We start from the raw sequence: 113,184 nt of genomic DNA on the forward strand, positions 1-113,184 counted from the left end.
ATCAAACCAAATTTCACACCCAGTTCTCCCTTTGTAGACAGTGACTAGCTCTGACGGGAGGAGATCAGGGTGATTGGAAGCAGACCAGGCCAGAGTTCTTTTAGCTGGCGATCTGTACTCAGTAGTGCCTGTACCTGGGGGTGGGTTGAAATGCAGTTTCTGGTGCATGTTACTGTGTTGGTGGCTCTTTTATAGAAGGCAGGTGCTCGCTCGATTTGGGTTTGGTTTGTGCCCAATTCGCTGCTAGTGCCATGATCAAAGTCACTGCGGTGTGCCCGGGCAGGGACCCTGCTTAGAATGTAAAAAGAACAGGCGTACTTGTGGCACCTTAGAGACTAACACATTTATTAGAGCATAAGCTTTCGTGGGCTACAGCTCACTTCTTTGGATGCATAGAACGTGGAACTTGCACGCTTTCGTGTGCAGTTGCCTATGCAGTATTTATGGGCAAGTGTACAAATCTGGGCCTAGACGGAGCTGCAGGCAGTTCTAGTAACTCAAGAACACTGACTGGCTGCTGCTGGCTTGTCTAAGCGGCTCTGGGGTAACCGTTCCCGGGCTGTGTGAGTGCCCGGAGTAGATGTCAGTGCTGCACGTACAGGTAGTGACTTGTTGCTGTTGTGTACATGCTGTAGCTACCTGGCTCTCGCTGCCTGTCTGCTGCTGCCTGCACTCACATGTCCCACCCCAAAGGCAGCTGCAGGCGGCTCCTTGTCCCCTCCAGGTCTCTCACCCCACCTCCTCTTCCAAGCCCGCTTCCCTCCCCCTCCCTCTGCGTGCCCTTGCACCTACATAGTTCAGCATGGCCACGTGCACCTTGACTGGTGGTAAAAGACCACAGTGGGCGTCATATGAGGCAGAGCTGGCCTGAAATTTTACTAACTACATTTTAAAAGGACAGTCTGCTAGTAGCTTCTGTCCCCGACCATAGACAGACTTCCATCTTGCCCCAGAACCTGGACACTGATCTGATGTGTATCTGGCTCAGTAAGTGATTATGAGCCATTTGAACCCCATATGGGACACCCCTGTTCTACCCCAAAAGTTCTCGGGCTCTTTTCGTAGTGTGGGTTGTGCTGTGAATGCCTCCCTTCCATTTACCACACCCCTCGCCCTCCATTTGCCATCATTTAGCCCCACTTCCCATCCCATAACCGTCCTGTGCCAAGTCCAGCAGATGTTCACATGGAAGAGAAGTAGGGACGTGTTAAGGGACGTTGGTTGTCTCTTAATCTGACTTAACAGCTGAGCTGGAGAGCCAGCCCATGGCAGCAGCCACTGCTTTGCTGATCAGTCTGAGAACTGCTGTTCTGCATTGTCATAGCCTTTAAGGATGAGATTTTGAACTCTGTGGTGCAGAAAGATGCCCACTCAGCCTTTAGATATCATCAAACAGCACCGGGGTTTTCTTTGCCGGCCCCTCTAACACTGTGCCAGCAGGAGGCACTGTTCCCTTAGCTTTTAGGATACTGCTAATGAAAGAGGAGAGGGGAGATTGAGTTGCTCTCTCCCGAGATGTACTTGGCCCTGCCTCGATGCAGAGGGCTGGACTAGATGACCACTGGAGGACCCTCCTAGCCTTGTGCTTCCATGATTCTAAGATGCTGCAAAACTGAACTTGGATTTTCTGGCCAAAGCAACAGGCTTGTGTGAGGCGGAGTAAAGGACTGCGTGGGTGGCTCCCTCTGGGCAGTCAGCTTGTTACAGCTTGGTAGGTGTCAGAAGGGAGGGAAGTTAATTCACAAAATATGATGAATGGAGGTATGCTCAGGCTTGCAAAACCTTGCTCACTGAGCTTGAGTTTCCCTGCTGATCGTGAAGGGAGACCGAGCCCAAGCCCGGTTGCAAATGGGGCAGCATCTTTCGGGTTCCATGACCGTTCCCTTCTCCCCAAAGGAGATGCTACTTAGCCCGACTGTGTGAGTGCTGCCCTCCCCCTCCGCTGTGCTGGCGTTTCCATTCATCTCCTTTTTCAGAGGCTCTTGGTTTGGCTATTTGAATTCCCCTCCTGCTGGAACTCATTGTGGGGCATGTCACCTTTTAACCAAGCACCACTGCAATCCATCTGGCCTTCCAGCACTTGCGATTAGCGTGCAGCCCTGTTGATATCGGTGTCACAAAGGCCAGCCCTTGGATTGAGTTACAGCATCATCTGTCCGGAGGAGGAGGCGAGAGCTCTCTATCAGAACTCATTCAGCAGGCCGTGGTAAATCACAGAATAGCAGCTCGGCAGATTTCGGCAGCTCCAGTGAACTTAGATGACATTTCAATTCATCTGCAACTCCCATTTCAAGGCAAAAGCTCATGTGTGGTGAGAGTATTTGAACTAAATAGTGAATCAGATCAGGGTCTCTACCCACTCACACTCTTCAGCAGGAAACCACAGTTGCAAAGAATTGCTTTGTAGTGTAGGTTGTTCCATCTACAGTGGAAAACAGCCCCCCCTTCCCCCCCAATATTGTAGGCTACCGCCCTTTGGTACTATTTATACATCTGATCAACAGGAAGGATGCCTAAACAAGCCTCCAGTTACACAAGGGCAGTAGTTGCTTTTCCCAGCGTTTTTTGGTCTCTCACAGCAGTCGTGTTAACATTCAAACCCTGCAATGCTCGTAATTCTGGAGTAGGCAGTCCTGATACATTGTAAGTAATAATACCCCCCGTTCTTATAATTTGTTTGTGATCACTTCATCCTGAAGCACTTGACAAACCACCTATTAAACATGATACCTGTATCCCCAAATCCTAGTAACTTACATTGCACTGGTTAGTGTTGTTTGTTGCATATAATATTTAGGAAAGGTCTGATGTGCAAAAGCACCTGACTGTGCAAATAAAACTTGTATCTGCTGCTGTTTGAGCAGTCGACGGGGTTAGAACACGGGGTGGGGTGGGGAGGGGGGAGAATGTCTTGATAGATGACTTTTTTAACTGATTTTTTTCTAGTACTTTGGCCAATTGATTTCTAAAGCAAAAACGCCTGTATCCTGCCTCTCCCTCCACCCTCCAGAAGCCTTAGAACTGCTGTAATTCACAATTCCTTTCATTCTCGTGAATGAGAATGGGGTGTCAATTTAGTGTGGTTATTGCTTCCCGAACCACCTTCCCTGACCCCTGCAATCACAGTGCACTGGGCCTGAGTGCTTAGAGCCCAATGGCTGGAAGGAGTTTATTGTATTTCCCTTCTCTCAGTAGGTGTCCTCAGGAGTCCGGATCACCGGTGATTACATATGTTTGAGTTAAAAATAGTGCTCCTGCTCTGAAGGATCAGCAGCCAAGGCCTAGCCTCAGGCAGGAAGTTAGCAAGCTCCAGGCTGCACTATCAAGTGGGCCTGCAACCACATTTCTGTCTTAATATTGGATCTGCTGCTGAACTAATGCCATCTATGTAAACCTGGTTATGCTTCCATTGCTCAGGGCTACCTTTTTCCTTGAGCAAGAAACTGAAGCAAAGTGAGGTGATCTGGAAGGCCCTCTAGGCTTTGGCTACACTCTGGTTCTACAAGAGGGAAGGACCTAGTGGCCAGGGCCAGCTCCAGGGTTTTGGCCGCCCCAAACAGCCAAAAAAAAAAGCTGTGATTGTGATCTGTGGCGGCAATTCGGCAGGAGCTCCTTCGCTCCGAGCACGAGTGAGGGACCGTCTGCCAAATTGCCGCCGAATAGCTGGATGTGCCACCCCCCTCTGGAGCGGCCGCCCCAAGCACCTGCTTGCCAGGCTGGTCCCTGGAGCCGGCCCTGCAAGTGGCTATACTCATAACCCCTCTTCCCTTATTATTAATACTGTTTAGCCTTGGACTGTCCGCTGCCCTGAATTGTTTCCCATCCATGCTACAGCTTTGACCTCTAGCAGCTGAGTCTTATCTCACTGCCGCTCTGAACCGCCTATCGGGGTAAGAAGGGCTCTCTGGGCTTCCACAGCTGGGCCTCGAACCGCACCTCTGATGTGCTCCAGTCTCCCAGGGAGATGGTATTTTTCTGCCATAGCTGTCCCCTGCCCTGGACTCAATAGTGCCTTGGGCAGGGCTAGAAGGACAGAGGCAGCGACTCCCATGTGGGTGCTGAAGGCAATGCGGCTGGCTGGAGGCCCTGGGGTGGCAGCTTAGGTGTGCCAGGATGAGGGAGGCCCATCTTGTGCAGTTGGGGGGTCTGATCTACGGCATGGGAAGGGCCCCTGGTGCCTGTAGGGTGAGGACAGCCCAAGCTCTGTGCAGGCCCCATGGGATGGGTGGGGTTGGGGCAGCTGCTGCCCTTGGACACACTGTGGATGGGCACCCTGCTGGGAAGGGGGCCTGTAGCTCTCCTTCCCTTTGCCCTGGGGGGGGGGGGGGGGCAGGGATGGGAGGAGCCTGCAGCAGAAGCCCCGCCCCTAGCGACCGTGAGGCTTTATTACTATAGTGCAGGGGAGGAGCTTGAGGCGCAAGCCCCGCCCCTTACCGCCGTTCCGGCGGGGGTGAGCCCTGAGCTGTGGCACCCCGCCCGCTGCTGCCTCTCGCTGGGGGGGGCGGAGCTCAGGCCTGCCGACACGCCCCTTCCCGCTCCCCACCAATCGCGTGCTCCCATCGACGCGCTGCCCCCGCCCCCCGCGGGAAGGAGGCCGGACGGGAGCGCGAGCCTCGCCCCTCTGCCAATGGCAGGGCCGCGCCCGCCCTCTCCTCAGCGGGGCCCGGCGGGAGCGGGAGCGGGAGCGGGCCCGGGCCGGCGGAGCAGCCGCGCGGCGGGATGGCGGTGTGGACGCGCGCCGCCAAGGCGGGGCTGCTGGAGCTGCTGCTGCGGGAGCGCTGGGTGCGGGTGGCGGCGGAGCTGAGCGGCGAGGCGCTGAGCCTCACCTCGGAGCCGCCGCCCGAGCCCGCGGGGCCGCCCAACGGGCTTCCCAACGGCGCCGAGTGGGGCGCGGCGGGGGGCGGCCCGGAGCCCCGCCCGCTCTCGCCGCCCCCGGCCGAGCCGGCGCCGCCGGGCGTGCGGCGGGTGCGGGTGGTGAAGGCCGAGGCGGGCGGGCTGGGCATCAGCATCAAGGGCGGGCGCGAGAACCGCATGCCCGTGCTCATCTCCCGCATCTTCCCGGGGCTGGCGGCCGAGCGCTGCGGCGCGCTGCGGCTCGGGGACGCCATCCTCTCGGTGAACGGCGCCGACCTGCGCGACGCCACCCACGACCAGGCCGTGCAGGCGCTGAAGCGGGCCGGCCGCGAGGTGCTGCTGGAAGGTACCGGGGGCGGCGGGGCGGGCGGGCCGTGTCTGTGTGTGTGAGACACCCTCCCCCCCCTCCGGCTCCCGGAGCCAGGCTGGCCTTGTGGGGGAGGCACCGGGCAAGTCCCCGAAGCCGGTCTGCGGCTTGCATGGCCGATGTGTCTGTACAGCGCCTCGCACGCTTGCCCTCCCCTGTTAGTGTATGTCCGGGCTCTGAAATCCTAGGGCTTAAGGTGGCATGGAGGGTTGTCTGTGTGCGGGCTAGAGGCAAACGCTGGGGCTGAGATTAAGAGCTTGTCTGGGTCATGGTGCAGTGTGATCCCCAAAGGGGTGGGATCTGGCAGGGCGGGGGTATGTGTGTAGGAACAGCAGCCCGCTGTGTACATCTGAGCTAGATACTTGGTTACTTTGGGTTGGTCCAGCAGAATCTTGCTTTCCTGCAACTGCTCATTCATACCCCGTCCCTGGGCAGGGGAGCTCTGTTCGCAGGTGCAGCTCTGTAGGCAGGAGAGATGGCCTGTTAGTGCCTGAAAACAAGCTCCTCCCGCTGACTTCGTGTGTGGTCCTCAACTGAACAGCTCTATCGCATGCAATTTTCCTTCATTTGCATTTCAAAGCTCCTGCTCTGTGGCATTTGTCCCGGTTGGGTTCTCCCTAATACAGAAACAGAGCAGTGGGGATAGCCATTGAGTCCTCTTTGGAGATGCTGTCTATAGGGCTGCTAGAGTGAAAGCTCTTGTTTCACAGTCTGTCATCTCTAAGTAGCCCAGTGTTAGAGGGGACGAGTCCTCGCCCCAGCCCTTGTAGTGGATCCTCTATATTGAAGTGTGTTTGCATTCCCGGGGATGGAAGATGTGGCAGTGGGTGTAAGTCCATGCCTGATTTGTCTGTTGTTTTAGGGGAATTCATGACCAGTAGCCTGGGGGCCACAAACTGCAAGTGAAGATGTAATTTGGCTCCTCCCTTCCTTTCTTAGGGGAATCGTTCACTGCCTGGCTCACATGCTAGCAGCAACATCTGCTCGCTGCTAAGCCCCAGCCCCTGGTGAAAGCTTTAGTGCAATTCTGATACTCAAGTCTGTTGTGGCTTTGCCTCCAGTAGAGATGTTGTTGCTATTCTGCAGTTGCTGAGTGGGGTAGCGTCTGCAATTGAACCCGCAAGGTAGTATTTGTGGTTGGAAGTCCCTTATAGCTGAGGGCCTGTCACTGAGAATGCAGCTGTACAGACCTGTCCGTGGGTGCTTGAGCAGTGAGGTTTGTGAGTGATGTGCGCCAACGCCACTGGAACAGACTAAGTTTAAATGCTGGGCTGCAAAGCAACCGGCCAAAGTTTTCTGTTTGCATGGAGTTGGCGGCACATGCTGTCAGCTATTCAAAGCAGTCCTCCCTTAACTAGAGGCCCATGCTGATGTGTTGGTTTTGTGGGAATGAGTCGTCTCCCTAACGGAAAGTCATTGGTGGCCTAAAACCTTTATGAAGGAAAGCAAACTGCAATATTAGGTGATGGATTTGGATATGTTCTGTAAAGTTACTAGAATCAAACTGCTGATCGCTTGTGTGTGGGTGGCATTCTGCAAAGAACATTGAGCTCTGGGACTCACAGCTTGGGACTGCAGGTTGGATGGGATGATCTGGGACGGGTTCTCAAACTGCAGGTCGTGACCCAGGTTATTACGTGGTCATGAGCTGTTAGCCTCCACCCCATTTCTCCTCCAGCATTTATAGTAGTTAAATATAAAGAATGTTTTTAATTTATAAGGGGGGCTCGCACTCAGAGAGAGGCTTGCTATGTGTGAAAGGGGTCACCAGTGCAAAAGTTTGAGAACTGGTCTGGAAGAAGCTGGGATGGCTTCACAGCATCATTTCCTGTGCCCTGAACATCCTGGCTCGGACAGACTGCTTATTTGTCAAGAGCCTTGTTTTATGAAAGTTCTTGCAAACCTGTTTTCTGAAGCAAAGCCTCTACATGCTGGTGCAAAGAATGTGTTGGGAGAGGTGCTGGTGATTGGAGGCAGATCCAGGGGGTCTTAAAAGAGGAATTTACCTGTGGAAAGCTGAAATATGCAGCAAGCTGACCCACCGTTGGTGGTGAGGGTGACTGCATTATCTGGAAGATTATAGCAGTAAGAAAACCATAAAGCTACATTCAGAAGGGTTGTAAATTATGGCGGTGTATTTTATTTCACTGTCCTAGCCTAGCCTATAGCAGGCAGGCAGAATTCAGCTTACAAATAATTTGTTTAATACTGTGAAAGGATTTGATTCTTGCTGGAGGTAAAATGTGGTCCAGGTTTGATATTCCTTTGGGAAGCTGTTTCCTTGAAGTCTGCATGCTGTGGTATGGAGATGTTGGTATTTTTAGAGTGTTGTCTATTTATTTATTACGCAACTTTGTGATTAAAAGGAGTTGAGAGCATAAATGATCTGCTGGTCTAGGGAGTGACTCTGTCATTAGTAATCTGTGGTAGAAAGTAGGGAAAACTGAGCGGTTTCTCTTCTAAACCAAACAGAAAAATGTATCTTAGTTTGCAAGATGCATCAGGAAAGCAGACAGAGAAGCCTTGATTTCTGGAGAGGTAATTCCATTTTAAGACCTACAGTTCCTGCACTGAGCTGTTTGGGTAGCTGGAGAGCCAGAGGGAGTGAGTCTGCTCTTCTACTGCCTTCCCTGGGCTGCCCTTTCACAACGACATTTCTGATTCTAGTGAGAACTGATGCCTGAAGCTGCCAATAGAGCTTCCTTTTAAAGTCCATCAGCGGTTATTAGCCAAGATGGTCAGAGATTCAAACCTGTGCTCTGGTGTCCCTAAACCTCCAACTGTCTGAAGCTGGGAGTGGACGATGGGATGGGTCACTTGAAATTGCTCTGCTCTGTTCATTCCCTCTGAAGCACCTGGCATTGGCCACTGTTGGAAGACAGGATGCTGGACTAGATGGACTTTTGGTGTGACCCAGTTTGGCCGTTCTTGTGTTCCTGTACTCTGACAGATGGCTGCCAGAACAGGGGTAGGTTTGCAGTGTAGCTGCCGCCTCCGGAATTTACCGTCTTGCAGCAGGCCTAAGGTTGTCGAAGTAAATCCTGCAGTACTCAGAGGCTAGATGTTCTAATTCTAGTACAGCTTTCTAAATCCTCCCTGTGCTCATGTGGCACTGGGTACCTTCTGAGGTACCTTCTTCCAGTGATTGCTGCTAACGATTACATTAACCCTTTAAAATGTAAAGCCTGAAAATTGCTGACATGTGGTAGAGTCCTGAGTCAATGGAATGCTTGGTGGCATTGAACCTCTGGTTTGCAAACTGGGCTAGAAATCTCATGAGATTTTGTTGGGAGATTTCCAGCACTTCCTGGGCCTTTCTGTCACAGCCAGTGACTGGCGGTAAGAATTCAGTCCTGGTGGAAGTAATTGGTGTGAAAGTGATCAACATGACAAGAGATTGCGTAATGTTCTGCCATGCAAAGCAAATATGACTCTAGCACTACCGTTCCTTGACACGCTCAGACAAGAAATATAAAATAATCCAGCCTTCCAAGAGCTCAAACGAGTAATCCTAGGTGGATGGTCAGTGCTTTGGGACTGCCAAGATAAAATTGCTGCGTACAATGGGATTCCATTCAAAAGTCAGTGTCGTAATACATTACAGTATCAGGCTGGAAATGCTGAGCATAATGCACTGATTCCCATCGGGGTACAGAGATGTGTAATGAACTGCCCGTAGGCTGTAGTTGGGTGCATTCTGGGCATTGGCAGGGTAGGTGCCTCCTTCAGTAGCAGAGTGCAGTTCAGCACATTTCCCATCTTGGCATTTTTGTTTTTGCTATGGCTGCCCACAAATGTCAGTTCTTATGTTTTTTGGGCTGTGGAACTGGCTTGAGAACACACATGTTTTCACATACAGGACCAAACAGCAGTTATATGGGGTCTACTGGACTGCATTAGAATTGGTGACCTAGAATAAAAAGGGTATGCAGCCCATTACCCATATCCCTGAACCCCCTTCTGAATTTTGAAGGGACTCGGTAGTGCTGCTGCCGGGTTGCTAGAGTTAGAACATGAGGGGCTCCAGCTGATGCACAATTGTTGTGAACCCCAGCACGAAGACTAGAGCTGCCAAAGGATGCTGATTTACCCCAGCTCAGCTGTAACCTGATAATTTGAGCCTTTGGGGCCTCTGGAGAGAAAGTCAGTGTTGCTCTGCAGTGGCTGGGAAAAGATTTCACGTCACTTCACTAGCTCCAATCACAGTTATTGCTTTTAACAAAAAATGGACTTGTCACTTGCACTCTTCATGGCATTACATTTCAGCTGATAGGATTGCAGGCTGGTCTCTAATTATTGGCTGAGAAGCAGAGAAAGTTTCCATTCAGGTCTTATGTGCCAGACTTAATATTTCTCCTCCTCCATCTGTTTCCCCTTTCACTCCTTGTCTCGTATTGTAAGGTTCCTTTTATCCTCTTGTACAGAAGAACAAATAATTGTACATTTTTAGACGTTTGTATCACCTCAGTCATAAGAGACAGCTCTGAGATGCCGGAGCTCAAAAGGCAGCCTCTCTCACTTTACAATCTGGAATGCATTACAAGATGCTTCTTGCTTTCTAGTGGGGATTGTAAATCTACTAGTTCATCAGCTGTACGTTATCTAATAACCCATTGGTACATGGCTCAAGTGAGAGCCTCTTTGGGGTTTGTATGTTCATGTAACAAGAACCAGGGGTCACCCAATGAAATTAATAGGCAGCAGTTTTAAAACAAACTTAAGGAAGTACTTCACACAACGCACAGTCAAGCTGTGGAACTCCTTGCCAGGGGATGTTGTGAAGGCCAAAAAGGAATTAGATGAGTTCCTGGAGGATAGCCAAGATGGTCAGGGAGGCAACCCCATGCTCCGGGTGTCCCCCAATGTCTAACTGTCAGAAGCTGGGACTGGACGACAGGATGGGTAACTTGAAATTGCCCTGTTCTGTTCATTCCCTCTGAAGCATCTGGAACTGGCCATTGTCAGACAGGATATTGGGTTAGCTGGACCATTGGTCTGACCCAGTCTGGCCGTTCTTATGTTCCAGCATCTCTTATGTGGCGGTCTCATGAGATGTGGGCAAAGGGCAGTTAGTGTGAGGATTGGGTAACTGGTCCAGTCGGTAGGCTCATCGTGCTCCTCTGTGCTGAGCCCTGCCAAAGTGGCCTTCTATAGAAAGGCCCCTGTAACATGATGGTTAGAGACCTGATAGAATCTGTGCAGTAGTATTATTTGGGAACAAGACTCTAATCTTGGATGGACCATGCACCTCGTACTGGCGTATCACAGAAGTGCCATCGTACCAGGAAAGTAAAATGCCGTCCAACTGCTTTGTAAAAGCCCGAGCTAGTAGCTGCGGTAAGATGCATCCAGAGGCAAGAAGGCAGCAATTAGAGGTGCACAGCCAATGTGTTGGTTGCTCAGATGCTTCTCATGCTTGGGAGTGGTAGCCAGTGCAATGCTTGCAGGGCATTGGGCTCGTCTGTAGCACACCGCTTGCCCCTCCTTTGCCGGTTAGCTATGGGAGCTGTTTAGAGAGGCTGTATTTCTGGGGGGTGGACCCATGCTGAGTGTTTCCCTCCCAGGACTCGCTCTAAAGGGAGGCTGTGTGTGAATGTGTTTTAGGGCACTATTTGATCAGAAGGTTTTCTGAGCTGGGGGATGGGAAGCTCTTCCTCATGTTAGTTTTAAAGCAGTCTCCTGAGACTTCAGAGTAGAACCCCCAGGGAATGGGGCAGGTTAAAATTCAGCCTGTGTGGCTCACAAAGAGGAAGGAGAGCCGCAAGACCACCGCAATCTAGATAAAATTCAGCATGTTCCACATCTTTCCCTGCCCAAATCTCGCTGCTTTGCTGGCAGCCCCCGGGGATGAGGGTTTTCTGTGGAGGGGATAGTGGGGAACAAGCTGCAGCTTTGGCAACCCCATGTCTCTAGTCACCTCCGGCCATGAGGGGTGCTGGGGGAGTAAGGGCTTGTCCTCGCTGGGGCGTTAGCTCATGGTGTAATGCAAGTGCCCCTAGCCAGGCTCCTGTGCACATCCCCAAAGCGCTAGTGGAGCTTTAGCCTCCAGCCGGCTGTGCCATCAACAGGGCGCTGCCGATGCCCAGCCAGTAATGCAGGGGCAGGACTCGGCTACTCTGCTGCTCCTCCAAACGCTGTGCAGCTAACCCGGCTGCTCTCACCCTGCGGAGCTGCAGGGTTGTGTGTGGTGTGAGCTGGGCTAACACTGTCCTGAAGAGAAGCCCTAAGAGCCTGGCCTTCACTGCAAAAAGAGGTGTGTTCTTGACCTTGCTTTGGGTTAAATAGCAGTGAAGGCACAGCAGTTCTGCCTCTAACTCAGGTGTATGCAGTGTAGTTGTAGCCATGTTGGACCCAGAATATTAGAGAGATTTTGTCTCTAACTCAGGTTAGCAGCTCGAATTCAACCACAGGGGCTGCCCCGTAGGCTTAAATCCAGCTGCAGTCTTGCCATGTCTTCACTGCTCTTTTAACCCAGGTCAAGAGCACTGCATTTTTCTGCAGTGAATACATAGCCCAAGTCTCTCTTCTCCCCTTCCCGGCAGATTGTGGGTAGGCCTATCTTCCCGGTAATGGAGTTTAACAGCAGAGGGGTGGGGTCTCCTCTGTGACCATCACTCCTGTGGTTAATGTAGCGCTGAGCAATGCTGGCTACTGATGGAGGTGAAATGGATGCAGTGCTCGTTCTGAGGCCTGGTCCCTGATGGTTCTGCAGGCATGGGAAGGGGGTGGAAGATGGGTGCACTTGTAGTGCTCGGGATTGAAAGCAAAATGTGAATCAAGGCCCTGGTTCCTGTTTGTTGTTCCAGCTATTGTCTAGTGTTGACTCTCTGACCTTTTTGACTGCCTTTAGCCGTGAATAGAGGACATGGTTCAGGAGCTTGGGACGCTAGTGTCTTGAGGCTCTGCAGCAGGGAGAGCCATGTAGTGTCACTCTGGTCCCCATGAAGCTTAGGCCTTGTTGGTAGGGTGACCAGATATCCCGATTTTATAGGGACAGTCCCGATTTTTTGGGTCTTTTTCTTATATAGGCTCCTATTACCCCCCCACCCCTGTCCCGATTTTTCACGCTTGCTGTCTGGTCACCCTACTTGTTGGTGTACTGCGAATACACTAGCAAAATCCTCCCATTTTTGTATTGGCTTCTGCAGCTTTGACCACTGAGGGTATGTAATCATCTAAGCATGACAAGTGTTCTAAAGAATCTTAAAGTACCAGGGGTGAAGTTCAGAGGCTGCTCCTTGCAGGCTGTGGCAGTACTGAAAAGTGGCACTGAGAGTTCTCTACACTTGATCTCCTAGATATGTTTCCTGTCTGGCAAAGCCACATGCCGAGGCCCCCTAGCCTTGTTGCCCAGAGAGTAACATGCTGCACAGCCTTCCCTGCAGGGTTCTGCCGTTGATCCTGCTTTAGAGAGCTTGGTCAGCTAACTGCTTAAAAGAAACTGCCCTGATGATGCCGACGCACCCCCCCCCCCACTGCCACCCCCCAGTTCTTCTAGCTGCTGAAGCTCCGTATCTTCATCAGTGTATTCAAAGCTGTGTTCTAATAACCTTACAAAAATCTTTCTTGTTCCCTTTAGTGCTAACTGTTGCTGTCTTTGTGCTTGTGTGCCACCTTGTTAATTAGCTGCTGGAGGGCATGCCCACTCATGTCGTTTGCTAGCAGATGCATGTTTGGCTTGTAGCCAGTGCTGAAACACTGCAGTTATTGCCGCGATTTGGCAAGCGAGTCTGCAAAAGGCCTAATTCTTCTTACTAATGCTGGTTAACAATAAACTTAGTGTCTGAATATTTGTAACATTCTGAGTTCTAGGGACAACCTGCAGCGTCCCCATTAAGCTGCAGTATGGCCTGGTTTTATCATGTCACTGCCTACCAGTATGAAGGAGACTTGCTCCCCGAGCAGCCATTGGGAGATAACGGACTCTTGGGGTGCTGGTAGCATTTCAGCTTGAGGGGTGAGGAGAGCCTGTTGGAAGCATTGAATTCAGGACTCAGTAACTGGAATGAAGTAACTAACCAAGGTAGATTTGGCTCCACAACAGGTTTTACAGCCCCCCCCCCCCCACACACACATCTGGCATGGGCAGAATATCCCTTCTGCTCAGACCAAGGGCCATTTGAATAGCTGGGGATGAACCAACCCCTGGCAGTGACAGGTGGAGTTAGGGGTCCTCATCAAGGGCTGAGAGAGGGGGAGGGAACAAGTGGGGGGAGGGGTTAAGATCCTAGTATACTTGGTAGAGAGAGTCTCAGCCCTAAGGCAGCTTCTATTGCATCAGGGGATAGAGCTAACCTGGGTTTCAAAACACACATGACCACTTCCTCATTTGTTAAACTTTATCTTAATTCCCAGGCAATGAACTTTAAGCTGGAGTTGAGGTTGGTAGAACACCTTGGTAACTTACAAGTGGTGAACCCTCCAGGAGAGCTGTAGCCATACACCAAACAAGCAGCAGAAACCCAAGTTGTTCAGAGTTAAGGTGCAATTTAAAGAAGCCCAAACACATGCCAGGACAGAAATGCACAGTTAGAATGTCCCCAGACCGTATATCTTTCTCTCTACGGCGACCCCAACCTCCAGTGTCCCCTTTGTCCCTTTCACAGCAAGGGGCCAGAGCTTGAGAACCCCTTACTCAAACAGTGAATGGTTTACAGGATCAGGGTACTTGTTGTAAGGTGGCGTCTGTGGATCAGACTCTTCTGAAGGAGTTTAGAAATTCCTGAGAAGTTCAGACTGCACCTGTGGATGCCTTAACTTTGGAGAAGTCAATGTCCTGTTGGAGCGTCCATACCAGGGCACCTTCCCACTTTCCTACCGTCTCTTCCCACAAGCTTTAAAGTCTGTGGAAGTTCTGAGGGCCGTATTTGTGCTGACTCTTCTGTCTAATGTCACTAGCGAGTGTGAGGCTTTGTCACTGCACCAGCTCGTTCCTTTTGAGTAAGTGCTCTACTTTCCTGGCCAGGCCTGGCAGGGTTGTGTGCGTAGAGGCACTAACTCAGGAACAAGGTGCTGAAGGAGAACTAGATGATTGGTATGTGTGTTTCCTAGAGGCTGCAGTCGGGGATTGGGTCCTGTGGCACTAGCCTGCAGCAGCAGGCACCCTAGACTTACTTGGTGATTCAATGTAAGTAAAGTGTTGGGAGTTGCTTCCCTTTCCCAAATGATCCGAAACCATCACAATGGCCAGGCTCGGGGCCAGACTTCAATTATTTTTACTTTCACAGATATGACTGCATTTCTGGCTCAGAGCTGACTAGCCACGCTCACCACAATGCACCTTTAAAATGGCAGCTGCAGCTCGTTAGGGTCAGACTAATTGGCACAAGGCAGCTCTCGCAATAGATTGGAGAAGATAATAGGGCCGGGGAAGAGGATTAAATGAGAGAAGGACATGAAATCCTCTGAAGCAGGGTTTGCCTTGCTTTTACCTCGTTCACTTGAAAGCAAAGAAGGCGTTTCTCTCTTGAAGTACGGGCGTGTTTAGCCTGCGTAGTGTAGGAGGGAGGAGTGATTCATTGGGCTACCAGTCGTTACTGTTTCCAGCTGACAGCAGAGTCACCGCTGAATGCCTGTGTCCTGGAGTTTAGCAGGGAGTGGCTTTGGTGTCTTCAAGCATTGCACTAAAGGAGTGCATGGCCAAGGCTGCTTCAGAACCACTTGCCTGAAAGCACAGACATCTGCCCTGCTGCAATAGTGAGACAGACAAACAGTTGTGAGCAACAGTTGCATAGACCAATCTCTGGCTTTTGCAGCTTTATATTAGTATGTCAGTAAGCTCCTTCTGGACCTGCTCTGAGGGTCTGCTGCTCGCCAGCACTTCCAAGTTGGTGCTGGGCTCAAACCTGCATTGAATGCTTCTGGCAATGCAGAGCACTTGTCTTTCTGTGACCATCACCAGCTCACCCCACCCTTCCTCTCTGATGTTTCCTCTGCTGGTGTCGGACTACTGGGCTGACCCTTGCTGAACCAGATGGTGCTCTAATTTCTTATGAGCAGATGCAGGCATCAGGTCTGATATTCCCCGGGGAGCAGTGGGTTAATGTTTGGCCTCAGATGTAGGAGGAGGGAAGAGGTGCATATGTGGCAAAATGGTCTCTCTCGTAATTAGAGAGAGCATATGGCATCTGTTCATATCACTGAAATGAAGTCCAGAATCTTTTGTCCGGATGTCCAGCCAGCATATCAGGGGAGAGAAGCACATCTTGTCTGCAGAAGACTGGTCTTCCCCCACACAAGTGCATTCCTGCATTCTTGTCTCCTCCATTTGGGTTCTTGTTAACACATTCCTGTTTACAGTCACCTTTGCCATCTACCATGCAGCCAGTGCCCTGTAGTTCCTGTAGACTATACCGCCAGTGTTTGAATAGTCCCATGTATTCCCACTCTGGGAACAGTTCAAAACACCAGGCTGTTTGGGTACTTGTCTCACGGATTTTCACCTTTGAGGAGCTTTGTTCGTACAGAGCAATAGCTGGGGCTAGTGCCTGACTGTCAGGGCTGTACGGCTTGAGGCGTGCAGCAGAGATTTAGATGGGTTGTTAGGTAGATGTTTAACAAGTCTCGCACCACGTCAAGTTATGGTTGGTTCAGAGTAGCTCATATGAGGGGTGGTATTTAGTCACTGGGGGGACCTTGGTCACTGGTCTCCTGCTTTTCTTTTCTCCTTATCCCTTTGGCTAATTCCCTTTCCAAAGCCTATCAATGGAGCACCTGGTATTGCCCACCCAGTTAGAAAAGTGGCATTGTGCAAAGTTCTCCTGAAAATCTGAGGGTTCCCTCCAACACAGTATATCACAGTGCTTGGTTCTGCTTTTAAAAGGGGTTAAAAATCCAACCAGTCTTGGCAAATCGTCCTTCGTTTACGCTGCAAAAATAAGCATGTGGAAAAGCTGCTGAGGCCAAGCACGTTACTCCAGGGTGTATTCTCGGCTACGTAGGCGGCTTCTTCATGTTTGTTTGTAGATTTTTCCTCCCCAGTTAGAAGTTCTGTGTTCACTTGTGGTGGCTCCATGCTTTCTGTATTTCCATCCATGCAGTTCATAGATTCATGGATTTGTAAGGCAAGAAGGAACTACTGATTCGGGGCTGTTTTCATGTCCCAGTGAACTACATATTAACATCAGGAAAACAGGGTGCTAGGTTGTAGCCAATTCCTTGACTTCAATAGCTTGCACACTTGAATGATAACCAAGCTCCCAGTTTTGTCCCCGCTGGGATTGCGGGCTCCAGCTGTTACAGGGCAGCAGTCCCTGTCTTCAAAGGGCTGTGTTGGCTTTTTCCTTTTCTGTGAATTTAAGCTGTGAAATGCTGTAACGCATCCTTCCTCAAACGCCACGTTAATCTGCAGGGTTAGAATCCCTCACTGAGGGTGGCTTACAGATGTGATCCTGACAGCAGCAGCATTGGCAGACATGGGCAGGACACAAACAAGGCATTCCGGCCTGTCCTGAGAGGGATGGACCTTCCAAGCTATGATTCCTTGCTGGGCATCTTGCATCCTCTCCGGCCCCTCTTAAAATACATTACGCAACGCTTGAAAGTGATGGTGACAAGCTCTGACTCTTCTCCTTCCCTCCAAGAACTGGTCATGTTACACTGCCTTTTATTGGTCCTCTTTGGCTCACTTTTAGCTGGGAGGAGAGCTGCAGTAATGGAAGCACCAGGTTTCCACATGCAGCGGGGATGTGCCAGTTGCTGAGGCCAACCCTTCACTGACATGGGTTTTCAGTTACCAAATTCAATTCTAGACCTTTTTAGAATCTCAGCATTTGTCAAAATGTTAAATATGTGTTCTTTGAGTTCTAAGCGGGCTTGGTTGGCCTTTTTTGCAAGTACAGTTCCAGTTGCACCTGGCCAATCCTGAATGAGGCTCCCCCATCTGGAGCTGCATTTAGCAGTCAGACGTGATGAGGTTCTGGCTGTGCACATGCTTTGCTGCCATGTTCATAGCAGCCTTTGGGATTATCTGATCAGGTTAGTTTCACTCACTCAAAAATCATTGAAGGCTCAGCAGCTCACAGATTTTCCTTTCCAAAGAGTCAAGCCTTTAGCCCTTCCTTGAAAGTCAGGGCGGGGTATAAATGACCCACCTGTGTTCTACCATGTGGGTTATACTTTGGTGGTATTTAACTTCCTGACTGTATTGGAAAGCAACTTAGAACAAAGACACCAACATCCACATCTGGTGGCCAGCTGTGTAGCAGGCCCCTTTGCGGAGTTCTGGATTAGTGCTCCACCTCGCAGGGCTCGCCCATCTCCAGCAGGGAGGGGAAGATTAAGGTGCATGGAGCTGTGTAATCCTGGGATAAGTGCTCTGACTGCCTGCAGGAGGCTAATATTAACTCTAGTTAGCTTCCCTCAGCAAGGGCAGGCTTCTCCTCACAGCATGGATCTTGGTCCAGCCGTGCTGCTCAGTTGAACCGATCCGATGGGAGCACAGAGCCGAAGGAAGAGGGCAGGAGTTATTGGCTTGAAGCTCTTATAACCAGATGAAACTTTTCTGCATGGCCTTGGCTCCTTTGCCACATTAACACTCAACACCCACTGCTCTCACAGCTCAACTGCCTCTGGATACGAAGCATGGGTCCCAAGGAGGTGGGCACGGCTAACCATGTCTAGGCACCTGTCACAGGCAGAGACCTACTCCAGAGGTGGAGCTGGCTGCATTAGTGCTGCTTTTTCCCCTGGTACTTCATTGGCATAAGGAGCTGCTACAATGCAGCGTTAACCCTCTGGTGACAGACTTTCTTCTTCCTGGTCAGTTGAAAATGTTGTCTTTTGGAAGGCAGCTTTGGGGGGCTGTGACCGAATGCTAAGTTCTGATCTAGCATCTTGAGAGCCTGGCTTTGTCTCATGCCAACTTGGGGTAATGTGTTCGAGCCCGGGAATCCAGTGAGTGGTAATGCAGAGGGATGTTCCTTCGGCAGAAGTCTGCCCATACCTTGCCATTAGAGCCGAGATTGGAACAGTCTGCAAAGGTTCTGCGGCCTGTTTGTGAAGAACTCCCCTTGTGTCTGGGCAGACTCCAGAGAGAGGCTGGAAAGTCCTTGCTTTAATGTCCCCTTTGCCGTTGAGGAGCCTGGATAGAGCAGTACCTGCTGGTGCTGAATTCAGCAGTGTCCGAGCTCGCTCTAAGCCCATGACCTGGCTTGGTGACTGAACCCCCTCCTGGCCCCACCAGCTGATGGAGCCTCCGGGCAACCTGCTGCACTGTGCATGTGGTAGGTGGAGGTGGGTATGGCCTTGGGAAGCGGGAGGAGCTCAGACTTCTGACAGTGACAGGAGTGGGAGAAGGTGTGATTGGTCATCATAGGCAGGACTAACAGCAACGCTTGGAGTGGAATGGGGCAGGGGAAGGGGGAGAGGCCAGAGCAGAGGAGGGAGCGATGACCAAGGGTTTGAGCTGGAAGGACGGGTGGGGCAGTGAGAGTGATGCTGTGGCAAACTCTTCCCAAGGTTGGAGACCACCTGGGCACTGGGGAAGGTGAGTGAGATAATGCGCTGTGGTGCTAAGCCAGGACACATGAAGGCTAATGGCCTTGTCAGTGGTGCTCAGAAGGGCAGGGGTTCTGAGTTGGAGGATTCTTCGTTCCTCTCAAGAGTTGGCTTTGACTACTGCAAAACTCACTGCACAGAGCATCGCCAGTAAGCGACACACCCCAAGGCCAGAGGTCTCCTTGGCTGCTGGCGTTCCTATTACAAAACCCCATTTTTGAGACGTTTGAAACTTGATCACTTTGAGCGAGACCGAAACTTGGCAAACAGGCTTAGACCAAAGAGGTGAAATATTCTGTTCTATTAATCAGCTTTTCCAGTTTGGGATCGCTTCCTTTTAATGAGCATAAAAAAGAAACTGCTCTTCTTGCCTCCGGGGGGGGGGGGGGGGGAACCAGGCAAAAACAAATTTAAAACCTAATGTGTAACACCTCTAAGCATAAATTACAGGAGAGCCTGGTATTGGATCATTCTGTGTCGATTGTTCCACAGTTCCAGCAAAATGCCTGAAGCCTAAATGAGAGGATCAGACAGTCTGGCTAAGGTGTAGGTAGTTTAGAATCCCACCTAGTAGAATCAGATGGCTGCACAGCCCCTGTGTAATCCCTCTACTATTTATCTCTCAGCCCTTCTGCTGGCTTGTCATCACAACCCATTGTCTTTGCTTTCTGTGTCCTGTCTCACCACGGAGCATTGCACTCGCCTTGCTGCTGTTGGTTACATTCTTATCTGACATGATTGGGTTAATTGCAGATGCCCATTTGGATCAGACCCAGACAAAAGTCAGATGCAAATAGCCACACAATTTTCACTTCTCATGACACACAAGCTCAAGAAGTGTGGGTGCCGGTGCCACTAATGTAAGCTGGCGAGCCTTTGTCAGCAGCTCTTGTGTGCATATTGGGGCTCCACGGGAACATGCGTAGCAGGCCATATATGTGTTGGGTGCATTCGTGGCTTAGGTTACTTTGAGGGTCTAGTGTGAGGGTTTTGACATTCAATTTTGTGCTATGGCAGTTCTCTATTTGGGGAAAATAACGATCAGAAACAAGATGGTTAGCACAATTCTCTGTGTTGAATGGGGCTGAACAAGGAGTGCAGGTTTTGCTGTAATACTGATTTCTATCCTGTTTGTATTCAGGAGAGATGTAAAGGGGAGGCATCCCCAAAAATGTAGTGGGCAAATGCCCCCTTGTGGTTCAGACTGTGGGAAAGCCACTCTCATTACTGAAACCCTCAACTTCTAAACAAAGCAAATCATTCTGCCTCAGAGGCTCTGAATGCCTGCATGTCCTGTTTTATGTTAGCAGTGCACATTGTCTATTGTGTGTGTGTTTTATTGGAGCAGGATGGCATATTGTTTGGGTTTTAATGGTGCTTTCATGAATTGGGTTGCAAATATTTGATGTGGAGAGGACTAAGAGAGACTTTGAGGGCTTTTCAGATATTTTCCCCAAGCTGTAGACCGTTTTAGTTCATAGTGGGCTGTAGCTAGTTTGCTTTTTTCTTCTCTACTCTCTGCTGACTTGTAGTTCATTAGTTATTGCCTTCAGCTTTGTTCCCCTTCTTCAAAGATGTATAATTAGGATTCACTGTCAACTGTCTACAAAAACAACAAGGAGTCTGGTGGCACCTTAAAGACTAACAGATATATTTGGGCATAAGCTTTCGTGGGTAAAAACTTCACTTCTTCAGATGCATAGCTCTTTCACTCTACGCATCTGAAGAAGTGAGGTTTTTACCCACGAAAGCTTATGCCCAAATATATCTGTTCGTCTTTAAGGTGCCACCAGACTCCTTGTTGTTTTTGTAGATACAGATTAACACGGCTACCCCCTGATACTTGTCAACTGTCTGTTTTCAGGATCTGGGTTCCTCTGATTCTCTACTTGAAAACATGCCTTATCACCAGCTGCTCGAGAGCTAGGACGTTTAAAATGTGAATGCTGAGATGTTTTCACTATTTCCTTGCCTTTTATGGGGGGAATGGGAGGATTATGATGCAATTGACATTCACTGTTAAAAATCTAAATACACAAATCAACAAAAAGAGTATTTCCTCAATTACTGAAATGTACAGATAGGCAAAGTAAGAAAAATGCTGCTTGAAAACATATTAAAGTTTGATTTAAGGATATTTACTTTGAGGATTTTGACATGTGAGGTTGATAATGTATTAAGTTATGAGGCTTTATTTTTTGAATCTCAACAAGTACTGTCATTAATTTCCCACTGCTGTGGGGGATAAATATAAAAAATGCTTAAATATGAACATTGATGTTATCAGTCAACAATTGGAAAAAAAAATTGAATTTTGCCAAGCCTACTTGCATCAGGAGTGTTCTTGACCTCAGAAACATCTATCTGTGCCTTTCCAGAACCCCCGAGGTCAATGGTTCATGCAGGGAGAACCTCTCTGAAGGGTTGGGGAGAGCATATGCAGAGCTACACAGGTGAACTTGTCCTGTTAGGACCTGATCCTGCATCTATTGAAGTCTCAATAGGAGTTTTGCCACTGACTTCAGTGAGCACAGGATTAGGTCCTCAATGAATCTTCCACAATGCAGCTGTTAAACAGGAACCACTTCAGGAGTTTGTTGCAACTGACGGGGCTGTAGAAAGAAAAAAATGTGTTTGGCCCAGTACCAGAGAGGGGTCTAGGACAAAACAGCCCTGCCCTGAGTAGCTCTGGCCAGAACTCTTGCATTGCGTGCCTAAAGCCACAGTAGTAGGCACCCTGCTGACAGTGGGTCACTTATCAGTACTCCGCACCGATAGCTCCCATTTCAGTGGGAGTGGGCCATGCATAGAAAATTGGACCATTTTAGTAGGGTGCTTAATTTTGGGCACTTAGATGCAGGAAACATTTTCTAACTTAATTCAGGTCTTGGTGTGTCCATCCTGTGGAGACCAGATCAGTGCCTACTTAGGTGGATGCACGCTATACCTCTGCTATGAGAGGCAGCCTTCACCTATGATGTAATTAACCTATTTAATGTTAAATGGTTGGCACTTAGGGGGTTATCCCTGAAAGGCCTTGCAGCGGTCTAAGTGGCAAAAAACCCACCAAACTGCTTCTCCCAGCTTCAGAAAGATCTCTGACTACTTCCACTCTAAGTTTCGGGTCATCCCTTCCCTGTCTCTGCTGGAGGATTTGGGCAGGATCTTTGGAGGACATCACACAAGACTGCAATAACCCAAGCTACTGCTTTGAGTGGAACAGCATGAGGCTGTAAAGTGAAGAGCTCCACCCGTGTTGACCACAACTTCGTCTTGTGTTGATAAGAATATTTAAATGCAAAACCTGTTTTGTATCATAAAACTAACAGAGGAGGAAGTATTATCTGTCGATAGTGAATTGAACTGATTTGTTTCTGGTCACCGTGTCCTTCAAAATTTTAAACTAGATCTTATCCTCTTGAACCTCATTTGCATTCATAGATTGGAAGAGGAAAAAGAACTGTCCTGCCCTCTCCACCTCCTAGAGAAGTGACTACTGCTATCAGAAAGCTGGCTTAGCGCTTTCAATCCCTGGTCCCAGGTGCTTAGCCAGTAACTTCCCCTTGTTCGGTGGCTTGACTTCCTTTAAAACTTCAATAGCAAATGTACTGCTTGATTTTTTTTTTAATTTAAATTATTTTAAAAGATGATAGTAAGTTGAGGCCTTAACTTAGGTTGTCATCATTTCAAATGTAATATTTAATTTTAAATAGGTTTATTTTACAAAGAAAAATCCAATTTAAATGCACCCATTTAAAAAAAAATCTATTTTAATCCACCCTTGTTCATAGGGCTTTTCCCCTTACGTGTTTGGCAGGGGACCGGCCTTGTCTGTACTAGAGGAAACTTGTGAAATTTTTTTTCCCGTGCACTGCTTCTCCCTTCCCTGGAGTTACCGACATTGGCAGCCCTAATGTAGACAGCCCACCGGCTGCTGGTACATTTTTCAACCCTGTGTCATCCATGCCTGCTGGGAGCAAGTCTAACCAATTTGCTAGCGCTGGTTCTTCCGGACTGACAGCGATACTGAGGAATCTTTCCAAAATGTCCTTAGTGTAGGCAAGGCTAGTGGTGAGTCTGTTAGCCTTCTGCGAAAGCGCTCCTTCTCAGCTGTACTCCTTAGTTGTGTCTTCTGGGGGCAGGTGATCTGGCTAGGGGGAAATAATGGCTCCCCTTTCTCCCTCCGACTGCTGACACCGGAGAAGCCTTTGGAACTGTGCCAACTTGGCTAGAAAATCCCCCAAGATGACAGAATCCCGGCAGCTGTGAACAGCAGATCCTAAGCTGGTGGTGAAGCGTCAAAAGCTTTGGAAACTTGGATAGCGTCGTCCTTCCGCAGTCATGGCTGCAGATGAGATCCAGGATGGGGTGGCAGCTGACCCCTTGGTCACGTTCATTGTGCTAGTTTATATTCTCTTTCCTGCTTCAGTTCCGTTCCTTGTGCTGCCAGGAACTGGGGATGAGCTGTCTGGTCCCTCCACCCTTCTAAGGACACGACTCATAGGTGGAGGTATTGTGCATTTGAACTTCATATGAAGAGCCCTTGTTTTGAATGCAGAGGAGTTTCTCCGGGTCTGAAAATTCTTCACTGCCCTTAGTAGTGGTAATAGTCTGAACCAGGAGGGACTGGTTGCTCCCCTTCCCTCTTTGAACAATTCTGTTATTTCACTCCAGTAGGGCTAAAAGAGCAGAGGTCAATCAACCAGCCATAGCCTCTTGCTCTTTGAGTGCAGTTGTCTGACTGGGAGCGGAGGGAGCAAGGGGGCTTTGCCTGCTATGGAGATTCTGCTGCAGGCTGTTTTGAAGTTTCAAATTGCCCAAGAATGAAGTCCCACTCCACACATCTGAGTCTTTGTGGGGAGCACGTTCTAACCATTCTTCTCGGCACCACTGGAGCCAGCTCGCCCTCCTCCTTGTCTTGTAATCTGTAATGAGATTAATCTAGGGCAGTCGTGAATATTCTTCTAGAGGGAGCACGTGCAAGGGAAAGAACCTTCCACTCCTAGAACATGGTGCAGAATGCATTGTAGAGAAGAGCTGGACTGGCTAGGCGACAGTTAGCAATGTGGAAGAATTCCCTAATCGGTGTGGTAACTGGACGTTCTGTTTTTCCCTGACAATACTGCACACTGTTCCGCTTTTTAATAGCTTTGGCAAGTCCCTCTTTCTGACCAGGGATAAAGGATAATCGACTCATTCCATGCAAAGCGTGTCCCCTGCAGTCATGCGCTGGTTTGGCAGAGCTATCTGAGCCCTTGTGGCACAGGTTCCCACACCTGTGGGGATTTGGTTCAGGTTTCCTGCTTAATGAAGCTGTTGAGATTTTGAAGGTTTTTTGTCGAGTCTTTTATCATCCAGCCAAATTCTACATCTTGGTGTGCTCTGGGCAGGTGCCAGGGGCTTCTCTCGGTCAGCTCCTCTGTTTAATTAGACCACATCCCAGCTTGAAGCGCAAGGCTTAGCTCTTTGTAGCCAGCATGGGGGGGAGTTAGCTGGCCATCCTCAAGGAGCAGGTTTAGACTCCTCCTGCCTGAAACTGGTTTGTTCAGGCTTGAGCCTGAAGTCTGATGCTGAGAAGGGAGGGATGGCCAGAGAACAGGAGCAGGGCAATGTAAATGGGTACAGTCAGCTTGGGAAGGGACTGGAATTGTGCCCCAAGGCCCACTCCCATGCAGACCAGTTTGGGGTGTCTTCTAGAAGCTGCATGTATAGAGTTTGGTTTGGATGCTAGTTGGGAATTGCTGACCTGCTCCTGAAGGATCGAAGAGCATGAAGGCAGGATTGATGGAGTGCTAATTGTGTTCTAGAAGGAAATTAGTGGTTTCTGGGAACCAGCTGACGAAAGCTTTGTGGCTGTAATAAATAACCATCATGTCTAGATGATTAGCGCTCAGCCCAGCCCAGCCAGGATGGTGGCTTAGTGCAGAGAAGGCCAGGGCAGAGAGAGTCTTCCCACTTCATAGAGCCTAGTCACAGGGAAACACAGTGCTGAAGTTGAGGGGAAGGTGGGTCTGTGCTGCTCTTTCCCGTGAGTTAGCTGATCTGGAGGGGAGGCAATAGAGGGGACAGTCTCAGTTGTGCCTGCGGAGTAGCTGATTATATAGTGCACTGTGTTTTATGGAACAGTCTGCCTTGTATGATGGCTAAATCCAGAGCAATCCTTGCATTAGTCTATGTAGCCCAGTACAATCTGCTACCCCTCTTAGACTGTGGGTACGTCTATATGGACACTTAGTTTGCGGAAGCCTGGGGTGTAAAGCAAACTTGTGCTAGCCTGCCAAGCACTAACTGGCCCTCTGGGCCCTGCTGCAATGCACTCAAAGTTCCCTAGTGCACTTTGACCCTGTTTCAAAGCAGGCACATCAAAACGCACTGGGAACTTTTAGTGTGTGGCAGGGTAGCGCGGGTACATTTATACCCTGGCTTGCCACAAACTAAGTGTTGACATAGACATAGGTTTGCTAACTTGGTAATATTTAAAAACTGGACACTCCATCAGAGTACTGAAACCTTCCCTGCCCCACATCTTTCCCTGGGGCTCCATCTCTTCTCCCCCACCCCCCCAAGTCCACTCTTCCTCCTTCAGCTCCCCCTCCCCCATCGCTTGCTGCTTTTCCCCTCCCACTTCCCTGCCTGGGTCAGGAGGGACTCGCCTGCAGAGCTGGGGAGCCCTAGCTTTGTAGGGGCTGATGCAGGTGATGACCCAGCACCTCCCCATCCCGCAGTAACTGGACTTTGGGTGTTCGGTCAATAGATCTGACCGGACACTGTCAGGTCCCCTTTTTGACTGGACTTTCCAGTTGAAAACCAGGCACCTGGCCACCCTACATAGGCAAGCCCTGAGCCATTCATGAGGCTAGTCCCATTCTAAATCTCTATGCCACAGAAATTCACTTCTGGTTAGAATGTGGCCAGAGGGTTTGGTCCTTACCGGAACAGCACCTGGAGCAGTGATGTACAAAAGTCTATTTAGAAGCACAAAAAGTAGTGACTAAAAAGTCCTCACATTCTGGAGAGTGTCTCAGCAGCCGTCCCTGTGTCACCGAAGCTGGAGCCCTCTTCACAAATAAGCAGACAGCTGATGTATGCAGTAACTTCCCGGAATGTTGTGTATCAGGAATTGGTGTGTGCACTAAATGTGGCTTCACGCAGCTTCTCTGGGTCCAGGAAGCTGCTGAGACAGAGAAACAATTAAATGATTAAAAATTCCAATAAACCCCAGAATTCAGTACCCCTTCCAGCCTCTGACACGCTCCTCCCTGAAATAAACAAAGCAATTGAATACCAAAGAGCTGCGTTTCCCAGGTCACTCCGATTTTTCTGAACTATAACTCAGCTGTCTGGACTCTGTTCTCCTCCTCAGCAGAGTGGGTCGGGGACCATATTGGCCTGAACCATGAATTTCCTGTGGTTTTAAATATCTAAACTGCTGTATCCTATTCTGAACCCAATTTCAGAGACTACCCTACGCAGTAGAAGGCGAATGCTAGTGTAGTCGTTGGCAGCCCCACAGCTGCAGAGCCTGCATTTGCTTTGGGAAGCACACCCAGAGGTTCAGATATTTCTCCAAACTTTCTGCAGCTATCTACTTCCCGTGCCCCAGCTCCCCCCTCCCCACGGCTTGGTTATCGGAAGGGAAGGGAACAGCTTGCTCTTAACACTTCCCTATGCAAAGCCCTGGTCACATTTTCCAGGGGGCTGACAGGCCTGCTTCCATTTCTTTGTGCAGCTGGCATGCAGACAGACCATTCTCTCCCAGATTCCCAGAGCAGCCCAGTTCTGGGGTGGGCACCCTGCCTGCTGGGTCACCTGGGAGCTTGCTGCTATTCCTTTAAGCATGTGTCACTGAAGCTGTCTGGGAGCTGCCGTTCCTGGGAGTGATCAAAGTTTCTCAGTCGCCCATGGGTCCCAGGGCAGGTTCACAACGAGACCTAGAAAAGAGGCCATCTAGACTGAGCTTCCTGGTTTGACCCTTCCCTCCTCAGGCTCCCTTTTAATAGTGGCTCATCTTGCATGAGGCCATTTGAAAGGGACATTTTTCTCCCATGCTGCTGTGGTCTCCGGGGCAGTGGTTGGGCTATACTTCAAGCAGATGGCTCAGTTTATTACAGAAATGTGCCTTTTTGGTTCCTTTGCTAGGACAACTCTAAACACCTTGGAATTCCTCAACTGAATCCCCGCCCCCCGGTAGCTGGCCCGTTACATTTGGGGGAGACAGGCAGCTGCAGCCATCCGTGTCTGTCCTGCATCGGGCTGCAGTTTGCTGCACTTCCTTCCTTTCCAGCTGGATAATATTCTGAGCTCCTGTTTCCCCTTTCATTCCTGAGGAGATGGCACAGTCGTGCAGGCAGTGAGTGAAAACTCAGGGCTGAGACTGCTAAAGCCCATGGGCTCTGCTCTTCCCTTAAAAGCAAAAGGGGAACGGAGGGCCATACACTTAAATGCTTGGGTCAGCTGCTCAGGGAGAGAACCAGCTTCCCCAAAGGGAGCACTGTGCATGACTGCTCTACTCCTGATCACCTGGGGAAGAAAGATCCTCTTTGACGCTGCTGCTGTTTCTCCTTCTTCCCAGCCAAATCCTGATGTCTGGAGGATGTTTAATATAAATTAAATGTAAATAAAATTTAAATTAATGGAGATATCTCATCTAGAACTGGAAGGAACCTTGAAAGGTCATAGAGTCCAGCTCCCTGCCTTCACTAGCAGGACCTAGTACTGATTTTGCCCCAGATCCCTAAGTGGCCCCCTCAAGGATTGAATTCACAACCCTGGGTTTAGCAGGCCAATGCTCAAACCACTGAGCTATCCCTCCCCCCAATCAATATGTAGCTTGTACTGTTGCGTGCTGAGATGAGAGGCTGAGAATTAAAGGCCGAGGCAGCTTCCAGTTATAAAGCAGGTTTTTGATCCCTCTGTCAAATTTTTACCCAAAATAAACCTATCCACCTGTGAAACTTCGGATGGGTTCTGCCACCAGCCTAGTTCTCCTAGGAATCCTGTGAGGCAAATTGGAAAAGAGGGTTGGGTGACATGAGGGGTCCAAAACCGAGCTGATTAATTTCTTGAGAAGTTTCCTACTCAGAACTCTGAGGGGAAACTCAAACTTGTTCTGGTTGGCTGGGCTTGTGAGGCCATTCACTCTGGCTCTGTCGGTCTGCGGGGTGGTAACTTTTGAACGCTTCAGCTAACCAATTCCAAAATTGCAGGGAATGTTCCAGCCAGCCGTGGCCAGAACACTATTGATTGCAGGGAAAATCAGAAAGCTGAAAGGGGGGAAATGGGGAGTATATGGAGCCCCTGGCCTTTGTTTAGCTTCAAGCACCTCTGCAATTGTCTATGGATCAAACAGCTGGATGATGGCCTTCAAGCGTAAGGAGAGCCCTTCTTGTCCTCCCAAGAGAAACTAACTTATGGACACCCAGACAGATAACCACAGGGTACAGAATGGGGGGATTCTGGTTTGGGGGTGGGAGAATGGGGAGTGCACAACTCCTGGCAGTGAGAGAATGCATAAGTCCCTACAATAGAGGGAGATGGGAGGGTGGCATCTGGGAAGATTGTGGGGGGGCTGCCAGGAGCACCTCATGTGAGCAGTGCACTCTCCCTATACAAGCTGTAAGTGTATGACACGCTAATCTATTGGTCTGGATGAGGACTGGTGCAGGTGGCGTTAAGTGTTAGAACTTTCATAGATTAGAATAGATGCCTTCAGGGGAAGCTTTGCACCTTAAAGCAGCTAAAGTTTCTTCCTTTAGGCATGTGTGGGGTTCGTGAGTGCACAGCTCCTCTTACAGAGCTTGGGGAACCCTGCGGCAGCCAGATGGGAGCTTCTCCACCCATGCACAAGTGTTTAGGAGCCTCTCCCACTCTGAGAGCCATGAAGAGTTCCTCCTTTGGGTGCCACTCGGGAAGCTCCCATCTGGATTGTATGGAGAGCCAGTGACCCCAACCCTCACTCCTCTAGCAAACTCCCAAGTTCTAGCCTGTCTCAGTCAGGCTGTAATTTTTTGCACTGTAGCACTTAAGGAACTGCTTCCATTTTACATATGGAAGACTGGAGCTCAGAGGGTAAGTGACTTACCTGAGGGGTCACAGCAAGTCAGGGTTAGAACCCACATCTCAGAGCCCGTGTGTGTGTTCCTGGATCACTTGTCTAGGAGCTGGCTGGTGGCTAGCTTCACTCTGAACTAGTATTCCAGCTGGCGAGGTCAGATAATGGCAGTACCACCTCGTTGATCAGTGCTGTAGCTGATGGTGATGTCACTAAGCATCCAGGCTGTAGCATGTGCCTGCTGGAGGATCTATTCTAGAAGTGTCCTGATCTGTCTCTAGGGTACTGACACAGTCCCCATCACCGTAGTATCTGAGTATCTCAGTCTTTCCTGTCTCTCTCCTCATGCACCCTGTGGGGCAGAGCAGTTATCCCCACTGTACTGCTGGGGAGCTTAGGCTAAGTGACGTGCCCAAGGTCTCACAGGGAGTCTGTGGCAGAGCAGGGAACTGAACCAGTAGGCCATCCCTCATCTCTGGCAAACGTGTGCAGGCAGAATGACCAAGGGAAGGAGGAGTTGGAAGTGTCCATAAAACACCTTCTGTGTCTGGTAACCCTCTGGCTTCACTATCCAGAGACCATTGCTGACATAGCCCTGAGACCCACCCCGCTCCCCCTGAGGCCATGAGTGGGGAGAGCAGAGCACTAGGACTGTATTTGCAGAGGCAGCAGCAGTCTGATTCCATCTAAGACAAGCAAGTCCTTTCCTGTCCTCACAGCGTGCCTAGAGACCAGCTTCCTGTCACCCACAGTCCTGAGGAACCCTCCCCCTGTGGAAATAGTGTATAAATGTGTTTACCATTTCCCATCCTGTTGCCAGACAGCTGAGAGCTTGTCGACAAATGGGGGTGTGAAACTACATCCTCCTAGGACAGTTCAGGCAAGTGCCCCCCCTCCGACCTGCAGAGGAGAGGGGCAAAAGCTTGCACACATCCGTATGAGGGGCTAGCTGGGCAGGTTCACTCACCTGTCCTCTCTGGAAGGTGGGAGCAACTAACTCTTCTAAGTCTAAGCTAGATCCCTAGCAGCCGACTTCTGGTCCTTGCAGGAGACCATGCTCTGAGGCCTGTTTAGTGTGTGTCTCCCCCTTCCCCCCCCACTGGCAGGCACTGTCCTCACAGTGAGTGCAGACCACTGCTCCCTGCTGGTGGGGGAGTCGGCACACTGCCCTGGGCTGCACAGATCTGCAGGTGCTGCCTTACCTTTCTGGGCAGGTGCATGCAGTGTTTTGTGTACCCCTCCTGAGGCAGCCCAGGTGCTAACACTCTCCTCTCCCACCTCTGTTCTTAGTGAAGTTCATGCGGGAAGTGACTCCCTACATTAAGAAGCCGTCGCTGGTGTCAGACCTCCCGTGGGATGGGGCAGCTCCCCAGTCACCGAGCCTGAGTGGCAGCGAGGACTCCGGCTCCCCGAAGCACTACAATGGCACCAAAGACAGGAAGGTGATCCCTCTGAAAATGTGCTTCGCCGCCAGGAACTTGAGCATGCCGGACCTGGAGAACAGGTGAGCTGGAGCCTAGGGAGACAGAGGCCTTGGCGTGTGGCAGGCTGCTCTGGGCCTATCTGCCTGGCATTTTGGGTGCAGGGAGGAGTGTTGACACAGGCTGGCGGGACATGCAAGGTGAGAAATGATCCCTTTTTGGCTGCTTTGCAATGTGTAAAGGAGTCTGGAAGACTTTTAAAAAGGTGCTTTCTCTGCTTGGCTTCTATCTGGATGTCAGGAATGTGGAGCCTCATGTGTCTGTTTTCCTGGAGGGCTCTTGGGAGGCCAGAGAACTGCAGGAGTGTCCCAGGCCCTAGTTATGGGGGTAGGAGTGTCTGAGTCTTTGAGACTCTCTTCTCCCAGGTGCCCATAGGAGCTGGAGTTAAATGGGTGCTTACAAAGACAAACAGGGTTTGAATCCCTCCCCCTCCACTTGCAAGCCCTTGTGATGTCAAAGTCCTGCTAGATCTGTTTGTTTTGAATCCTCCAGCAAACAAAGGCAGATATGAGACACCTGCATTCCTGATGCAAAACCAACCAGGAAAAACACACCAGACTTTGGCTGTATGTCAGGAAAGGGCACAGATGTTTCTCTTCCCTTGTAGGCCCCCTTAGGTGCGAGAGATCCAATGGCATGGGTTTATTCCTTCGGGCAGGTGGGGAGAGCTGTTCTGCTTATCACTGTGATGAACAGGTGGGAGTCGGGTCTGCACTGGGTCCCCCAGCAGTGTGAATGCCTTTGCAGCTGACCTTGTGGCAGCAGCAATGGGGCTTTCTACAAGAGAGGCTGATGCTGCCTTGAGTGAGCTGTGGAGCTGGTGGCCTGACGGTTTGTACTTCCCGACATTCGAGGTGGTAACCCTGCCGCTGGTTCGTTCTGGGCCAGGTAACTTCCCCTCAAGGGGTGCTGATCCTGCCTGGGAAGAGGATAGAGCTAGGAGTCCAGAGACCTGCATTCTAACGCTGCCTGCAGCTCAGACTCCTCTGACCTGGCACAGTCACGTCACTTCTCTGGGCCAATTCTTACCCTCCTACGCCTGCAGGGTGATGTGAGGGTTAACCAGCCCGGTTTTGGAGAGCTGAGCTCTTCAGCTGGAAGGTGCTATAAAGGGGTCATTATTTCACATAAGTCCCCCCCCCCGGCAGTTTCAGGAGGATCTGGCAGTGTAGACTTCTTGTTCCAAAGCGTTCAGTGAGGAGCCTGCGTTCCACCCCAGAAGTAGCTGTTTCATAGGTGGGTGTGGTTATTCCTTATCTGCCACAAAGTGGGAGTTGGGAGCCTTAACTAGTGCACGTGACCCAAGTGGATTGAGTCAAAGGTGATATACAAGTGCAAGGCTCCTCCTTTGGCTGTATTAACTTGCACCCTGGGTCCCGAACACAGTTAGGGCTCTGTTGTGCCAGGTGCTGTACACCCACAGGGAGGCCTGTGGAGCTGAGTGACCCAGCGCCTGACACGCATGGGGCGGGAAGGTGAGGGGAGCAGCAAGGTCCATGGCCACAGGGGCCATCTTTGCAGATGAGCAGCAGTGGGATCTGCAGCATCTGTTCGCAGTCACAGCAGAGATGCGTCTGGAGAAGCGGGGTTGTGATCCATCTAGTTCAGCTGTGTCTCTGCTTGCAGCCAGGTTACGTGTAACGCCTGCGCGTTTAGCGTCTGGTTGAAGACAAAGTGTCCTCTCCTGGTGCCTTTTGGGAGGTGCTGGCTGGCTGGGTGTCCACAGGATGTTTGGCTAATCTGGGTGTTGAACTCTTTCCATGGAGAAGATACCTGGCCTTGCGCCACACGCACATTCCAGCGGAAATGGCAGTTCCTCTGCTGGTCCGTGTCCCCGGGATCGGCTCTGGAGACGATGCTCGAGCTTCAGCTAAGCAGCAGAAGATGGACTAAAGGAGACTTAGGGTGGGAACAGCTGCGCCTCAGGCCAATCTCCTGATTCACTCATCAAATCGTAACTGCAGCTTGCAGGAAATTCTTAGTGGTTTGGCTACCAACCAGGTCTCTCCACTCAGCGCCCCTCCTCCCCCCAGCTGGCTGGCTGCCGCGTGGGACAGGCAGTGTTTGCATTTTGCTGTCCTCCTAGGGTAGAAGGCTCCAGCTCAGGGAAGGATCCAAACCCCCACATCTAAATTGCCTTTCTGGCAGTTTAACTTTCTTCTAAAACAGAGTTCAGATGGATTTGGGCTGAATCTCATCCAGGCCTTCCCCTGCTCTGGTAGCGCCCGTCTGCCCTGTCACACACCTGCCAGGTGGGGGCGGTATTGCGTGTAGTCCTGCCAGTGAGTGGTGGTTGGGGGCAGTTAGAGGCTATTAGTGATCCTGTTGGGTGCGTGTGTGTCGGGGGGGGGGGCGAGGGGGAATCTTGGCTGTGCTTATTTTCATTCTCTGCCCTTGCCACCTCTTCTTTGTACCTGCCAAGTGGCTGTATCCTATGTCCAGCCGGGGGCAGAGTTGGAATGTCACACCTAGTCCATGGTCCCAGAGCAGCTGCACTTCCCTGTTGAAAATGAGTTGACAACTGTGTATCTGTCCAGTACTTATCAGGGTTCAGAGTTAACCGGTTGAACTGGCCCTTGGACCTGTAGTTCACCCCTGCAGATTCTGTTGGGTGCATCTGGAAGGATTTCCTCAACCACCTGGGCTTCGTTACAAGGAAAGGTTAAATTCTGTAAAAACAGATGAGGCCTCTGGAGCCAGATTGGCATGGCCTGTGTGAGCAGGCTCTGGCATGGAGGCGGGGCAAATGAGCAGCATTGGTTGGCAGTACTGGGTAAGCAGTGCTATCCCAAACTGCACTCTGCGGCAGGAAACTTGCTTCTCCTCTGTCTGTTGCTGAGCATTTGAACTATTCCCCATTTGCCCAGGAGGTGGCTGGGCCCTGCCATGCAGAGTGGGGTTGCATTGCTGAGCTCTGAGAGTTGGGTTTGTCATTAGAGGGAGGAAATGACACTAATCACTTCCCCTTGTTTTCCCTGTATCTGTCATTACCTATGCAAAGCCCTCCCCTGGGTGTTAGGGACCAGGGAAATGCTGTCAAGCTCTCACTGATGGGGAAGTTGCTATAGCTAGAAAGTACTTAATCTTCAGGGGGTTGTGCTGCCCCAGTTGTGTAGGGCCGATTACCTGATCTCCTGGGCCAAGCAGGTCTGACAGTTATTGCAGGACCAGTTTCCAAGGTGGTGTCCCTTCATCGTCCCATGCTGCCCACACATCCCTGCTGGGAGGCTGCCTCCCACTCAGCTCTTGGGAACAGTCATGGCCAAGCTACAGGGTTTTTGCAGCATGCAGGCTGCCTTTTGCAGGACTCTCCCTCAATGCTCCTATGAGAAGATCTTGGCCAGGAATAGTTTGACTTGATACCTTTGCCCCACCAGCATCTCTGTCCTGGCACAGAGTTGGTCCACGATGGAAATGACTAAGGTTTCCGGCCTGCGTGTCCCTTTCTGAACAGGGCAGAACCCCCTTGCAGACTCCTCTTAACTAGGTGGTGGGGAATATAACGCCATCTCTGCCAAGTCTTCTGCCCCTTTGCTTTAAGCTGCACAACTTGGCACATTGTGCGTTGGTGGGTGGACATGTGAAAGAGCCGTGATGGCTTCAGTACTAACATGACGGGGGGGCAGGAAAACAGCGTCTCTTTAGAATGCCCATGGAATTAAATTGCCAGAAATGTACATGGGCGAGTAAGAGCTAACTGCTCGTATGTCCTGAACTCAGAACAGTATTTGTTCTCAACTGGGAGAGACCGCTTCCACGGCAGTACGCACTCCCGAGGCTAACGTGCTGGTGTAAGGTGAACCACCCTTTCCAGCGCCGCTGGCGTTCGTGCCAGCATAGATGCTTGTGCAGGCTCCGCACAGGCGTTTTCAGCACCATGTCCTAATGCTGGGAGGTTTTCGTGGGGCTGAGCTATCCAAGGCCCCTTGGCACTGGCACCAGTGCCGAGAATGGGCGTGGGCCACTGTAGCTGGGAGAGAATGCAGTGTCAGTGTAAATAACAGTGGCCAAGAGCGTGATGATGGCTTTGTCTGTCCTTGGAGAGCCAGCAAGCAACCCAGTCTGCATAGCTGTGGGAAGCCAAGTGAGCTCTGACATGCACACTGCTGACCTGGAGGGCTCGAAATGCCTCCCCTGTAGCTTGTGTGGGAAGAGGAGTGTAGTCCAAGGGTACGTCTACACTTCCACCAAGAACCCGTGGCACAGAGTCCCAGACCCTGGGGCAATTGACTCTGGCTCGTGGGGCTCAGACTCTGGCACTAAGAACTGCAGTGTAGACACTGAGACCCCATGTGGTGGGAGGGTCTCAGAGCCTGGCCTCCAGCCTGAGCCCAACCATCTAGATTGCAATTTTTAGCCCCAGGCGAGCAGCACCCTGGCAAGTAGAACTTTGCAGCCAGACTCGGGCGCAAAGTCTCCCTGTCTCCCAGGACTTGACGAGGAGGTGAGCTTCTGTGGAGCTGTGTGACCAGAGGTCTGAGCTGTGCTCTGGACCTAGACAAAGGCAGCACCAATTCCCTGTGTAGGGTCCTGCAGCACAGGCAAGTGGGAAGGGCAGAGAGTTGTCCTGGGGTTCCCATCAGGATCAGAGTGAACTGCATTTAGCCTGTGTTTGGAGAATGCAAATCCAATTACCCAACCCCCGCTCATCCAGGTGGAAATAAGCTGCCGCTGCAAAAGGCTTTTGTCACGCTGTATCTGCTGCCTCTCCGGAGTTCTGCAGCAGGATTCTGCACTGACTTTGCACGCTGGTGGCTTCCCGCGAGGAGCGGTGCACACGCTCCTGTCTCAAAGCTAGCCAGCCCCAATGTACTTTTAAGCACATGGACTCGTTTCTACGTGTTCTGTGGTTTCACGCCTGCTTCTCTGTTGTGCTAAGAGGCTGGTAGGCAGCTTGCCTTTGGGTGGCATTTGTGCAACTTCCATTCCACTTAACAGCCCATCTCAGACGTTTCGCGGTTACAGTCTCACCCCTGTAGCTGCTTGTCAACAGGTGATTGCCCCCTAAGTCCGGCTGGGCTCCTGATTTGCCGGCAGTCTAATTAATAGCCACTCTGTACTATACACGCATGCCCAGATCCAAGAAGGTAACTGGGGAGAAAGGACCGTCGGCTTTAACTGATGGTGGGAATTGTTGGCTTTCAGAGCGCTCCCATCACGTCCTGAGTTAGGCATCAAAAGAGCATCATAAGGAGCAGATGTGTCCGCAGCGGTTTGGCAGGGCTAGTCGGTTCTGGGTTCTGTAGCTACTGACTGAAGGGCAGAGGAGGTGAGAAGCGTGTGCTGCATCTGCATTCCAGGGAGGGGAGAGATGCCAGCTCGCCCTTTAGTATCGCTCTCTCTAATAGCCTGGGCCGGAGCAATTGGGTGAGAAGCCAGGCAGGGATCTGGGCTGGGCACCCCCGCTGCTCTGAGGGATGCTGAGCTGCCGCAGGAAGGTTCCTGCAGGACCCTGGGTGCCCTGGCAGGCGCTGGGCCAGTGCTCGCTTACTTCCTGAGCTCTCAGATGTTGCATCAGCTCCTAGCAGGGCTGCCTGACAGCTAAGATTAGAAAGCTCTGTAATCTTTTAATCAGTGGCACAGCTTCTCAGCCAGCTGAGGGAGAGGATGATTCACGAGGCATCCCCCTGCCCTAGCAGAGCAGGGATCGTCACCGCCTCCGGGGCTGCGGGTCTCATAAGCACCTGGACAGATGAGTTTCCAGACAGCGTTCTGCCACGCAGCACTGGAATTCCATCCTGCCACAGAGCCAACTTTGCCCTACCCTCCAGCCCTGTGGTGAGCGCTGTCTGGGCTGCTCGTAGATGACCCCAGCCAGGGGCTCTCCCTAGCAGACACCAAAGGGCTAAGGGTTCATTTGAGCGTTTCATGTGTACTTTTCTTGGGGAACCAAACCCCATTGATGTGTAGGGTGTGTCTGCTGCAGGGCTTCCGCATTCCCCCTCTGCCTTAGCCCGGCTGCACTTCTCAGCCTAGCTCTCTCTCTCCCTATTCAGGTTGATAGAGCTGCACTCTCCGGACAGCAGAAACACCCTGATCCTGCGGTGCAAAGACACAGCGACAGCACACTCCTGGTTCACGGCCATCCACACCAACATCATGGCCCTCCTCCCTCAGGTGCTGGCTGAACTCAATGCCATGCTAGGTGCCAACAATGCCACAGGAAGTAGCAAGGAGGTCAAACACATCGCTTGGCTGGCGGAACAGGTATAAGAACATAAGAGAGGCCGTACCGGGTCAGACCAAAGGTCCATCTAGCCCAGCATCCTGTCTACCGACAGTGGCCAATGCCAGGTGCCCCAGAGGGAGTGAACCTAACAGGCAATGATCAAGTGATCTCTCTCCTGCCATCCATCTCCATCCTCTGACAGACAGAGGCTAGGGACACCATTCCTTACCCCTCCTGGCTAATAGCCATTAATGGACTTAACCACCATGAATTTATCCAGTTCTCTTTTAAACTCTGTTATAGTCCTAGCCAAAGGTATGCAGAGATGGAGGGCCCCTGATGTCTTGACCTTATTTGGGTAGAACTCATTTTTACAGGTGTGGTAGCAGTGCAGTCTAGCACTCTGCTTAAGGTGTAGCTGTGAAGAGATTAGTTTCATTGGCAGGCATGGGAGAAGGTCAGCACTGCGGAGATTACAGCACTTTGGTAGTGGCTCGTGTGTTTTCAGTTCTCCTTTCTCCACTTACTACTGTGAGCCTAGAAGCCAGCTCAATCATGGAATCCAATGGCAGCCGGAGCTCTGGGAGAGACCTGTCCAGGGAGGGATTTGTGCCAATCCAGTTTTGAAAATGTAACTTCTACCTAAAACCATCCTGACCGAATGTAATGTTTCATCTCTGCCCGGCAGGCCACAGCTCCAGTAACCCTCCTCTCTTCTGGAGGTGTGGCCCCTACTGACCCTGCAGGGGCATGTGCTGTAGTAGTGTTTGCCTGTTGTAGACAGGGCTGTAACCTCCTCACAGGCTTCCCATGCCTGTTGTGGACGGGTTGTGTGCAGGGTTTGTTCTGATTCTCAGCAGTGTCAGTGCAAGCCTGATCTCATTCCTAGCAGCACTAGGATGGTGCTTCAGTCAGCAGCTTTGCATGCACACAGGGCTCCAGAATTTCCCATCTGAGTGTCTGTCCTCTCTCCTTCCCTCAATAATTCATTTCCCCTTTAGTCAAAACCTCACCTGATGCTCTTCCTCTTTATTTAAAGGCGCTATGCGTATGCAGTTGTCTTACTGCCCTCCACGTGCAATAAAACTCCTCCTTTCTAGGTGGGAGTTCATACTCCAAGTGCCAATTTCACACTTGATCCTAGGCTTGCAGAGCTTTCTAGCTCCTGATGCTTGGGTATCTGTGCACCATTGTGCATGCATCCCTTGGGTAACTAGACTGGCAGGAAAGGGGTGGCAATGCCATAATCTTAATAGGGATGAAAGATGGTTAAAGCAGAGACCTGGGGTCTGTGCACAGCACTGTCAGTGAGTCACGTGGCTGTGGCAAATCGACCACTCTGTCCATCTAGTAATGGAGTTGAGAACCCTCCTTTTTGCTAGGAAAAGTAACTTGCTTATACTGAAGTGCTTTGAGATCCTTGGGTACCAGGCGCTATGCAAAGCGTTGTTGTGGGTAGGAAGACCTGGTAAAGCAGAGGCCATTCCTCACAGGTCATTGGGAGGGACAGTTCGGGTTCAATCTTGTGAAGTCCATGGACTTTTCTTGAGGTCCCATAACCTGGTGCTCAGCCAGGCTCACAACTATTTTGCTGTGCAGCTGGGCCCTGAAACTAATGCCAGCAAAGCTACGTGTTGAACCATTGTGAACATGAAACCCCCTCACGTTTCACCGAGCCTGCACTTCCTTCCCAGGGCTGGGTTCAGTTTCCAGTTAAAGATAAACCTTTGGCAGCTCCAAGTTTCCTAGATCCTCTTCAGAGTGGCCTGGAGCGTTTGTTTCTGCAGATAAGAGGAGACAAAGGAGAGTCTGTGGGGGCGGAATGTCCTGTGTATTTAAGCCAGTCACTTGATGTCCGTTGTTGGACATGTGGGCTAGTGGCTAAAGCACATGGCCAAGAGTTAGGTCTGGAATCTGCCACAGACCATGGCTTTGGGCAAGTCAGTGACTTTCTGCCTCCACTTCCCAGTCTGACGTAGGGGTCATGTTGACCTAACTCGCAGGGTTTGCAAAGGTTAATTTCTGTTGTAAATATTCTCAAGCAATGCACTCCTCCTGTGTGCAGTATGAAAATCGCAACCTTGCAGAGTTAAAGGGCTGTACGTTGTGCAACAGTGCAGAAAACCCAGCAATGGGAACAGCCTCCCACAAGGTATTCAGGCAGGTGAGCATTTTAACAGCTAAAGGAAGGTAGGCTGCTCTCCACACGGGGCAGAACACTATTCCAATGGGATGATCCCCCACGGGCCAGTGGGACTGTGTCCTGCGAAGTGTTGCTGTGACAACAAGGAATTAGTTGGAACATCAAGTCGGGGTCGATTGTGCTCACTGTCCCGTTGCTGCAGGAGGCACGGTGGCTGCCCGTGGTCCCCACACCTGGAACGCTGGGATGGCTTTACCAGAGGAGTCTGCGACTTCAGAAGCATTTGTGAAGCACTTTGCGTTCCACCTCAGGAGCCCAGAGAGGGCTGGCCAGGTTCACAGCAAGCTGGGCTTATACCCCTCTGGGCTGTGGTCCTGTCCTGTTCCCTGCCCCCATGTGATGGGTCATAGTCTGAGCGGGTGGAAGCCAGTGCTCGCCCTGCGCAGCTTTCCACTGGGGTGGTGAATCTCGTCGATAGGCCTGAGCTCTCCCAGCTGCTGTGTGATCAGGACTGACTGACCGCATCTAGCGGTGCCCCCGGGGAGGGATCTGCGCGGCAGGTTCTGAGTGTCAGTCTGATGCCCACGCAGCATGAGCCCTCGACCATGGGATTTGCCCAGTTACCGAGGAGTTAGAACTATAGTCCCAGACTTGCCCTTCCATGAATTTGCTGATCCCAAAGCTACAGTTTATCCTTGACCTTGTAAGTGTTTTCTTGGCTGAGAAGAGCTGAGCTGTGGCCGTCCCTGGCATGGGATCTCCCGGATGGCTGGGCCCATTAGTGCCTTGCTGGCATTCCTCAGATGAGTTAACACATTCCCACACCATAGTAATAAAGAGCCCACTTGACCCAGAATCAGATTAGACTCTTCAGTGCCTGCTCCTTAGGGCGCCACTCCACAGCCAAGTTATTCATACGGCACAACAACATGCTGCTTGCTTCAGACAGGGCCTGGCTCCAGGCATGAAGGGAAATACACTCTCGTTAATTTTCCAGGTTATTTTTTGCCCTAGTGCAGTTGATCTCTCTGAGTAGATCGCCTCACCTGGGGAGGGGAGGCGAGCACAAGCGTCATGGATTGATTCCACATGGGGTCAGACAAGAGCCCTACAGCACATTGCCTGATCCCAGTGTGCCCCATGGAGAACGGGAGGCACTGGGCTCTGCTGCTGGGAGGGAGGGAGAGGCAGGAACTGAGGGTAGAAAAACTCCGAACTCGGCTCACTACTCCCTTCCTTCGTCTGCATCGCCTCGTCTGCTCTGTTACTCAGGCTAGGGTTACCATATTTAACAAAGAAAAAAAGAGGACCCTCCATGGGGTCCTGGCCCCGCCCATTTCCCACCCCCCCAGCCCCGCCCCAACTCTGCCCCCTCCTTCCTCCCACTCCCAGCCACGCGAAAAGGGCTGCCCGAGCGCTACCGGCTTCACGGTTTGCCGGGCAGCCCCCAGACCCTGCGCCCCCGGCTAGCTCCTACCCAGCGCAGCTGGAGCCCGGGAGGGGAAGCGCCCAGCCGGGGGCGCAGGGTCTGGAGGCTGCCCGGCAAACCGTGAAGCCGGTAGCGCTCGGGCTTCAGGCAGCCCCTATGCCTCCGGACCCTGCGCCCCCAGCCGGGCACTTCCCCTCCCGGGCTCCAGCAGCGCAGGGTCCGGAGGCATGGGGGCTGCCCGAAGCCGGTAGCACTCGGCTCTTAAACAGAGCCGAAGAGTCAGGGGAGGAGCAGAGCCGCCGCGGGAGGGGAAGTGCCCGGTCGGCATTTTCCCGGACATGTTCGGCTTTTTGGCAATTCCCCCCGGACGGGGGTTTGATTGCCGAAAAGCCGGACATGTCCGGGAAAAAACGGACGTATGGTAACCCTAACTCAGGCTCCTCTCCCACTGGCACATTGTGACTTCCTTAACAGATGCACTACTCAGGAATGTCCTTTGGCCCCAGATTGCAGACCTTAGATGCTCCCAAATGAGGATCCTTTGCCCCCGGCGGGCAGCACACACTGCTTCCTGGACTGCATGTTAACAGCTCTCTCGCCTTCTTGCAGGCTAGACTAGATGGAGGAAGGCAGCAGTGGCGGCCCATCCTCATGGCTATGACAGAGAAGGACTTGCTGCTCTATGATTGTATGCCCTGGACAAGAGACGCATGGGCATCACCTTGCCACAGCTACCCTCTTGTTGCTACCAGGTAAGATCCAAGCCTCCAAGTTGCCTGGAAGAACATTTCTTTGATTACCTAAACCCTACCCCGTACAGTGAAAGCCTTTCCCGCTTAGCGCTTTTCACCCATCAGTCTCCAAGCACTTTGTAAAGCTGCAGCTTTTCAGGGGAAATTGAGGCACAGAGTTGGGACGTGACTTCCTAGCAGTCAGACTCACTGCATGACACTGGGGATCAAACCTCTGGCCTCTGCCCAGTCTTCAGTCCGCTAAACCACAGCTCCCTCAGCCCACAGCTCCCTCAGCCCACAACCCCAACCAGGGCATTGCTGGAATAACATAGCTTGGGTCCTTCCTTGTTTTGCTGCTGATAAGCCTCTCAACAGCTCCTCACCTGCTAGGGTTGCCAACTGTCTAACCGCACAAACCCAAACACCCTTGCCCCGCTCCGTGGCCCCGCCCCTTCTCCGAGGCCCCACCCTGCTCACTCCAGCCCTCCTCCCTCCATTGCTTGCTCTCCCCTGCCCTCACTCAGTTTCATTGGGCTGGGGCAGAGGGTGGTGGTGCGGGCTCTGGGCAGGGGCAGAGGTGTTCAGAGTGTGGGAGGGGGCTCCAGGCTGAGCCTGGGGCAGGGGATTGGGGTGCAGGAGGGGATGTGGGGTGCAAGCTCTGGGAGGGAGTTTGGGTGCTGGAGGGGACTAAGGGCTGGGGGAAGGATTGGGGGTGTGGGCTGTGGGAGGCAGTTTGAGTGCAGGAGGGGGTTGGGGTGCGAGAGAGGGTGAGGGGTGCGGGCATTGGCTGGGCGGTGCTTACTTCAGGTGGCTCCTGGGCAGCGGGTCTAAGGCAGGCTCCCTGCCCGCCCTGACCCCGTGCCGCTCCCATAAGCAGCTGGCATATCCCTGCAGCCCCTGGGGGGGCCACGGAGCTCCACACACTGCCCCTGCCTGCAGGCACTGACCCCGCAGCTCCCATTGTCCACAGTTCCCAGCCAATGGGAGTTGCGGAGTTGGTGCTCGGGGCATGGGCAGCAGACAGACACACACACACACCCTGCGGCCTCAGGAAAGTGCTGGCCGCTTCTGGGAGTGGTGCGGGCCAGGGCAGGCAGAGAGCCTGCCTTAGCCCTGCTGTGCTGCCAGACTTTTAGTGGCTTAAAATCTCCCGGTTTGGCTTCAGTAGCCTCTAGGAGATAGAGCCTGATTCCAGGAGACTCCCAGTGAAACCGGGTGGGTTGGCAACCCTAGCTCGGGCATGTGAGAGCCCTGCTTCTTTCTGTGCTGAGCCTGAGATGAGAGCGCCAGTGCACACTCCTCACTGCTGGTGGGCCAGGATGCTAGGATGTGAGCATTTAAATACTAGCCCAGTCACTTCCCTAGCGGTTATCAGTCAGTCGGCCACCGTGCTCCAAGCCTTGGGCTGCTTTTCCTTTCGACTGCAACCTGGAACTTCCTTCCATTGCAGTGACAGGATTTCCTTAGTGTAGGAAGGCTTCCACCTGGTCAAACCCCACTGCTCTGGGAGGGGTCCCACCTGCAGAGAAAGTGTCGGGTTTGGATTTGCATTCCAAGGGTGATGGGTGGAAACTGGCACTTGCCCTTCACAGTTTGCAAATCATTCTTGTGATTGGCCAGCGAGAGCTGGGGGAGTGCCAATCAGAGTAGCTGAGGCAGCCCTCCCACAAACATTGTTCAGTGGCAGGACTGCCAGTAGCCATTACCTCTCTGGCAAATCAGCAGAGACTGGGCTGCTCTTCCTAGTAGCAAGTGGGAGAGTCAGGGGAGGGCTAGCTGTGCTCAGGACATCCCTCTCAGCCACCATCGCTAGTGGCTCCCATTGGCTCACACAGCAATGCAGGCCTCTGATAAATCACCTGGTAAAAGGCCACTTTCGTCCAGTTGCTCTTGTTGGGCCCATGACTGATTCTTTTTCTTAATGTGGCCAGCAGCCCAGACCAACCCTGTAATAAGCCAGCGTGTGCGGCCCAGCCCTCCCAGGAGCCGTAAGCCAGCAAGGCACTGGGCATTGGTGGGGGAAAGGGATCTCAAACTCCCAGGGATTCTGCAGGACGGTGACGTTATTCGTAAATGACACGGAATGCTCGAGCTGAAGGATGAGACAGACTTGGCAGTAGGCACTCGCACTAATACAGAGCTGCGAACATTCCCGCTCCCGAGGAGTTTGCTTACAGCATAAGAGTCTTTCTGTAAATTGATGCACTCCTGCTTTGAGCAGAGAGGATGGGTCCTTGCCTCACCCAGCCCTGCCATGGCGTTCATTCCAGTCCCACACAGACCCAGCCCTGTGGTCCAAGCACAGACCAAGAGGCGAAGGTGGCCACCATGAAGCTCTGGCTACTGGAATACCATGAACAGCTAATGCTCCCCTGGAAATCAGGCTGACCAGCGTGGGTATCCCTGGGAGGTGCTGGTGAGCTAAGGACTGGCTGCCTGGCAGCATCTGCAGAAAGCATGTGCTCCTACTGGAGTCCATGCCAAGCTTTAGCCTTCTCTGTGGAGACCTCGGTGTCATTACTGCCCTGCTAACTCCTTCCATGATGATCTATGGGGCAGGGTGCATGTGTGTTCTCCTCCCAGGCCCACTCTTGCCACCTGTCCCGCAAGTGAAAGGGAGCAGAGCATGGTGTGCTGACAAGCCTGTATTTCAAACAGCCATTACAGCCTCCAAAACAGGAGTGTTTGGTTGTTGTTGGGGCAGGGAGCGCAGCTGCTGTGATCCGAGCGGGGGTCCACTGACATAGGAGGGGCTGCAGGCTCTCGGCATGGTGAGATGTCTGCATGCATCTTGTGTTGGGCTTCTTGAGTGCTGGGAGGGGGCTCTTGGCTACTTACCTTTTCATTTCTAGCCCTGTCTCCCAGAGAGTCCTCCTGGCTTTGCTACTTTGCTAGCAGCCTGAGTCCAGCCTTGCTGGGAGCTGGAGGGGCTGTCATGCTGCCAGAGAAGGTTCGGCCTGTCTGAGCAGGCTCCGTGGTGCCTTGGTGTCGTGTTCACATCCGTTGCTCAAGCTTCCCTGTGACGCCCATAGGGGCGTGTGCAGGTCCTGCCGCTGGATCAGTTCATGTTCCCTGCCAAGTCTTCAGCAGCCAGAACCGTAGGAGGGAAACATTCCTCTGGCCTGAGCGTTTCTAGAACATCTGGCTTGGGGCCTCCTGGAACAGGCTGATCCCTTCTTGGCATCTGCAGACGCAGGGCATCTTGTCCATTGTGCCATGTGGCTGCTCAGTTTGTCACCTGTCACCTCCACAGGGCTGGGCTCCAGCTGTCCGGTTCCTTGGCTGCACCAGCTGAGAGGACAGAGGGGAGCTAGCTGCATCTCTCTAGTGCATCTGCCCGGAGAACCCCCAGCCCTGGGCACTAAGGAGTGTGCCTTTGCCAGCCTGCTGCCCATGTAAGGGGAGAGCAGTTTAACTAGCGTGTTAATTGTGTTACTGCCCATCTCCCCTGGGCACTGCTCCTGTGTGTCTAATATGCCTCGCTCAGCCTGGGAGCAATGTCTCCCTAGTCGGCTCTGACCTTCCCCATCACTGCCTGGCTACTGTGCTGGTGGATAGATTTCTGAGGCGCCCCTGGGGCCATTGGCTCTGTGTGATGGGAGGTGGCGGCGGATCAAGCTGCGAGTGGCTGATCTGGTTGGTGCAGGGTTTTCCCCATGTGGTGCATGACTGGATGTTGGATGTGTGCACTGGGGAAAGGCGAGTGTTGTGTGGCCCATGCATGTGGCTTCCCCAGGTCACTGTCCAGGAGCAAGTTGGTTCAAACAGTGGCTTAGGAGCACCATAAGTCGCAGCTCGGCCACTCACCAGCCAATAAATCGGTATGAATGAACAAAAGCAGCATCCTCCCACGGAGACCTCCCTCCCCCTGCCTGATGCCCTCCCTCCCGGCCCCATGATGGAGGTTCGTTAATGAACCACAGCTTGCTCCCCCCCCACGTTGGGAAGCAGCAGTGTCCCGGAACGATGTCTCCCTGGCCACGATGCAGTCACACTGGTTTCCCTCTTCTCTGAGTAACGTCCCTCTTGCTCTCCCATGTGATCCGCAGGCTGGTTCACTCTGGCTCCGGGCGCAGATCACCTTCTCCGGGATCCGAGCTCACCTTTGCAACGAGGACAGGCTCTCGCCAGGGCATTGAAATGCACGTTTTCAGGGTGGAGACGCATCGGGACCTCTCCTCCTGGACCAGGATGCTAGTTCAGGGCTGCCATGCTGCTGCGGAGCTGATAAAGGAGGTGTCCGTAGGTACGCTGGGGGCAGTAACGGTCTGTCTGCCTGCAACCCCACTGCTCCCTCCTGAGTTGCTCAACTGCCAAGCAATCAGTTGATCACCTACCCTCTGGGACGGGGTCTCAGCAGCTCTCCCTAGCTGAGCAGAGTCAGGCCTATGGGGGCTGCCTAGCTTTCACAAACACGCAAGAGAGAGCTGTGGGACGTGGTTTGGAATTAAGACTCATGAGCGACACAAGAAAAGTAAGTGTAGAAAACTTAACACTAAGGCGCCCAGTCTGTTCAGGCTAAACTCCATAGCCTGGAGTCTTGGCTCAGTGACTGCACTTCTGGAGGTCACGTTGGTCACACAAGAGGTCACAGTGGGGCCATGTGGACTGCACGGAGCTCTGGGTCTTGGATGAGGGATGTCCTCTGCTATAACCGAGGTTTTCTTGCTAGTCTCTAACAAAGCCCAGGTACAGTTGGAGTGAATCCCTTGCTCTTCTCTACCTCTTTACATGGGAAGATCTGAGTGCTTTCATGTGCTCAGAGATGGCCAGTGTCCCACTGGAGCTGAGGCTAGTGTGAGGCGATGGGGATAGTGCAGTGAAACTGGAAGGCTGATTACAGTTCACGCCTAACTGGTTAGTGGAGTAGCCTAATCAAAAGGAAGCCAGTTCTCTCTCAGCCCCTGGTGATGCACAACATACCTTCGTTGCCTCGGCACTGCCAAGTGTGTGCTGGTTTCTTGAGTTCTATGGAATGTGTGGCTCTCTTGACAGGCAGACAAGCCTGAGTGGAAAGTTTTAACCATCTGGACTCTGGCCATTGGTCCATCTCCCTAGGGTAAGGACAGCGTCACTAATATCCGGAGGTGCCGTGACCACAGTGTGGTTGGCAGAATCTGAGATTCTGAGACATGCTTCTGGCATGCAGCTGGAGCTGAGCGTTGGGAAAGCCGGCTTTGTTCCTGCATTCCGAACATGTAAGGCTGCCTGTAAATTTGAGAACAGAGAGGAGCTGGGCAGTACGGCCCTGGGCATGGGAAATCATTCCAGCCGGGGGGATGTGAAGTGACCCCTGTGCTCTTAGAAAACCCAGTCTCAGCCTTGCTAGCTGGAGTCTTCCAGCTTGGGGGCGGGAGAGGGCTCAACAGCAGAGAGATAGAAACAGCCAAAACCGAAGTTCATCTAGGCTGAGGAGAGAGGGGTTTGGGTCAGTCTGTTACCTATGGCTTAAAAGCTCCCTCTAGTGTTCAGAAGAGAATAGCACCCATTCTACAAGTCCTTCCCCCTTTTGAAGGCTTTAATGGTTATTTCTGAGCCTCTTGCTTGCCACAGTCATCTAACTGGGAAAAGCTAAGGTGAGGTGTCAGGCCAGCTTCCCTCCTGCTGCAATAGCGGCTTAATTGCTGCAAGGAGAATATTGGCTTGGAGCCAGCACCTTCCACAAGCACTACTACAGCCCTCTGCATGATGGCCCTGAGAGTTTTGTGTGAAGGGGCCCTTCAGCCAGTTCTTTCCATCTGGAGCTCTCTCCCTAAAGGCCATACCCTTGTGCAGTCTGCCTGCTCCCCCGCATGCCTTATCTTTCAGCATCTGTAATGGCAGCTATCTTGTTGGCAGTAGGCGCTCTGTGATGTATCTGGCACCCCAGCGCCCTGTATGGTGCCAGTTGAGGTAATAAAATTGCTGCCACAAGTAGAAAGATTCCAAATGCCACTAGGCATCAAGAACAGAGCATCTGAAAAATAGGCTGTGTGCTAGGGAAAGCTGCTCACGCTGGGACCGTGCAGAAGTGACAGGGGCTTCTTTTGAGGTTAGGCTAAGGAGCAGTTAATAGTCTCGTATTGTTTGCATGATATATACTCCTTCAAACAAAACCCAAGAATGTGCTGCTGATTGGTTTAGCAATAGAAATCTGGCTGGTGAAAACCAGGGCTAGACATGGCAGCAAAGGGAAAGATTTGGTGGGAGAGCAGGCTTGGCTGGCCTTGGCTGTCACAGGTGAACCAGAAACACCTGAGTGATGTCACATTTCAGACTCTCCCCACCCCGCACACCCTGCCTGCCCTCCGCTATAGACGAATGCAAGTCCCCTGATACTGCACACAACTGCTTGAAGTCCTTCAAAAACAGGACCTGATGCACGACTGCTGACAGGGAGTGAACAAGTTCCACAAGCCTTAGATGTGACAGGCAATCTGGGCAAAAAGTAACAATCTAGGGGGGGAGTGGTGGACTTGTCCCTTTTTGGCTGCTTTCTAATGTGTTAAAGGCCTGCGGGGCGTGTGTGTGTGGGGTTAAATCTACTTGTTTTTTTTCCCATTGGAAATTCAAGTTTTACCTACTCTGGTTTCCTGGGAGACTCCGAATGTCTGGAGAACTGGTAGGATTGATATGCCATGCAAGTAACATTTGGTTGAGGTGGGAATAGATTTTTATTGAAACTGTTGCACAGTTTTATTTGTTAACTCAAAAGCCTAAAAATAGTTAGTTGGGAGAAAAGCTGTTTGTGAAGATTCAGGTCCCGCTCTAACATTAGGGCCTGAAAAAGGCTCATATTCTATCCTGAGTCCTCCCGGAAAGATCGAATAGCCATGATAACATGACGAACCGAGAAAAACAACTTTTAAAAATGCTTTCAGGGCGTCTTCATACATCCCAAACCTACGTCTTGTCCTTCGCAGGTTCCCCTTGATAGGAGAGTCCAGAACAGACTAATGGTCTCTCTGATCATTACTGTGTCCACAGGGAGCAGACACACCCCAGAGAGCTCTCTTTTCATGTTTAAGTATTGGATGAGATGGGTTTCGGAAAGGGACTGGAGAGCGAAAGGCAGGCCTAGACTGACAGGCTAAGCCACCGCCCTGTGTATTCTTGGTGAGTTAGTTCATCCTATGTTCCCTGCCCCTCTCGCTGCCAGGCTGTGAAGGCACAAACCAAGCAATCCTGCTCTTTCTGGGCGCAGATCCTGTGTCATGCTGGTGCCTCGAGGATGTTCCAGGTTGAACTGCCCCCATGCTGTCCTGGGACACAGCCAGAGTGTCTGACACACACACACACACACACACACCATCCCAGGCTCCAGCAGGATTAGTCGTCTTGCACCCATCTAGTTACATGATTGAAATCCCAGGCTTTCTGCTTTTCTGAGATGCTTCCTCTACTAGTGTCCTCACCATGCTCCTGTTTTGGCTTTCCTGAGGTATTTCTCCCCTCGGCGACATCTGCCAGTCTCTGCTCCTTGGTTCTAGTTGTAGCAGGTGACAGCATCCCTGTCCCAGAGACGTGTCTGCTCTGAACCCCGCACAGTCTCCAGTCTCTTCCCTTTTTCTGTGCAGTGGTTCCATTTGTGTGCTCTCTGGGCTGTCGGCAGCATGGTGAATTTACTGGCTCCACAAAGGGGACTGCCAGTCTCATCCAGGAGTCAGGAAACACCCTGGTGTCCCTTGGCGATGCTTTTGTAGGCTTGGTGCACAATGGCATGGACTCAAATAATGCTCCTGTGTGAATTCACAGAGCAGCAGATGTGTCCCTTGCAATTCCATGGGCAGCCTGACTTCACGCTGGCTCAGCCTGTAGCATTAGTGGTACAGCTGGTGCACTAGTGTGGAAATGCTTCACCTTCACTACACACATCCAGGTCAGTTTGGTCACTCTCCTGCACCTATCCAAGGGCGAGTAGACCCCTTCTCTGCCCTTGTGGTCACAATGAGCACTCAAGGATAAGGCCATTGCGGAGAAACTAAATGAATTCTTTGCATCAGTCTTCACGGCTGAGGATGTGAGGGAGATTCCCAAACCTGAGCCATTCTTTTTAGAATCATAGAATCATAAACTTTAAGGTCAGAAGGGACCATTATGATCATCTAGTCTGACCTCCTGCACAATGCAGGCCACAGAATCTCAGCCACCCACTCCTGTATCAAACCTGTGTCTGAGCCATTGAAGTCCTCAAATCATGGTTTAAAGACTTTAAGATGCAGAGAATCTTCCAGTAAGTGACCCATGCCCCACACTGCAGAGGAAGGCGAAAACCCCCCAGGGCCTCTGCCAATCTGCCCTGGAGGAAAATTCCTTCCCGACCCCAAATATGGCCATCAGCTAAACCCTGAGCATGTGGGCAAGACTCACCAGCCAGACACCCAGGAAAGAATTCTCTGTAGTAACTCAGATCCCACCCCATCTAACATGCTAACATTTTTAGGTGACAAATCTAAGGAACTGTCCCAGATTGAGGTGTCATTAGAGGAGGTTTTGGAACAAATTGATCAACTAAACAGTAATAAGTCATGAGGGCCAGATGGGATTCACTCGAGTTCTGAAGTAACTCAGATGTGAAATTGTAGAACTAACTGTAGTTGGTAACCTATCATTTAAATCAGCTTCTGTACCAAATGACTGAAGGATAGCTAATGTGATGCCAATTTTTTAAAAGGGCTGCCAGGGTCACTTCTGGAATTACAGCCGGTAACCCTGACTTCAGTACCAGGCAAACTGGTTGAAACTATAGTAAAGAACAAAATTACCAGACACATAGATGAACGTAATTTTTTGGAAGAGTCAACATGGCTTTTGTAAAAGGAAATCATGCCTCACCACTCTGCTAGAATTCTTTGAGGGGGTCAACAAGCATGTGGACCAGGGGGATCCAGTAGATATAGTGTATTTAGATTTTCAGAAAGCTTTCGACAAGGTCCCTCACCAAGTAAGCAAAGTAAGATGTAATGGGATAAGAGGGAAGGTCCTGGATTGGTAACTGGTTAAAAGATAGGAAACAAAGGGAAGGAATAAATTATCAGTTTTCAGAATGGAGAGAGGTAAATAGTAGTGTCCCTCAGGGGTCTGTACTGGGACCAGTCCTATTCAACATATTCATAAATGATCTGGAAAAAGGGGTAAACAGTGAAGTGGCAAAATTTGCAGATGTTACAAAGCTACTCAAGATAGTTAAGTCCCAGGTAGACTCCGAAGTGCTACAAAAGGATCTGTCAAAACTGGGTGACTGGGCAACAAAATGACAGATGAAATTCAGTGTTGATAAATTCAAAGTAATGCACATTGGAAAACATAATCCCAACTATACATATAAAAAGATGAGTGATAACAGCTTATTTAGACCCCAAGACCGAGATCTTGGAGTCATCGTGGAGAGTTCTCTGAAATCATCCACTCAATGTGCAGCGGAGTCAAAAAAGCAAACAGAATGTTGGGAATCATTAAGAAAGGGATAGATAATAAGACAGAAAATATCATATTTCCTCTATATAAATCCATGGTACGTCCATATCTTGAATACTGCGTGCAGATGTGGTTGCCCCATCTCAGAAAAGATATATTGGAATTGGAAAAGGTTCAGAAAAGGACAACAAAAATTATTAGGGGTATGGAACAGCTGCCATATGAGGAGAGATTAATAAAACTGGGACTTTCCAGCTTGGAAAAAAGACAACTAAGCGGGAATATGATAGAGGTCTATAAAATCATGATTGGTGTGGAGAAAGTAGATAAGGAAGTGTTGTTTACTCCTCATAACCCAAGAACGAGGGGTCACCAAATGAAATTAATAGGCAGCAGGTTTAAAACAAAAGGAAGTATTTTTTCACACAACGCACAGTCAACCTGTGGAACACCTTGCCAGAGGATATTCTGAAGGCCAAGACTATAACAGGGTTCAAAAAAGAACTAGATAAATTCCTGGAGGATAGGTCCGTCAGTGGCTAATAGCCAGAAGGGGAAGGGATGGGGTCCCTAGCCTCTGTTTGCCAAAAGCTGGGAATGAGCGACAGGGGATGAATCACTTGATTACCTGCTCTGTTCATTCCCCCGGGACACCAGCCATTGGCCACTGTCGGAAGACCAGACACTGGGCTAGATGGACCTTTGGTCTGACCCAGTCTGGCCGTTCTTATGTTCTTAATAAATTAAATTAAATTAAAATTGTTGGGACACAGGGTCCAGTGCAGCGGTTGCAGGCTCTGTCTTGGGGAAGGCTTGGGGGCATGTTCTCTGAGCTGGCTGGCTGCTCCTGAGGGTTTGTGCTCTGTTTCTGTGTAGGTTGCATGTTGAATGGCCAGGAGGTGAAGCTCACGGTCCATTATGAAAATGGATTCACTCTCTCCAGGGAGGAGGCAGGCTCCAGTCGCACCCTGTTCCTCTACCCCTTTGAGAAGCTTAGAGTGTCTGCAGATGATGGCATCAGGAACCTCTACTTGGATTTTGGTGGCCCAGAGGGGGAGCTGGTGAGAATGGGGCTGGGGATGCGCCGTGATGCTGTATTTTGTGGGGTGGGAAGGATTCGGGTTTGTCCATTGCCAAACTACTGTGTGACTTGAGTTAATTTCAGGTGCTCAAAGCCTGTCTCAGCTGTCTCCCATCCCACCCTCTGTGCCCTCACCTCCATGAGCTGAACTCTTTCAGGGCCTGAGAGCTGCCCTGGGAGACTCCACTCTCACAAGGCTCGGTACCATTGGGCCAAACAATCCCTGTCTGCTCAGACATACCAGGAGAGCCAGTCCTTCCCACACCATGCTGGTGGCTGATCCCGAATCATTGCCGTGCGACACGTCACTCCCAGATCCCAAGGGGCAGGTGGATTGAGAGGCTGTTGCTTGTTGAAGCCAGACTGAGCCGTGCGGCCTCTATGGTGATTATAGGCCCTCGGTGCTTTGGGCCCAGCTTTTCCAACACCTTTGGAATTGGGGGGGTGAGATTGGCGGTCCCCAGGGGGAAAGCCCAGCTCAGGATCTGCTCTTCCCTGCAGTGTGAGAAGCTCTTTGTAACCATTGGGCTCTGTGGGTGAGTGGGAGCTGAACACCTGTCTTGGGGTGGCTTGTTTGCAATCTGTACAGTGACACTTCTGCTCCAAGTCGAGCCCTGTGCTATATGTGGGACTGACGGCGTCTCTTGTGCTTTCTCTCCAGACCCTGGACCTGCACTCCTGTCCCAAACCCATTGTTTTTGTGTTGCACACTTTCTTGTCAGCCAAAGTCACCCGTATGGGACTGCTTGTGTAAGACGTGAAGGATCCCAACAGCTCCGAACAACACATCTACTGTCCCAGCAGCACAAAAGACCCTAGTTTGTGGTGTCCTCCTGCAGTACCAGTGCCTTGACAAAGACTGACTCATGCCAGAACCATGACAGTGTGGAAGGAAGCTCCTGCCCTCCTCAGAGCCCTAGCCAGAAACTCCAGCCTCTCCACAATCCCCTGGAATAACTGCTCCACCTGCCTAGAAAGTCCTGAGGCCAGGCTGCTGCTGGTAGCTGAAGCGGTTCTCACATTTTCCCTTTCCAGCCACTGCCTGGCTGCTGGCCATTTCAGACACTCTTCTTCCTGACGCCTCTGGGATTCGATTGTCGCCCTGAAGACTCGACGTAAAGCCGAGCATCCGGCACTCTTCTGTTGCAAGAAGAGCCGTTGGCATGGGGCTGTGAGGGGGGAGCTGGTTAGGGCAGGAACTGTAATCAATCCGTATGACGTCATTTTTATTGCTTACCAACTGTGCCTTTGGCGTAAGGTGGGTGGGGCTTTACTGGAGCTGGGGATGAGGAGACTGGGAGTTCAGCGCTGGTCGCTCTGAACAAGCATTCCATGAGCCCCCGCCCCCGGCTCGTTCCAAGCTGCCTGGCCTCCCCTGGGAGAAGTGAACTGTTGCAAAGATGGACTTGCGGCTGTGCGGCAGCTCTCATGGCGTCATGTAGGCGAGGCTGAGTTTGTTGAGGATTCCTCTTGGAGGGAGGGGGACTCTTCTGGGAGCTGGTGAATCCTGCCTCTTCCTTTTGCAGTCGATAAATATTAGGGGAGGGTACGCAGTACACCCTTCACTGTGGCTTCTGACCCTAGTCACAGAGTCAGAGGAGGGGTCTCTGAACGACTGACCCGGCTCCCTCTGTTGCCACAAAGCCACCTTCCCAGGGATCCTTGGTAAGGAAGCGGCCTGTCCTCCTCACTAGCCAGTGGGATGGGTAGTCAGGGAGATTTCAGTCACTTTTCTGACTTGCTTTGGGCACCTGGAAACATCCTAAATACAGAGCACTTGGTGCTTTTTGCTGATGCTTCTTACCGAGGCCCCCGATGGTCAAATGCGACAGGACAGATGCCACATGGCTGGAGCGGAGGCACCGAAAGGCCAGGTGGTTGTGTGCTCCGAGATGAGCTGGAATGCGAAAAGCAGCTGATGCCCTATGGTGATGCACACAGCCTCTGGGCCTGGCAACTTCCTTCTGAGACCCTAGCAGCACCCTCTTCTTCCCTAGTGCTGGGCTGCCTGTCTCCCTCAGCCTGTGCTAGGCCCCTGGGCCCAGGTGTGCGTGCTGCAGGGCGGTGGGGGACAGGGAGACAAGGTGGGGGAGATAGTATCTCTTTTATTGGACCTCCTTCTGTCGGTGAGGGGGACCAGATTTCAAGCCCCACAGAGCTGTGCGCATGCTGGCACAGCCTGTCCCATTCCTAAAGAAGGTTTTCTGAACATCTGCAGGGCTGAAGGGGGGGGGGCAGGGAAATTGCAGTGCTTCCTTCACTCTGGGGGCAGAATTTGCACACAGGGCTGTTGGAAGCCCCCTCCAGCGCATCACTGACCTCTTCCCAACAGGACTCAGGGCACCTGGCAATGCAGCCTGGCTCAAAACTCTGAGAAACAGATTTCACTGCGTAACCCAGATCTTCAGCAGGGCCGGCACCCTCCAGCTCTCTTCCTAGATTCCTGGTCTCTCTCATGCTTGGGAAGAGCTGTACCTGGGACACCCAGAGATGGGGGGCCGGGACTCCAGGAGCCCCACTGCGCGCACACATCAGGTGGCTTGGACAGTCCTTTGAGGCTCTGCTTGCTTCCTTGGAGCCTCTAGCGCCCACTGTTGTGAGTGTTTGATTCCCAGTGTACGTTGCTCAGGATTAACTCCTGGGATTCAGCTTCTCAAGTTACCAGTGTACTGAGCTTTCCGAGACTGGCTAGAGCCTTGTGGGACACGTACTCCATCTGCAGACCAGTACGGTAGCCCATCTCCTTAGTGGCACAGATCGACAGCTTGATGTAACTAGACTTAGGGTGAGAATTCACAGCACAAAACGTTTGACGGTGAACCTAAGAGCATGCCGCCTCGAGCCTGGCCTTCCCCAGAACGGGCTCGCAGTGTGTGAAGAAGCGATCCTGGAGGGCACACTTCCTTTAAGTGAGGTATGAAGCCCAGATTGTCCTGCCAGCGCAGCAGCCTGCTGAAACCCTAGGGAGGGAGTGTTCTTCACAGGCCCCTCACAACTACGTGGCCTATGCCCGATGCCTAGCAGCTCATTTCCAAACACTGGTTTAGCAACCAGCAAAAGCCAATCAATTGAAACGTGTTTGTTTAAACAACAAATCATGCTAGGTTATAACATACTTAGAATAGTGTCTTAGCTGATTGGGGTTTATGAAGTGAATATAAAGTTAATATAAAGTGAGTTCCATCACAGTACTGATTTGGATAGGTTTGTGTTCGCCCAACAGACTGTTATCTGGTCTGTGGACCAATTGGAAGAGTTGTCATTTCCACGCAAGGCTGTTAAGCTCTTCAGTCTATTTTAGCTGCTCTTAAAGTGGATATTTTAGCTCTAGTATGGTTGGGGTTTGTGCCACCAGTCCAGCGAGTGCTGGAAACCACAGCGTCTGCATGGTGAAAAATCTACTGCAGGGAGAGTAGACTTGTTCTAAGCCTCAGTTCTTAGACAACCCGTAAAGAAATACTCTTAACGCCACAGGGTGATTAAGCTGTTACCATGTTAGACTATTTTCTTATCTAAATGTCCGTTTTCTTTAATTTGCAGCTTCACCACATTGGTGGCTGTAAAGCACTGGAATATTTTTACAGTTAGAGGCTAGGCCAGTTTGGTCTCTTACCAAAAGCCACATGTCAACTTAAATTAGAATTCTGGACAAGGTCCCTCCTTCTCCCAGGAAAACGTGGCTTGCTAGGAACCAGGTTTACGAGGGTAAAGATGGGGTCCATCAGCAGGGGAATAGTCACCCCTGTTGTACTGGAAGTGTGAGTAGTGTCAGTATATCACATAAAATGGGACAGTCTCTCCCCCCCACCCCCATTATTCCTTCATTCTGCAAACTACCTAATAAGCTGCTATGCAAATTGTTGTGCCCTGGCTGGTTTCAAGGGGTTAGATATCCCTGAGGATTTCAGGGAACAACTTGTAGACTTAAGCACTTTCTCTGCTTTTTTATTTTGCTCTGACACTTAAGGTTGAGTGGTTGCTATGTTAAGTTCTGGTGGTGGTCACTGATTGTCAGTACTGCCCCGGATCTGTGCAAAACTTCAGTGTAAATGCCTTGCTGTCAGGGGGGTGAACTCTTCCCAAATCACCTGTCACTAGCAAAGCTCTGGTTGAGGTGGCAACTGAAATGTCAAGAGTAGACGCCAAATCGAATTGCACATGATGGACGTTTGGCTTAACAGGAGGTTATTTTAACTCATTTCGATTGGATTTGGATTTCTGTGGGAGGTAGGGGAGTACTTAGTACTGCCTTGTCATAACCGCCCACTACAAGCTGAGCTGGCACCCCTTGTGCACGGCCAGCTGGAATGAAGTACAGTATGGTCTGTCTTCCCCTTTGCATCAGACGTGGTATAGTTAATGTGCAGAAAGGCTCACGCTACCAGCCTGAAACTGTCTCCCAACCGACCCAGGTTCCTTCCCAGGCTTCGCTGTGTTAGGAATTACATTCTGTCCTGTTTAAGCAATCACTTTTGAGCCTTTTGCCACAAAGCCTGAATTCGATCCTGACTTGCTTCACCAGTGAAGCCCCTGAGATCTCAGCCTAGTCCGCAGAGAACCTGTGTCCAAACCAGACCAATCTTCTCATTCGCGTGAGCGTCAGTGTTCACTGATTGGAGGCTCAGGTCTGTTGCGGATCAGAGGTACTTGGGGAAACTTGCCAGTTTGCACTCTGCCTAGTTCTCCCCAGGGCTGTCTTCCATTCATGCCAAATATCTGCCCTGTTACAGAATGCTGCATGCTCTCCTGGAACGCTGCGAGCCATCGCTTACTCTGGAAGCTCGGGTCCTCTTAGCTTTTAAGGTTTTTAATGTTGGTATTAAAAGCCTTTTCTGCAGGCTGAATTTCTGATGCTCAGGCCCCCACTGTGTCCCAGCTCCTCCCCAGAAGTGTTGAGGTACCAGATTTATCTGCAGTACATACACTATGTGCCTCACCTGGCCTCGTTTGTTTCTGGTGGCAGCAGGCGCCCCCCTTCCCAGAGGCTGTGTAGAGACATGGGGAAATGTACAAACTCCTGGGAGCTTGCTCTGTCTTCCCTGTAAGTGGGGGAAAGGGCTGCGAGAGACTGCTCCTGCCCCCTCCCACATCTATGCAAACCTCGGGATTTTGAGTGAGGCGATATGTTGGAAAGCTAGAAAATGCCCCATGTGGCGCTCCGGCTCGGCAGCTGGAGAGCTGTTACAGCATTCCATGTGGAAGATACACCACTGAGAGGCATCCCAGGTTATCCTTGGAAACCAGAGGGAGGAGAGGAGAATATCTATGCTGAGCTTGTGTTTTCTGTCCAGAATAAGAGCAGGCAAGTGTCTTAAATATGGGGGGGGGGGGTAATTAAACTAGTGAATGGTGTTTACAAAACCTTACATAAGCTGCGTAGATTTTAAAAGCTATCTAGTCAATCAATTCCTCCTACCAACTCCTCTTCAAACAGCACTTGTGGGATCGACTCCCAGAGTTAATACTCTGCAAAATCTTTGCAGATTCTTGTGCTTTCCCCAATACAACATTTCTATGCCTGTGGCTAATTCCCACAACTGAAAGCAGACATGGCACGCATGGCTTCATTTGTAACGAAAGAGGTGCCCGGGCTCAAGCAATTTTTTTACTTTCCTAACTGACACGCCAAGCCCAAAGGTGCCGGGGCTGAGCCTGGCGGAAATGAAGCACTGCTTGCATGTAGAAACCAGGCTACACTTTTCTTTAAAAGGAGGCCAGTAGCCTCTTCGCGTTAGATAATCAGCAATAAAGAAAATGGATGAGAGACTAGTAAAGGCAAATGCGTCTTTGGCTGTGAATCCCACTCCCGGTGCTTCGTGGGAGCCACGTGGCCAGAGCAGCCTGAAGCACCATGGTTGCCGTAAGGCTAAGTAACCGTTCTCTATAGCCAGCCCACCTCTGCCTTTGGCCTTTATGCTGCCAGGATTTTGCTACATGAGTTAATTCTGTTTCTGCTGCTGATCTTGCAGCCTCCTGGCCTGCAATACAGTACATCAAAACCTTGATTGCACTTTCATGTTCTAGAATTTGGGGGAACTACAGGGCTAGTTCTGCCTGGTTTTAAAAATAAATTCATTTGCAGTGACATCTCTTCTCTGCTGAAGAAAATTAAAAAAAAAAAATCCCCTTGGCACATCAATGTTTGTGGTGCTCCATTTTCCTTTTAGCATATCTGCCTGTCTGGGATCAGCCAGTGTAGGGGATCTCACTACAGTGAATCAGTGATAAGTTTACAATTTGGGTCAATAGAGCATTACAAGCCGCAGGTGCTAGAGACAAGAACCCTGTAGGTATAACTGACCCCAGGTCATCTGAAGAATAACTTGCACCGAACCACTACAAATAAACTGTTTTTTAACCTGTGCAAACTCTATGCTGTTTGATATGATATAATCAAGGCACAGACTGTAACACTCCCATGAAAAAAATAAAATAAAATGCAATCAATTCTATTTTTGTATTCTTTGTAGTTCACTATTTATACAATTCTTCCTTTTTTGAGGTTTTTAATCTCTAGCTTTTGGAACTTCCAGGTTACCAAATCCAAATAACCCAAGTGGTGACAAGCAGGGGAGTTTGTGTATTTCACAATCACATTAAAGCTTTATGTGTACTCTATAAATATAGATGCATAGACAACCTATTGTCCCTTGAGTTGCATGTTAACTGTATAGTATTGTACATTACAATGAAAATGTAACTGAAGGGCAAGTATAACCTTTATACTGTAAATAACAATAAAGGCTTTTATGCTTTTAGATTGTTTTTTCTCTGTGGAAATGTTTTGTCTGGGGTAGGAGATGCAATAACTTTTGCCATTCAAGATGGAAAACATTACTCCCTGCCCTCCTTGGCCAGAAGCTTAGGGGAGCAAACAAAAAATAACCAAAACCCCCAGTGGTGCAGCACCCTGGAAGCTGGCAGCCAGGGAGACCACCTGATCCTAGAACAGGAGAGACTCTGCTTTTCCTGCCACACACGGTTCTGTGTTGGAGGGGAGGGGACTTGGCAGAACCCGAGGACAACAGTGGATCTGTGGTGTTCATGCCCCATTGAGATTCATGAGGCGGTTCACCCAGGGCCGGCTCCAGCGTTTCTGCCGCCCCAAGCAAAAATTGCGGCAGCAATGGGGGGGGGGGGGGGGGGGAAAGCAGTGATTGGCGGCGGCAGTTCAGCGGCAGGTCCTTCGCTCCTAGCGGGAGTGAGGGACCTGCCGCCCCCGAATTGCTGCAGGTGCCGCCCCTCTCCCTTGGCCTCCCCAAGCACCTGCTTGTTAAGCTGGTGCCTGGAGCCAGCCCTGGGTTCACCTATATGAGCCATCAGCTCTCTGCAGGCTCAAAGAACTGTCCCTGCATCAGTTACATCAAGCTTTTCTTTGACCCAATGAGGGCAAGAGTGTGGTGAGTTTTTGTTTTTTGTTAAAGCTGAAATTCCCACATAAGCACATGATTGGAGGAGCTGGGATCCTAGGTATTGGCCTACAGAACCTATGCCTTAAAGCAGCCCTGGATGAATGGGGCTGCATTGATAGGCCCGGGGCCCAATAAGCATCTATTTGTTGCTGTGATGTACTGGAGGGAAAATATCTCACCCAGACAATGCCGTATTCAGAAAAGTGTTACGGTTTAAGAATGGAACGGTCTGCCTACTCTGGAAAGGCAGGGGTGACAGACAATCACACGGGACCAGGCAAGCCTCAACCACTGAAAGGCGGGGCACTTCTATCTCTGGAAAAGGAAAGGTAAGGCACTGTAGTGTCCATTAACTCTACATGGTTATTAAAGCGCCAGCCCTGAGTGAAATGGATGTATGCATTCTAGGGGGCAAATGCCAAAGATGGGAGTAGCACGGCCCATTAGAAGGGGCTCCTGGTTTAAGGCAGATGGTGACGAGGTAACAATGCCACTTTAGAAACAGGAGTGCAAAGCCCAGGATTCTGTGTGCCAGCTGGAGGCAGGTAACCTTTCTCACCCCCACCCCAACCAGCGATCTGCCAAGGAAAAACAGTGGCTGAGACCTCTTCTCCAGAAAGCGACAGAGGCCTGTGGTAAGGTGCCATAGGACTCTGTCGCTTTTTACAGATCCAGACTAACACGGCTACCCCTCCGATACGTTTCTCCAGAGAGGATGCTGTCTCCTCACGTGCAGGGTACCAGAGGAAGCTGTAACAAACCCGCTGGCTGCAGCCAGCCAACCAGCCGAATGCAAATCACATCTCCAGCCTCAATGTATGAGCTGTGAGGGAGACTAGCCCCTGGAACAAATGCCCCCGGGCAGTAGCGCATTCTCCAGCTCCAGCCTCCTCCGGTCCAGCCTGGACAACTTTCTGGAGGAGGCTTTAGCCAGATGCAAGTTCCTGGGCTCAGCACAGGGCTAACTGGGTGTGAACTTGAATAGCCCCTGTTCTGCAGGCGATCAGAGTCGAGGAGCTAATGGGCCCGTTAGAGTTAAGAAGGGGAGTCGGTAGGGGAAGGGGGGCTGTGTCTATCGCGGGGGGTCTCTATGCAGGGCTGGTGGACGAGGATGAGGGGGTCACAGGCACCTCTATAAAACAAAGCCCTGAAGAGCGTGACTGGCCCCTACTCGCTGGGGGTGGGGGGGGGGGGTACGCAGGTGTCTCCGTGCGGGGGGAGCGGCGGCGGGGGGGGTCTATTTGAGGGGGCAGGATATGGGGGTGTCTCCTCCCCTCCCCTCCCCGGCCGGCGGTCGCTGCAGTTCCCGGCGCGGCCTGCAGGGGGCCCCGCCGTTCTCGCTCCCCGCGTAGCCGCTGCGCGACCGGTGGGTCCCGGTTCGGTGCCGCCGCCTCCTGCCCGCCGCGCCGGGGCCTCCCCGCCCGGAGCCGGATCCGGATCCAGGCCGCTCGCAGCGCCCCGGGGACTCGGGCGGCACCGGGCGATGAAATGACAACATCAACCCTGCAGGTACCGGGCGGCGGGAGCCCGGCCCGGCCCCAGCGTCCCCCCCGGCCCGGCCCCCGGCGTCCCCCCGAGTCTCCCCCCGGCCCCGGCCCGGCCCCAGCGTCTCCCGCCCGGCGCCGGGTCCAGTCCGGGCTTTGCGGGCCTCAGGCTGCGGGGAGGCCGCCAGGCTACGCGCAGGCCCCGGCCCGGCCCCGGCCGCCCCCTCCCCGGGCCAGGCCGGAGCGCTGCCCCGGGGCCAGGTGTGGCCGGAGCGGGGGGTTCCCCGGCTCTGGGCCCGCCGCGGGGTCCTGTCCCCGGGCGAGGCCAGCGGGACGGGACCGGGGCCCCCGGGGACGCTGCTGCAGGGCCTGGAGCTGCTGCTCCGTCTCCGGCACCTGCGTAGCGCTCGGCGCCGTGGGGAGCTGCCCCCGGCCGGGCCTGGGCCCGCGGGGGGCGGCCTTTGCCTGCGGACTGCCCCGGCTCTCCTGGGTGCCGTGGCCTAGGCCCGGGCCGTGTCAGGGGAGGGCCCGTGTGGCGCTGGCCCTGCCGGGCCCTGGCTCCGGGTCTCGCTCCTGCAGCGGGTTTCGAGGCGGGGCCGCCCATGTAGCCTGCGCCGGGCCCCGCAGCCTGGGGGGCGGGTTAGTGCCGCGCCCGAGGGAGCAGGGGCTGTGTCTTCAGCTCCCCCGAGGGGTGCCCAGCCCCTGCCCCAGCCCCTCCGCGGGGCCTGGTGCCGACCCAGCTCTCTGCCTGTGGGCACTGGGAGGTCTGCGCCCAGGTTTGTATCATGGGCCACTTGGGCTGTTTCTTTCTTCCTTTTCTACCAAAACCCTTGTCCCAGTACAGCCCCTCTAGTGGGGTGAAGGTGCCCGTTACCATAGTGTCTCCTCCTTCCCGGACAAGACTGGCTGTACCGGTACAAATACATTTATCCCAGGGTAACTGTCCACATTCGGGAGCTGTCCTGCTTTCACTAAACAGGTGCAACGACTTCTCTGTGTAGACAGGGCTTTCCCTGCAAGGCCCACGGGGGCATCTGTTTCTCCTTCCCTTGCTCGGTGGTGGTGGCATGGGTTCAAGGTCCCAGGGGCACAGGAGCTGCTGCTTGTGCTGCCCCGCCCTGGCAAATGGCGACGGGGTCTGGGCTTGGATTTTGCTCTCTGGAATCGGTGGCTTTGTCCAGCCCCGAAAGAGCCGCTCGTGAGTTGTGTCTGCTGTGTGTGAGCACGAGGCTCGTATGAGAAAGAGGAGAGGACTCTAGGCGCCAGCAGCCTTTGGGTGCAGCTGCTGCGTCTCAGAGGTGTCCAAAAACCCGTTACCTCTGTGGGAAATGTGACCTCTCTACTCGTCCATCGATCTCTCCTCCTCCTGTGTGCCGGGGCAGCTGTGTCATGGGAGCTGTGTTCTCTCCTTGCAGAAAGCTATCGATCTGGTAACAAAAGCGACTGAGGAGGATAAGGCCAAGAACTATGAGGAGGCGCTGCGGCTGTACCAGCACGCAGTGGAGTACTTTCTACATGCCATCAAATGTGAGTCTGGCTCGTCTCTCCTGCATCGCTGGCCTGGCCAGCCTGTGCAAGATCTTTCCCTCGCTGTTCCTCTTAGGGTCCTTCTTCCCATTTCACCCTGCTGGGAGTCAGGCCTGCCCAGAAGAGCACATCCCCAAACAGATCAGCCTGCACCGGTTGCAGAGCCAGATGGCCTGCTGAGGGTTCCCACAAGTGCAGGCGTTCTCTGGGGAATGAGCTAACAGTGGAGCTGGGCTCAGAAACCCTGAAGTTGTGGGATTATCCAAAGGGCGGTGGGGCTTCCCTGGCTGTGGGTTTGTGCTGCGTCCGTCTCTAAGGGCAGCTTCTCCTGGGGGATTCTCTCCAGCTGCCCACCCAGTGGGAGCTGGTGAAAGGAGACGTTGGTGTCTCATGGCTCCGGAGCGGGCTCTTCTCCCCATTGCTGGTCCTAAAAGGGAGGGTGCTGTAGGGCTCTCCTCACTCCATGCCCGTGGAGAGCTGCTCACTGTCTCTCGGGTGCCCTGACAGATGAGGCTCACAGTGACAAGGCGAAGGAGAGCATCCGGGCGAAGTGCGTGCAGTACCTGGATCGGGCGGAGAAGCTGAAGGATTATCTACGCAACAAAGACAAACAAAGCAAGAAGCCTGTCAAAGAGTCTCCAAATGATAGCAAGGGGTACGTGTGCAGTCTCCATTGCACCCCCAAGCATGCTCATGCCTGTAACCATGGGAGAGGCCAGCCCTAGGCCCCTGGGCACGCCCTGGGTGCCCCCTCTTCTCCTGGGGGTGACTCCGGCAGTGGGTGTCAAAGCAGCACTTCTCCCTCTCTGCACTGTATAGTTTGTGAGTGAGCATTGGGGTCTCCTGTTGGGGCTGGCAAGAGCCAGCACTGCGAGGCTTCGACCCTTCTGGCGCAGCCAGGCCAGATCCTCACTTCCTCCCGATAGCGGGACCTGAGACTTCGCAGGCCTTGCCCATGACTCTGCGTCCTCTTCACAGGAGCGACAGTGACAGCGAGGGTGAGAATCCGGAGAAGAAGAAGCTGCAGGAGCAGCTGATGGGTAAGAGGCGGGGGCTGGGAGCACGGCATTGCCCTGCAAGGCCTGCTGGGGGAGTTCCTGACCTGGGAAGTGGCTGGCGCATGCTGCTTGGTGCGGGGTCGGTGGGACTATGAGCCACTCCTGGAGCGGAATGAGGGGCCGCCTCTTCTCTAACTCTGTGGCCGCTGGGCAGTTCTGGAGACTCCTCGTGAGCCCTAGCGAAAAGGAGACGTCCCTCATGCGTGATGACAGCCTGGCCCAGGCGGGTGGAGTTTGGCAGCTGGTGCAGTGACTGGCGGGAGGCTCGGGCGAGCCCCGAGGCAGGAGTGCTGTCGTCTCCTGTCCTGCTAGAGAGAACTGCCTTCCTCTTGCAGGTGCCATTGTGATGGAGAAGCCCAATGTGCGGTGGAGCGATGTGGCTGGCCTGGAGGGCGCCAAGGAGGCTCTGAAGGAGGCTGTGATTTTACCCATTAAATTCCCACACTTATTCACAGGTGAGGGTTGCTCGGGTAGCTCTGGGGTGAGGCTGGGGCAGGGTGGATTGGCTGCTGCTCCCTCTGAGCGGAACTGTGGCCCTCGTGGTACTGGTTCTGGTGCCGGGCGGAGACCACGCCCTGGGATCTGGAGTACGGAGCAGAGCCCAGAAACTTCCTTGGCCAACAGCCCTAGCAGAGCCCTGAGCAGCAAAGTGCATGTGAACTGGCCCGTCCCCCACAGCACGGCAGGAGCAGTGCTGCAGGGGACTGGGGCAGGGGGCTGGCCGACCAGAGTCTGGTACCTCTGTTCCCTCCGTTCAAAGCCAGCTCTGCCCCTGCTCAGTGCATGCTGTGTTCCAGAAAGCCTTTGACAAGGTACCTCACCAAAGGCTCTTAAGTAAATTGTCATGGGATAAAAGGGAAGATCCTTTCATGGATTGAGAACTGGTTAGAAGACAGGGAACAAAGGGTAGGAATAAATGGTAAATTCTCAGAATGGAGAGGGGTAACTAGTGGTGTTCCCCAAGGGTCTGTCCTAGGATCAATTCTATTCAACTTATTCATAAATGATCTGGAGAAAGGGGTAAAAAGATTATACTAAACTGCTCAAGATAGTTAAGACCAAAGCAGACTGTGAAGAACTTCAAAAAGATTTCACAAAACTAAGTGATTGGGCAACAAAATGGCAAATGAAATGGAATGTGGATAAATGTAAAGTAATGCACATTGGAAAAAATAACCCCAACTATACATACAATATGATGGGGGCTAATTTAGCTACAACTAATGAGGAAAAAGATCTTGGAGTCATCGTGGATAGTTCTCTGAAGACGTCCACTCAGTGTGCAGCGGCAGTCAAAAAAGCAAACAGGATGTTAATAATCACTCAAAAAGAGATAGAGAATAAGACGGAGAATATCTTATTGCCCTTATATAAATCCATAGTATACCCACATCTTGAATACTGTGTCCAGATGTGGTCTCATCTAAAAAAAGATATACTGGCATTAGAAAAGGTTCAGAGAAGGGCAACTAAAATGATTAGGGGTTTGGAATGGGTCCCATATGAGGAGAGATTAAAGAGACTAGGACTTTTCAGCTTGGAAAAGAAAAGACTAAGGGGGGATATGATAAGACGTATATAAAATCATGAGTGATGTGGAGAAAGTGAATAAGGAAAAGTTATTTACTTATTCCCATAATATAAGAACTAGGGGTCACCAAATGAAATTAATAGACAGCAGGTTTAAAACAAATACAAGGAAGTTCTTCTTCACATAGTGCACAGTCAACTTGTGGAACTCCTTACCTGAGGAGGTTGTGAAGGCTAGGACTATAACAGTGTTTAAAAGAGAACTGGATAAATTCATGGTGGTTAAGTCCATTAATGGCTATTAGCCAGGATGGGTAAGGAATGGTGTCCCTAGCCTCTGTTTGTCAGAGGATGGAGATGGATGGCAGGAGAGAGATCACTTGATCATTACCTAGAGTTAGATTCACTCCCTCTGGGGCACCTGGCATTGGCCACTGTCAGCAGACAGGATACTGGGCTGGATGGACCTTTGGTCTGATCGAGTACGGCCATTCTTATGTTCTTAGGTAAGCGCACCCCCTGGCGTGGGATTCTGCTCTTTGGGCCCCCTGGCACGGGGAAGTCGTACCTGGCCAAGGCTGTGGCCACCGAGGCCAACAACTCCACGTTCTTCTCCGTGTCGTCCTCGGACCTGATGTCGAAGTGGCTGGGAGAGAGCGAGAAGTAAGTTAGCGGCTGGACTGCACTGCTCAGTACCGGGGCAGAGGAGAGTGCACTGTGGCACTAGCGGGTCTGCCGAGGAAAGTGGGGTAAATGAGAACAAGCTAAGCAGTGTCAGCGGGGGAGCTCCCTGCCTGCAGCCCGAGGGTGCTGGTCCTAGCTCCCCCACTCAGGGCGTGTGTGGGTTGCAGGGTCAGGACTGGAGGGGAGGCTACCTGGCCGTTAGCGCTGACCCCGTGTCTTTCTGCCCCAGGCTGGTGAAGAATCTCTTCGAGCTGGCAAGGCAGCACAAACCCTCCATCATCTTCATCGACGAGGTGGACTCTTTGTGCGGCTCCCGGAATGAGAACGAGAGCGAGGCTGGCCGCAGGATCAAGACGGAGTTCCTGGTGCAGATGCAGGGTGGGTGGGTAGTGCGCTCCGGCCCCCCAGAGCTCACCTCTCCCCCAGCTGGTTCAGATGGTGCCGAATCAGCCCTGGAGCGGGCGGGTGGAAATGAGAAGTGAAGAATGAGGAGCTGCTCTAGTCCTCAGCCTGCGCGTTCCCTTTGCCAGGGGCAGCCTCGAAGGGTGCTTGGGGTACTTGGGCGAAGGGCCTGTCTTGGATTGGCAGCTGGTGACTAGCCAGTACTGGGTTTACAATGGTGCCCGTTCTCTCCCATAGCCCCACCCCCACCCCGCCTCTTCCTCCTGTGGCCCCATCTGTAGTCCTCTGCCCCCCCCGCCCTGTGGGAGTGCTGGGTGGGGCCTCAGGGGACAGGGCAGAGCGTGGGGGTGGGGCCACGGTCCAGGCTCTGGGGCCCACAGAAGGTTAATCCGGCCCTGTCACCCTTGAGCCGCGGCGCTCTTCCGGGCCCCTCCGAGGAGTCAGCCCTGCCTGCTCCTTGATCGCTGTTTCTTCTTCCCGGTAGGTGTTGGTAATAACAACGACGGGACCCTGGTCCTCGGTGCCACAAATATCCCCTGGGTCTTAGACTCGGCCATTAGGAGAAGGTAAGTGGGAGCTATTGGAAACCAGCAGCCAGAGCTGCTCTCCTCTGCCTGGCCAGGAGCCACTGCCCCCCCCCCTCTTTGGGAGTGGCCCAGAGAACAGAGTCGTCTGCCCCAGGGCAGGCTTAGGTCTGTCCCCAGCCCCACCCAACAGCCCAGCACCTCCCTCCCTCCCTCCCTCCCCCAGCCTTCAGCTCTTGCTGGAACCTGTCAGTGCTGCAGTGATCTGCACAGCTCGCTGCTCACCCGCTCTGCCCACTGTCGGTGCCTAGGTTCGAGAAGCGCATCTACATCCCCTTGCCGGAGGAGGCGGCCCGAGCCCAGATGTTCAGGCTGCACCTGGGGAACACACCACGCATCCTGACAGAGGCCAACATCCACGAGCTGGCCAGGAAGACGGACGGCTACTCGGGGGCCGACATCAGCGTCATCGTGCGCGACGCCCTCATGCAGCCCGTCCGCAAAGTGCAGTCGGCCACACACTTCAAGAAGGTGAGAGCAGGCGTGCGGGACCTGCTGCTCCCCAAGGGCTGCGGCTCCTGAGTCTGGGGCCGCTGGCCTGCAAGGGAGGGGGGCTCCATGGCCACCCGAGTGTGTCCTTGCCCCTCCTGGTGAGATCCTTCCTGAGTCCCCCAGGCCAGCCCCAGAGGGCCCATGTCAGAGGGGCCCCCGTGGGCAGTTGGGGAGCCAGCCCTGGCATCTGCCCTCTCAGTGCACTTCCTCTCTGGCATGTGGCAGGTGCGAGGCCCGTCTCGAACCAATCCCAGCGTAACCATAGATGACCTCCTGACCCCATGCTCGCCGGGGGACCCCGAAGCCATTGAGATGACTTGGATGGAGGTGCCTAGTGAGAAGCTGCTGGAGCCAGTGATCTGCATGGTAAGTAGTTCGTTAGGGACAGACACGCTGGGCCGGAGGGTGAGCGACTGTCACTTGGCCAGTGACACAAGTCAGTGTGCAACACCCCTGATGCCAGCAGAGCCCCAGCTGGTGCAGACAGCCTCACTCTGCCCTCCCACTGGGGCTGGGGGAAGAGGTGCTATCCCAGTCAAAGCCACTGTCCCAGAGTAGCTGGATGTTCCTGGTGAAATGATCAGCGTAAAAGATTTACCGTGTGATCATTAGACTTCAGAGTTAACCCGTGTAGCTGAAAGGGTCGGGGCATCCCTGAGCGATTGCTTGTTCCTTCTGCCTGCAACTGTCCCATCTGGAATGCTTGGCTCACAGCTCTGAGTGCAAGAGCTCCAGGCCTTTCTCCCTGACCGTTCTATTGTGCTGAGAGCTGGGACAGTGGAGTGGCCAGGGCAGCAGTGTCATGTGCTGGAGGTGGGAGGGCAGGGGAACCCACAGAGCAGACATGGGCGCCTCGGGATTTATGCCCGCTGGAAGAGGAAAGCGTCCTTCTCCACCTATGGCCCCTGGGCTCCTAGCCCTCCCCGAGCACCCAGGGAGGTCAGTAAGCATGGCCATTCCAGGGGACAGACTGGAGAATGCACGGAGCTGGAGGTCACACCAGTGACCGGGAGCAGCGTCAAACCTGAGTCCCGGCTCCCAGGCCAGGTCCTGGGGGACCCTGTAGGGAGATGCCTGTCGTTCAGGACAGAGAGGAACTAGCTACACTGCCTTTGCTAGGGCTGGGGTATTTAGACCTGGGATTCTCCCCCGCAACCAGAAACTTGGGTAGGATTTCCGAGGGCATCAAGGTAAAAGCAACGCAGACTCTGATGTTGCACTTTGGTCTCAGCTGCCCTCTCCCCTTGTTTGCAGTCAGATATGCTGCGCTCGCTGGCCACCACCCGCCCCACCGTGAATGCAGAGGACCTCCTGAAGGTGAAGAAATTCACAGACGACTTTGGACAGGAAGGTTAAAAGCTTCTGCCCTGGGGCGGGCGGGGGTGGCAGGGCGGGGCTGGCAGTGGCAGCATGTATGCTTGCAAAGCCCTAGTGCTGGCAGGCGGACGGTGCCAAGTGGGCGCTAATGTTCAGCTCCCTACTAAACCCACCTGTCTGTGGGCCCCCAGCTGGGAGTTACACAGCAGCACGGCCCCTGGCAGGCCTGTGGAAGGGGCTGAGCACAGCCCAGGGGCCTGCCCTGCCTCCCCCAGGGGCCCTGACACCCCTGCCCGCCTTTTTTTTTTTTTTTTTAATTTTTTTAAATTAATGCTGCTTGTTTTGTCTTGTTTATATACAAATAAAAACGATCCAAAAGCTTCGCCCGCCGAAACGGGACTTTCCTGGGGTGGCTGAGCCCACACAGTGCTGCCCTGATTGCGCGGGACCAGCCGGCAGGGGGTAACCCTCGTCTGGGCTAGGCCCCATGTGCCAGGCTCTGCATGTCTGGCTCCCCACGCTGGAGCTGTGCTGTGAGACGCCAGCCTGTCCCGTGGCACTGCGAGCAGGAAGTGGCTCTGGAGGCACGGCTAGGGTCGGGCTCTGCAGCACGTGGGTGGTCAGAAGGCTGCCTTGTCTCCAGCTAGGCTCTGCTCCCTGCTGTAGCAGGGCAGAGCAGTGGTGTGTCCGCTTGGCCAGCCACGGTCAGCAGTGCTGCTGACGCAGGGAGCCCTCCCCGGCTGGCTGCTTTTCCATAGCTGTGGGACTTCTCCAGCCTGCCGCACATCCCCTCCGTGAGCCTGTCTCTGCTTTCCCGCGCGCTGCAACCCCCCGTCCCATCAATTCCCGGATCACGGTATGCTAAGGCTTCGTTCCTGCTGCAAGCTGGGGTCCCAGGCCCTGCCGCAGAGCTCCAGCCTACTCAGCTTCCCCCTCCCTCCGTGCTGGCAGTAGAGGATCCCCATAAGAACTGAAGGTGTGGACGTGGGGCGAGAGCGGCTGAATAACGGTCAAGAGGAGGGGGAGATCTGAGGGCTACGTCCTCCAAAGGGGGAGTGACAATCTGCAGCCCCTTGGCTGCTGTACTTCCCTGTCCTACTGCGCCTCATTCTCGTCTCCTAGGAGTAGCCAAGTGCCAAGCCCCAGCGCTGGAGCTGAAGAGCTTCGTTCAGGCGTTAGCCTAAGGAGCTAACCCCACGCCCTGGCTGCTGTTGGGCCAAACTCAATAGCAACCCCCCTGGCCGTCTCTGCTCCCTCACAGGAGCTCCCCATCTGCACTCGCTGGGTGGGCCTGCGAGGACGAGCGGCGGAATAGCCAGCAGTGCTGGCAGTAATGGTGGTCGTTGTGCTCCAGAGCTCAGGGGGGCAGGTCTCTCTGTGCTGTTTGTGGGCAGGATCCCAGCGCGCCCCCTTCCCGGCCCTGGGGCCTGCCAGATCAGTTGGCTGGAGCACAAAAGCTTGTGTCCTCACAACGTGCTCAGATCTGCAGCCAGCTCCTTGGAGCGTGAGACTCCCTGCCCCTCCCGGTCTGTGCTTCCAGGGGGGCCAGGAGCGTCTGCCGGGGTAACCCCGTCTGCGGGAAGCTGGGCCCAGGCTCGGGGGGCTGAGTGAGGAGTGGTCAGAGCACAGGACTGGGAACCGGAACTCCTGAGTGCTAGACAGCGCTGGCGCTGTGTAAAACGGGGACGATGCAGGGCTGGGGGAATGAGACTCCTAGTGCAGGGGTTCTCAAAGTGGGGGGCGGGAGGTTATTACGTGGGGGTGGTGGTGAGCTGTCAGCCTCCACCCCAAACCCCGCTTTGCCTCCAGCATTTATAATGGTGTTAAATATAAAAAAAGTGTTTTAATTTATAAGGGGAGGGGGGTGTCATACTCAGAGTTGCTGTGTGAAAGGGGTCACCAGTACACTAGTTTGAGAATCACTGTCCTAGAGCCTGAGGTGCCGATGGGGGGGAGAAAAGCAGCAATTGCTATTCCTTACCCCCTCTCCCCCTCCCCCCCCCCCCGGCCAGTTTTACTGTCAACCCCTCTTGGAGGCTTGTAGCCAGCCTGGAGGTGGGTGACGTGCCTGGCGCAAGGCCACTGCATCGGCCTGAGGCTTCCAATGCTTAACTAACACCCCACACACACACACACACACACCTACTGCTGCCTAGTTGGGGGGGTTGCAGTATCAGAGCTGGGGGGCTCTGCTCAGGCCCCAGCCAGGCAGGCTGCTGTGGGAGGTGGATCGGCTGGCCCAGCTGTGTACGGGGGGGTTGCAGATTGGGCAGGGAAAGCGCCCAATGTAGAGCTGCTGAACAGCGAGCGGTGGGGCTGTCACGGCTGGATTTGCCCGTAGGCTACTTGTAACCTGAATGTTTTCCTTTTAGCTCCGTGACCACAGTCTCACATTGCCCTTTTAGGTGAATTTAATTCCCAACCCATCCACGCTGCCCACTGGGCTCCTTAGGGAAACGGCTCCCTCCTGAGGGCTGGATTTACGTGGGAGCTCAGTGCGCCGGGGGCTGTTTTCAATTTGGGCAGCGTCTGTAATGAAATCTCCGCAGCAGCGGTGGCTCTTGGGAAGAGCTCCACTTTTTGCTCTGCTCTGCACTAAGATGGTCTGTTCTCAGCACGCGTGTTTCATTCAATTGCTGCCTGGCTTCTCAGTGGGGAAGAGAACTCCTGCTAGAAGGCCTTGCAGTCGGAGAGCCCCTGCCCAGGTAGACAGCTCCTTGCTCGGGTCCGCCAGGAAGAGTCTGCTGCTCGTAGGGGAGCTGCCCCTGTGTCTGGCTTCTCTTGTAGATTGGCTCTGGTGCCCTAGAGGGAACCTAGGCAGCCACAGCCCATGAGCAGGAAGTCTGGCTTGCAGGGGACAGTGGGTGGCACTAGCAGGCTGCCAGGGGAGGTGAAGAACGTGGGGTGGAAAGGAACCCAGGCTGGAATTGTGAAAGACTTTCTCTGTATTTGCCATAATAAAGCTGATGAATCTCCCTGGCCTGTGGCTCAGCAAGTGTGTTCCTTCCCGAGGCCTGGCACGGTGGGTAGTAGCCAGCTGCGGGCGCCAGCACCAGCACTGGGGTGGTACTTGCTAGCGACAGTATTCCTGCTGACAGGCGGGAGGGCTATATCCACTGGCCTTTCCCCCTAAGGCCTGAGCTTCACATGGTGCAGTGACAGAAGGGAAGACAAGTTAATCTCAGCTTGGTCCCTGGGGGTGCACATCATAAAACTACTTCTCCAAGTGCTGGGCAAAACCGAACCAGCGTGGCAGGACTCCCCTGTGCAGCCAGGGGACAGCCCGAGGCAGGGGCTGCTTGGCAAGCACAGGAGATGCACCAGTCTGCCTGCGCCGGCTCCCAGGGGGGAGGTGCTCGCCATAGCCTCCGAGGGAAAGGGAGGGTTGCGCCCCCCCAGCCACAGGACCTCAGAACTCTCAGACTGCAGCTGAGCTGTGCAACACGTTTATTTTCCTTGCTGGCGGTAGGAGAGCTCCCAGCGCAGCCATCGTGCCCTCAGTCAGAGTGGAAGACACACCCCATTACAACCCAAGCCGGTCACTTCAGCCGCCCGTGATGCAGCACGTGAGGGGCTCACTCGGTCACCTCCGTCCAGCGCGTGTTCACAAAGGTCTGGCTCTCCATTTTGTCGATGTACAGGATGCCCTGCAGGTGGTCCATCTCATGCTGGAGGATGCGGGCCGCCCACCCGCTTGCCTGCCAGGAAACGGGATCTCCTGCCTCATTCAGGCCTGCAGAAGCAAACATGGCCCAGGTGAGAAGCTGAGCACCACGCTTCCAATCCCCCCTCTGGCTAGGCACAGCATGTAGAGCCCCCTCCGGGCAGGGCTCATGCAGCAGCATGCAGACGGGGAGGGGTTTGGGCCCTGCCTAGGGGCAGTGTGGGATGAAGCAGGCAGGGCCATTGCCCCCACTCTCCGCCAGCACTGCAGAACCGGGGTCTCCCCCATGCCGGCATGAATTCCTGCCACTTGCACAGCTGATCACAATTGAAGCCCTCAGTCTGTCCCCGGCTCTGTGGTTCAGAGCCACGGGGCTCCTGCCAGACTAAGGGGGATGCACTGGACGTGCCAGAATGCCGATCCCGGCACCGAACGAGGCCAGCACGCTGCAGCCTGGCTATGGACGGGGGGCTGGTCCCAGGGGGCTGAACCTACATGCTTCCCAGAAATACGCGTTGTTGCCACAGGGATGGTGGGCATTGGTGACTGGGGCAGGTGATGGGGGGAAAGCCGAGGGGGGCTGGGAGCAGCGGAAGCCGCTGAGGAGGGCTGGGGCCCAGAGACAGGCTCGCTCTAGCACGATGTGGTCCATGGGCTAAGCCCCGGGGCTGCCCCAGCCCTACCTGACACCTCCACCGCCTGGTACCGGGGCACCGAGGCGGCAAAGCCCGCGACGCTCGCGCAGCCCTCGGGGAAGGAGACCAGGCGCGAGTCCAGCACCCGCATGGCCGGGTTCACGAACACTTTGAGCGGGAACGGGGCCATCTGCCTGGCCTCCCGCAGGCCCGGGCTGGTCTCCCGGTGCAGCCGCTCTGGGAGCTCCGCCACGAAGACCTGCAGGGGCACCCCGAGCTGCGGCGCGCTCAGCCCCTGGCTCGGCAGCCGCCGCATCACCCGCACCAGCGTGTGGATCAGGCGCTGCAGCTCGGGGCCGGCGAGCAGCGCGGGATCCACGGCGGCGGCGGCGCCGCGCAGCACCGGGTGCCCGGCCTGGCACACGCGCTCGTAGGGCGGCTGCGGGGGCGCCACCAGCGAGCGCCCCAGGAACCCCAAGTAGTTGCGCGGCTTGGGCGGCGCGCCCTGGAGGCCTCGGACCTGCGCCCGCGCCGGGCGCCAGCGGCTCAGCGCGTGGGCGAGGGGCGGCCGAGCTCCGCACGCCGCCATGCCGGGACCGGGACCGGGCACGCGCGCTCACGTGCGACTGAGCCGCCAGTCCCAACCGGAAGTAGCGGAGCATGCCGGGAGTTGTAGTCTCCTAAGGCACGGGGAGAGCGCGGCCCCTGGCGGCAGAGGGCGGGGTCACCGGCTCCAAGCCAAGGGGGGGAGGGGGATTAGAGGGGTTTGCAGGGGGGTTGCAAGCACTCCGGGGGGAGGGTTCCCCAGCTTGAGGCACTGCGGCAGGCAAGGGGCACTGCAGGGCCCCCCGCTGTGGAGAGCAAGAGCAGCCCCACCCCCTGGTCTCTGGGGGCAGCACGATCCATCCAGGTCCCTGCGGTGATGGGCCTGTCCCTGTCACTAGGTCTATCTGCCAGCCCTGCCCCCCAGGAAGGAGCCCCAGTGTGGGGAGTGGGGTGTCATGACGGAAGGTTGGGGATAGATCTGCTACATTGACCAGAGGCTGCTGGGTGGCCTTTCTCCACCTCACTTTGCCCATGGCACTACACTTTCCACAGGAGGGCATCATGGGCCCCTCGGTACACAGGAAAACCACAGGAGGCAGGGAAGAGGCATGCCCAAGGACACATATCCATGCTTCTCCCACTCCAATTGCCTACAACCCCCTGGCCCTGCTCTAAGCCCTCAGCTAGCAGCCCTCCACCACCCTCTGCTTGAACCCACCCCCACATAGAAGGGGGGGGCACAAGCCATCCCAGCTAGGTTTTGAATGTTAGGTGTTGTAGGGATCCTCACCCTGTGCGAAGTGCTGGACTAAGGCCCAAGCTGAAGGTTCCAGAAAACCAGCTCTTCATTTACACACGAGAAAAAAAAAAACCAAGGGCACCTGAGAGCCTTGCCAGGGCCAGCACCAGCTCCTACCCTCCTCAGCCATGGCCTGAGATGGGCCTGTCCACCACGCCACCTCCTCCCTCGCAGTGCAAACTGCAGAGTTCTTTATGAAAAACACACGGATTTTTCTCTCTGGCGGTTGCCTCTTGAGCTACCAGAGGTTTGAGCCCAAAGCTCAGAGGGGATAATAGCAGCAGCTCCGTATCTGTGAATATCTTCAAGAGCTGAGTCCTTGTCAGGCTGGGGAGGGATATGACAGACCCTCCCTGCACCGTATGCCCATAGCAGCTGCTTGCAGCCAGGGCTGGGGGGGTAGCAGGTACAGCACAGAATACATGAATGAGCTTTATTTATACAATGAACAGCCTTTTTCAGAGGTATGTACTTCATTGAACCTGCTTTCCAAGTCCGAAAGCATTCACTCTCTTTATACTACAGGTTGTCGGGAGCCCGGGCCTGTGCCCAGCCTCCTTCCCCCAGGACCAGGAGACCTGCAAGGGCCCTTGCCCACACTTGATGGGTACAGAGAAGCCAAGGAAGTAGTTACAGATGATGCAGCCTGTAATGCTCTGTACAGTTCCCATCAGCAGACGCAGCCAATGCTCCTGCTCATCTCCATCCACATCCCCACACTCAGTGCCATTGTTCAATACCAGCGCTGCTATGTGCGAGACCCCCACAGGCTTCTGCAGAGGCCAGACTCACTCAGTATATGCACGCAGCACGGCGGGCAAGCTGGGGCAATCCCCTCCCTCTGTTAGGTTGTGGCTACTGGGACATCAGGCTGCAGAACAGCCATTGCGTTCACACTGCTCTCCTCTCCAGCCACCGGAGGCAGCTGCGCACTGGGTTCTACTCCCTGCTCTGGCCCTGGAATTTCTGGTGCAGGTGCTGGGCTCTCCTGGGCCAGTTCCTTCTCGTCTGGAGTGAACATGGCCTCTCTCTTTGGCAGGATGAAGGCGAGTGGCTCCTTGATCACATTCACGTCCACACAGCCAAGGCTGCCGTACTTGTGCAGCTGCGTGGGAGGAACACCTGGCCAAGAGAGCAGAGAGTTAACTCACCCAGAGCCCACCTGGAAAGGGACATGGGGACAGTGACGACATCACACAGCTCAGGCAGGGATCCTTGTAGACTGTTGGACTTCACTGGGGGAGCTCTGAGCACTCCCGCCAATGGATGTCCCATGGGAACCAGAGCAGGGCAGTAAAGGGGTCAAAGACAAGGGTCTCTGGGACCCACCTTGCTCAGCAGATATGCCCTGGCTCTGCATGAGAGCAGGCACTTCCCTCATACTTCTCTGCTGAGGGAAGAAGGAATTCTTACCCAGGGTCTGTGCTATCTGGGCGGGGGGAAAGAGGACGTGGAGGCAACGGTTAAGGTAGGGGAGCAGATCTTCCAGGAACACTGTACAGAACTGAGCAAAAAGCTCCTGCTCCCGGCTGCTGAAAGCTGCCTCCTCTGCCCGGTGAAAAGCCAGGATTGTTTTAGTCACCTGCAGGAAGGAGAGAGAGAGAGTGAGCGCGTAAGCACCTTCAGTTCCTCATCCCGCAACCTCCACCCTGGGCAGCTGCATCAAACATTCCCCAAGCTGCTCAGAGTGATGGGACTGGCCCTGGAGAGCAGCCACTGACCCACCACCTTGCCCTACACAATTCATCTTCTGATGCTGGATCCCGAGTCTGATTCAGTTGCCCAATTGTAGGGGAAATGCAGGGGAGGGGAAAGGGGCTCATTCAGCCAACAGGAAGTGGGTGCAAGATCTATCCTCAGCATTCTGACAACCCAGTACAAGAAGCTGAAATAGAAAGAAACAGCCATGCCCTGTCAGGTGCCTGCCTCACCTTGCCAAGGGCAGCCTCCAGGGAAGTCGTTACATCCTGGGCAAGAGCCACAGGGCAGCAGAGACGCAGGTCATTGAAGGCAACCAGAATGTTGTTCAGGAAGCAGGCAAGAGGTGGGAAGTCCAGCAGCACCATGGGAGGCTGCAGGGTTCCTGGCTGGGTGGCTGGCACTGTCACAGGGATGGTGCTGCCTAGGACAGCAGGAGCAGAGATCAGCGTGTAGGAGTTCATCTCATCTTGGAATTTGTCCACTGCTTCCTGAATCGCCTTCCTGAAAGTGCCAAATGCAACTTGCTGGAACACTGGGGCCAGCTGGCCCCGGAAATCAGCTCCCACCCTGCTGAAGGACAGGCCAAAGTACATGCACTGACCCAACAGTGAGTCCAAGCGGCTGCCCACCCCCCGCTGGAGGTCATTGTCCAGAACCTGCAGGAATTGTGAAACCTTCTGCAGCACCCAGCCATGGAAGATGGCACTCTCGTTGACCACATGCTCGCCAGGAGGCAGCAACGGCTCCTCGTCCGAGAAGATGGCGCGATACTGTGTGATGATGTCAAAGAGATGGACGCGGCAGGCCTCGATGGTCTTGGTGATGTGGAAGTAGGGGTCGTCATCAGGGATGGAGGCCTGGATGGAGTGGAGCCAGGCGTCCCGGGCCTGCAGAAACTTGATGCGCAGTTCGGCCTCTGTGAAGACATCCATGCGCCGCAAGTAGCCAATGACACGCAGGCAAGCAGGCAGCTGGATATTAGTGCGCAGTTGCTGGATCAAGTGATTCAGCATCAGCTGTGAAGACTGATGCACTTCGTCCACAATGCCCTAGAGGCAGGGAGAGAGAGACCTCAGCTATGAGACAGTCCACCACGGCCTCAAGTTTCATGCCCCAAACCTGAACTCCAAACGTCACCCCCAAACCACACTCCTCTCAGAGCAAGACCCCACCCGCTGCGTGGAGGTGAGTCGACCCATGCCAGCCACCATCCAAGGAGCTCATCCCATGCCCAGGGGCTGCAGACCCCCAGCATGGGCAGCACTATTGGGACAAACCTGGACGACGGGGATGGAGGAGTGTTTCCTCTCCAGCCGGCGCACGTAGGCAGCGAGCTCCAGGGCCTCCTCATAGTAGCCGTTGCGGACGCAGGTGTCCATCAGCTGCGGGATCTCCAGGATCTCCAAGATCTCCGTGTGCCGGTTCAGGGTCAGGCTGTTCATGCGGCGGCTGGAGGCGATTTCCTCGGCGTCCCGCAAGAAGCTCCTGCCGGAGGGAAGGAGAACTCAGCCCCCGCGCAAACCTCCACCAGGCCCTGCCCCCTCCCCAAAGGCCCCGGGCCAGGGCCCCGCCCCCCCAAAGGCCCCGGGCCAGGGCCCCCCCCGGGCCCACCTGCAGGTCTCCTGGAAGCCGGGCAGCCGCCCCAGGAGCCGGGCCAAGCCGCGCTCGATGCCCCCGAAGCCGCGGCCCGTCTCGCTGGTGCACTCGGCCGAGCGGATGAAGATCTTGTAGTGGGCGAAGGCCAAGTGCCGCGTCTGGGCGGCGGCCAGCGCCCGCTCCTCGGCCAGGCGGCCCGGCTCGCGGCCCAGCGCCTCCAGCCCCAGCCCCGCCAGCTCCGCCAGGTACCCGGCCAGCTCCGGCCCTGGCGCCGGCCCCGGCGCCCCGCGGAACAGCCAGGCCAGCAGGCTGGCCTCCTCCAGGGCCGCGCCGGCCGCCGCCATCTTGGGGAGAGCGCCACGACACGCTGGTACGTGCTATCCACAGGGTGCAGGACTCTATGGTGTGGGGGGCACTCTACCCCGCCTCTCGGCAACTCTACTGCTCTGGAGACACTTGGTCTAGCGCCCCCTACAGCTCCGCGAACTCAAACCCGGTACGCGCGTCCCTCCGACTCTATGGCACTGAGCGGGGTACGCTGGCCCCATCCACCCAGGGACGCTCTATGTTCCAGACTCTACTAGCCCAGGGCTGTTTCCGGTTCCGGGCTGTCCCCTCCCCCACGTGGAGCAGTGCCCTGACTAAGCCCGGAGCTGTCGGGTGCGGCGATGCGGCCCCTGACGGAGGAGGAGACCCGGGCCCTGTTCGAGAAGCTCGCGAAATAGTGAGGCGGGGCCGGGGTAGCGGAAGGGGGCATGTCCTGGCCCGGGGGAGGGCCTGGCCCGGGGTAGCCGGGGGGAGGGGCTGGGCGGAGGGGGGCATGTCTTGGCCCGGGCGGGGGGGGCGCTGAGCGGAGGGGGGGGCCTGGCCCGGGGTAGCCGGGGGGAGGGGCTGGGCGGAGGGGGGCATGTCCTGGCCCGGGCGGGGGGGGCTGAGGGGCGGGGGGGGGCCTGGCCCGGGGTAGCGGCTGGGCGGAGGGGGGGCTGAGCGGAGGGGGGGGGCCTGGCCCGGGGTAGCCGGGGGGGAGGGGGGCATGTCCTGGCCCGGGCGGGGGGGGCTGGTGGCCCCCAAGTGGCCCGTCCCGGGACCCACCACTCACGGTCTCTCTCCCCACAGCATCGGCGAGAACATCCAGCTGCTGGTGGACCGGCCCGACGGCTCCTACTGTTTCCGCCTGCACAAGGACCGGGTTTACTACGTCAGGTGGGCGGCGCAGCCGGGCTGGAGTCCCCAGGCCACAAGCGAAGTGACCAGTTCTGCAGACCGGGCCCCTGCTGGGTCAGGGCAGGGATTGGCCCCAGGGCGCTGTGTCTCCTGGAGCGTGTGGGGCTGATGCTGCTTGTGACTGCAGCTATTCGTGCACTGCAGGTCCCCAGCCAGGTTGCCCTGCCCCATCCGTGCCTCTGGCTGACAGTGGGGGGCCTGGTGCTGGTTAAACCTTCTCTTTAGGCGTTGAGGTTCTCTGAGAACTAATCACACGTTGGCTGCGTTTGCTCTTTCCTAGTGAGAGAATCTTGAAGGTGGCGACCAGTATCCCTGGGGACAAGCTGGTGGCACTTGGCACCTGCTTTGGGAAGTTCACCAAGACCCAGAAGTTCCGGCTCCACGTCACTGCCCTGGATTACCTTGCTCCCTATGCCAAGGTGAGAGGCTTGCTAAGGAGAAGCTTTCAGGCAGCAACCTGATCCTTGGTCACGTTTAGCAGCACTGGTGTGCTGTGCTCCCTGTAAGCTGCTCCTTGAGCAGCCCAGGAGCCGTTTAAGTGCTGCCCAGCTGATTAGCACAGAGGTAGCATGTGCTCAGGTGCCCCTCCCCCCATGTTGCTCCATTCTGCAGCTGCTCACAGGACCCTCCTGCTGGCTGTGCAGAGCAGGGGTGGGGGAGGAGGGTGCTGATCCCCCTCCCCCAGCCCCTGTACCCCATCTCCACAGGGCTGAGGGGGGACAGCCTGGCTCAGGACTCAGAGCTTCTGCAGGGAAGGGTGAGTGAGTGCCTTTCTTTAAAGAGAGAGTGCACTGTTTCTGAGACTTCCCCAGCAGCCAGCTCACACAGTCTGTCTCTCTCCCCGCCCACAGAGCAGGAGAGCTTTCCATGAGTGCCTTAAAGAGACAGCATGGAGCATCTCTCAAAAACTTTCCTAGCAGCCAGCACACACACAGTCTGTGTCACACACACACGCTGTCCCTGTATTGTCACACGCACCTCCCAACATATACCTATATTGTTACTTCTTGCAATGTACATATATTCTTTGTAATTTTATTCTTTCAAAGTGTGTTTAGTGTTTTGACTGGTCTATGCATTTCATTTTTTTCTTACTACTGAAAGAATTAAATTTAAGTGTGAGTTCTAAAATGCCTAACCTGTCCTGGCTGGAGTAATTATCCCTATTTAACTTTTAAAAAATACTATATCTAGGTTTTTTGTTTCTACTGGTGCACATAATATTTATTCCACACACGGAAAAAATTAGAGGGAACCTGGGTGGGAAAAGGGTGTAATATGTCTGCAGACCTATAACTAAACAAGATGGACCAATTCTTCCTCATACTCATTTGCTCTTATGTTGCACATATCCCCTACCCTGTGTCGCTCTAGCTTGTATGCATGGAGTGTCTCTTTAATAGATTTATACAGTGTGAGAACAGTGGAGCCGGAGCCTGATCCTGTTTGAAGTCTTTAGGTGCTACTAACTATCTACTGCTAATATTTCCCTCCCTACTCACTCCCCTCGTGGCACTGGAGCTGTCTCCAGTCTCAAGTGTCTGCCTTCTGGCTCACCCTACATGCACAAAGTAATCTGCTTTCTGTGGGCTTCCCTGGCACTAACCTCCGCTGGCCTCAGCCTCTGGTCCCCTTACATGGCTGCATGAAGAGCAAAAGGAAACAACAGACTGTTACAGGTCTTCCCTGTTGTCTCCCATGCCCCAGATACCCTACTTGAGCCTTGCTTCACAAGGTGGCATCAGCTGTGTCTCTACCCTTGTGCCCAGTTGCATGAGGAATAACCTTGTAGGTTCAGCAGTAAGTTTAACTTGGGAAGATTTGGGTGAGCAACTGCTGTGCCTCCTAAGGATGGGTGCTTTTCTCTTGCAGTATAAAGTGTGGGTGAAACCTGGAGCAGAGCAGTCCTTCCTTTATGGGAACCACGTGCTGAAATCTGGCCTAGGCCGCATCACCGAGAACACAGCTCAGTACCAGGGTGTGGTGGTGTATTCCATGGCCGATGTTCCTCTGGTAAGTGACAGTGCTGGTAGGGGAGTGGATTGTTCTTCAGAAAACAGTGATGAACTTGCTTTGAGCAGAGTAGTGTTGATACAAGTGGGTGCCTGAGTTTCACTGTTCTTAATTCCCCAGGGTTTTGGAGTAGCAGCAAAGTCTACCCAGGACTGCCGGAAAGTGGACCCCATGGCGATCGTAGTGTTTCATCAGGCTGACGTGGGGGAGTACGTGCGGCATGAGGAGACACTTACTTAAAGGGCAGCCAGCAGCACAAGGCTCTGAGGACTCAGCTGCACATGGCAATGGAGCGTGTTGTGAAGTCAGAACTCAAAGCAGCAGCAGGGAGCTCTCCTGGGATGGGGCTCTGCAGGCTGCTGTAAAGGATTACAGACCAATCTAACTCTTGAGAGCTCTGAGGAGTGCCTGTCCTAGCCTCAAGAGGAGACAGGGCTTACATAAAACTTGTTTTCTATCTAATAAAAACCATGTTGGTGTGGTCTAGTGAAAGAACTCAGCTACTTGGTCCTAAGCCCTGCCCAGGAACAGCTCTTACGCTCACAGGCTAAAGGCAGTTTTCTCAGTAGTAGCTGCGGAGGGGGGGTAGATCACCTTAATGCAGCCACCTCCCCCCTCCATGGGTGCTAGGGCAAGCTGGAAGTTCTGTGTAGCAGGAGACAGAGATGAACACGGCTGTTTCAGTCAACAGGAACAAAGTAATTCCTCCCCTCCCCAGGGTTGTTTCTGCCTTGTTCCCCAACAGAGACCCAAGTACAGCGAGAGGGGGGGCTGACAGGGTTGTGTGACTGGAGGACACCATGACCACACCCCTGAGGCTAATCAGAATCTGTGTAGGTGGGTGCTGTAGCAGTGGCTTCCATGGCAGGGAGCAGCCCTGGTTCCTAGAGGATGGTGGCTTCAGACAGGACAGTGCTTGTGCAGTGTGAACGGTTTGTTTTATTTATAAATACGTGAACAGCTTTTCAAGCCATTTCACTATTAGACCATTGGGCAGATTAGGCCTAAACCAACAGTGAACCATCCCCTCTTCCTCCCCCCAAAATGGGTCTTGTGCTACAGACCTAGTAGAGAATGAAGATAAAGAGCCAGCTGAACGCTAGGGTATTGAGGGGAATTCTGTACCTGAAAAAATCCCCCAGTCCAGCTCCTTCCACAGGTAGGATCTCCCATTCTTCCATGGAGGCGGAGGGGAGAAAGGATGAGATGGAGTTCAGTGTGCTCTGCAGTGTTACGGGCCTTTCCTTCGGTCCTTCCTGCTGCATGGGTCCAGCAGTGGTGTAAGCCAGAGGCCTTAGCACCTCGGTTTGTTGGTGGCAGTAGTGGGCTGCACATTGAAGAGCCGCTTTAGGAAATACAGCTGCAGGACACCCGAGAGGACAATGACGAGGCTCTGAGCCAGTGACCACCAGTTCACGTAGTTATAGTTGGACTGAAGGAGGAAATAGTCAGCCGCTTTCCTCATCCGGGCAAAGTTATAAAAGCGCCACATGTGGAAGATGTGGGCCTGCAGCTTGCGGGTGCTCTCCTGCAACGAGCACAAGGACAGGTAATGAAATCCTTCTCCCAACCCCTGATTAGATTGTGGAACTCAAGGGCACCAAGTATCACCGAGGCCAAGAACTTGGCCAGATCCAGTGGATATTATTGTTCATGCTAACTGTTTTGGAAGAACTTTAACTATGTGCTTCAGGGCTCAAGACAACCTCTAGTAGTGGGGGTTGGGATGAAACCTTTGTGGGGACATTATCCCACATCTGCCTTCTGCCAGGTTTCTTGAATATTCCTGTGAAGCATCTGGTGCTGGCCAGTGTCAGGCAGGATACAGGGGTAGATGAACCTTAGGGCTGATCTGGTCTGGCAGTTGCCAAGTTCCTATGAGAACCGGGAAGAATGGAAGCCCCGCAGACCTCCCACAGAGCCTGCAGGAACAGATCTTTCAGCATTTGGGATTGAATGACAAGAGCAGGGTGTTTCAGGAACAGAACAGGACCCTGTTGATTGATACATTCCATGCAGATCCCCAGCAGTCAGCCCCATCCAATTTCATATGCCCCACTGACAGACCTCTCCCTCAGCCAGCCTTCCTGTTTTTCACACAACCCCGTGACCAAAAGCAGCACTGTATTCACATGCTACGCATACTATGTGTTGAACATAGGCCCTGTGAGGTATCACTTGGAACTAATAACTTGCTTGTCAATGTCCTGGTGAGATGTACACAACATATGTAGAGTTATGAATTCCCCTGTATGGTGGTGATAGCACAGCCCTGGCTAGGCAAAAGTTGTTTAGGACAGACCTGTTTAATACAGGAATGTGCACACCTCAATTTAGATCTAAGGAGTAAACAGGGTCCTTGAGACAGCAAAAGGGGGAAATGGCAGGAGACAAGCTGCATTTCAGCATATACAGCAGAGAAGAACATGCATGGAGCCACTTTCACCACCAGTCTCCATGTTGCTGCCTTTAGAGGTTGAATAAACGTTGCTTTGAGGGTTAATCCTCAAAAGAATCCACTTCAGAAGGTGGCTGGACTATAAAAGCAAGGGGCAAAACCACCCCAAAGCTCTCCCCGTCTCTCTCTCTCTCTCTCTCACCTAAGATGACAAAGGAGCCAACCCTTTGACTTTATGAGAGATCCTGACCTGAGAATTTGGTCAGCAATTTTGCTAAGGATTTTATCTTCAACCAAGTCTAGCTTGAGTTTTAGCTACTAGACAGTGCTTTATCTTTAGTTTTCTTGTAACCATTTCCGACTTTAATGCCTTATACTTGTACTCACCTAAAATGTCTTTAAAAAATAAAATGATTTTCTTTAACTACAATCAGAACTAATCCAATGCTGTGTTTGAACTGAACTGTTTGAGTAACTCAAGTTAAGGCAGCAAACTTGCGTATTGACCCCTTAGAGGGGCAATGGACTTCTAATACCTGACCTGCTCAGCAGCGGGCTGGACAGCAGAACACGTTTTGGGGAAAATTCAAGACTGGGAGTGTGTTGGGGTCACCCTGCAGGTGGTAACCAAGCCAGAGGGTGACTGGAGTGTTGCCGTCAGGCTGCTGGGCCAGTTGGCTACACACAGTCAAGGTGTGACCTGCATGCTGTTTGGTCGGCCCAGGGCTACAGGGCAGGCAGTGACACAGCCACTCATTGATCTGGATTGCACCCCAGAATGTGACCCCCCCCCCATTCCTGGCTCTCTCCAGAGCCAAGTGTCTGACTGGTTTAACACTACTCCAGTTGCTGCCCCATGTGTGTTTCCTGGGAGCAGCAGTTATCCTTAGCTCCCCATTTACTTCCATTTGCCTCATTTTTAAAACCAAGATGCCCATTTGAGCTTGCTTCAGCCCTGCAATTGATTAAATTAAATAAATTTATAAATTAAATAATTAAAAAAATAAATAAAAATGTATTCCAAGGCAGCTGATGGTGCAAATAAAACATTACCTCAATTGCCTCCAGTGTGTCATTAATTTTCTTCCTTTCCATGTCTGGCGAGTTTTGCAGGTCAAAGCCTTCATAGAACACACCAAAGTTGAGATAAACCTGCACGACACCGAAGTGGTTGAGCCGATTGCTCAAGCACAGCTGGTAAAAACCTGTAGAGGGAAGTGGTTCAAAGCATCAGAGGAGAGCAACAGGTGCTGTGACAGTCAGACATTACCCCAAATCCTCCGCTGTTAGCTCCCATTTACCCCTTCTCTGCGGCAGAGACACGGTCTCTCCGAGCTTAGCAGCTGCAGAAAAGCTTGGTTGCCTGTATAGTCCAGTTCTGAGCTCAGTATCACACATGCTGTGTCTAGCAAGACTTTTACAGGACTATGGCTTAGATCATTAACGATCTGCAGGAGGATTGGAGTAGTCCAGCTCTCGTGGGCCAGGGAGATAGCAGGGGTGGCAAGAACCTGTCTCTTTGGTGGGGAAGTTCATCTGTCCTCGTACATCCTGGGACGTGCCCATCTGGAGGCCGTTGGGATCGTTTGCAGTGGCCAAGACATGTCTGTCATGTCCAATTCCTGAAGTTCGTTGTACCTGAAGCCAAGAGACAATGAGCAGAACAGGGAACTTTGGGTGCAGCTCTGAGTTCTAGCGAAGAACAAGCCTGACCCATGCTGTCCTCGGAAATTCCCATGGGAACAGATGGGGCCGTGTTGCTAATAAAGGCAGCAAAGCCCATGACTGTTCTCAGTGGCAATTACTACACAGCTAAACTCACCTCGAGTGGGTGGCCGTGAGTTTACAGGAGCCACAGCGTACTGAGCAGACCAGACAGGCTATGCAGAGGCACCATCTGGAGGAAAAAGCACAGGACTGGGGAAGTCCTGGCTCTCCACATAGTGTGTGGCTGGATGGCTCAATTCCTGTCAGTGAAATGGGGAGAAATCTTTCACCCTGCAGAGTGGTAGCAAAGAGCCTCCACCTGGCAGCTAAGTGGTTTGCTGGTCACTCAGGCCTAGCTCCAGGGGATGCAGGCTCAGAAAGGAAGGCTGGGGCAAGGAGAACCTGCTGAGTCTGCTTCCTCCTCTGCCCATGTCAGAGCAAGGACACCAAGGATTTTGCCGTTTTGCGCTGTACAGGGTAATTCTCCTCTCCCGCAATCCCCTTTCTCTCCCCAACCACTTCGTTTGTATACTGAGTCTTGCCACGGCTAGTAGAGATCTAGCTAGCACAGGGCTGGTCCCCCAACAGGTTCCATGACTGGGCAGTGGATTCCCTTCCCTCCATGTACAGTCAGCCCCCAGCAGGAGCTGTGTTATGGTTCAACCCAGCCCTCCTTGCCCTTTACGCATGCAGCAATCAGTACTCCCAGCCGCACACCTCCCCTGCTTTCGAACAGGCTGAGAGAAGGGCGGGGGAGCACCGTGGGCTTGAACGCCAGCTCAGTCCACCGAATCCTTGAACAGCTCCAACCCCTCTGCCTACAGCGCAGCTGCTTTGCTCCACACGCACCACAGATAAAGGGAGCCGCTGATAAACACCAAGAGCGCCAGGAGTGCCAGGCACAAACTCCCAGATCTACTTCAATCGGCCCAGTGTAAACAGAAGCTGGGAAGTCGCAGGGTTTAAGATAAGAGGATTGGAGGGCTCCATACCAGGCGGGAGCCCAGTACCTAGCACTGACGATACACAACCACGCAGCAAGAGACCTCGGATACTCCTGCCACTCGCAGCCAGGGGACAGGAAGGTCTCCTGTTGTGAGTGCTTAGCTGAGTTCATGCACTGTGGAACCTCCTGCCAAGTGAAGATCCAACCAACACTGGATGCTGGCTACTAGCACTCACCCCTCTGCTACTGACTTGGCAAAGTTCCCTAGCAACCTTCGGAACAGCACATCCTCCAGAACCAGGAGACGTTCATCTCCACTGAGGTCAAAGCCAAAGCCAGGAGTTGCCTGAAGTAATCACTAGTTGAGCCTCTAATAGTCACCACAATACAATCAAGTTCAAGCTTCCTCAACAGAGGGGAGGGCCCCAGGAGCAGCATGGTGGGGCCTTAACCTTTAGGAAGGGGGAGTTGAAAAGAAATTTAGTCAAAAAGGCCCTAAAAACGGAGTCCTTAAACTCAGCCTTGAGTGAGGTCACTAAAAGGCCTCCCCTTAACAAAACAAACAGGCAGGTGAGCTGGGGGGCGGGGGAAGAGTCTGGCTAATGAGGTTGAAGAGGTTATTTGAACCCCCTCTTGTTCAGGTGAAAGAAATCCAACTCCAGTGAAATCAATAGAAAGGAGAGTAATCTATGGCATTAAGAGTGAAAATGGAAGTCAGGAGGGTTAAAAGGGGACATTTAAAGTATGGCTGAGAAAAATATGATGCCATTATATGAATCACTAATAAACCATCAGCTAAAAAGAGAGAGAGAGAGATCAGAGCTTCTGTTCCCCCTCTCATAACATAGGGGACATTCAGTGAAATGAAAGAGAAAAATGCAAAACTAACACGAAGCAAAACACTTCCACCTGCGAGATTAGACTGCGGAACTCATTGCCAGAGGAGGTGTCTGTTGCCAGGAACTTAGCAAGATTCAAAAAGGGATTGGACAATGATATGGGTAACAAGAATATCCAGAGTTACAATAGTTAATGCTAACTACTTTTGAAGAGACAATAAACCTCGTGCCTCAGGATTTAAACCCATCTCTTTAAGGAATTAGGAAGACAGCTAATATGTGTGTGGGGAGGTGACGAGACGATCATCCCACACCTGCCTAATACAAGGCTGCTTCCATCTTCCTCTGAAGTATCTGCCTCCGGCCACTGTCAGAGATTGGGCACTGGACTAGAGGGCAACTCCTGTGTGCTACCAGGACAGAACACCGTCCTCATCGCCTTCCTTCAAGGGGTAGAGCAAAAATCGAGGGGTTCAGAGGCAGGGATGAACATTTTGAGGACAAGAATGGGACTGTTCAGTTCAAAGGAGACTTTAGAAGGGACAAAATAGAGGCGTGGAGAAGGTAGGTCAGGCACTCTTATTCACACCCGCTCAGCATACAAGAGCAAGCAGACATTGAAAGTGAAAGGCAGCAACTTGATACAGAAGATACCGTTTTTAAAAATTCTGAAGCCAGAAGGGACCATTTAGATCATTTAGTCTGATAAAAAAAATCTTTAGCTAGTCATTTGGAGTGGGATTTGAACCAGCAGCTGCCAAACTCCAGGGGAAATTGAGTGCTCCAAAGAACCCAGCACCCCAGACAGCTGGCCATCCTCATAGCTGGAAAGATTCAGGAGTTTGTCTTTTTTTCAGTTGGGGATCTTGTGTGTGCATAACGTAAATGTTACACTACAGAAACTATCTGCAATGTTTTACACAATGAACATTTAACCTGTGGAACTCACTGCTGTAAGAGCTCATTGAGACAAAGTTTAGGATTAAAAAAAGGTTGAAGTTTTAAGCGAACACTGAGAGCATCCAGAGTTACTTTAAAAAAATCCTAGTTAGTGTAACTGTTTTGGGGAGCTATAAGCCCTCCTGCTTTAGGACATAAACCAGCTACTGACTGACAGCCTCTCTCTAAGACCAGGTTTTTGCCTAATCGTTGACTACCGGATTCATTCTACCTTCCCCCTGAAGCAGCTGGTACTGGCTATTGCCAGAGACCATGACAGCTGGATCCACTCTGGCAATTCCTCCGTTGGATATGCAGCTGTCTGGCTGCGGGAAGTTCTTTATTTTACCAGGAAATTCCATTGAGCTGAAAACCTGCCATTTGCAAGAGTCCTCCCCAGCACTCACCTCATAGCTGAAGTAGAAGTAGCCGCTCTGATGTGCAAACTGCCAGAAGCACTCTGTGCCACCTGCAGGGACAACAATGGCGAAGTCATAGCGATCAGCTCCACGGAAGAGAGGCTGCTCACTGGAGCCACTCAGGGGCTCGGTCTTTGGGCTCTTGGCAGGGCCCGTCAGACTAAGCAGACCCACAATCACAGCCAAAGGAAAGAGTGGGACCATGCTGCCTTGTGAGCCTCCACCACTCTGGCTGGGGCAGAGCAGGAGCATGGGTCCCAGGATGCAAGGGGATAATCATTAACTTCACTCCTCACTCCTCTGCTTTTGCCAAACATTTTTCCTTCAGCACACAACACAGCTGCACTTATCCAAACATCAGGGGCACTTGGAAGGAGTTCAACTCCTCAAGGTAATCTCAGTGCAATTACCAGGCCTGCATGGGCAGCTGTGCAGTTTGTCCTCATTAGAGCTTAACCGTCTGAAACATTTTGTAAAACCCTGAAGTCCGCTTTGAAGAAACGTCACTAGGTACAAATGGTTCTTCCTGGGGAACTGCTTGTTCTGGGGGCAGGCTGGGTGTCCTGCACTCAGACTTCTGTCTACAGCCCACACCATGGTCTGAAGGACTCTTTACAGTGATTAGTGTGTTAAAACATTCCTAGAAACTTAATTTAGTACAAGAAATCTAGACACTGATCACAGAGCAACAATATGCCAGAGAAGATCCAGGGACTTGGCTACATGGGCTGTGTGCCCTATATCTTCCACTACCTTATGCTGCCATCCCATCTGGGTGCTGCAAGATAGGTCCTGTTTCATCTTTGGCTGTGACTTCTCTTCTCTTATGGAGTCTGTGACAATGTCCTCACTCTGTAAATGGGAAAGGGGCACCACTGGCTGGAAAGCGTTCTATTGCATAGAGTGGGAGGCAAGCAAAGGGCTGGTATCTATTTTTGGATGTGGGATGATATTTATTCTCATGCCCTCGTATGGCACAAGGAAGAAAGTGGCCCATGTTTCTCCCACTGACACTTATTAATCTGGTTTACTGTAACTGGCCCAAATGGAACTACTAAACAGGGGAAACGTGGCTTTGCCAAAGGCACACTTCACAGCCAGGCCACTCAAGCACAGAGGAAAGTTTCAGAACAGAAGAAAATATAAAATAAACAGGGCAAAGGGCAGGGAGAAAGAGTCTGGCTAATAGCGAAGTTGAAGAGGTTACTTGAGCCACTTGTATCCAGACAGCCAGGAGTTCCTCTGGTGAGGTTCCTTCCAGCAACCGCTAGTGCCAAAGGACATGGCTAAGGCAAGCAGGGGACTTCTACCCAGCACCAGTGACAACGGAAGCAGCTCACAGGACCCCTGCTGTTGGGGGTATTTCTGCAGCTAGAACCGAAGGAAATTAAATGCATGAGTGTTGGTGGAAGTGAGGGGAAGATGATACATAAGTGCCTCTGAAATCCACTTGTCTCTAATAAGCAGCAGCATCCCACCGGATGGGGTACAAGACTTTCTGGCACTCCAATTCAGTTAGTTGCTGATGCGATGCTCCCCGCTTCAGCTGGCTCAGGAAGTGAATGCAGGATGAAATTCTGGTTGTTAACAGGGTGTCCCACAAAGCTGTCACTAGGCCACTGACCCAGGGATATGCCAAGCTTCTCCCTTTTCAAGGTGGAATATTTACCTGAGGAGGGAATGCTGGGGAGATACAAATCAAATTTGTTGCAATTGTTATATCCAACACAGGAACTGCTTTATTTTACATGATGGGTTCAGACATGGGATCGGACTTGGCATTAGAAGGCAAGGCATGTCTGGGGCCTGCCAGAGATCCCCAGAGACCTTTCAGAGATAATGCACTACTCCAGGAAACAGACACAAGGAAGGGAATTTTGCGAAGAAGGAGGCAAGTCAAACCAACTGAACACTAACTTTTAACTTGATGACATCTGGCTCCAAACATTCTAGAAACTAATGAGCACAAAGACAAAACAAAACATCTATTTTAAAGCATCAAAAAAACGTGGAGGAAGAAATCCCCACTCAATATAAAAATGTACAAAGCAGAGAAATGTGGAACCCAACGCCAGTCCCCTTGCCAAGAAACCAGACTTCTGCCGGGGCAACTCAGCAACAGCTCAGCCTACACTGCTGCTTGCCCCTCTGGGAGGGGCAGATGGAGAAAGCCGATCAGCCAAGTGATTCACAATCGGTTTCAGAAAATGACTATAGATAAAACAGTCGGTGACAGGATTACCCTGCCATTCAACCAGCCTCGGAGTAGAGAAAGCTGCGACCCGGCTACAGGCCACTCAGGTTCCAGCTCGAATGCTCACAGGGCAAAGGCTGCCAGAGTCCTCGCTGTTTCTGAACATATACAACATGTCAGCACTGTAGCACCTTTACTAGCCTATTTCCATAGTTACTCAGGCTGGGTTGCTTCTGTTGACAGACAAAGACCTAAATTTAGTGACTCCAGCTAAATGCAAGAACTAGGAAGGTTTCACAAGCTCTAGTCAAACTTTGCTTCTTCCAGCTGTAGCATTCAGCTCTCCCAAGCAGCCATAACAAGTCTCCACATCATTCCTATCACATTGCTAGGAAGGGGACTACAAGCCTCCTCCCATGGCAGTTGTTGCTTTGGTCCATCTTTTGGAGACAAATGAGAGCAAGTGTGACTCTAAGAGTTCTCAACTGCTGTTTTCAGTGGAGTCCCAGCTTTTTCATAGTCCGCCAGCGATCCTTAATCATCACCGAGGTGCGGTTCTCAAAGGGGAACTTTTTGCAAATGATTTTCCAGTTCCCTTCTCCAAACTTCTTCACTCCTTCTCTGATCCACTCGCTTTCCTGTACTGTCCACCTCTGCAAAAGAAGAACAAGGGGTGTCATGACTCTTAAGGCACAGGTCCTATCACCTCTACACTACAGGCTTCTTAGCCTCCTTGGTCCCCCTTACATCCATACTATCAGCACCTTCTTATAACATAGGAAGAAGGCACAGGTACCTTGCCAATAACTCCAAGGTACCCAGTGATCACTCCATTCCAGAAGAATTGTTACAATGGTTATATAAACCAGGAAAATATTATAGCTGAAGTTCAGGATTAGTTCTGTTTCCCACATCACAGTGTAGATTACACAGGAAATTCTCAGGAGTTATTGCTCTTGTATCCTCCAAGTAATCATGGAGAGAGTGTGGAAGTTACACGCCCTGTGCAACGTCCATACAAGTGAAGAGAACTAACTACCTGCGGCTCGTGGAAGGAAAGTGCTGCGTTCGAGGGCACTGTGAAGTTCAGTGACAGGAGGCCAAGTATAAGGGAAGAGGTGAACCACAGGAAAGCAAACAATGAAAGATGTACAGGTAGCATAAAAGTGAACAGCCATTCACTTGTCAGAAAGTTGGTTACTGCAGGCATCAGATCTTGGAGCCTTTACAAGGCAAATGCTGCCAGGTGACAAACTCTGTATGTGGTGCCACTGGCATGCACCACGCTTTTTCACTGCATGGAAAATCCGACGGACCCAGCTCCAAACAATTGGCATCAGACAAAAGGGGGCAAGGAAGGAGGATTCACTCAGGAGACACCAACCCCGGCACCTCCTGAAAGAGTATTTATATTTTTAATACTAGCTTCAGGCTTATTTAGGAATGATGTGGTTTCTAGGGTGTGTTCTAGTTCTCCGCCTCTTCAGCTCACTTACCTGCTGAGCGGTTCAGGAAGCAGATGCCAGCCAGGATAAGCGGCACACAGTATTTTAGGCCTCTACTACTTTCCTGGCTTTTAGTGGACAAACATAAGCCAGGCCCTCTCAATTTAAAGATCCGTGCAACCCAACTCACCCCCTTGTAAGTTCAACGCTTAGATAACGCAAGCATTGACCAAAGTACTCCAGTCCCTTAGTAAATATCATCTGTCAGTTCAGCATCTCAGAGTTCTCCATTCAATGTGCACCAATCACTTGGACTCTTCTACCTGAGCTGATACCAGAGGCTAAGAAACCTCTGAACAGCAAAAGGGATTTCCCCTTTCCAACCTTTTCTATTGCTTCACTACCCCTGCAGAGCCTTGCTCTGGGCTGCTGAACGGAGCTGGAGGGCTCTATATTACCTGTTTCTTGGAACCGAGGATTGAAGAGCTGTGGCTATTTCTCCCAGGGGACTCTGAAAAATAAACCCAAGAAGAGTCATATTTCAGCATTCGCCTTCTGCTGTGCATGTATCTCCCAGAGAGACTGGCTTTAGCCGGTTCCATTACAGGGAGAGAGCGGCATGGCCACCAGGGGAACGCCCTTGGCCCGGGTATGGAAAATAGAAACAAATGCCCTTACTTCCTCTAGCTTCTAGAATTCCACATACTGAAGAGACACTTGGCCATTCTGATCCTAGCCCTGGTTACTCATAAGAAGTGTAACTAAAGAAATATAATAACTAAGACTGCGTCAAAAGGAATTAGACTTGTCTCAGGTTAGCAAATGTGTCTAAGAAAAGAAAAAAAAAAAAAAAAAAGGACAGCCTGAGCCAAAAAGCTTCCTCAATAGAAATCCCTGTTCATAAATGGAAGCATGTTCAGGCCACAGCAGGGAAGGTCCCAGATGTTAAACAGCATCCAGAAGAAAAGTCTTAGCTGTGATTAATTACACCTTTTGAAACAAGCATGCAAATGCTCATCTGCCACCCTACAGCTGTTAATGGGAAGGAACTGCTTTTGGGCTGGGTCTCAGACTAGAATAGCTGACAATGACTGACAGGTCTGAAGCTGTAACAAGAGAGTACTTGCTAGATGTTCCATGATCAGGTACACAATGGATTTAGCAACTTCCCATTGTTTGGGCCCGCCTAAGAAAGGGACATCATCTCCATTTCTGCAGTCCTGTAACAGCAACCGTAGTCCCAAGCTTTCCAGGGTTATGGGATTTCTAGACTTTTGGTTTCTGTCAAGTGTTCAAGGCAACAGAGTGCCCCAGGGCCAACAGCATGGTTGGGACCAGCAATTAAAGAGTGTGCATGGCAAAAATAGCATACTTACTCTTGTCCAGGAAGAGCTCATCTTCCTCACTCCATGTGTCCTTTTCTTCTTGCCCGTTCAAGGTGTTCCATCTTGCTTTCAGTGGCCTGAAAACATACAACACACATTTTAACTGCAAAAAGCCAGCCTGGTTAATGAGGGCTGAAGAGACAGTCACTGCAGACAGCTAAATCACACATCCAAAAGGAACACAGAACACTGACTAATTACCTAGAGGCCACTGGTAAAACGGTCCAGGACCACCTTGGTACCAATGAGTCAAGACTAAGATCAGTATGCAGCACTGGGAACCGTGGGAGCTTGCCTGACAGCTGGATTATGTATGTTTGCTTCACCTCCACAACACATGCATCTTAGTCCACTGCCATCTGACTGGTTTGTAGGTAAAGGGTGCCATATGCGTATGTCTGCATTCAAAGCCACTCAGTGCCATTTTAATACCTACAGGCAGTTCTCTTTGGACCTTGACAGATCCCTGTATCAAACACACACAAGAAGCAACTGAGAGCGAACTATGTAAGAATTAAGCAGTTGCTGCAAACTGATACAAACAACTGAGCTACCAAGAAAGGGCCGTGCATGTGGCATGAAACAGACAATGGAATGGGGCAGGAGCACTTAGCAAGTCACATGCTCCACAAGGCTGCTATGAAATTTTTACTACAGGCAAAGCCAGCTGGTTCCAAACCAATTATATTCCTTATTTCTCTCGCTCACATGCACATACTCAACTCCTTACAGGATAAGATGCAGCTGAAATCAGGTGCATTTAAAATACTTTAAAAGGATCCATTCAATTAGTTTTAATATTACAGCAACTACATGAAAACAAATGCTCCCTGTTAGTAATACTCTTGTGCAATCCATCGCTGTTGCAGCATGCAACCATTTTCACACAGATGTATACGAGCATTTGGGAAGGGGAAGGTTTGAAGATCAACTCCTGAAGCAAAAGCTGACATCCTTTGTCACCAACAGCCAGCACCATCAGCACCGCTGCCATTTAAAGCATTGCATCCTAGCTAGGATCTTAGTCAACAATGGGCGGCAAGAGTCAAGGAGTCAGGGAGCTCTGGGAACATGCCAATCCCGGGTGCTCCGCAGGGCACTGGGAACAGCTGGGGCCTACTGAACTGAATAAAATGCTTTACACTTGTAGTGGCCAACTTCCAAGCATTTTAGTGCTTTGGCACGTAACACGTTAAGCACATAAAACCTGAAATGCTAAGCTCTAAACCAGTCTCTTTTCAAGCACGAAAGTTCATGCAGCTCAGTAGGGTCTGCTCTGCAATCAGTTCCCTGAAGTGCTCCTAAGTCTGAAAACCTTACGGAACTACGTTTGCCTCATCTCTCCTGGGGAACTCAAGTACTGCTCAGGAAAGGGAATTCCCTGCTGTTTCATTCCTGCAGACCCACACTACTGCCTTAAGTGTGCAAAAGCAGAGGTCCTCATCTGCACAGCCTCCAAGATGCATTAGAAGGGAACCCTGCTACATGCTCATCAAGTCCTACAGAAAACATGCATCCCAGAAGCCTGGCTCCAGAGAAAGGTTTGTTCCCACATATCCACCCATTCCCTACTCTAACTTACAGCTAAGTGATATAATACATATACAAGGTACAAAACAAGTGTGGAAAAATTAAAGTAACTTGCATCAATATTCTATTACTCTTAAAATTCATACATGATTTAACTTCATCACTGATGTGAAAATTTACCTTAATCTGTCCCACAAAACATACCTACAAACTCCAACCTGTGTATTACTAACTGCAGATTTACATAGTCAGATGCATACACTGCGAAGCGGTTTGCAAGGATGTCAAGGGTCAGCATTAAGGTTATTGGAATGTAGGTGGTGAGCTTTCCCATTTCCCATGTTGCTAACCACATGTATGAACTACAAGGGCAATAGAACATTTGCTTTAACTATCCATTTCCACATTTTCCAAAAGGGAGGGATTTTTAACATTCTAGTTTCGCACTGATAAGGTTCTATTGTTGAATGTAACAATGTTAGCTATACGTTCTCAAAGTATTGCATCTGCATTAGAATACAGTGTCACAGATGTGCTTCATACTTGGGACTTCTGGAAGATACACGCTGAACATGTGGCTTTTGAACAAGAGTCCTGAATGCAGAAGATACCACTGGCTCCTGGGATGAGTCTGGCGTCTCACTCAGCTCAGTGCTCTGGCTGTCCTGCTCCATAATCAGTCTGCTTATAGTGAACAAGCGTTTACTCTTTGGAGGTGATTTAGGTATGTCTGAGGTCTCCAAGGGTGGATTCTCCTCTTCTCTCTGCCTCTTGAGTCTGTGGGATACAGAAGGGGACAATTGCTTGGGGAAAGAAAAGTCTGTTTCATCCAGTTTGGTAAAGGCTGCATCAGAATCTTGGGAATTTGACAAGGTCTTGAAAGCTTCTCTCAGAGCAGAAATCCCATATGTGGTTACAGTTCCAGGCGGCTGCCTATAAAATAAATGAAGCTAAGCAGGTTACATCAACGATTTCAACAATACAAGGCTCTACTTCACTAAAATCACAGCTGCTCCCCTCACTCTGCCCCATAGCTAAGCTCCTACCAAATTCACATCCATGCAAAAGCACATCACAGACCATGAAATCAGACCTTCCCCCGTGAAATCTAGCTATTGGAGGGGACAGGGAGAGACAGGGCTGGGGGCATCCCAACCGGGGACTGCTCCCATGCACCAGGCTCCAGCTGCTAGTCCTGTTCTGTCAGGGACAGGACTTCCGCTTCCCCAGCACAGCCGCTTTCAGAGGGAGGTCAGACCCACCTCCGGGTACCTCTCCCGGCTGCAGGAAGCTCCAAAGATGCTGCCTTCAGAGCCCAGCTTTCAGCCCCTTCAGCTTTGAAGGCAGCGCAGCCGCGGAACTTCCTGTAGTCGGAAGATCCCAGAGTTGGGTCTGACCTCTCCCCAAGAGTGGCCGTGCAGGGAAAGAGGAAGTCCTGTCCCTCCCCAGCTGGCCCGGACTAGCAGCTACGAGCCCCCAGCTGGGGCACTTCCAGCAGCACAGGGGGAGATCAGACCCACCTCCAGGAAGCTCTGTGGCTGCTGTCTTCAGAGCCCAGCTTTGAAGGCAGCGCAGAAGTGATGGTGGCAATCCCGTCACACACACACACACACACACACACACACACACACACACACACACTCACTCCCCTTTTGGGGCAGGACCCCCATGGTTACAACACCGGGAAATTTCAGGCGTAAACATCTTAAAACGGGAAATTGACTAATTTTAAAACCCTCTGGCCATGAAACTGATCAAAATGGACAGTGAATTTGGTAGGGCCCTATTCATAGCAAACAATCATGCCTGAAAGTCCATCACAACACAACGCATTCTCAATCTCCACTGACTCATCTCCCTTCTACAAGAACTTCGGTGTCATGTACCATCCTGCCAGCAGTGCAGGTGAGCTGCCTCCTCCAAGACCAGTAGCTCTCAAACTTTGTTAGTGGTGACCCCTTTCACAAAGCAAGCCTCTGAGTGCGACCCCCTTATAAAGATACAAAAAAGAGTTTTTAATTTAACACCATTATAAATGCTGGAGGCAACACGGGATTTGGGGTGGAGACTGACAGCTCACGACCTCCCATGTAATAACCGCACGACCCCTTGAGGGGTCCCGACCCCCAGTTTGAGAACCCCTTGTCCCAGACAGATGTCATTACTGCTTGGTAATGACAGCAACGATCCTGAAAGCATCCGTGAGGCCATATGGAATATGGGTGACCATTTATAATATTGATACCAATATTCCAAAATTGCAATGAATCCTACAAGATATGCCATGTAAGGTATCAGGGGAAAGGTATGATTTGATAAGTATAATCATGTTTATATGTATCGTCTTTCCATTGAGTTCTAAACGTGTGATGTATTTGTATATCGAACTTGTGCTTTGTTTCTGGGTGACACCCCCAGAGAGTTTGGCACCAACGCTGTCCAGTCTGTTGGATGGCCCATCAAAGGCAATCAGCTGTACAATGAACCCACTGAGAGAAGCCAGGGGCTACCCTATGACTCAGCGGGACACGCCCCTGGACAGGGGACTCCAAGTGCTTGTCCATGCCCATGTGCTGTGAGCTTGTGTTTGGGACAAAGGATATAAAAAGGCAGCTGCATCTTCTCCATTTTCAATCCTGCTTTCCACCTCTGGAGCATCTTCTCTACAAACTGAAGCTTTTAACAAAGCACTGATAGACCCATGCAAGCTTTGGATGTTTTCCAGGGGGGCTTTCCAAGCCAGCAAACTCACCAATGCTGCTAAGAACCTGATGTATGGACTCTGAAGTCATATGTATGTATCTGACTGCTTTGACCATTTAACAACTCTCTTCTTCTTTTATAATAAAACTTTTCGTTGTAGATGCTAAAGGACTGGCTGGCAGCGTGGTATTTTGGGTAAGATCCAAATAGTATTGATCTGGCAATGTGGCTGGCCCTTTGGGGATCAGAAAAACATTCTGTGTAGTGCAGGGGTTCTAAAACTGGGGGTTGTAAGGATATTACCTGGGAGGCCATGAGCTGTCAGCCTCCACCCCCAAGCCCTGCTTTGCCTCCAGCATTTATAATGGTGTTAAACATATAAAAAAGTGTTTTTAATTTATTAGGGGGGGTTCGCATTCAGGGGCTTGCTGTGTGAAAGGGGTCACCAGTACAAAAGTTTGAGAACCACTGGTGCAGCAAACAGAGTTTTAAAAAACTTCTCACTGTACTGGACCTATTTGCTGATTGGGAGCCAGAGAACTGGAATGCAATAAAGGGTGCTGTGTGATTTCGTTTTTAGCTTCTTGATAACCATTGTGGGAGATCAGGAGCACAGTTTGGGACTAGTTGGTGAATCTAACTTCAGTGTTAACCACCAGTTTTGGCAGAACCTGCTCTCCTTTTTGCAGCCTGCCCTGACCTTGGCATTTTCAGTGTCGGCTACCGTAGGCACCTCGGATCACAGCATCCATCTGTTTTATCCCTCCAAAGAGTGGCAAACTAAATGCTATTGACCAAACCTATGTCCTCTGAACCATGGACACACCAAAACCCTTCTGTAAACATAAGGCCCTCTCTCATTCGCCACCTGTCACAAGGGACACCTTCCCTTCCTATAGTCCAAACACTCACCAGGGTACTCTTCAGAAAAAAAGATTAATGTTTTAATTCAAAGCTAGACAGCCTGGTGAAAAATCCTCAAGTAGTAGCCCCTGGGGCAGCACAACTGCATTGGCACATGGCAAAAAGTTACAGCGGCCTGCACAGAGCTAAACCAGTGGGTGCTACAATTCAGAAGCAAAATTCTGGCAAACTTCATTCACCATATGTGGTCAGCTTTCCTCTCTAAGTTGCTAATGCATCACCACAGCTGCTCACCTCTCAAAGTCATTTGAAGACATTTCCACACTGTCTGGAGCGACCGCTGGTGGTTGCTTAGCTACTTCCACACTGTCTGGAGCGACCGCTGGTGGTTGCTTAGCTACTTCCACACTGTCTGGAGCTGCCGCTGGTGGTTGCTTAGCTACTTCCACACTGTCTGGAGCGACCGCTGGTGGTTGCTTAGCTACTTCCACACTGTCTGGAGCGACCACTGGTGGTTGCTTAGCTACTTCCACAGGCTCTGGAACGAATGCCAGCTTCTTAGTTTCACCAATATATTCTGAATTCAAAGTCTTTTTCGCCATCTTTGACAGGAAGAAAGCACATAATCATTACAAATAGAACTCCATGGAACTGCATTTATTTTACTCCCATTCCACAGACATGGAACATTATTTAATTAAGTGCACAATCCCTGCAATTACTTGCTGTTCTATGGTCAGGGTGCTATTTAGTATATTGGAGATAAGATAATTGGTCATTTTTCAGGTGTTCTGCAGTAGTTACATGTGTAGAGTTAAGTTATCTTGATTAAGAACTTAAATAACCACCAAGTCATTTTATAGGATGGAACCTTAAGAGAAGGTCTGAATTTTAAATGCTAAAAACTTATTCCCTTGGTGCTCTGGTCCCAAAACTTTAGAGCCAGACATTTGTATCTGACTTCTGAGTACAAGTCAAAAATATTACACGTCAATAAGACAAAAACAAATTGGTAACTTCTTTCTAATTCATATCATTTGAGACTATTGTATCAACATTATAAAAGTTATCTGCATCTCTGTGAGCCAGAGATTGTATTCTAACTGAACAGAGGTGGTTTACCAAGTCTCCCCAGGGATCTACAATGACTGGAGGTGATTATTGCACATCCTGGGACAGGTAAACATCACCAACGCAGTATAACCCCAAAGGATTTTACAAATAGTGGACCAGACCAGTTTCCAGAGGCCCAGGAAACCAAGAAAGGCTTTCGGTACAAAAAGTGAACTTAAAGCAAGGGATTGGGGGGTTGTTCTTTACCTGAAAACTGACCTGAACCTTTAACAAGAGGGCAAGGCCTGCTGGAAGGATCTGAAGGACTTTGACTCCTACCAGACCCTCATGTGAAAGATGAGTCGCTTCTAATATGCACTTAAGACTTTTCATGGTTTTATGACAATTTTTCCTCTGTAATTCTTTTGTTCTTAAATAGACATACTTTGCTTTGTGAAGGCTAGCTGGTTCCTTGTCCTTCAGGAAAAAGAGTGAACCCATGGGTGGGGAGCTAGGTCAGACGGCTGGGATAGTCACAGAGAAAAACAAGCCTAAATCCCAGATCTGAAGGGAGAGAGGACGCTGCCTATAGAGAGGTGACAGCTGGAGGCCTGAGACCTAAGGGTGTATCCCTTGAACAGAGCACGGAGGGGTTAGAGGTGACATGCATCACATGCAATTTTCCCGCAGACCATGGGGGTGACAGCTGGGGTAGGGCTGAAATGTGGGTAGCAAGGTAGACACATACTGTCAAGAGAAAGGGCTCTGAATCCTCCAGGTAGGTCTCCAAGAACTGGAACGCACTCTGCTGAAAAGTCTTGTAGGAAAAATTTCGGATCATCGTATGAGACAAATTCTTCTCACGGATAATGCTGAGCAACTCTGTCCTCAGTTTCTAGTCAAGAGGCAAGAACATTCTGAATATGTACAAATGATACAAGTTACAAATGCAGGAGCTAGGGGTTTGGGTGGAGAGGGGACTTCCCCACTGACACTACAACATTATCAGCTAATTTACACTGATTAAATTAGGAAGCAAAAGCCAAAATGTCTAGAGTCTGTGTCAGCATTGCCAACTACACTCGCTTTCGGTGCCGGACAACGCAATGGTAGCAACAGACAGAAATGAAGAAAAGGAAATACATGTTTGGGAACATATTGCACAGCCAACAAGATACCCCATCGCACACCCCAAAAATTCACATAATCAAACTCACCTGGGTGCTGGGATCCTTTGCCATGGTTTTTTTCAGAATTTTTGAGGCTTTATCAAACTCTCTCTTTTTAATACAAATGATAACAGCCTAGAGAGGAAAAAGAGGATCTCAGTTTTTATATGTGTATCAATTCAACCACATCTCCTAAATCAGCTTCACAAACAGCACAGGCAAAATGCAAGCAAAGCCTCTGACGTTCCTTCCAAATACTATCCAAGTAACATGGAAATAACACTTTTTGCACCAAACACCTTAATGAGCTGCTAACCTGAAATCCTACTATACCCTTCTAACTATCCCATTAATGCAAGGTTACAATTACGGATTGCGTTACCTAATTTTCATGTGTATGGTGCCATTCAATTCAGCAAAATACTTATTGTAAATGTACATGAACACCCCTGAAGTTTGAGAACCCATCAGTTCTCACCAGATTTCCTTGGCTTAATTTTAAACAAACAAGTAGCCTTCTACAGGACCACAGAGTTACGTGGCACGTCAATACTAAAAGAAGCTGACATGGCCCCTCCCCAGAGAGCTTACAAGTGAAGGTAGACAGCATATGGCTGTAGGAAGGGGAGAAAACGTGCCAAAGGTTTGCTTATTGTAGCATAATATGCAATAAAACATCATAGTTACATTTTATATTTTACATATATCATATATGCAAACTTTATCCCAGGCCAGCAAATTGAACAGACCAGTCTGCAGGGGATGACTAGTTGCAATAGTAAGTTTTTAGGAGGGATTCTTAGATTCTAAGAGCATTCTGGTTCTACATTTAAAAGGTCCTCCAATAAAGAGAAGAGAGAAAGGATGCATTATTTCTAATATAGTCAATAGAGAAAATGGTAATAGCAAAAGGAATGTTCTGCTTTTCAGGTCACCTTTAATAGAGTTACAGATCCTGATAAGTTACTATCTTCCTAGCAATGGAAAGCTCCCGGAAATAAGACAAATGATGGAGGGAAGATCTGAGAGGGGACAATTGCCTTCAGTGTAAGGGAAGCTTTTTTTTTTTTTTCAATTAGATTAAAGCTTATAAAAGTCTAAACTATTTGAATGAAAAAGGAGAACTTGACCCTTACAGCTTGCTTCACCATTTTTCTAACAGATTCCATTGCCACCTCAGACACAGGGAATTCTCTCTCAATCAGCTCCAGCACACCGATTGCAGATTCAAGAGGGGTGAGCTCTGACTCTGTATCAAAGGTGCAATCTACAATTAAAAGAAACAATGCATTCCTATTGGTTTTAAAACAGACACACAAATCTACCTGGGCCCAAGAAATCCTCCACAGGAAGCAGCCAAAACAAGTAGGCTAGGATTTGCTGTTAGGCCACTAATGCTGCAGTAACTGACACAGCAGAGAACTGCACAGACAAAACAGTTATGATCAAGAAAGGCAAGAAAGGCTGTCTAAGGTATGCGAGGTCCTCAAAAAGAAACATGACGTTTGGTGAGTTTGAAATTAAAAGCAATAAACATTGCGAGCTGAGTATGTGGAGGTTTCCTTTAATTTACACTCTCAAGAGAAAAATCAGGAATTAACACACTGAATAAAAGTTACAGAAGATTACACTAACGTAGTTTAAATACTCAAACATCAAGAAATTTAAAAGTAAAGTTCTTGCCATAATATTGAAAGGGCATTGTCGTCAGATCAAATTTGATCCCCAAGTTTAAGTTTTCCTCAACTACAACTAGATCTAAGACTGATATACGTGGTTGCTTTACTTAATGTTTTAATTCCAATTGAAAGCAAAAACAAAGTCTTCTCCACAGTGTTTTCACTCAAACATTGTGTTCTTGTTCTATCACAGGAGAAATGAAGAATTAAATTGATTACCTATACATTGTTTGCAAAAGAAAGTGGAAGTGACTTTGTTCCAGATGACAGAGAGAAAATATGGAATCCCTGCAAAGAAGCCAGGTTTTTCTTAAACAAAAACTTTTGTTTGGGTTTTAGGCTATTAATAACAGAATGTTTGATGTTTACCCCACATCGTGCCTTCAAGTGACAATGCTAAACAGGAAAAAATAAATCATACCTCAGTCTGAAAGTTTTACCTATTATTGTTCGATTCCTATAACTGAAAAGAGTGATAATTACTTCCCTATTTCCCAGTTTGTTTACCCAGCACATTAACTACCCTATGAGAAGAGTCACTTTTGATTACGTCGGTTCTGGTCAGAGGCATTATCCCTACTATTAGCAGGCCCATGTCCTTTCCTTTGCAGAAAAGACTCTTATAAATAAAAAACACAAGCAGATTATTTCAAGGAATTATAAAAGAGGTTTCAGAGGCCTTTACCCAAACCTGAACTTCAATTTAAAACAATCCAAATAGCGTAGTTGGTTTTCCTCGGCCAAACAGTAAATAAAAAGCAATTTCAACAGAACCGTCACTGTGCATAGGCAATGCAGTGAGGTGAATGACACTTTGGGAACAGGGCTGAGCACCAGTAAGGCAAATTGTGACGCTGTTCTCTCGTACCTAGGTTCTCTCCCTCCTCAATTCTTGAAAGAAACTGCATAATCCGGAGCAGACGGGAGACTGCAGGCTCCTTAACCAGGGGCCGCAGTAGCAGAGCTAGAGAGAGAGAAGACAGAGAGCTTGGGACACCCAAGTCAGAACCACCCCCCACCACCATCCCGGAGTTGGACCCAAGAGCCCCCTTCCCCCTCCCCGAGCGGGCGGGCCCCGCTCCCCACTCCCATTCCCCTCCCCGGGCGGGCCCCCCTCCCTCCCCGGGCGGGCCCCCCTCCCTCCCCGGGCGGGCCCCTCACCCTGCATCACGTCGCGGAACTCGCGGAAGTCCCGGTTCCGACGGGCCCGATAGGCCCCCACGGCCTGGTGGAAGTAGAACTGCAGCACCCAGCGGTTCACCGCCTCCTCGGGGGCGCGGAGCCCCAGCGCCCCCTTCCCAGCCGCCATGGGCCCCCGCCGGCTCCGGGAGACCCGTCCGCGCCCGCCAGCCATCCCGCGCCAGGATCCGGAAGTGACGCGCATAGCACGACGGAAGTGACGGCATCCCCCCGCTGCTGCCCTCTCGACTCCTTAGGGAAAGCGAGCGCCCCCTGCCCTTCCTCCTCTTATTGCCAAGCGAGGCGCACGGGCGACTACAACGACCAGCATGCACTGCGGCCTACGGTTCCCAATATGCCCCGCAGACCGGATCTCCCGGCCTGCACTGCGTTGCGCGCCCCCTGCCGGCCCCGACGAGCCATGCAGGCCCCGGCTCGGCCCACTCCGGAGGGATTTAATGGGATGTTCACACTGGGGCTGGCGGCGCGTGTTCTTCGAGGGAACCGTGTCTTATTCCGCACCCCAGTCATTAGCCAGAGAGTCCCGCCCTTCCCCAGTCCTTACACGTCCCATTGTCGGGCCTGTTCCGGGCACTAACAGCCCCTGCTGCAAACAGGGCGGCCCAAGTGCCTCATCCTCGGTGCTGCACCCCTGGGGTTACATTAGGGGAGAATTCAGCCTATTGCCCGTACCAGCCACTCGGTAATACAAACTGCTCTTCTTTCCTAGGGATTGTGCAACAGAGCAGTGAGAGACGAGTGACCCCAGGAACCCCGGCCCGGTCCCTGTGCCCTGATTAAAAGAGTCTCCACATTTCTACATGTAATCACCTTGGTTCCAGATTCCTTATACATATAACTACACATTTGCTAAAAACATTCTCCTAATCTCTAGTAACAAATTAATGATGGTTGAAAATCTTTTTCAACATATAAAAAAGCAGGAATTGAATGGCCACCTCTTTCTCTTAACTGTCCAGAATATAATAACAACTCCTCACAGGCCCAGAAAATATTGTCTTATCTTGATACCACCATTTTGAGTCCCATTAATAACCTTGGATTAACTCTGTTTGAGTCTTGCTAATGCTAATTTAGTCAAAATATAAAATTAGACAAACTGTGTTCACATGCAGAATTCTGGGCCTGTCACTTAAGTAATTAAGACATGTTGGTGCCACCCTCAGTTTGAAGTTGTGCTACTATGGTACGCCCACATCTTGAATACTGTGTGCAGATGTGGTCTTCCCATCTCAAAAAAGATCTATTGGAATTCGAAAAGGTTCAGAAAAGGGCAACAAAAATTATGAGGGGTATGGAACGGCTTCCGTATGAGGAGAGATTAATAAGACTGGAACTTTTCAGCTTGGAAAAGAGACGGCTAAGGGGAGATATGATTGAGGTCTATAAAATCATGATTGGTATAGAGAAAGTAGATAAGGAAGTCCTTGTTTACACAAGAACTAGGGGGTCACCAAATTAAATTAATAGGCAGCAGATTTAAAACAAAAGGAAGTATTTAGGGGGGATAGCTCAGTGGTTTTGAGCATTAACCTGCTAAACCCAGAGTTATGAGTTCAGTCCTTGAGGGGGACACTTAGGAATCTGGGGCAAAATCAGTACTTGGTCCTGCTAGTGAAGGCAGGGGGCTGGACTTAATGACCTTTTGGGGTCCCTTCCAGTTCTATGAGATAGGTATATCTCCATATATTAATATTAAAAACAATTCACACAGCGCACAGTCAACCTGTGGAACTTCTTGCCAGAGGATGTTGTGAAGGCCAAGACCATAACAGGGAACTAGATAAATTCATGGAGGAAAGGTCCATCAGTGGCTATTAGCCAGGATGGGCAGGAATGGTGTCCCTAGCTTCTGTTTGCCAGAAGCTGGGAATGAGCAACAAGGGATGGATCACTTGATGATTACCGGTTCTGTTCATTCCCTCTGGGGCACCTGGCACTGGCTGCTGTCCAAAGACAGGACACTGGGCTAGATGGACCTTTGGTCTGACCCTCTAGGGCCATTCTTATGTTCTACCCTTTCTTCTTTTGCATTTAAGAATATGTGAAAGAGGGAAGGGAGTAACACTCTCTAGCATACTATACAATAGTGCTCTCCCAGACCTGAGGATATCCTAGCTTCATCCTAATTTCTTCATAGATCTCGTTCTCTTCTAGCTTTGAATATTTGGTGGTATTGTAAATTAATCTTTCATTGCCAACAACTCTTCTTCTTCCCCTCATGTATAATACTCCTTCCAGGAATCTTGGAAACTGAACTAATTTTAGTAGGATCAATGCTCCTGTCCCCTCTTTTGTTCCTAATGCAAATCCTATCTGAAGACAGCTGTCTTCCTTTCAGTATGCTAGTTAACATACTGCAGGATTTATTCCTACAGACAAAGAATGTATGTGAGTGATTGAGTTTATAATATTACAGCCAATGACTGCCTTGCCTTCATTCTTTCCTTTCTTGTTTTCAATCCCAACATTCTTTTTCTGTTAGATTCCTTTTCTATGTAATGCCAGTTCTAATCCCCAACAGACCTAAATTCTCTCTTTGGTGTGTGCCTCCTATAAAAACATTTCCTGTTGCAAACAATAACCGTGCATAGATTCCTAGTGTCTAACAGTGACCCCTTTTTGAAGCCCTGCACTGATAGGCTCCAAAAAGGATTGTTCATCCATTTCTACTCAGTTAGAAAAGTCATTACAAATGGGAGTTCTGTTTGGCTTTCAGGATATCCACACCCTTTCCTCCCCTCCAGGGGCTCCATAGAAGAGAAAAAGGAGGAAAAAGAAACAAGAAAAATCAATGTGTGTCAAATGGAAAACAATAAAACTGGGAGGGAAAGAAATGCTATTGGCAAACAAACAAAGGGAAGTAAAAATAATTAAAATCTGCAAGAGCAAGAGGATGATGTGTTTTCACCTCTGGATTGAGTTGAGTGACCTCTACAGTGTATACACAGTCATGGGGCAGTTAGAATGGAACTAATTATAACCTGATTGTCACAAGGTTCATTTGTTCGAATGCAGCACTGAAGGGTTAGGAAGGATACAGAGAAATCTACAGATCCATACTGTGTCCTGTTCTGTGAGGCAGCATGACAGAATTACACAGTTTCCTTAGGGTCCCTTACCGTATAAAATGGGCAAGAGCTAATGGAGCAAGCAAGATGACTCAGGTCTCAACCCATAAGACCATGGCACAACAGCTGATCAGTTTGGTGTGCTGTATTGGCTACTCATGATCCAAGGGAAACATTATTACCAAGTATCAGAGGGGTGGCCGTGTTAGTCTGGATCTGTAAAAAGCAACAGAGAGTCCTGTGGTACCTTTAAGACTAACAGATGTATTCACCCACGAAAGCTTATGCTCCAATACATCTGTTAGTCTTAAACGTGCCACAGGACCCTCTGTTGATTATTACCAAGGGAAATCATCTGTAAGATTGTTACTCTAATTTTTAAAAATACATTCTTAATTTTCAGGCTGGGACATCCTAAAGCATCCAGGATCTGTTAAACACAACAGCTTTCTCACCCTCCTGAGACACGTTGCTCCTACTAGCTGCAGCAGCAGCAGCCAAGGTTGATGCAACTGCATTCAGCAGACTCTAGAGGTTTCAGGAGCTTGAGCTTCTTTGTTCATTGTAGCTTGAACGTCAGAAAAGTGAGATCGATTAGACGACGCAAGGACAATAGTGGAAACCTCACCATTTGTGTCACTTAAACCGAACTGGACAAAGCTCTGGAGACTACAGGGAAATAATGAACAATCCTGCAATGGCTTCTGCAGGGATGGGGGTGAACAGGAGGGAAAGAACTCATGTGACCTTATAGGTCTTTTCAATTTCTATCTTCTACTGGTTCAGTTGGTTTAAATCAATAAACAATGTTTTTTTACATTATGGAGCCCAGTTCGAGTTGTTGGCATCCTTTTGTCTGCGAGAGACAGTGGGAACTGCAGCCTAGGATGTAGATGGTTTGCAATGTCTCATATGACTGAATAGTCCAATCAGAGATTTGCATGATCTTTGGCAGTTATTGCAAATGTCTGTATCTTGGGAGCTGCTGGCTTCCTACAGGCTCTTTTCTCTTCAAGCTTTTGGGGCCCTAGCTTCTGTCATGGACTTTGATACCCTGATGGAGACCACGGCGCCACTTGTTACGATCACTTGCCAAGATTTCCCATTGGTCAGGATTAATTCCAAATTCCTTCATATCTCGCTTGCATGTGTCTTTATAGCAAAGCTTGGGACGTCCTGTTGTTCCTTGTTTCCTCTGATAGCTCCCCGTATAGCATGTCCTTGGGTATGCGTCCATCTTACAACCTACTCAGATGGCCCAGCCAGCACAGTTGTCTTTGCTTGAGCAGGGCTGTCACACTTGGTAAATTTGCCCTTTGAAGAACCTCTGCATTGGTGACTTTATCCTGCCATTTGGTGTTGAGTGTGCAGCGTAAACAACGTAGGTGGAAACTGTTTAACTTTTTCTCCTGATGAGCATAAGTTGTCCATGTTTCCCCACCATACATGAGTGCTGAGGGTGCAGGCTTGGTACACTAGCATTTTGGTCTTGATTGTAAGCTTTGAGTTGTTCTAGGCTTTTAGTTAGTCTGCTAAAGGTGATGGCAGCCTTTCCAATGCGAACATTTAGTTCTTCATCCAATAAGAGGTCGATGGTCACTGTAGAACCCAAATAACTGAATTTTTGGATGACTTCTAGCTGGTTCGTCAGCAGAGCAGGTCTATTTGCAATACTAGAAAAGATAGGATGCCCACCAACTCTGTTAAGTCGTATACGTTCATTCCACAACATGAGAGCAACTGTCCAGTTTGAAGGTTTGAGATGAAAAGCAGAGTGAAGCAAGGACGTGTTCTTGCACCTGCACTCTTTGGAATCTTCTTCTCAGTACTCTTGAACTGTGTTTAAGGAAATGAAAGATGGAGTTTATCTCCACACAAGTTCAGATGGGAAACTCTTCAACCTATCCCCACTTAAGTCAAAGACCAAAGTCAAAATGGTGCTAATCAGGGAACTTCTATTCGCTGATGCTGCTGCCCTCATAGCATAGGCACCGAGTTTCTAATCTGCCGGGGGGGTAGGGGGCTTCCCTCTGGCCCTGCCCAGGCCCCGCCCCACCCCACCCCTTCCCCAAGGCCCCACCCATGCCCTGCTTGTTCCCACCCCCACTCTTCCCCTGCCCCACTTCTTTCCACCCCGGCCCCTTCCGCACCCGGTTCAGCTGCCTCCCCGAAGCACACTGTGCCCTTGCTCCTCCCCCCTTCCCTCAGGGCCTCCTGATGCCACAAAACAGCTGATCTGTGGCAAGCACTGGGCTCTGGGAGGGAGGGGAAGGTGCTGATTGTGGGGCCCGCTGGCGGGCAGGAGGCACTGGGGGGAGAGGGAGGTTCTGGTAGGGAGGCTGCTGAACCATTTTCTTCCTGTGGGTGCTCCAGCCCTGGAGCTCCCCCAGAGTCGGCGCCCATACCTCACAGCCCACAATGAAGATCTACTACAAGAACTCGTGGACTGCCTTTCAAGTGCCTGTCAGGCATTTGCTCTTACCATCAGCATCAAGAAAACGGTTGTATTAGGGGGTTCCACAAGGAGCCCAATTCAGCTCCGGGTTAAACTGGTGTAATTTGGACCATTCAGTGTTCAAAACATGGACCAGAAAACTGGAATAACAGACTCCAAGACATAACTCCCAGGTTATGAAGGCACCTTTGTTCAATCTAATGCCTCTATCTGAGACATGCATTTATCTTACCACTGCTTCATGCCTTGGATTCTAATTCCTTATTATATAGGATTGAAGTTGGTTTTATACAATGAGGTAACAAGATAAAATAAGCAATTATCACTGTAATCTAGTTAGACACCATTAATAATCCCAGCCATTTAGAATGGGTTAATTTAGTTAGCACACTCATAAAGGACATTGTGAGACATGGATTTGGGCACCTACGGAAGACATGCAACTTGACTTGATGAAGTGGGTCCTCTTTGCAGCCTGTAGTCATCCTACTTTGAATGAGGATCTTGTCAGTAGGGATGTCATTTCTGAACAATTCGGGCGAGGGAGGACAAAATTGTGTCAGCACACATATTATGATATGTGATTATATTATTGTCACGCTGTCTGGACTGGCTCACGAACACGGGTGCCAACCTCAGGGCAGACTGTCAGGAAATAGGGCAAAACCCCCAAATTGGTTATATGTTCTATAATTGGATTTCACCAACCAAGTAACAAGTGTGAACTACACAAGCACCGTAACAGCCTTATCATGGAGTCACAGATGGACCCTTTGGGCATTCCAGTCTATCTTGCCACCCAGGCAAACCTGAGTCATTCACAGATACGAAAAATCACAACAGTATTCAGGTTACTCCCAGTCCCAAAGGACCAGTCACTTATCCCAGGTCAATTGTACCCCAGTTCTCTCACCAAAGACAATGCTTGTAGCCAATCCTGTAATAAACTAACTAAAGATGTATTGGAGCATAAGCTTTCGTGGGTGAATGCCCACTTCGTCGGATGCATGCATCTGACGAAGTGGGCATTCACCCACGAAAGCTTATGCTCCAATACATCTGTTAGTCTGAAAGGTGCCACAGGACTCTCCGTTGCTTTTTACAGATCCAGACTAACACGGCTACCCCTCTGACACTAAAGATGTATTAACTAGGAAAAGGAAATGAGAGTTACTGACAAGGTTAAAGCAGGTAACACACACAAATGAGTTACAGTCTTAGATTTCAAAAGATAATAGAAACTTCTATCATAAGTAAACTCCATATGTCCATGAGGGCTAACCCAGGCCAAGCAACTAGGGGCTTTTGCTTATGCTTAGTGATTCTTACCCCTTTAAAGTGCAAGCAGCAAAAAGCACCAAGTTTCTCTGTGTCAGGGATTTTTCTCTCTTTCTCCCCAGAGCCCAGGCTGATGGGATGAGTTCATATGCAGGTCTCCTCTTCCTGGAAGGGGTGAGGAGTGCAATTAACAAAGTCTTTGTTCTTTTGATGTTTCACAATGGCTCATTTGGTTTCAAAGACATTCTTGTTGGGCAGGACTTAACATCTTCTGTAGGAAGCCATCATTTGCATTAGAGAAGGTTCCTTTGATGAGTTACACAGTTAGAGAGGTTTACAGTGCAAACATTTGCTATTGCTTTATAACATGGTGTACAGATGAGTGAGACTATGCAGCATCCTACAGTTATTCATAAGTACAGTTCAGTGTCTGTTACAGAGGTTGCAGAATTCACGGATTCTGTCACTTTCTGAGACCTCTGTGACTTCTGCAACGGCCAGTGTGGCTGACCCCAGCGCCACCCAAGCAGCCGGCTCAGGGACAGCCACACTGGCTGCTGCTGGAGCAGCTCTGCAGCCAGCCGCTGTTTGGGTGGTCCCAGGCAGCTGGCCCTGGGGACCACCCAAGCAGGGGTCCCTGGGGCAGCCAGAGCAGTGGCTGCTCTGGCAGCCCACGGCAGCTGGTGTTGCTGGCCCAGCCCCCCCCCAGCAGTCACCCCCCTCCCTGCGGCGTGCCCCTCACAGCAGCAACCCCTTGGGGTGACCCCCACAGCAGCAGCCGCTCCAAGGTTTAGTCTGGGGTATTTATAGAATAAGTCATGGACAGGTCATGGGCCATGAATTTTTGTTTACTGCCTGTGACCTGTCCATGACTTTTACTAAAAGTACCCGTGACTAAATCGTAGCCTTATTCATAAGGCCTAAACATCAAACACATTCTTACAACTCTACTATCTATCTTAACAATATAACAGACAGGAGAGTCAGACTGGTTTCCAGCTATGCATTTGTCAGTGTTCAGTGGGGCCTGGCACGAGCTGGCACTTGGTCTGCCAGCATCACAATTATATCCTGCAAAGTTGCAGGAAGAGATAATGGAGAGGTCGATGAAAGAACCCTTTCCATCACTGTGGTAAGTGCCTGCACTACAGGGGCACATTTTGTCCAGAGATTCTTTGTGGAGCCATGTGTGTGAGCTCCTGTGTAGCAGTGCAGAGTCCTGGGGAGCGAACCACCCCTGTAGTTACAACTCTATCTTGTCTTCATTTATACAGAACGAAAACTGCGTTATTGCTAGTAGCCTCTCTAGTCCCCTTTCTCATCATCCTTTCCAGTCCAGTGCAACAAACATCCACCGTTTTCCCTTTCAAACACTTAAAACATACTCTTTGACAGCCCACCCTAATCAGGCACACTGAGTTCTTCCATATTTATTTGCCTAAAACAAAATAGCAAAATAAAGCAATAAACTTATCCTTTGGCCACTATTACTCCTTACCATTCTTAGACACCAATGGGAGCCTGAGCGTTATCATTCGTCTGTCTAGATAACAAACACGTTAGTGCAGGGATTATTTTCCTGTTTTGTACACACAGCTGGTGCTCAGTAAATGATAAGAGAGAAAGAAGCCTGTGGTGACCAGTATGCTCCTTGTAATTTTCCTGTTTTGTTTCCCGTCCCCTTTACAGTAACTCAGGCAGAAAGGCAGACATGAGACACCAGCTATGTACAGGTCTTGGTCTCTGGAATGTTTTCTTTCATCTCTAATCATTGCACTGAGGCTCATAAATCAAGCAGACAGGACAAAAAGCACAAACATGGCTGTGATTTGTTCCTTCCTGCTGAGGTTGGGTTTTGGGGGGAGGGGGGGGGTGTTTGTTTTTTTGTGAGGGTTTTTTCATAGGGAAAACCAAACCTTTCCTTGGTGGTGGATAGATAATGACTCTGGGCAGTTAAGAGATGTTCTGGAGCAAATAATTTCTTACATTTCTATAGGTCCTTTAAAAATGAGACTTTAAAGTGCTTTGCAGACTGTGTGTGAGACTTCACTGCCCTCTAGGATGAAATGCAGCGCAGTGCACACCCTACTTGTTTGTGGGTACTTTGGCTAGCTGAAACTATTAGAGTAAGTTAGGTCAACCAGAGAGTAATTTACCTGAGCTAGAATTTGAGACATCAAGACTAACATTTCTACCTTGGCAAAAACTGTCATGGGATTTTTAGTTACCATAAAGTGGCTCAGACCTTCCTTCAGAAATAGGTACTCCAACAGTACTGGGGTCTTTCTTCAACACCAGGCTGAGTCATGGGGTTCAGTTTTCATACAGAGGGAATAATGTCACATATTCTATAACCAACACCACTTCTTGAAGCACACTAGGGATTTCAGTGGATACTTCCCATCCAGGTGCCAATCAGTCCGAATACTGCTTAGTTTAGGGAGCTGACTAGCAGGAGAGTCATTTGCTATGTGTTGGAGGAGTTGGGGCAGGCCCCTCCTGACTTTTCATAGGTCTTCTGTATACCTAGTGGTATCTACACCAGGGGCTAGGTCAGCTTAAATACATTGCACAGAGCGTGAAATTTTTCACAGCCCTGAGTGATATAGTTAAGCTGACCTAACTTTGTTGTGTAGAACAGCCCTTAGTATTTTGTGCCTGCAGAGCACAGAACAAGAATTATGATGAAGGTCTATATAGTAATTGTCAGGCACAAGGAAATCTGATGCATTAATAAAGGAGAGCAGCTTCCTTTGGACAGATACAGTGTAGAACCTGAGCACTTGTCTAGGCCGAAAAATTAGATCAACCAAGCTGTATAGCTCAGGGCTGTGAAAAATGTCACATCCTGTGCAATGCAGCTTGCATGAGGAAAACGTTTATCCACCCCAGGGGATATCAAAGGATAGTAAGAATGTGCCATTCTGATGAGTGGTATAAATGAGTTTCATACATAACTAACTCCCTGTTTCTGGAGGAGTAGAGGGATAGAGGATACATTGTAAGAGCAGAAAATTGGTCTGAAGTCAATATGAATGAGATGTTTCTTTGGCTGAATGTTTTTTCCTACTCCTATCCCAACTGATGCATCACACACAATGTCTCTCTTTCCTTACTACTTCTTTGATTACTTCTTGGTCCTGATTCATCTCCTTAGACAGAACCAGCAAAATGAGGCAAAGGTAAACCAGTGTAACTGAATACTACCCTATACTTCAGCTCTTAGCTCCCAGCTACGGTTAGCTGGGCTATGCAAGACAGCAGTACAATTAGATTTGAAGTTATGGTTGTCAGGCACCAATGGGGCAATTTCCTTATCTTCACTAACAAAAAATACTCCTTTCTGACCAGAAAGAAACCTGGAAGATTTGTTAGACACATAGGCTGGGATTCTGAAGAAAGTGTAAGGGAGGTAGGCACCCAGCTCCCACTGCACTTAAATAGGGTTTGGGTGTTTAATTCCCTTGGTCTCCTTGGAAAACCCCAGCTGTAGTAAATAGTCAGGAGTTAGTATGGTCATTCTTTCTCTCTCTGTATGTAAGAATGGATAGTTTTAGTAACACCTCTTTTGAGTTATGCAACGTTTTTCCCTCAGCAATGAGACTGAAGTTTGTAGCCCACTGTCGACCAGTAAATATAGCTGATTATATTTAAATATATGATGTACATATACAAGAAAAACTCCATTAGAAATGAGGGGCAAAAACTTCAGGCCCAGAGATGTCCCTTACTTCTGCAGTAAGCTTCCAAGCTAACTGCTGTCCCTTCAGCATGCTGGATCGGAGCAGCATTGAAAGGCCTTTACTCAATCATATGGCTGTGTTACCTACCCTATGAAATGGCTCAGGGAGCTTAGCATTTCATTCTGCAATTTTGCACGTGGACATTTTATTTTGGAAACTGCTAGAAATTCCTCATTGCTTTCCAGATGGTGTTAAAGCACCTGGCCATTTTAAAGACTTGTGAGACAATAGACTGTCTTCTACACATGCTTTCAGAAGGAATGGAAACAAAAGAACCAGTGTGGAACACATTCCTGT

General features: G+C 51.3%; 6 protein-coding genes across 14 annotated transcripts; 3 read left to right on the top strand and 3 right to left on the bottom strand.

Moving 5' to 3' along the window:
• The first annotated feature begins 4,574 nt into the window (after positions 1–4,574).
• On the top strand, positions 4,575–57,960 carry SNTB2 (syntrophin beta 2). Of its 3 annotated transcripts, none has more exons than XM_065567424.1 (7): positions 4,575–5,200; positions 30,060–30,273; positions 36,247–36,457; positions 40,601–40,743; positions 44,775–44,971; positions 47,692–47,820; positions 50,998–51,137. In XM_065567424.1, the coding sequence occupies exons 1-6, from the start codon at positions 4,720–4,722 to the stop codon at positions 47,796–47,798; spliced, it is 1,353 nt and encodes a 450-aa protein (XP_065423496.1). In that variant the 5' UTR covers positions 4,575–4,719; the 3' UTR covers positions 47,799–47,820; positions 50,998–51,137. The 3 variants fall into 3 exon arrangements, with proteins under 3 accessions (XP_065423496.1, XP_065423497.1, XP_065423495.1); XM_065567423.1 differs by lacking the exon at positions 47,692–47,820 and adding an exon at positions 51,864–57,960 and having other exon boundaries at positions 4,589–5,200; positions 50,998–51,182; XM_065567425.1 differs by lacking the exons at positions 47,692–47,820; positions 50,998–51,137 and adding an exon at positions 47,628–47,653 and having other exon boundaries at positions 4,579–5,200.
• A 1,993-nt stretch (positions 57,961–59,953) lies between these two features.
• Positions 59,954–68,074, top strand: VPS4A (vacuolar protein sorting 4 homolog A). Of its 2 annotated transcripts, none has more exons than XM_005310580.5 (11): positions 59,954–60,123; positions 61,514–61,625; positions 62,133–62,280; positions 62,604–62,665; positions 63,019–63,138; positions 64,720–64,876; positions 65,127–65,275; positions 65,784–65,865; positions 66,135–66,354; positions 66,601–66,741; positions 67,630–68,074. In XM_005310580.5, the coding sequence occupies exons 1-11, from the start codon at positions 60,103–60,105 to the stop codon at positions 67,729–67,731; spliced, it is 1,314 nt and encodes a 437-aa protein (XP_005310637.2). In that variant the 5' UTR covers positions 59,954–60,102; the 3' UTR covers positions 67,732–68,074. The 2 variants fall into 2 exon arrangements, with proteins under 2 accessions (XP_005310637.2, XP_065423747.1); XM_065567675.1 differs by lacking the exon at positions 59,954–60,123 and adding an exon at positions 60,729–60,874.
• Positions 68,075–71,129: 3,055 nt separating this feature from the next.
• On the bottom strand, positions 71,130–77,053 carry COG8 (component of oligomeric golgi complex 8). 2 transcript variants are annotated; one of them, XM_042852042.2, is made up of 6 exons: positions 76,649–77,053; positions 76,315–76,522; positions 75,268–76,086; positions 74,750–74,918; positions 74,270–74,458; positions 71,130–71,425 (listed from the first exon to the last, which is right to left on the bottom strand). In XM_042852042.2, the coding sequence occupies exons 1-6, from the start codon at positions 76,975–76,977 to the stop codon at positions 71,268–71,270; spliced, it is 1,872 nt and encodes a 623-aa protein (XP_042707976.2). In that variant the 5' UTR covers positions 76,978–77,053; the 3' UTR covers positions 71,130–71,267. The 2 variants fall into 2 exon arrangements, with proteins under 2 accessions (XP_042707976.2, XP_008162405.2); XM_008164183.4 differs by lacking the exon at positions 71,130–71,425 and having other exon boundaries at positions 73,756–74,458; positions 76,649–77,052.
• Positions 77,054–77,131: 78 nt separating this feature from the next.
• On the top strand, positions 77,132–82,698 carry NIP7 (nucleolar pre-rRNA processing protein NIP7). Its single transcript, XM_005310577.4, has 5 exons — positions 77,132–77,357; positions 77,750–77,836; positions 78,138–78,276; positions 79,730–79,870; positions 79,991–82,698. Exons 1-5 carry the CDS (start codon positions 77,302–77,304, stop codon positions 80,108–80,110), a joined length of 543 nt encoding a protein of 180 aa, XP_005310634.1. The 5' UTR covers positions 77,132–77,301; the 3' UTR covers positions 80,111–82,698.
• On the bottom strand, positions 80,797–87,517 carry TMED6 (transmembrane p24 trafficking protein 6). The gene is made up of 4 exons (XM_005310579.4): positions 87,107–87,517; positions 83,780–83,906; positions 83,322–83,473; positions 80,797–81,398 (listed from the first exon to the last, which is right to left on the bottom strand). The coding sequence occupies exons 1-4, from the start codon at positions 87,368–87,370 to the stop codon at positions 81,165–81,167; spliced, it is 777 nt and encodes a 258-aa protein (XP_005310636.2). The 5' UTR covers positions 87,371–87,517; the 3' UTR covers positions 80,797–81,164.
• Positions 87,518–88,831: 1,314 nt separating this feature from the next.
• TERF2 (telomeric repeat binding factor 2) lies at positions 88,832–102,615 on the bottom strand. 5 transcript variants are annotated; one of them, XM_005310576.4, is made up of 10 exons: positions 102,302–102,615; positions 102,009–102,104; positions 100,598–100,728; positions 99,510–99,596; positions 99,041–99,187; positions 97,534–97,841; positions 94,216–94,449; positions 92,134–92,219; positions 91,216–91,268; positions 88,832–89,965 (listed from the first exon to the last, which is right to left on the bottom strand). In XM_005310576.4, the coding sequence occupies exons 1-10, from the start codon at positions 102,522–102,524 to the stop codon at positions 89,807–89,809; spliced, it is 1,524 nt and encodes a 507-aa protein (XP_005310633.3). In that variant the 5' UTR covers positions 102,525–102,615; the 3' UTR covers positions 88,832–89,806. The 5 variants fall into 5 exon arrangements, with proteins under 5 accessions (XP_005310633.3, XP_005310632.3, XP_065423745.1 ...); XM_005310575.4 differs by having other exon boundaries at positions 94,216–94,605; positions 102,302–102,588; XM_065567673.1 differs by lacking the exon at positions 91,216–91,268 and having other exon boundaries at positions 102,302–102,588.
• Positions 102,616–113,184: the final 10,569 nt, after the last annotated feature.

Source organism: Chrysemys picta, chromosome 14 (assembly GCF_011386835.1).
Source record: "Chrysemys picta bellii isolate R12L10 chromosome 14, ASM1138683v2, whole genome shotgun sequence".
Taxonomy (NCBI): domain Eukaryota; kingdom Metazoa; phylum Chordata; order Testudines; family Emydidae; genus Chrysemys; species Chrysemys picta.

Excerpts from the sequence above, each read along its gene's own strand:
- NIP7 (XM_005310577.4), top strand. The coding sequence starts at position 77,302 with ATGCGGCCCCTGACGGAGGAGGAGACCCGGGCCCTGTTCGAGAAGCTC. Across the intron at positions 77,837-78,137 it reads GACCGGGTTTACTACGTCAG|TGAGAGAATCTTGAAGGTGG; the intron begins GTGGGCGGCGCA and ends GCTCTTTCCTAG. Across the intron at positions 78,277-79,729 it reads ACCTTGCTCCCTATGCCAAG|TATAAAGTGTGGGTGAAACC; the intron begins GTGAGAGGCTTG and ends TTTCTCTTGCAG.
- TERF2 (XM_005310575.4), bottom strand. The coding sequence starts at position 102,524 with ATGCGCGTCACTTCCGGATCCTGGCGCGGGATGGCTGGCGGGCGCGGA. Across the intron at positions 100,729-102,008 it reads TGAGGAGGGAGAGAACCTAG|ATTGCACCTTTGATACAGAG; the intron begins GTACGAGAGAAC and ends TTTTAATTGTAG. Across the intron at positions 89,966-91,215 it reads TCCTCGGTTCCAAGAAACAG|AGGTGGACAGTACAGGAAAG; the intron begins GTAATATAGAGC and ends CTTCTTTTGCAG.
- SNTB2 (XM_065567423.1), top strand. The coding sequence starts at position 4,720 with ATGGCGGTGTGGACGCGCGCCGCCAAGGCGGGGCTGCTGGAGCTGCTG. Across the intron at positions 5,201-30,059 it reads CCGCGAGGTGCTGCTGGAAG|TGAAGTTCATGCGGGAAGTG; the intron begins GTACCGGGGGCG and ends CTCTGTTCTTAG. Across the intron at positions 44,972-50,997 it reads GATAAAGGAGGTGTCCGTAG|GTTGCATGTTGAATGGCCAG; the intron begins GTACGCTGGGGG and ends GTTTCTGTGTAG.
- TMED6 (XM_005310579.4), bottom strand. The coding sequence starts at position 87,370 with ATGCTCCTGCTCTGCCCCAGCCAGAGTGGTGGAGGCTCACAAGGCAGC. Across the intron at positions 83,474-83,779 it reads CTTCCCCACCAAAGAGACAG|GTTTTTACCAGCTGTGCTTG; the intron begins GTTCTTGCCACC and ends TTCCCTCTACAG. Across the intron at positions 81,399-83,321 it reads ACACACTGGAGGCAATTGAG|GAGAGCACCCGCAAGCTGCA; the intron begins GTAATGTTTTAT and ends TGCTCGTTGCAG.
- COG8 (XM_042852042.2), bottom strand. The coding sequence starts at position 76,977 with ATGGCGGCGGCCGGCGCGGCCCTGGAGGAGGCCAGCCTGCTGGCCTGG. Across the intron at positions 76,523-76,648 it reads GGCTTCCAGGAGACCTGCAG|GAGCTTCTTGCGGGACGCCG; the intron begins GTGGGCCCGGGG and ends TCCCTCCGGCAG. Across the intron at positions 74,459-74,749 it reads CCAGATAGCACAGACCCTGG|GTGTTCCTCCCACGCAGCTG; the intron begins GTAAGAATTCCT and ends TCTCTTGGCCAG.
- VPS4A (XM_005310580.5), top strand. The coding sequence starts at position 60,103 with ATGACAACATCAACCCTGCAG. Across the intron at positions 61,626-62,132 it reads CTTTCTACATGCCATCAAAT|ATGAGGCTCACAGTGACAAG; the intron begins GTGAGTCTGGCT and ends GTGCCCTGACAG. Across the intron at positions 62,281-62,603 it reads TCTCCAAATGATAGCAAGGG|GAGCGACAGTGACAGCGAGG; the intron begins GTACGTGTGCAG and ends TCCTCTTCACAG.